This window comes from Chironomus tepperi, unplaced genomic scaffold, assembly GCF_022539635.2.
Source record: "Chironomus tepperi strain 1889 unplaced genomic scaffold, CSIRO-AGI_Ctep_v1 contig_367, whole genome shotgun sequence".
NCBI lineage: Eukaryota > Metazoa > Arthropoda > Insecta > Diptera > Chironomidae > Chironomus > Chironomus tepperi.
In genome coordinates, this window is record NW_027226489.1 from 89,829 (window position 1) to 225,516 (window position 135,688).

The 135,688-nt window shown below is 32.4% G+C and overlaps 2 protein-coding genes across 2 annotated transcripts; both read right to left on the minus strand.

Annotated features, from left to right (window-relative positions):
• Nucleotides 1-59,044: 59,044 nt before the first annotated feature.
• On the minus strand, nt 59,045-121,295 carry LOC139095615 (zwei Ig domain protein zig-8-like). The gene is made up of 8 exons (XM_070647003.1): nt 119,811-121,295; nt 72,948-73,108; nt 72,589-72,654; nt 67,389-67,408; nt 67,064-67,254; nt 63,959-64,089; nt 62,844-63,009; nt 59,045-60,623 (listed from the first exon to the last, which is right to left on the minus strand). Exons 1-8 carry the CDS (start codon nt 119,875-119,877, stop codon nt 60,490-60,492), a joined length of 936 nt encoding a protein of 311 aa, XP_070503104.1. The 5' UTR covers nt 119,878-121,295; the 3' UTR covers nt 59,045-60,489.
• Nucleotides 121,296-125,553: 4,258 nt separating this feature from the next.
• LOC139095616 (threonine-rich protein-like) lies at nt 125,554-125,898 on the minus strand. The gene has a single exon (XM_070647004.1). It carries the CDS (start codon nt 125,896-125,898, stop codon nt 125,554-125,556), a length of 345 nt encoding a protein of 114 aa, XP_070503105.1.
• Nucleotides 125,899-135,688: the final 9,790 nt, after the last annotated feature.

Here is a 135,688-nt window from a genome sequence, read left to right on the forward strand (position 1 = left end):
ACATGATTGGTACAGCGACGTGGTGGTGTCCCAGCGAACATGTCGTGCTGTTCGGGATGAATACAACTCATGATTTCAATTGGTCTCATCCCAAAAAATTGTGACAATCCTTAAAATAAGTTTAATAATAATTCAGATAGTGCAAAGCTCAATTTAATAAGAGACAATGACATGCCTGCTGTAGCTTTTAATACTACCAATAACTTTATATTTCTCATGTTATATGACACCAATTTTATTCATTATTTTGCAGTAAAGTGTATAAAATTTCCATCACTTCTGTAAATTTTACTAACTAAAAATTCATTATACCCCTTACAGTCATTCACCTACGTTTCATCTCAGCTTTCCTTTTTTTCTCATCATTATTAAATCTCGATGAAATTGTTTGGAAAAATGAGAAGAATGATGAATACGAGGAAAGGGAGAAATTGGTTGAAAAATTTAAATATTAAAGAAATGAACGCATTTTAAAATCTTTATGAAATGCTTGTTACTAAATTTAGCTTTGTTGCTGTCGAGAGTAAGTGGCTTAAAAGCTTATGAAACGCAGATTAAGGATACAGATATTATTGCATCTGGTATTGGAAATTGTCCAGCAGTGTCCTATTATAAAGCCTGTAAAGGGGTGGAGGGGGCGAGGGCTTTAGGGGTTTGATCTATAACTCTGGCGTCAGCTTCAAGCGATATCAAGGGGCCAAAATTCAAGGTATATGGTAGGTCATGGATAAAATTTAATCTAGTTTCTTTTGAAGTATATGGCCAGCGTGACTAGGGAAGCTGATGATTTGCTGAGAAACTCTCCTCTCTTGAGTTTATGACTAGTTAACACCAATTAACTGTAGACTTACCAAATTTCGGTCCTTTCAATACGAAGTCAGATATCAGCGTTTTCGTAGCTACTTCACAAGATCAAATATTAAAACGATACGCTAATCAAGCAATCCAGCTTCAACTACACAAGAGTAATCTGGCAGATTAATCAATCAAATGGACAACAATGACAGAATAGCATCTCCAAAGATAAAATATCGAATAAACATGTTAAAAACAATTTTCCTCAAACACTGGGTAATAAGCATAGCTCACGTTTCAAGAGCACCTGATTTTGGCAATTAATAAAGTGAAGCACTTTTTATATGAAATAAAAAGCATCAGGGAACAAAAGTAATAATCAGGGTTGTTGATTTTGCGGGAATATTTAGTCTGTGGTTAGAGATTCTCTTTTGAAATATGAACGATGATTCTTATGGGAATAATGCTGATTAGCTACACAGCAACCAGAGCATCGTCAATCACAGATTTCGTCCTTTTGGGGTAAACGACTTTAAACAAAGAATGTAGCTTGATATTCATTTGCTTGATTGATTCGTTCATTGATCTTTTAAGGCTCACAAGAATCTCCATATCATCAATCAGCATTTCACCTCTGAAAGTGATTATACATCAACATAAAAAGCAGCATCAAAAGGCAATGAAAAAGCTAGCATGTGAAAAAGGAATGGATATAGACAGTAACAAGAAGGAACAAAAAAAAAATTAATAATAAATTTTACTTCTTCATCTTTCTCGTCTGAATGATTTCACACGAACATTTATTATGGATGATGATGATGATGATGATGATAATCATGATAATGGAAATAAGAGAAGTATTTTTGCTACAATTTTTTTTTCGTCTGTTTCAGACATATTTTGAGTCATAATTTTTTTGAATGAGTTTTAGCTCGAATTGCTTATGAAATGAAATTGCGTATAAATTTGATATGTTTTAGGCATCAACAAGTATAAAAATATTAAAAAAGACTTCAAAAAAGTTTCGTATTTTTATTGACGTTGTAAAATCTTGAATTATTATTATGTTCTCAGTCATTCACATAAGGTATTTGAGTTCAAGGTTTTTAATTTTGTGTAAGTGAAGCTTTGGAGGGTTTGTGATTATGTTTTATATGCGTTTTTACCATTAAATTCATGGAAATTGAGTGATTATTTAATTTTTCGAAGAATTAATACGATTTTTGATTGACAAAACTCATTTTATGGTTCAATACTGCTTTACAGCTTAACAATCTCGTACATACAACTAAACTTTAATTAATTAAATCTGTTGTAAATCATTTTCTATACAATTTTATTGAAAATTCAAAATTATTACATAAATTATCTGCTGAAAACACATCAACTGTCGTTTAAAATTCAAATTGTATTTGCAACTGGAATTAGTTGATTTTCCCCTTTGATAGTTGTTGACCCCTTCATGTAAATACTCAGTCTGTTTTTAAACTCCGAAGAATAAACAAAATCATCATTTAAGTCTTTAAAGAAGTACTTTAATTATACTTATTAGTTTAGCTTATACTTATTAACATACTAATTATTATTTAACAACTCATCATTCTCCTTAATTAAACGAAATAGTAATTAGTGATCGGCTTTAAAGATATTGAAAATTCAGCCAAATTTCATTTAAAGTTATTAAATATTAAGCCATTTTGTCTCAAGAGAATTGGTCAATAACTCTTTTTAAAACACAATAACTGATTTATTAAGCTTAATAATTGCCAAATAAATGCTTCAATTTCATCTGTATTGAGACTAATTAAAATTGAATAATTACTGCATTGTTGCTGATTGTTGTATGTAAATGCTGCATATGAAATTAATGAAAGGTAAAAAGCCATTAAGCTTCCAATATTGCATTGCTAAAGCAGTCAATTTCAGAGACTTTTCCATTAAATTGTCAAATTTCCCAACCTTACATATGACTTAATATTTCCTAGTTTCTAGTTTGCTGTGACACCACCCAATGTCAATTCCAATCAACTCATACAACCTTCTAAGCTTTAATCCATTTAAAATGATGTTGCAGCTTCAATCTCTATTTCCCAACAGACAGAAAAGGAATCACATCAAGAACTAGAAGATGTGAAATGTAACACGCAATTAAGAAATCAAATTGTGAGAATATTTGTCATGTCTGTCGCATAATAATTTCATTATCACATCGCTAAACATTCATTCTGAATCTCCAGCTGCTGTTGTTCTGTCTCATATTTTTTTTTTGTTCAGGTAAGATGATAAATTGTATAAATTTCATTATAATTTAATTTACAAAATTGTTCTCATTTTCCACAACGGCCAAAGCCGTGTGAATGACGTTGAGGAATTTGTTTTGAGGATACAAAGTAAGAATAATTTTCATCTCGATTATCACCGGATGTTTCTCACCATGCAGCTTATTGTAGTTGATGATGATGCGATAATATCGTCCTGCCATCAATTTGTGTTTATATCCATTTTTTATAACTTGCCTTTCATAACGTGTCATTGCAGATAATCCTCTGTCTCTTTTCACTTCCAGCAAACTTGCAAACCTTTTTTTTAGTTATTTATCGAATTAAAGCAAGAACTTTTATTAAATTAATGTCTATGCATGTCCAATTCTAGTCGAATTGTTCACGTGTATGTGATAAATCTTTATGTAGTTCTGCTTTTCGTTATGAAACTTTTCCATTAAGACTTCATATTCGAGAGATTATCGAGCATAACATTTATGTTTTACGAGGGATGAAAATATGTCGACATATCGATAATTACTTATTATTTTCGCGCGCAGGTGAGCAAGGGGAAGGTATGTAAGTTTGGAGTTAAGGGCTTCTGTGAAATAGTCGGTGAAGTGCGTGACTTAAGTTTGTTGTGGTAATCCGAAGTTGGTCAGAATTTAGCAATTTAATGAAAGAGACTCGAAAGGACTCAGTTTTGAAATGGCACACGTTTTGGTCCTTGATCGGCTTGACTGTGCCTTGGAGCCGGACTTTCAGCTCATATCTGTGGACAAGAATCAAACTATATTGTCATAAATTATTAATGGCAGTCAAATGGCGGAAAAGTGGCAATGTTGACATTAACTGCCATAAAAATTGCTGCATAGATGCCATGTGGCCACCATCTGACTGCCCGAAAAACTTGAATCGATCGGGAAATCCAAAAAAGTGCATCAAAACTCCTAATATTAAAGAAATAAAAGTCTTTTTCGGTATATGCTGTCAACTAGCTCAAAAAGTACAAAACTACAAAGAAGACTGAATTTAAGACAGGAAGATGAAACAAAAGTGGAAATGAGGAACTTGATTGTACTTGCCATTACTGATTCTTTCTTCTTCTTAATAAACTTTCCTTCTTTTATTCCAAAATAGTCACGTTTTCAATAAATAACTGTTAGTGCTTTTTCTCGTTTCTTCTTCTAGATGTGGGGATTATTAAGAGATCGAAAAGTTATTTTTTAGGCATACACACAAAAAAACTATGAAAGTAAATTTCATATATGAAAATTGTTTGTTTATTTGTTTCTGTTGTTGGTGCTTTAACAAGCTCATTGCAATCTTTGTTTGTTTCTTTTATTACGAAAAAAACTTTCAAGCTAAGTTCACAACTCTGTAGAGGAAGTAGATTCGGAGTGAATTTTTCTATTACGATTTTCAATTTACTCCTTTTTGGGAGAGGAATCTCATGATGTTAGGGTGGATTCTTAGCAACAAATGGATTAAGATGACTGTTGAGCAAGGTCGATCATCGTTTAGGGCTGTGTAGATGTTAAGGGTTGTCTATATCAATTTTGATTGTTTGGAAGGAGCGTTTTTGAAGGAATTTGGGATAAGATACCCATGTCTGAATATTTGAAGTGTACCATAAAGCTTGTCCAAGACTGCAGGTCTAATTTGTTTTAAATGCATCGCAAACACTTAACAGGAAGGGGAATTTTCACGAAAAATTCTTTAAAATTTAGGATTTTATCCCAAAAAGCAGGAACTAAAGATATTTTGCCCACGATTCAGCTGGATAAAAACCCCGAAATCGCAAATATTTCCTTTCCAGTGTTTTCTTTCAAGTGGGATTTTTATCTTTCTGGAAGATAAAATGAAGATGAGGATGATGGATACTTGTTGAAGACATGCTAATGTCCATCTGATGACCAGTTTAAACGTATTTTTGTCCACTCGAGGAGTTCTGGCCCCTCTAAATACACCCCCGTTCTTAAGAATCACAAATATCAACCCTAATTAACATTTATCGTTATAATTGTATGTAGCTGTGGCAATAGACGTTATAAATACATTTCTGTTGCAACATGATAAATGAGGAAGTAAATATTCATCTGTAGGTTTATATTTAATTTACCTTATTAAAACATGATAATTATTTTTTTTTCCAGAAAATGCGATTCTTAAAAAATTAATTATTACATTTCCTTGAGTACATTCAAGTGGGATGGCATTAATTATCTCCATGATGAGTTTTTCAAGTGTACTTTCTACTTATCTTTAAGTATATTCTTAGATATTTTATGTCTGTTGCCAGTTCTAATTATTAATTAAATGGCTTCTTGTTGTATGATGCCTTATGAAGTTCTGCGAATGCTATATTTAGGGATTAATCAGATGTAAGGCATCGCAACAAATGCGCATTTATTATAAAGTCATTCATAAGTTATTTGAGACTTTTTGTCGTTGAAGTTTAAGTTACAGAAACAGCAATTTTTTACAAGATGTAAATCTATGTATTTGATAATAAATTTCAACTTAATGATTAATCACTTCTTATAAAAACTAAATTGTTTTAAAAATGATAAAAAACTTATTTTCTTCTCTTTCTTATGCTTTATTTGGGGTAGAGTTTTGAGATAAAAAGAGAAACTTTTAATTCCGCGTGATGTTTTCTTATAAGAATTGTTCAGTTTTAATTCATTTTTGAGAAAAACTAAAATTCATTTAAGAATTAATTTTGCTTGAATTGGCTTTGTTGCTGAATATGCAAGAAAACTGAGCCACTAGACGTATAGTGGATAAAAATACGTTGCAACTGGCAACTGGATGACTACGTTGATGGCAAATTAATACCCAGTTGATGACTAAGTTTAACGTAATTTTGTGCAGTTAGAGATATTAGAGACGAAGACAAAAGAGGGTATGTGTGACTAAATATCGAAATTTCAAAGAAACTCCTCCTAACAATCTAACGTAATAAGTGAACGGCCCCTTGGCTCCCCTAACAAAATTTTCTGGTTTCATCTCTGCCAGACATCGTTTTCTGCTCAGATTTTAAGTATTACATCCGTTTCATCGAGTAACTGACATATCGATTGGTGCTGTACCTCAAGTCTCGAGCGAAGAAGCTTCCGTTATACGCTAATAAGATAATACGATAAGAAGCTTTAAATTATCCGTGGTAGAGTCTTAAAGCTTCATGGTTAGACTTTCTTCTCTTGTGTCGGATTGATCTTGTGTATGACATATTTACATAAACTTAAAACCTCCTAAACTTCATGTGTCAAAATTTTACATCATTGCTATTAAACAATAATAATTTTGTCTAATTATAGACTGTTGTTATGCCTTACAATATCAACATTGTAACCAATGACGTAGAATTTTAAGCAACCTAATTAACTTGCATATTTATATTCGAATTTTCGCGAATATTTTTGCGTAGGTGGAAGAATGAAAATTCAAAAATTCACGATTGTTTGTGATTTCTCATCAAATTTAAGCACACTGAATTTCTGTGCTTTTAATTAGAATCTCTTTTCAGCTTCACGTAGAACTTGTTTTTTGTGAATAATAAATTTTTATAAATTATTCGACATGAATGAGAATTTTTGAGTAGCAACAAATTGAACGGAATATGTAACTACTTCCAAGAAGGTCTTCGACATTTTAATTAATCATCAAGTTTGAGTTTTGAAGGAAGGAAAAAATTGAAAAACCTTTGTAAAGTTGAAGGTCGGAACAAATTGAGGATAAGAAAAATATTTCATTCTAATTGAATTTTCTTAAGGTTCACTGAACAATTGTCAAGAGTTTAATTTGACTTATTACCGGTAGAATTAATAAATTTTTTCCTCTTTTCGCCCAAATTAATGAAGCTTAAAATTTTTACACCTTTTAAGACCCAAAGCAGGAGGAAAAGAAAATAAATTTAATGAGATTTTGAAAACTTCAGGATGATCGAAAAAATGGCAATTTGTCAGCTTATTTAGCATGAATTACGAAATAGGGAACATTCGGAAATTACGTGAGGTGTGGAGAGGTTAAGTGAACATGCATTGATGGATATGGCTTGTCATTAAAAGATCTGTAGAAGCCCATTTACGGAGGCTCTATAAGTTTGACGTTGTGGATACCCTAACAGTCAAAAGGCATACTGTCAAGAGCTTACTCTACTTAAATAAACTAGTTAAGCATGTTCTCGAAAGTGCTTTTTGCTTAGTCTTCCCCTAAAAGCACGAACATTGCCTGTTAGGGATAGCAGAACATCAGATGAACGTCCAAAGAACTCATGGAAATAAGCTGTCGATCGAGACTACATTGCACTTGAAATTGGAAATTGGCAAGTGATAGAGCTAGTTGTAGGTGATATCCATGAGAAGTTAAGGATCACAATTGCTCTATGCAGCCAGCGAAGTTAGTAAACTGCTGGAAATAATGATCGTCTAAAGAGGCAATTTTTACCATTACGTAATTTCCGAACATTGCCCCTAGCAGAAAATTAAGCTAATCTAAAATTTGTAATTCGAAGACTTGTCTACGTCTCAGTCATTAGACAGCATAAATATATTGATGATCTAGCACAAAAAAAAAAATAATATTTTGTCTGTCATGAAAAAGCTTCGATTCATTTTTTGTAGTCTGAATTTTAAGCGGATCCAACAAAAAGCTATCAGATGACGATGAACAAAAAAAAGTCAAGGACAAAGTTCATCATAAATTCTTCACTGAGTTAAGCTCATACATTCCATAAATATTCAAGGCAACATTTTTATTTATCGCTTGATTGGGTCCCCTAGATTAACATAAATGTCACCTCAAGAGATTTATTTTGAAAATTTATTGCCCTAAAGGTACTTATGCAGACATCGTAACAATGACTTTCGCTATCATTGTTGATTATTCGTCAACTTTTTGTCAGAGAATGAAGATAATTGCATACATTTATTTGATTAAATTGTTGTGAAATCTGTCGATGACCCCAATTATATTTTTTATGCCATTGGGATTAGGAACATTTTGTAATTTATAAATAATTTCACAAGAACATTTGAATTAGCGAGATGCAAAGAGGAAGGAACTTGATGATTTTTGGTTTTGAATTGTTTGGTTTAAAAAATTTTCAAAGTTTTCCTAATAGCTCTAATTTTGTTAATTTTGCTTTTGAATGATCCTAAGTAGCACAAGTCGGTTAATCGGTCCGAAATCTGACAACAAGATTGCGTGACTCTAACATGATGTTTAATTTAAGCCAAATCTATCTTTAAGTCAGAGTTACGTCGGCCTGGAACCTTATTATTGGTTGACTAACCAATCATCCGACTACAGGTTAGCGTGACTCTGAATTGGTGCCTGATTCAGCATAAATCCGACATCATGTCAAAGTTAAGCCAACCAAGGGCTCGATAACTGGATATTCGATCAAAAATCCGGCCCAGTCCAGCACCAAATCAGAGTCGCGTCAACTTGCAGTCGGTTAATTGGTCAATCAATCAATAAGGTCCAAGGCCGGCGTAAATCTGATTTGATACTAGATTTGGCTTAAATCCGACAGCATGCCAGAATCATGCTAGCCTGGGGTCAAATTTTGGATCATCCAGCCAATTTGTGTTATCCGAGAATGAATTTCCAGCTAAAAAGCTCCCATCCCTTACTTCCATTTCATTGAAAAAAATAAATCATTACAAATCGAAATGAGACTCGAATTTAATTGCTTTTCATTAATTCATTTAAATTGCTAAAAACTCAGCATAAAGTCTTTGACAAAAAAAAGTACATATTTAAATTTCTCGCGTCATGATTATCTTAGTATTAAAATTAATTATAATCCACATTGATTAATGTAATTTTCGCTAAAATTTATCAAAATGTGTTTCGTTGCACATGTCACATTTGGAGAACCGTGTATTGAGATTATCCTCATTGTTGTACACAATGGGGATTTATTTTTACATATTAATCAATAATTTTTTTTATGCTGTACGGTTGTTGAGTTTCTATAGGAAAAAAGATGAAAACAACAAATTTTAATTAAAGCATGATGAATATGGCAAAAATGTATCTGCTAATTTAGATTTTTTCCTCGGTGTTGTCAGCGTTCTCTTGAGAAATTCGAGCTTTTTTTCTAGTCATACAAATTTTGCTTTTTGTTTTTCAGGGGAAATGAATATGCATGAAAATTGTCACTGCTTGGCATTCTAAAATAAGATTTATTACGATTTTTATTTTGGACACTTTAGATATTGCTTATTTGATTGCAAATTTAGGATGAACATTTTTATTATTATGGAAATCAGAGATCCAGTTTTGTGTTTTAGGCCACTTATACGGGCAAAGAATATGCTTTCAATAAGTAGATGAACAATCTAGATTCCTCTGCTCTCGAGAGCAAGCTCATTGCCTGTTAGGGCCATGAGCCATGGCTCTCAAGCTACCAAAATAGTAAAACATCGAGGTTAAGCCCGTGTGGAGCAAGTTTCGATTAATCGTCCGTGCTTCTAGTTATAAATTTGACGTTCTGTTACCAGTTCCACAATTATCAAGTTTATTGCTAGACATCTTCTTTGTACAGTTTTGTTACGAATATAACAGGTTGTAAACCTACTATACCTAGCCTATTTGTTGAGCTGCCACCTTACAGGCGAAGAATTTGAATAGGTTTTTAATCTATTATTTAAAGTACTTATCATGGCACAGCTTTAGTCGCCAGCGGTGTTCTTAGTGATAACAGGAATTACCACGGGAAGTTGAAAAACTTGACGTTTTGTCAACCATCGAGTCAGATCGACGACGTCCCCAGCTCCCCAACTGGGGAGTTGCTAGACATAAAGTCGACTAATTGCAACTTGTTCCTCGAATTGAAATGCATTTTTGGTCGTAAAAATAGTTCAAAACAATCCGTCATCAGAGTGACTAAGCGTCTTACTACTCTCATGGTAGTATTGGTATTGCGGCGCTTTTGTTAACACGTTGTCCTGTTCGAGCTCCCCTCAAGAAAGCCACAATTTCATGACGTAAAAAAATATAATCCCTTCCATTTTTTTACGGAACCTTCCTACGTTGATACCCTTCCCAACACAATAAAAAAGTCTCAGTGTACAACTTGAGCTTAAACTCTTCCAAGAATTCAAATTTCCACAAATTCCTCAAGCAACATAACCTTTCATTTTTTTACAATTTACCGGAAAGGTTCAACCCAGCAATATAATTTTCAACAGAACTCATCAAAACCCATTTTAAGATATTAACCACACAAATGACCATCGGCTGCACTAAATCCCATCGTTATTTAAAAAATTAAAATGTTTTTTCCTGCCGATTGCTTCAATGTCTTTTGAATTTTTTATGTGAATATATCCCAAGGAAGCAATTTTCCTCTCAATTTCATGATGATTGAAATCGATAAGAAAATAAAAGTTTTATTTCCTTCCGTGTCTTTTTATTCCTTTTTTTTCTCTTTCACTTGTTTAAAAATTATTTTTCATTCTCAAATAAAAGCCAGCAAAAAGCAGCAGGGAGTAAAAGGCAATTTTTACTGATATAACTGTCGGTTATTGGTGGGAAAGTTTGAGCATTAACACCGATTGCTGTAATCATTCATGAAAATAAAAAAACCAGTGAGATCCTCAAAATGATTATGTGTATGTATGTGAGGGATGAAAGCTGCTGGAATGAAGGTAGTTGGGGTAGCATTAGTCCAAAAAGATTCATTTTAATGCTTAGTTTAGGTTAAAATGATATAAAATTTCCTTATTGTGTCATGCTTTAAATATATTGTGTATGTACGTATAAAAGCCATCGACCCAAATATATACGTAAGCACCTTCGCAGAAGATGAAGAGAAAAATTACAAGCTAAAGATTAAAATGAGAAACGAAATTGTCTTCTTCCTGTTCAGGTCTTGCTGTTGCTGATGGTAATAAATGTTGAATTACAAAGACATTTTCATCTCAATTGCGATTTATTTACGTACGAGATATAACAAAAAAAAGCACAATTCTTCTTGTCATTCTTGATAGCAGAGTTGCAAATCAGGTGCCTGTGACAGGCAAAACCGTACAAATTCATGATAATTTATATGATTTTCCTACAAAACCATACAAATTACCAAGAATTTGTATGGTTTTTGCCTGTATCAGGCACCTGTTGGAACTCTGCTGCAAATTATTGATAATTTATAAGGTTTTTCCTGCAAAACCATACAAATTACCAATAATTTGTACGGTTTTTGCCTGTCTCAGGCACCTGTTTTGCAACTCTGCTTGATAGCTCTCATGTTAAACGAAAAAGAAAAAATTTTAAAATGGAAAGAATGAAAATTATGAGACGCGAGTGGTCTCACGATGCTATAAATGGTAACAAGATGATAAAGATTCGCTTTTTTATAATCGTGGCGAGCTTTCATTCTTATTTGAGATAAGATTCTTTTTTTGTGTGTTATATCGTCATGCTATACCTACTAAATTTTATGAAGCGCATAGAGTGAGGAACAGGAAAAAAGAAATTAATTGAAGTGTACACAAGGGACAGGTGGGAAGAGAGGAAAAAAAAGAGCTTAAAAGAAATTCCATCTAAAATATTTATTTTGTTCTTGATACTTGATGAAAGTTATAGCTTGGATGTAGGAGGTAGTAGCAGCATGCTGTGAGCTATGAGTGACAAGATTTTTAAAACAAATTGCATAAATTATGCTGTTGATGAAGTTTATGTGCGCCATACTTGATTTTTGTGATATTTTTATGAAATTTATTGATGCTTCCGTAGCGCTACTTTTTGTTCCTTGTAATATTTAAACATGCATTTGAATGGGGATGATTGGGGAATTAATCGAAGGTTGAGGAGGATTGTGGAAGCTGAAATCTGAGGGAGATTGGGGAAGATTGAGTGTAAGGGAGTTAGAGGAAGCGAAGCATGATTTTTAAACTGACCAAATGTCAAGTATAATCATTTGTTACCTGTAAATGCATCTCTAACAATTCAGCTCTTTGCTTGAATATGCTCTTGAAATTGTAGATTAAAAACCTATCAAGACATTCCTTCAGGCAGGTAGTAGTCCATAGTTATGAACCACACAAGACAGTCCTAAGAATCAAATCTGAGCCTTCAGTAACTAAACTCACAAGTAAATTAAATTTCAATTTCATGCCAATTTCATCCAAATTCACTGTTTTCCTTCAATATCAGATGGTTCTTGTAAGCTTTTTTCAGTACTTCCATTTCTCTAATAAGAAACTCAAAGCACCTGAAACACTTTGAAAGCCTCTTCACATTAATTGGTTCTATTAAGCATTTAATTGAACAGGAGAAGATGAAAAACTTAGACAAATAATTGGTTATACAAACAATTTTCAATGGTCTTCTTTCCAATTCCAATAAAAATATAATTGAAAATTAGTTTTTAAGTTGAAAATTTTTATTTGATTTAGTCGATTCTGTTTGAGATCTTAAGTAAAATATTAGCTTGTAGACATTTTGAAATATAATTAATTTACACAAACATAATTTATTTCATTTCATTAAAATGTCTGAAATGTTTGAGGAAATTATTGCTGCTTATAATTCAATATTTTTGGAATTATAGTTAATGAATTGCCAGAAAATTATTTCAAAGTTGTGAACGAAAATTAGACATTTATTGACAATAAATTAATTATAGTGGTGGAAATTGAAATAGTTTGTTGTATAAGCAACAGCGTTGTTATGTAATAATATGCCTGCAATCTGCATTGAATACAAACAAATTTGGTATTATGTCTACAGATCGACATTAGGTAAATCCTCATTAGAGAAGCAAAAGTGCCCTGAAAGCTCATTTAAAAAGAAGTGGGCCATGAAAATTAATGTTGAATTTGATCTTCCGGGTTCAAATCCCAATATCTTCCTTGTATCATTTAGAAGTTTATAATAACCAAACCAGTTTTTTTGAAAATTTTTATGGCACTTAACATGAAAATTTAATACTTGGACGGAACATACCAACCAATTGCCTAGCATGAATAATTTGTACCGATCGGGTATTCTGCAGCATCTTAAATGGAGAAGTTGATGACTTTAACGCAAGATGCCCAGAATGTGTCATAAATGATGAAGTTGGAATGAGACCAGAACAAACAATAAGCTCATGATAATGTTCACAAAGTTGAGTACACTCATGAACAAGCTCATTAAGGAAAGTGTGTTCATTGTCTATAAGGAACAAAATCATGAGAGCTGTAGATTCACCATGAAAGTCTTTAAACTTCAGAGGAACTGAATCGGATCTGATTAAATTACAACATTTGAATAATTGCATGTAGAGCTGACATGAACATTGTCTCTAAGACTCTAAGAGTTTCAATTGGTAACTACACAACAATCATTAAACGAAGATTATACCCGAGCTTATGCTTTTATATTATAGATTCAAGAATTATTGCTAAGTCGCTGTGATTTAAAAGTTCCAGAAACAATGTCGCTAGTTTTAAGTCAGTGGTTGGCAATCTGTGTGCTGCGGCACATTGGTGTACTGCTAAAAAAATATGGAAAAACCACGAACGGTATGCTATGTGCGGTTTTGATCGAAGCTTACCACTGAGGTGTATCGTGAAGAAAAAAGGTTGTACAGCACTGATTTAAAGGGAATTATGAATAAAATAATAATAACGGTATATCCTCTTATCCTAGTTTATATTCCATAACTTGCAGTTTGAATAGAGTCACGTCAATAAATTCCGTAAATTTCTTTACATTATTAAAGCATATTGCTTACTATTTAAATCACAATAAAGGCAAGCAGCATGAGTCTTTTGAACATTTTACACAAAAGAACCTGAGCAAGCATTAATAATGTCTGCTTAATAAAATTGAAAATTCTTCTTGTGCTAATCAATTGTTGTGTTGAAGTACAATTCATAGGCTGACGCAGCTTACAAAATTAACTTTGATTGAATTTACAATATAAAAATAGAAAAAGTCAGTGTCGACTGAATCTAATAATACATTAAGAAAATTGCGTAAAACCGAGCATATATAAATAAAAATTGCCTACGTCAATAAAATCAATATAATCAAATTTAATTTTACACAAAAGGATATCCAAATTAGATTTTAATGTAAATTTTGCTGTCAGATTAGATTAGATGATAACACAATGAAAACTGATAAACAACAAAACTATTTACAAAACAGATATGCCACAAAAACTTTTAATAGATTTTGTTTTTCTTCAAGCTAATTCGATTTGACTCAAATCATAACATCATTAGTTATTAATATGGCAATGATGATAAAAAAAACTTCTTCCAATAAATTGTTTATTTGTCACAAAATTTCTGTTCAATAAATTGGTGAAAGCTATGTATGGGGATATATATTTGTAACGTCATAATTTATGTGGTTATTGTGTAATGGTGTAGCAGGACACTAATGGAGGGAAAGAAATGTTATATAAGGATTGTTGTGGTTATGATGTCATAGTTTATGTGGTTAAGGTATCTTAAGGATGTCAAAAATTCTGGAGATGAGGATAGCATTTAGGATTTTTCCTAAATTCCTAAACCCTCTCTGAATACTCCCCAGCTAATGGGGGTCTACAGTGTCTGGTAAAAATTTGAACACTTGGACTTAACGCTATTTTAAATTGCTTTTCCATTTTGTATTCCTTTATCCTAGAATCCGAGGATCAGGACTTAGTTATCATCGCTTAACCCAGCACTTAGCAACCTTTTCTGTACCACAGCACACTTCAGCCCTAGAAATCAAGTGCCGCAGTGAACATAGGTTGCTTACCTTTGACTTGACCTCACCTTGCTCTTGACGAATTTCATAGCTTTGTGACACTTTAAGAAACGAGCACTGAAAGACGTTATGGATTGAGATGGTAAAGTACTTGGCATTTGGTAGTGCCAGCTTCATGCGAAAACTAAAGGAGGCAATGGATCACAATTTGATCAAAATCGGCCAGCAAAGTAAGTAAGCAAGTGACACTTTACACATCACTTACGAACAACCCCCAGAGGGTTTTTATAATTCTATAAATATATTTAATGAATAATTTTACTCTTTATGAATAAACTAATAAAAAATTCATTGATTTATGTCTTTAATCTACCAATAATTGGATATGACTTTATGTCTTAATATCTCTGATTTATTACTAATTTTGTTGATTTATTGACTTCGATAAAGTATGCTCGGTGATTTGGATAATTATATTAATTTTTTTTCTCTATTTCTTGTGGAAATATCCCGTAGGAGAATGTTCAGCATGACGTATATTTGAAACAGTAGGTATGAACTGAATTTAATGTCAAATAATCATCAAAAATTTTCGTTTAATATGAATTGAAAGGAAATTGCCGTTTTTTATGTTCCTATTTCTATAATTCTACTAATAATTTTATGGAGCTCTAGGAATTTTTCTATGTGAATGCACGGAAATTGTACCAATGACTTTGATTTATTTGTAGGTTATGTCGCAAACGTGCCTTTATATCTGATTTTAGGAATTTCAGGAATTAATTAATTTTAAGTTAAAAATATGTCAAATTGCTATCATAATTGATAGCATATATCAGGAACTACTTCATACATCTATCCTCAGGCACTGCATATTCTCAGTTTTGTTTTTTTACATTTCAGTAGTTTGTCAACTATGAAAGCCAGAAAGCCTTTTGTGATACTCGCTGTAATTTTTTCATTGATTGAGGCGATTTGTGGATAGGCAGTATGGCACGGTTTTCTATTTACATTCCACACGATGTACAGGATCGCTTATAAGTCGTCAGGCTATTTTAACAATCAGTGATTGTCTCATATCATCACCAACTTTAGTTATTCTCGATGCAGCAGATGCATCGTTTACAGTCGATAGCATTCAAGTCAGATTTTATGTTGGCGCTGAAACTTACATTCATGACCTAAATTACGCCATTAGCAATCATCATATTTTCACCTCAAAATTGCATTTTTCAATAACTAAGTAAATATTCCATTTTCAACACCAAATGCTCTTTACGAGGACGTCGATGCAACAGTTCTTGGAGCCCGTCGTGCCAGATGCTGTTTATTCATGGAAGGGCTAGAACGATCCGAAATCAAGATTGCTTGACTGCAAACCCAGATATTGAAAGCGAACACATTTGTGTTGTCGATGCTCTACATTGTATCATAAATTCCGACTCACCTTTAGTATTCCAGAAAATTTGAGCAAATTGGAATCGCTTATTCAAATCGATGTGGCGGGGGGAAATAATCGTTCAATATTTTTTAAGGAATCACACCTTTTTTGAATTTCATAAGGGCAAATATGGGTAACGATGAATATGTATGTTTATTGGATATTTATTGAAAGCATTTGAAAGACTAAGAAGAAGAAGGAAAGTGAATATTGTTATTTATGGATGTTTTATGAATTTCCTTTTAAATCTGTGAATATTTGCTTTAGTGAATAAATGTTGATGGGAAATAAATGATGTTAAAGAGATTTATGACTGTGAGATTCAAGAATGTGGAATGTGAATCTTTTATTAGTGATTTATATTATTTCATTGAATTATAAAATTGAAGTTTTATTAAGACGATTTTCAGTTGCATTTTATTGACCATGATCAAACCATTGAACATTGCAATGTTCCTAAGTACAGCAGCATCAACTGTGAAGATATTACAGTGTATAGAAACCTTCAGAGCAGAATAATATTTAAATTTACAATTTTACAAGCATTTGAAAGCAACGCGGATAGCTTATTTGTAAGAGCAAGATACTAACAAACGATCGGAATTTGTAGGACTCGGGTTCGACCCCTACTCATCAATTTGTAGGGAAAGTGATATTTCTTAAACAATTATTCCGCAATAGCTTCTTTGTCGTGGTGTCATTGCAAAATTTGAGCCTTTGGTTCTTAAGAACCTTGCTATAAAAAGCATGAGAACTATACCACCCAATCGACATCAATCATCAGACTCTCATCTACAGATTCTAAAAATATTTCGATATTCTACAGTTTCCTACAGTTTCCTACTAACGAAATGCGTTTGAGTCTTGATTGACACAGTTAAAATATTGAACACACGATTGCCGAGTGGGCAGACTAATTGAAGTTGCCTAGCAGCTGCATGAAAGTCGCTGTGAACACTGCTTGTTTCTAAGAATTTTGGACATTTCAATATGCGCATTTTAGACTTCTAAAGAGTTGACTTCTCAATTTTGCGCCACTGCTGTTTCAGAAAACAGGAGGCCTCACTATGTATGAATCATACTTTCTTACTTCGCTGGTATCAATTCTGATCAATGACCTCCCTTTGTTTGCGCATGAAGCTGACTCAATTTCTATGAATGAGAGTCTACATTCTAAAGTTTAAAGCTTCACAATAATTACTCAATATTTCAATAATATCAAATACATTTTACAGTGCTCATTAGTCTGTGTCAGGTGGCAAAAGTCATTTCACCTTAATGCTATTCCGAGAGCAGCCTTTAGAAATTTTCTTTCAATTCAAGTTCCATTTCCTTTTAATAATAGTATTAAAATATGCTTTAAGCTAGAAATCAGCAGCAGCAGCAGATTGAATACATTAAAGAGAAGAAAAATTATTTCAATTCTTATATTTTTTCAATAAAATTTCATCTGAAATTCATCTTCAATATTTATTAAGTATATGGAGAACAGAAATGTAATTCCATAATAAATTATCATCCGCAGAGCATATTTTGAAGCTTTTTTTCCACAATACAAGAATGAATAATTAGATGAAGGAAAAGAATTTTTATTCTAGCATGATAAAGTCTTCTTAATGCAAGGGTCTCTTTTACTTAATGTAATCATTCATTCACAACAGTGCCTGCTTGTAATTTTTTATCCGTCAAATGAAATTAAATACATTGACAATTCTCCTCAAGATATAAATTTTCTTCTGTAAAAATTGTTGGAGATGGCAGAGACTTTATTATGCCATTACGTGACTTCCACCAAATCCTTTTCTTCTCTTCCTTCTTACGTCTCTTCTCATTTCAATTGGAACCTAAGAAATTTACGATTTCTTTGGGGCTTTAATGTTTCTTTTTATTCCTTTTATGATTATTTAACATATACAGTTGGATAGATTTGACTGTAAGTATGAGAGGCATGGGAATATTGAATTGAATTGTCAATTGAGATTGCGGAGAACTTTAATGACTACGAATTTTCTGTGAATATCATGTAATTGACAAACAAAAGACTCATTAGCTATATAACAGATATTTTTGATACTCTAGATTCTTATCAGCTTCGAGATCAATTAATATGCTTCGAGATTTCATTCATAAAATGCTTAACAAGCAGATTCAGTGTAACGAATTATTGAGGTTATGATTGGAAGTTACGTAACGCTTAGGAGGTAGGTAGGTTTACTTGAAAAGCATTGGGGTAGTAATTATTGTGTCGGCGAATCGATTCTTAAAACCCTGGGTTAGGTTCGCTGTTCTAGCCATGACAACTCAATTTGTGTGATTTGCGACGGCTAGGTACATTTCATCGGTCCTACTTACTTCTTCTTACTTTCTAGACTGGGGCACACGTGGGTCGGTTCATTGCCACGTGTAGAGACAACGCGCGATCTAAAAGAGCTATTTCAAGCGATACGTAATTTCCAAACATTCCCATTTCAATCAAATTATGCTTTCTTCATCAAGTACTACACGTACCTGAGTATCAATGGAGATCATAAAGATGAATGAGTAAATTATTTTCACTTAATAGCCTAAAAAAAGGACTTAAGAAAAGTAGTCAAACTGCCTGCCCACGAATATTTATCACAATTTATTTTTATGGAATGACATAAGAAGTAATAAGTATGTATAATAATAATATCAACATTAATACTCGAAAAGGGCACATGAGAAAAGAAGCAAATATAATTGAGAAGGAAAAGAGGCTTTTCATGTTATTTGGTTCCTTTTCAAATGTGAAAACAAAGAAGAAACTAAAAAGTTTTTTTGGTATGAAAGTATCAAGGGACTGACCTAAAACGCTTTTTTTGAGATAATTGAGGATCTATCCTGGGATTTATGTAATGGAAAATTTAGTAAAGGCTTGGTTATGATGATTGATCTTTTAACATCAAACATAAAGGACATTGCACTCATTTGGATACTCGAGCATTACTATGCACTTGTAATTTTTCGTCTAGTCGTTAATGAGGTTGACAAAACATGATATGCTGTTTGGGATACTAAGTTAACCATCGTAGTGGCCAAATTTTCATTATATTACATTTTTTCTTGAATAAGTCAATAATTCTGGCTATACAAACAAAATTTACATCCAAATCCATCAAAAATTTTAACTCCTAAACTAAAAGCTCCTTAAATCTTACATCATATCAGCATTCAACTCACAGACAAAACGAAAGCCTTATTGCTTCGTTCAGGACTTTCACGTTTCAACAGAAGCGACACAAAGATATTATTGACTTAAGTGAATGAAAGAGGTCGCTAGAGTATCTCAATTGAAATAATATTTTTATTGTTCATCTTCTACTTCTTTGTCTGAAAGCAATGTAAAATGCTATTATTCCACTCTAATTTCTATTTTTTCAAACGTATTTATTTGTTTAAGATATGATGTAGGTTAACAACCTCTGTTACCTATGCCACGCGAAGGCCGTAAGAGAGAGCCATAAAAGCTCAGATACTTATAACCAAATGACAGTAACCTGGCAAAATTGATTATATTCACTAAATGGCAGCCTCTTCTAAGTATAATGTCGTCTCGTAACTGTGGTGGGAACCTTTTACTTGCTTTTTAATTCCTTGACTTGGTGACAATCTTAGGATTGCCAGAGGATTTTCGCAAAATATATTTTGAACTATTTTGAGTCTTAATATTCAAAGAACTAGTTAAATTACGTTAAAAACTTGCAAAAAAAATGCAAAAAATAATTGAAATACGGAAAAAAATATTTTCAGTCCTTGGCTGGAACCCGGAACTTTAAAAGTACGGAACTTTCGTATAGAATTTTCGACTTCTTGAAAAATCGGGACATTTTGAGGCTTTTTCGGGACATAGCAGCAACGTGGAAAAGTACACCAGCGTCCCAGCAAAAATACAGCAGATGACCGCCTTAGACAACCTTCATATCACTCTATCGCCATATTCGCTATACCGTTTCTTGTCATGTGATCTTGACACATGGATACTATTGACATTGACATTTTTAATTACATTCGTGTCGATTCTAATCATCAGTAATGTCTCAGACTCTACTCGTCATTTCTTAAATTAATACACCTGCATAGAATGTGATTAGTGTACTTTTGTCTGATATTTTGGTCATGCTTCGAGAGCAAATTGTTTGAAAAACATAGTAAAGTCATAAGGAACTTGATGAAGAATATTTTAAAGCATTTAGAATTCCATCAGAAGAAATTTAACAAAATGATAATATTGATTTTAAAAATTCATAATTTATTGATGAATTAATTGTTAAAATGTAGAACAATAGAAATATAAATTTAGAATAAATTTTCATTTTAAATATAGAAACATTTATAATGCGTGTTTCTAGACTTTAAAAACAATTTTTAATTTGAACATTTTCAATTTAAAACATTTTCGTCAAAATCTGAATTTAATGGAAGGATAGAGACACGTGTCGACAAATTAAACTGAGAATTAGGTGTCTTGCGACTCCTAGTAATAAGTCAATTACTTTTTAGTCGATTCTATTTTTATTCAATGTTTTAGAAAACATGACATCGAAGATTTCATCAATCAAACAAAATATCCAACAGAAATTAATAATTTAGATATTTACTAAGTTTATTGGAATATTTTAATAAATTAAAGACAGTGTGCCTTCATATTTCAATTAAGCAAGACTATAAATTTTAATAAATCAGAGAAAATGTTTTCAAAAGCTAAATTAATTTTAATTTTAATTTCTTTAACCTGCTCATCGCATTTTGTGCTTTCTGAAAACCTAACTAAACATGAAGAATCAAGTCCAGATGCTCAGATGATCTCAAATGCGCTTAAAGATGTTATCGATGAATTCATCATTAAACAGTATTTTAAATTTGATTTAGTTGTGGCTGAAAATTTTTCAGACTTAATGCTTGATGTCTTCAACAACTTAACATCAAGCCACAATGAGAATTATAAATACAAGATCACAGTTAATGAATATAAATCAGAGTTAATTGATGGATATTTCATCAATTTATTTTACAATATAGTTCTATTTGTCAAGACAATTCGACAATTTAAACGATTTGCATTAAAAAATATAATTTTTCGTAAATCAACTGAACCAATAATGCTGATTGTTTTTATTGAGGAACTTACTTTTGATGATTTCCAAGAACAAGTCAGAGCTGATCATCAAAAAATTACAGGCGCAAATCAAAACATGTTCTTGTCATTCTTTATAATAAACGAGGTTGATGCTGTAGTTCTAGCTACAATTGAGTGGTTTAGTGCTGAAGCATGTGATGAACCAAATTTAACCAAAATTAACGAATTCGACAAGAAATCAATGAAATGGAAATCAAAATTGAATTATTTTGAGAAATTTATGGATTTTAGTGGATGTGAATTAGCGTTAGCGCTGCCATTTACTGTAGACCAAAACTTAACTGAACATCCATCCGGATATCTTCAAATTGATGCACAGAATTCCCTCTTAAAATTTCATGGCATAATTCCACGAATTTTTCAATTTGCCGGTAAATTACACAACTTTAAAAGTAATTTTATTCTGGCATATATCCCTGTGAACTGGTACGAAAGAACAACCAGAACATTTGAATCTTTAGAGTATTTGGAAGACTCTAAAGTTCCAAGATTTTATTTCGAATCTGTTCATTTTAATGCATTGCATCTTTTTGAATATGATTTGCGATCAATTGGTGAAAGTAGCACAAAGATTCAAATATTTTTTAGTCCGACTGACTACTCACTATTGGAAAAAGTGTTTTTAACCTTTGAACCAATAACCTGGATTGTATTGATCTTTACAATGTTGATTCTTACGCTTGTTGTTTATTTAACAAATAAATTCTTCAAACGGAATCAAAATCAAGTTAGGAATTATAAAGCTGAAACTTCAACATGCAGTTCAGTTGGAATATTTCTTGGAATAACTCAGAAACGATTGTCAAAGAAGAAATCAATGAGATTTATATTGATTATATTTGTAGTTTTATTTATAATTTTTCGAATAAGTTTTCAAAGTAAGCTATTTGAATATATGACATTTGAGCCAAAACGGACTCCATTGAAGACTATTGATGATTTAGTTGATGATGGATACGAATTCTGTATTGTTGATCAAACCACTTTGTCTACATTTAGACATTATTCCAAAGTTATCAGCAAATCAAATAAATGGTAAGTCAATCGATCGACACACTGCGAAGTCTTGACAAAATCGGTGACGTATTGGTTCTTAGAATCAAGTGACAAAATTGGTTGTTTACGACAAGTGACTGTCATTTGATTCTAGGGTTCTTAATCGAGTATCTAAGAAGAGGCAACATCTGAAATTATCGAAAAAAATTGTAAATTCGATAAAAATTTAGGCTTAAAATTTTAATTTTCTTACCAATTTCCTTTATTCCCTCTTTCAAGGCCCAAGATAACCATAGTTGATCTTCAAACATTTTATTACCTACTTGCTACACAGTCACAAAATTCATCTGCCAAAATTGCTTTATTCATCGACAATTTCATACGCAATACAATCGATATGAGAGATTTTCAACTTACTTGGTATCATATTGAGGAAGAATTTACGGTAAATGAAGTTGTTATAGTCAAAAGTTCTACTTTCTACTTTCGAATGCTGAAAAAAACGATCGATAAATTGATATCAAATGGATTTATGAGGGACTTCATTGATTCATTTTATTTGGAACGTTGGAAGTGCAGAAAAGTTAAAACTAGACCAAAATCATTAGACTTAGAGGATCTACTTTATTGCATGGTAGCATTTACTGCTTTATGCTTAGTTTCAATTGTTGTATTTATTATTGAGTTCAAAAATCCACCGGTATTTGATTATGACAGTCGAAAGTTGAAATTTGCAAAAATTCATCCAGCAGATGTTGATGGAACTGAAGGTTCTTGCAAATTAAGCAGGAAATTAGCTGAATGTTTTAGAGTTCAGCATTCACCAATAATCATCAGAAAATTATCAACAACAACTCAACTGTCTGATGCGCTTAGCTTATTGTCTCATAAGCTATTCAAGTGAATCAAGTCGAGCTAGTTGTAGAAGAAACGGTCAAGTGACGTTCAGTAAAAGCTTGTCTTATTTGAAAACTAGGTTATCGGGAGCGCCCGTGGCACCCATCTTCAGAATTTTCAGCTTCACATAGCCTCACGTGGCATCACATTCCAGTTCTTGTATCAGCAAAGGAATTGGGTGTTTAAAATAAAGATTGTCCTAAAGTCGTCACTCTATAAAATAAACTGCTTTTTATCACTCATGTTGATCAACAACTACCGAATTGTAATCAAAACAACCGAAAACAATTTTGTAAATCTCTATCTTTAGGCTTACATTTTGACCTTCGATAGGTATTGATGAAAAAATGAAGCAATTCGAAAAACACAATATTGATTGACTATCCCGAGCAACATGCATGGATAAGCCTTTATCACAGAGCTTTTAAAGCTTCTCTAAAGCTCTTTTGTTAACACAAAGTGAAAGTCACCTAAATTTGGAGTCAATATGTTTGTCCATTCCATTTTGTGTTAATAAAAGAGCTTCATCGAAGCCTCAAAAGATCCACAGCAAAGCCATTTCTATTTGGGTCAATCGGAGATGAAAATGCTTTTAACAGATAATCCCCACGTGAAGCTTCAACAAAGCAGATTTACATCGTTGTTATGGTATTGTTTATCTTGATTAGACTTTACAGGAAAAATTCAAAAGTTATTCGAGAACATCCTACGTAGATTGCACATCTCTAAAATTGAGAATCAGCTTAATATTGATTGAAATAATCATTAAATGTTTGGACTGCATAAATCTAGAAGCCCACTTGAAATCATTCATAAATCCAGTTCATAACATGCTGTGGCTATAAATATCATGTTGTGCTGCTCATTTAGCTGCTCATGTTCCTAATAAAAATCTGTCAATCTCCAGTTGCTTATCAAAAAAAATGCCCTAAAAACTCCTCAAAAGAGTTTTCACCCACAGACGATCACTCAATATGACATTTTGTTACAGCCACATGTAGCTGATTCATCATCCTCGTGCATTTATTACAAAACCTTATTTTCAGCAAATTCATCTTCTTTTATCAGACCTTTCCATTCACTTGTAGATTATTTTTCAAAACCCAAAAAAAAAAATGTTCCTTCATGTCAGTTTTATGATAATCTTTAATGTTGAATTGAATCTGACAGAAGCACAAAAAAAAGGAATCAAATTACTTTCAAAAGGAATCATATATGAATAGTTCACTGACTCCACAACAACAAAACAGACACCACAAAAATGCATGAAAAACAATAATTTTTTTGATTCCCATTAATTGGCATAGAACAAACATTCCTGGTGTAGGTTGTGTACACAAAGGCACCAGACGAGAAAAAAGCATAACAACAAGTAATTGAAGCTGGTTTTAAAAGGAATCAAAAACAACCTTTTTTTATTCAGAGATTTTTTTTATGAAAATTGCACGAGTAAAATTGAAAACGGAAGGAAGTAAATGGTCAGAAGGAAAAAAAAGTTCAAACAAATCGCTTTCGTTATTCCCATTTAACTTTAATGCTTTCCTTGTGCTTCTCATTTTGTTTGGATTTAAGAGAAGAAATGAAAAAAAAGAAAAATTTCATCAAATTTAAGGAAAAGATTTTTTTGTTGCTTTTTATTTTTATCTCAGTGCTTTTTGCTGAAACACTGCCGTGCTGTTTGTGATAAGAAAAATGAAATCTTTTACCGTGTGAAGAGCGTGTAGAGCGGAAAAGAAGACGAGAAGAAAATTAAATGGACAGGGTTCGACTTGAGATATAAATGGAATGTCATATTTTTAGGTGACATTTGATTTGGAAATTTTGAAATTGTCTGCAAGCGTAGAGGTTGAAAGTGCTTTGTCCAAGAAGGGAAATGACCCTAATATTCTCTATCCTCTTTCTTCCTGGATATGCTCTTGATACAGTATCGATAAGACATTGGATATTTTCGATATTTATTCTAAAGCTTTTTGAGGCCTCTTTGTACATGTTCTGTATCTAAGTATGAACATCGAAACATTCCCGAGCGACACAAATGTAGAAGCTTCTACCACAGAGCTTTTAAGGCTCCGTTGGCGTCCTTATGGATGCCAAAAATATACGGCTTCCATTTGGTATTAATAAAAGTGTTGGACGGAGCTTTCTGAATTTTTGACGTTCGAGAGCATCATAATGAATGTATTTACAACGTCATGAAATGTCGCCTAGATTTTGTATAGAAAATATGAAAATATATGTATTGGTTCCTTACTTCCTGGAAGCATGCTCCAAATTAAATTAGAGAGAAAGCTCAGAATTGACTAGGTGAGATCAAAAGGCTTTCCATCTGGCTCTATTGATGGCTTAAATTATATAGCTTGTACAAATTCACATCTAATTGACATTCTTGCATTATTGTTCTTCGACATGCTGTTTTTGGAGCCCCAGGGTGTCCATTTCCTTGTGGATTCCTATCGAAAGCGATGAAACATGTTTGTGTATTAATCTCACTTTTGATAATTTCTTCAGTGTTTTGTTAACGAATTATGTGACCTATTCAGCCATAATTTTGCTTGAACACTTCCAGCTTAACCAGTTAATACGATAGTGATCACATTTCGTATAATCTTTCATATCCATGAAGTTAATTTAACTTCCTGAAAAATTGATCAAAAGTGAAGATTTTACCTAAATCATGAAAAATTAACATTTGATTGTTTTCACAAATAAAATTTAAAATTTAATCTTTTAACTTCAAATTAAATCAGTGAATTTCTAAAAAGCCTTAAGTAATCGACAGTGAATTTAAATTGACTAAAAATCAATTATGAGCATAAAAAGAATTCAAATAAAATTTCAACATGACGTCTAGCCTTCATACCCTCAAGTTTCTTTGAACTGTGCAGAATCATTTAAGTGGAATTAAAAGCAATTAAATTTCAAGATGTAAAAGAAAAATTGTAGCTTTATGTTAGGTGAGTCTTTTGTGTGTTTTCTCAGCCCGAGTGACATAAATGAATGGAGAAGGCTCCACAAAGGAGTTTTTAAGGCTGAGCCAAGGAGCTTTTAAGACTCAGCTAAAAAGTTTTTAAGGCTCAGCCAAGAATCTTTTAGAGCTCAGCCAAGAAGATTTTAGGGCTCAGCCATGAAGCTTTTAAGGCTCTGACAAGAAGTTTCTAGGGCTCATCCAAGAAGCTTTGGAGGCTCAGCCAAGAAGCTTTTAAGGCTCAGCCAAGAAGCTTTTAAGGCTCAGCCAAGAAGCTTGTAAGGCTCAGCCAAGAAGCTTTTAATGTTCCGATAACAAAAAAGCTATAGAAAGACCTCAAAGCTGCATGACGGACCTCTTTTCATTTGTGTCGCTCGGGATCTCCATACCATCATGCAAGCTCTATGTTTACAATTCTTAGCAAACCACTGAATAAATTACAGTCAACAAAGAAAAATTCATTTTAAAAACCACAAAACAGGGAGCTTTGTTGAACCCTTAAAGCATCAAATCTTTTTTTTTGTTGTTGTCTGAAACATTTGTAACGCGAGTTTTTCTTTTTTTCCTAACGTTGCAAATTTTCCAATTCGTGAGAATGCTCATCCGTGGTATTCGTGCAAAAAAAAGAAGAAAAAAAAAATAATTTTTATCATGTTTCCGCCATTCCCTATTCTCGTCGACATCCACTTTACTTTTAATGTCTAAAGTGCCGCGTAAAAAGGTCTAAATTGCTCGAGAAAGAAACATTTAAATTTTTATTAACATCCTCTCGATCTTCACTTTTAATGCTTATTATTGTCTCTTTAATTTAATGAGCCAATCGGAGTGCATTTGTGTAGAAAATTTAAGAAAAAATCGTCTAAAGGAATTGAAGTGTAAGGTAATTGCTCATTGAATTACTTTGACTGTCTCTAAATTTAATAGCATTTATTTGTTGTTGTAGTAGTTTAAGTCTTTTATAGCTCACAAAGCTATTTATTTCAATGATTTCATTTTTCCGCCTTTTTATTTTTTTTTCTTATTCACTTGCACGTTTCACAATGTTATGTTTCTATGGCATAAGTTGTTAACAATACATGTCGACATTATACATAGCACGACTTGTGTCATCGTCATTGCCAAAATTTTTTTTCCTTCCTTTTTGGTCTTTAAACTTTAAAATTGTTGTTCCTACTTCATGATTTGAATTTCTTTAAGTGCTTTAGGAGCAGTTTTTGGAAGTGATAATGTGACAGACTTTCTCATTCTGGATGATCTTGCTACATAGTCTATCCATTAAGACAGGCTTTAACATCTTAAAGTGCTTCAATTGAATGTTTTTAAATTATTTTTACGCAGAACTCAATCTAACCATTAAATAAGGTTGTCCTTACCAATAAGGTTGCAATAACAAGTAAATATCTACTGGAAATACTTTAAACACATCCCACACAAAACATAAAAAATCATGATTAAACTTATTGTTTTTTTTTTGTAACCTAAGGATATTGTTTTCGGATTCCACGCCTTTTGATTCTTCTTGAAATTCACTGATTATTGGTTTTACTGATTTAAAAAAATGTGAATTCGAAGATATAATTGCTTTGGGATATTCATTTTTTGGATAGTTCAAGGAAGATGTTTTGTAAATATTTTGAGTTGTGAGAAGATTTTCCATAATTGGTTTGTAAGAATGAAATTTAGTGCTTTAATTTCAGAAAATTTCACCAATGACAGAGTAATCGCAATGCCATTTGAAGGGCTGAAGACAAAAATACTAAGGATAGTGTTTCAAACTCCTCAAATCTGTTTCAAAACCTTTAAATCTTTATCACACATTTAAACTTGAATTAAAGCTATAATCTGCAAAAATCGTTGTCTTGCAAGGTTAACAATCTACGTCCTTCTTCTTACTCTACTAGCCGTTCAGGCCGTGCAGCTTCATTCTTCAGTAACTTTATTTAGAGGCTGAATAGACATCCAGCGTTCATAGGTTCAAGAATCGTCATCATTCAATTCTCCTCTTTTGTATAATATGCACTGAAAACATAGCTTACACGAGATGCTCTTATTGTAATCTACTGGCAGGTATGTCATCCGTTGAGTGATTCGAAATCCTCTATTAACTGTAGGTATGAGTTTGAGAACATTTGTTTGGCAAACCTTTCACTCGTTAAACTCTCATTACCTCTAAGACGCAATCCTCTGTATCATTTATGCAGATCTGAATTGCTAAAGTTAAGTTTTTTATGTAGCTCATGTTCCCGTTGTGGGATCAAGAATAAGTAATGTCATTAAAGAAATGGTTTGAATTGCATAATAGGCTATGAACGCTGAGCGATAGGCTTTTGATACTGATATTAGTAATATTGTTATAAGATTACAAGAAATTAATGTGATAGATTGTCAAAATTCAATAACAGATTGCTGACAATAATCAAAAAATGCGTTTAAATATGCAAAATCTCTTAAAAATTTTATAATTTTCATGATTCCTACAAAAAATCTTAAATCCACCTTGATATGTTCAGTTAGAATAATAGCATGAGAATATGATAAGAAAACACGTAAAGTAAGAGAATATGTAAAGTTAATGCAATATCATACAACACTTTACATAACGAATGCTAAAAAGTTGAAAGGATTTTCACACACAAAAAAAAATAAAGAACTTTAAAATAAAAATAATACAAAAAAGATCATGAAGAAACGTGAACATAAAAAGAACTTTTATTCATCTTATCGCGCTTAAATTGAATGAATGACTTGATAGTTACATTGTATTATCATAAAAAAATTGCTCCCCTTTTTTTATGCTGTTTCCTCATACTTTTTTTTTATCACACGGAAAGCTTTATTTTTATATATTTTCTTAAATTTTTACCCCTGTAGCACCAACAAAAGTGCTGAGTGAGAACAAAAGAGAATGATAATGATTCCAAAAGAATGCTCTTGCAGTGAGGAAGAAGTGTCGAGCTGTGAGGGAATATACAGCTTAATTTTGAATTAAAGTATTAAAATATAATGGCAATTTTGAGTTTTTGGTGTTGTTTTGGTGAATATGAGATGGTTTTGAGAGGCATTTTTGTGGAGAAGGCTCTTGAGCTTGTCACTTTAAATGGATGAGGTACTTAAGGTTGTTTGTTGAGTTAGAAAGTTTCAGAGTTCGGAGTCGACTCGGATTTGTATGGGAAATTTGACTCAATTTGAATTAAACTTCGTAGAACAATTTGATTAGACTTCGAGTTCTGGGAAATGCAATGACAAGGAAAATGCCATTTGGACTAGCATTTATAACTGCATGTGGCTTTTATATTTGTATGGACTAGCTAACTAATGGTTTCTAGCATTTAGTAGCAAACCTCCTATCAGGTTAAGTCATATCCTACCAAAGAACCAACGACTGTACTCAATTTAGTTTCTTCCAATGATATAACGTTCATTTTAGATTTGAATATTACTTATTGTGCATAGTTGAAGACCCCTTTTGGAACAAAAGTTCATTTTGTTATTGAACTTCAAAGAATAAACAACAATGTAGCTTTTAATTACTTTGCAATTACTCAACCACAAGGCTTGCATTTCCTGCGTATTCTTCTGCAGGCTCGAGCTCTAATGCAATTATAATATAGTTCAAATCATCATTAATTTGATTGAAACTGTTTTAAATTGATTGATTGCAAAGAAATCATATAAATTCCTTATCGTAATTGATTGCATTTTTTCATGTCGAAGAATTTTTCATTAAGTAAATTTAATCATATCTGCTATATTCCATTAATAAAAGGTCCAAAGATAATTTATTATCTTCACTAAATTTAATTTAATCAACTAAAGCAAATAATGATTGAAAATGATGTTCTTTTAAGGAATAAACTTGAATAAGCATCAAATGCACTTAAATTCTTTGAAATCATTCAACCTTATGTCTAACTTACAGCTATTTCAGCCATTTACTTTATCTCACAATAATTGAAAGAAATCCAATGAAAAGTTCAAAAGAGAAAGAAGCAAACGAGCTACATCGTAATAGTAACGAGCATGAACATCAACAGAACTAAAATCTCAGTGTATAAAAAAAAATTCTTTTATTTTTTTTTCACATTCATTTCATTTCATTCAATTCAATAATGAAATTCCTGAGGTCATATAAATGTAACTCATGGCAATGAGCATTAAGCATTCATATCTGCAATAATTGTGTGAATATTATGTAACATTTACTCTTACTTATAAAATAGAATCTAGTATTATAGTCGGAGAAATGCGAAAGTTTTTTTTGTGTTATGCACTGACTTTTTCTGTGTTTGGTTTAGGGATTCTAGAGCTTTTGGAGGGTTTATGATTGAATCCGATTGGATGAAACTTATTTGGATAGATAGATAGATGGGTTTTATTTACCATAAAGGTATTTGATTAACAATTTGGATTTGATTTTCAATCTTAATTTGGGTAAACTTAGAATTTTGATGATTTTGCCAAGATATTGCAATATTACTCTACAATTATTAAATATTGCAGAGTTTGTAAGCCTCCTTTTGTAGGCTCCTCTTCTCCTGTCTCTCAGCCTTCAAAAATTTTGAAATTTCTTCAAGAAAATTGCATTTTGGAGATATTTGGTTCATCTGACTCGGTAGCCGACCGAACGTAAACTGGCTATTCATATGCATATACATAATGCAAAAAATTGACTGATTGACCAAGGAAGACAATTTTGATAGTTTAAATCGTAACAATCAAGTTGATGGCCAGTTGATGACTAAGTTACTCACGTTTTCGTGATGCTTCCTATTTTCATTAAGAAAACCGCTAACGACCAATGCTGTGCTGGAGTAACTACATTAAAGAATAGAACAAAAGTCTATTCAATCTACTCGCCTGTAGGGTGACAGCTCACAAAAAGGCTAGGTAAAGTAGGCTTACAATCTGCTATATTCGAATCCAGACTATACACAGAAACTCAAGAGGATTATAAGACTGAATTGCATTTTAGAATGTGGAAAGAATGATTGTTTAGAGTGTTTATGCATCATTATAATTAAATTTTTGTTGAAGATTTTTCTATCTAGTGTAAGAAAATGGACGCCAAATTCAGTTTTTTGAAGATTTTCTATCCAACTTCCAAAAATACAGCATGTTCCTCCTCAGTCCAAATAACTCTTTAGAAAATTAATTAAAAATTTTTATTCAAAATATTTTAACCCGACACTCTTTCATTTCAAATATACTCACCATTAACTACATATTTGCTCCACTATTCACTCATTATATCTCCACTTACATACCGAAAAAAAAAATAAAATATAAGAAAAATTTTTCTTCGCCTTCCTTTTTATGCTACAATAATAAGTAAATGGAATTTTTTTTTCATGCTACTTGCTTTTCCCGCTTCCTTTTTCGCCTGCCAAGCCGTTTCTCTCTCCTCGTAAAACTTATTTCTTTATTTCTCCTTTCCTATGTCTGTTTGTTGATACTGTATAACTATAGATATGTATGTGAAAAAGTTATTATATTGGAGGATGTAATTGAAAAGTATTTTTGTGAAGCAAATTCCATTTTGTTCCTTTTTTTTTGTGTAATGCGCCACATAGCATATAAAGAGTATTATGCTCTATATACATGCATACATGTATGGCTCTGATATTCGCATAGGAATTTGCTTCCGATTTGTTACAACTGAATACTTGAAGGATTTTTTTTTCTTCTTTTTTTCTGTAATTTTCTTCTGCAGAATGTTTTCATGTTTCAAATACTTGACAGATTTATTGTTTAGGTTACTTTCTTTTTGAAATATAGTCTTATACTTCGGGGGTGTATGTGCTTATATCTCTCTCAGTCTATGTGACTAAATGTGTTGAGAAGCTCAAAAAATTTATTATAATTCTTTTGAATAAATTTTTAGCATTATATTTTAGGAGATGTGGTTGATTTTATTAGTATGGAACCGAGAATATTTGTCTTCTGTGGTTAGTTCTAAGATAGATTCTAATATGAAGATTTGGGAAGAGTCCATTGTAGAGATGAAGGAATTCATAGAGTAAGAGTCACAACAGCAATTAAAGAGTAGTATTTAAAGTTCTTCCAACTCTGCTAAAATACTTAGCCACGTGTGCTTTCTGTTTGTAATGAGCAGAACAATTAGACTGGATAAATTGAACGCCTGCTGCTAATGTCTGACTTATATTCATCAGAGCTCGCGGTTGACTCGGGTTTTGTATGAAATTATCGTCCCAAGTCGACTTGACCCTATACAAAATTGCTCGAACTGACTAACCGAAATAACTTTTAGCTTTTACTCGATTATAGATATTTTTAAGTTCACAGATTGCAAGTTAGGGCCGCAATATAATTGGCGGTCGGCCAATCTCTAATTGAATTTGAATATGCATGGATTGATGTCTGTTCCTCTCCGGAATAACACAAGTATGTTAAATGGTTCAAAATCTAGCCCTTGAGAGTGGATTTAGCATGATACTGGGTTTAAACCGTATTCAGCATCAAGTCATAGTTATGCTGACTTGTGGCCAGATTTTTGTTCATCGATTAACCGTCGTGTGCTCATCAAAACTGCTAAAGAACGAACCGTAGCTCATATTGCTCATCTCATCTTAAGTGAATGAAAATTTTATGCTTCTTTTCCATCTCCAAACTCAAACAGAAATTTACCACTTTTTGTAAAACTCTCGTGGTGCTGAACATAAGAAGTTAAGTAAAATGTGAGAGAAAAGAAGTGAAAATGATGGTAAATTATGTCGTTATATGTTCGTTGCTGAAAATTATGAAATTCAAATATATTTTTAGAGGAAGTATTTTTTATTTCGGAAAATCGTTTTGAATTCATTTGAACACATTTGTGCTTAATTTATGTAATTGAATGCTTTCGCATGTTCTTAAGTTATGATATTTTCAGTAATCGATAAAATTGCTTTGTATGGTATGAATAATAAAAATATATTTTTGTGCTGGAAAGCTTTAAATTCTGCAAAAAATTAATTTTTCTCTAAATCAAATTACGTCTCATGAATTTTGCATACAAAATGTTTGCGAATTATTCTTTAGTTTTGCAGCAAAATTGAATTAGAGAATACAGTATGTTTAATTAATTTGAATATTGTGTGTGGTTTGGTTATGAATTTGTTTAAAACACTTGCCAAAACAGACAAAAAGACTGGTTTTCGGTATCGTAGTGGGATTTCTGTAGACCAAAAAGCTCATGAGATTGCCGTTTGAGCAACGATGCAAAAGTGCTGGGAATTAGAACCTGGCAGAGGTTATTAAAAGACAGATCCAGCTTCTGACAAGCTCTAAATGCGGCAATGGGCCCTTGAGCGCCTTCGCCAAGGAAGTAACTAAGTCAGATTCTTTGCCTCTTAGGATTGCTTGAAAATTAAATATTTTTGAGAAATTAAATACAAAAATTATGCAATAATTTAAATTTTCTCATACAAATATAAAAATCACAGATCTTTTATACTCCAATATTTACAACCTTTACTCTACAAATCAGTAGAATAAATCATATTATTTAATCAATTTTAAAATTACCAAGACATAAATATGATTATGAAAATCAGCAAACTACCCCCAAGCGTGAAAAATTTGATTATCTCTTATTTAATGAAATCTGCTTTAAACCTTGACTTTTGCACACATGTCAAGGACGAATATGAAAATTGCTTTAAATAAATTTACAAACATTTTTTTGATCATCAATTTTCCTAATGACTCGTCATTCAAATTGGAATTAATCAAAGCAAAAGATACGAACAGTTAGGGGTGTAGTTTTACATTTGTTGAAGGGGATGTTGAATTTGAAGGGATGGGGGAGGATAGGATCACATCAAATTTAGTCCAAAAATAGTCTCTCTTCCCCTGAATCAACCCCTGCGAACAACCATGATTCTATGGAAAATTGCAATACTATAATCATGTTATTTAATGATAGCCTTCTGAAAGGCTGAATCCATGACTTTTTTGAATGTGAAAAGAGCTAAATGAATACGGAATTCAAAGTATCAATTACCATATGTGCGTGTGTGACACTCTTCTTATTATAGAAAGCATAAACGGCATCAATAATTTTACTAAAATGTGTAAAGGTATTCAGAGTTGTAAAGGGATTCAGAGGCGTAGGCTGGGAGATAATACGAGACGATTTTATAAGATCTGCCTTGATTTGGAAATTACTGTACGATATAGAAGCTGTTGGTAAAGTTAGCATGGCATTTGGTATCGAGAATTGACAGACGGAAGCCAACAATAGAGCCAGCTGTAGTAGATGTCTTAGGGAAGTCATTGATCACAATTGATCACAAAACTCATACCAGGTGTAGGGTCGACAATAGAGGCGTACGTGAGCCCATTACTGCATGGAGAGAACGTCTAAATCCGGCTCTATCCTTCGTAACTCCTGCAAGTCAACCTGTTACCTTCCTGACCACAACTCTGCCACATCGTGTCTGTAAGCAATTTATTCTAAAAACATTCCTGATTTTCATTCCAAAATTGATTTTCAATGCACACCAAAGTGTGAACATAATGACAAAAATCATTTTCTTTTCGGCATTATGCGTTTGAATAAAAAAAAAAGCTTTTGCTTTTCAAAATAAAAGTGACGAGAAGGCTAAATGGGATTTAACAAAAAAGCAACAAAAATGCTCATTTATATTCTCATTCATATTGAGCGACATTGTCACCATTTTCATTGACTACTATTTCTGTAATATTATAAAAATAACAACAAAACATTATTTTTTATATCGTGATGAGAAGGAAGAAGTAAACATGAAAATTGTTTGAAGTGAAATGAAAGTCATAAATCAAAAGCAATTTCTCGCTTTCCCATTTTTTTTGTTGCTTCCGATATATTTTTTTTATTATTCTTTCCCTTCAGATTTTCATGGCCTGAATGACATTCGTGTGTCGAAGACATTACTTGTCATTGAGTTTATTTACAGTGATTGATAAATATTTCTCTTATGGTGCGTTGACAGCAAAATATACATTTGTGGCTTCCTGTCATTCATTATCTTGTTTTGTTTGATAGGTGAACAGTCAAATGAGCACACTAATGATCATTCGATAATGGATGTTGGCTTATTGTATTTATTGGACAATTAATGAATGCAATTGAATAAGAAGATAATTTTCTAATGGGTCGTTTACTTATTGTGTTCGCTTTTTAGTGGGGAGGGGAGAGGTCTGCGATTTTGGAATGGCTTAAAGCAGAGCTCGTAATTGATTCGAATTTAATATGGAGTTGAGTCAACTCAAGTCAACTTTTGCATATACAATTCGAGACGATTTCAAGCTCCAGCTCAAACAAAAAAGTGAATTGTGATAAATGACCTCCCTCAGTTGTCGCCTAAAACCAGCTCTATCGCTGGCTACCGCTTGCCAATTTCTGATTCCAAATGCGATACTATCTCAAACGACAGCATCTTCCATATGTTTTTTGGTCGTCCTCGTGATCTTTTGGATGTCCTAAAAAGTCTTTTTCCGTGACGTAATAAGCAAACGAACCCCAAAACTATTATTTTTGGTAATTATTTGTTGTAAAATTAGGTTAATATTGACTTTATCGGAATTGATGAAATTATGAATGTGTGGCAAATTAATCAAACAAATAGGAAGAAGAGATGTTGGTGGTTTGTCTTAAGGGTAAATTAACACTGTTTGAAATTTGAAAATTAATGACAAATATCAGAGTTGCAAAACAGGCACCTTTAACAGACAAAAACCGTACAGTTTCTTGATAATCTGGATGGTTTTGTAGGAAAATCTACTCAAATTATCAAGAATTTGTATGTCACAGGGGCCTGTTTTGCAACTCTGACAAAAATTACTTTTCAACTTGAAAAGCTACCATAATAAGAAAACGGAAGTAAAACTAATTAAGTGGTCTATTTTCAAATTCTATGGGTAAGTCCGAAAGGAATGCAGTGTACCAAAATTGGAAAATAGTGTCCTTAGGCCAGCGTGATTCTGACGTGAAGCCAGATTTTGTTGAATCCGACTCGAAGTCAGAGTCACGTTAGTCAGTCTGACTTTTTCACGCCGAGTGACTTTCAGGGCGTCTAAACTTATCTCGAGCAATACATAATGAGCCATGATAATGACATTGTAAATGAATTCATTGTCATGTTCTTGTCGACGTCAAATGTCCGTGATGTAATAGAAAATCGACATTTACAATGTCATCGTTATGATCCTTAGCTATTTCGCCATAGCATGACTGCCTATGCTACATAGCCAAATGGCGTGTTTTCAAGAGCAGAGCTAACTGATTGTTATAATCATGTACATGCTCAACTAGTGTATTTAAGTATAGCAACTTTCGAAAGCATATTCTTTGATTGTTAAGAGATGTGTAGCTCGGGTTAAAAATGAGAAAATGACTGAATGAAATTGTATAAAATTGTGCATTCGCTAATACAAATTCTCGACGTAATTACAGTGTACTTGCCTATCAGAATATTCATTTAATTTCATTCAGAGGGAACAGAACAACATAAGCCACAATTACAAACCTCACAATAGATAATTCATTGATAATCGATATCAAAGGATGACCCAAATAAAACCATATTAATGAATGATGCAAGCGTATGCATGCGAAAAATCAATAGCTAACTATATACATGCTTGCTATTTTAATTTTCCCGATTGATTTTTAAAAGCAATAATTCAGACTTTTTTTTCTGCCTTCTAAAACCCTACACAGTATCAGGATGAATAAAGTGAATGAAAATTTTAATTATTTCATTTTGTGCTACTTACCTGCGGTTTTTTATAGGCATCAACATCCTCTCGTTTCTGGTTTCATGCCATTTGAATATTAAAAGCATATTACACAGAGAAAATGTGAGATTAATAATAAAATTGAACCCAAAAAGAACATATATACATACTCGACACTGTACACGACTTTTATTTTCATTCACATACAGATTTTTCGATTTCCCAACTTGCCATACAGGAACAACAAGAAGCGAAAAAACATTTTTTTTTCAACATGAAAATTGAAATATAAAAAAACAGGAGGAAGCATTTTTTATGTTTTAATTCTCGTGAGTTTAAAATATTCATTACCGGTGTGATGTAATAAAGGAGTGAATAATGTTTTTTGATGGCTGCCTTCTGCCTGCTTGTTAAAAAAATAAAACATGAAAGAGCGAACAACAAAGAGATTTTTCGAAAAATAGCCATAAAAACGAGGTAAAAATCGCGTTTATTTGGATGTTGTTGCTATATAAAAGGGTGCGCCAATAGATAGAGTGGTTAGTTTTGAGCAGAGTTGATGATTTACATAAAATTTGCATGAAATTTGCTTGGTTATTTAGCATTTTTGATAGTCAAGCGATTTTCGAACAGCACAACGTGTTTAATAGGGGACCACTGCATTGCCATATTTGGAATAAGATATGAAGTAGCTTTCTCGGCATCAAGACCCCTAAAAGGCATAAAGACCGCTTTTAAGTACCTTAGTAGTCTTTCTGCACCATGAAATCATGCTCTTTGCCTTTTAGAGGACGGCTGATATTTACTCATTTTTATGGCGAGAAATGCGGCTTGCCACAGTGTCTCGCTCGGGATTAAAGTTAAAGCTTTAATTTTCAATTTTATAATGTCTTCTTGTTGAAAAAAAAGTTTGATATCCCCTTACTTACTTCGCTGTCCATACAGATCCTGGAGTTAGCTTTATTACTGGCTACCGCTTGCCAATATCCAATACCAAGTATGATACTATCTCTATCGACAGTTTCTTTTCATAAGCTCTCTCTTGCTCCGTGATCACTAGTCATCCAAAAATTCGGATTGATCTCGCCATAGTACCTTGAATATTCAATTTATTTATTCTTACTATGCTTGATTCCAGCCTACACATTCAATTATCTAAAGCTTTTTATAATCAATATACAACACTGCTTTTGAGTCCCATTGAAATCTTTCAATGTTTTAATTTAATGGATTTATCAAAAAATTTATTAAAAATTTATATCCACGTGCTGTAGTATCCTTCAGCGTACTCTAGTTTTGTTCAAAAACAATAAGGTTTAACAATAATTTTTTTAAAAAGTTTTTTAGGGTTTGTTTATTCGATTTTTTCCCATACCAAAGTTGCTATTCGTAATGACGATTATGATATTTTTAAAGCTTATTGTTCATCGTAAGCAATTGAGATTGAGAGCACTTTAACAGCTTAAAGGAATAAAAAGTTAATAGCTATTTACATTTGCTGATACATTGAATTTTTCTTAAGTGAATTAAAAGCAGTTAAAAATTCAACGAAAGCAACCATAACAACTATTGTGCTGAGATATAATTAAAAGGTTATTGTTGTGTTATCAGAGAAGCTTTATGCTTTTTATGTGAAATAGTTTTTTGCGGTATGATCGTAATTTTGAGGATATAGTTAAAGAGAGATTAAAATTTATAGGGAGATAAAATTTTGAGGGAATTTTTAAGCTTGAGGATAAAGGATGAAGGATAAAGTCGTAGAACTATTGCGTATAGTTTGGATATTTACTGTTGAAGCTTCCGTCTTGGCTTAAGCTGCTTTAATTGTGCAAGTTTATTTCGGAAATGGTTGGCTGTAAGCCTTACCATCCTTAACCTGAATATGGGGTTGTCACCCTTCAGACACAGTGCTTTAGCTCTGTTCTTTAATCCACTTATCCCAGGTAATAGCTCGGTGGCCAGCGGTGTATTTAGCATTATCAGGGAATACCACGAGAAGGTATACACTTGGCATTTGGTCAGCTTCGAAGTCATAATTCGGCTTCCCCACTGGCTACACCCCTGTGAAGCTCCCTTAATCCACATTCACAAATGACTTACATTATTATTAAAAATTTAGTTCTCAATTAATTACACTTCACAAAATCCTCATTCATATCTTAAAAGCATCTACACCTACTGTCAACAAAGTCATAATTAACAAGATAAAAAAAATGACACCAAAAGCACACTAAGATTTAGAGACACTCAAGCATCAATTTTTAATGAAAAGTGGAATTTAATTGGTTGTCTAGACAGACTTTCTTACATGCTTTGATCTATGTCACTTGTAGCACCTTTTGTCTTTGTGAAAAAAAGCTTTCAGACAATTGTTAGGGTTTTATTTTATTTATTTACACGTTTTTTGTATCGACTGTTGGAAGTGAATAAACAGAGTTAAATTAATAAGAAGGAAGCACGATGTAGCATAAATTTAATTGTAGTTTATGCTTTATAGTTTTGGAGGATGTTAATTGTCTACAAGAATGGTCATTTAAGATCGGAAGTTTGCTTACTGCTCAACGAAATGTGGCCCTTTGGATATTTACATATAAAGTGGAATCAAGATTTACTAAGAAGAGCAGGCAAGGAAGCCGAAGCCATCAATTGAGAAGTATTATTTCGTAAATATGGCTTGATATGGTGGCCTCACTTCGAAAACGGAATAGTGTTGTAGCTGGGGGAGAGATACAAGCTTGCTATACTGCCCTTGGTTGGAATCCATAAGGGAAAAGGCGTTCAGTTGTTCTAAGAACAACATGGCGAAGGACGGTAATGAAGGAATGCCAGTTAGATATCAAAATTGAGAATTTGTAGCAACCTAGGCTCCAAGTCGGAGCATGTTTCCAGTAAGTAAGTAAGTAAGTAAGCTATTAGGAAAGGTGGTTGAGGTTTGGTTGCAGAATGAGGGACATAGATTTGCAATAAGTCAATCTTTTGCATAAAGCTACATGTGAACAGTCATCAGCATGCAATTTTAAAATAAGGCCCTAATTCATGATCGTATTTTCAGCTTAATCTGCTCCTAACCTAAGAACTTGTTCCTTACCTTCTAGTAACGAATTCTCAAAAAATTGTACAGTGTCAGTTAGCAAGAATTATAAAAGCATTGTCATGTCACTTGAAATTTACAAATACAAATTTTCCTTAAATTTCTCCCACCGCCATCACTCAATGTACAATTCCTCTTGTTTTATGCTGAAATTCGAAACCACAAAGCGCCAAACGACGAAATGTCACTGCTGCCTCGTAATAGGTTTAAGATCACTTTCACATGCGGGTGAATGTATTTTTTTATGTAAGCATGTACACATGCTTGATATGTGAAGAGTTTTGTTTATTTTTTACGGCACAGAAAAAAAAATGTTTATGGTGTTGGAAGGAAAGTTTACTTATCATCATAAAAATAGCTTAGTTGAACTGCACACGAAAAATGAATAAAATAAATTATAGAATCAAATTACGATTGGGGTGATTGAGGCGCATTTTTAGATATAAGAAGTAAATATTTAGGTAGAATTTTAAGCAGCTTATAGGTATTGTGATATTTTGATGTCATGACATTATGTCTCTCACCTCCACAGCATGTAATTAAAAATGAAAATGACTTTATTTCAAATTAATTAATGAACGGCTCTTTGAGCTGACTTTACATGCTTCAATATAAATTTGACTATATTTATACATCTATCCAAACAGTCGGTCATCAAAAGCTAACAAATATGTATACCCGAACATAAAGTTCAACATCATTCGCATTCATATATCGTCAATAAATATATTTTTCACCTTCAAGCTCTTTTTTTGTGCTGATTTTTTCTAAATGGTTGACGATATAAAGGTGTATTTTTCAAGATTACTTTAAATGGCATTATGTACACATATAGCATATAGTAAATGGCGATAGAACGAAACGAAACTCATAATCCCACCCTGTTAACAGCAGTAAAAATGGCAGTAAGCTCCTTTGAGAGTTCGACTTTCTACTGATTTATCGCTCAATGAGCAGTTGGGCACTGTTGTTAAGGATTAACTTAGTTCTCCCATTCTATGTTCATTTTTTTATCATTTATGTTTTAAATTGGAAATTATAGGTGCTATTCGTGAGGATTTATATGCTATTCATGCAGAAAATCTCTTTTTTTTCTTTCCTACAGTCGAACAAAATTTTATCGTGTTTAAGTCATTAATTGGTTGGGGGTAAGAATGAGAGCTTTATTGATGCCTATTCATATGCTAATAATTTTGTTCGTCATGATCTTAAACTTCCAAGTTATAAGCTTCTTTAAATGCCACATGGTTTAAGGTTTGACATTGATGGATCGAAAGGGATGGAGGCGACAACTCTCAAGGTTAATTTAAAATTCAAGAACAGATGAATTGCTGAATTTTTATGTAAAATTTGTTGACATTTTGAAATTATGTTGTGAATATGTTTTTTGATGATAGGTAAGATGAGACTTTATCGTAAAAGTTGCAAAAGTTGTAGAAAAAAAGCGACAGTAGCGTAAACTAACGGGTAAAAATACCGCTTTTAGGTACCGGAGTGATATATCTGGACAATATAAGCATGTTCATTGCCTGTTAGGGGTAGTTATTAAAAAGATTGGGCAGTCGATATTAAGGGCCTCTATCAGGGCCCCGATCCAATTTCATGCAAAATTTAGCTAAATAATGGTGCTTTTTTGTTGTTTAAGTCATGTCAACTCGGTTTGTGTGATTCGGTGACTAGACACATTGCATATACCCCTGGGTCACGCAGCGTGCAGAGTTGGAAAAACTATCGTTTTTGGGAAAAAAAGGAGAATATTAATAGAACCGGCGAGTATCACACCATGCCCATAGAAGATCGAAACGAAAGCTTAAATTCATTAGTCAATTGTATGCCAAAATGGATGGCGATACACTAAAGTTTGACATAATTTCTGGTTTAATTGTATCACGATATAAGTCTTTGAGCAGCTCTGGAATAGTCAATGAAGGGAAGGGGCTATGATGAGTTAACAACAGGTTTAATTCAATGGTGGGCCACCTTTATTCATCAAGTCACACCTTGATGATTAGCTTCTACCAAAATCGCAGCCGGCGTAAAGTTTTGAGGCATTCTAATGAAGCACAGCACAAAAGCTGCCCATTACTGATCTAAATTTTAGTTCAATCACTCAGAAACTGTCGGAATTTATTTAAACCATTATGTTGACATCAAGGATGGAAAATAATTTTTAAAACAGCCAAAATTTCAATTTTCCGACTCCATTTCTGCTAAAATATCCGTTCACTTAAACAAGAATAATCCACAAATTATTGACTTAAAACTTTTTCATATTCATACTATCCCCATATATGAACACGATAAAAGAATTAATTCCATGCTTTATTCCATCATACACATAATATTCAGATTTAATAATGCAGCAGCAAGACAAACTTTTCATCACTGACCTCTTGATATTCACGTCATGTGTAAAGTTTATTTAATTTATTCAGCATATGTCACAGAATTTGCAAGCCATTGTGCTGCTGCATAGTAATAATTAAGACTAAATAGCAAATTAATGTGTACATTCAACACTTCAAGATGATGATGTTAAGCATTCATCCATGACATTAAGATATGAATTTTCCACAAAGTAATTGTCAAAATGGGTGAGGGGTAAAATCCCCGAAAAATATTATTCCCACAGCCCAGCGGGATAAAAACCCCGAAAACCGCAAATTTTTATATGTTCCCTGCGGGATAATATTCCCACTTAAAAATGTACGTGGGATTATTATCCTGCCGGGAAAATATTAATCCCACATATATTTTCAAGTGGGATTTTTATCTTCCAGGAAGATAATATTTCCACTTACATTTCCAAGTGGGAATATTATCCTCGTGGACCACGATTAAAATCCTGGTTTAACTTAAATCCGGGAATTAAAAGAGTCCTTGTGGATAAAAATTCCACTTGTATTTTCAAGTGGGGTTTTTATCCTCAAAGATTTTCATGAAGATAAAAATTTCGCTAAAGTCGGTGGCTAAATGTTCGCTTATTTTAGCGAATATTGTAGTATTGTAGAAGGTTTAATTCCAGATTTAGTTCGTGGAAGTGACTTGGACTCAACTGGATCTTGTGTTTATGGTCGAGGAAGAGACTAAGACTCTACGCGGAAGAATTATGTCAACAATATTATTTGATGGATAGGTAAGATAAGAAGGAAGTCAGAAAGGATTGAGGGGAACACTTGGCTGGAAAAGCGCAAGCTTCTGCTGACTGTGGTAATATTAGGGGCCACTGTAATACTATTAAAGAGCTTGGTAGACATTCAGTAAGAAAACAGGCGCCAATAAAATCAAAAGAGGGAAAAGTCTTGTTCACTTTTGATGAGCAGACTGCTAGGTGGAGAGACCACTTTGAGGAAGGAACAAAGAGATGGAACAGTTGTTGAAACAATCGACAGTCCCCAAGCTTTTCCAATTAAGACCAATTAAGATTTGGTCCCTAGAGTAGTGCATAGAGGATTGGAAAGAGGGTCTCATCGTAAAGCTTTCTAAGAAAGTGGCCCCTAATATTACCACATTCATCAGAAGCTTGCGCTTTTCCAGCCAACGCTTTCCCCTCAGTCCTTTCTGACTTCTTTCTTATCTTACCCAGAGTCTTAGTCTCTTCCTCGACCATAAACACAAGATCCAGTTGAGTCCAAGTCACTTCCACGAACTAAATCTGGTATTAAACCTTCTACAATACTACAATATTCGCTAAAATAAGCGAACATTTAGCCACCGACTTTAGCGAAATTTTTATATTCACACCGTTTTCACGTGTGAATGTATTGAATTTGTTCAGATTGAAAAATCAGTTTTTTGGATTTTTCAGCAAAACTAAGCACAATGACAAGTTTTGTTCTATAGCAAAAAGTTTGTGCCTAGAATTCCTCACCATAATCAAAAATCTGATTTGAAATTGGTTGAGGCATTGCTGAGAAAATCGAAAAATTCGCTTTCTGTAAGCAAGCAAACAAGCAAACAAGCAAACAAGCAAACAAGCAAACAAGCAAACAAGCAAACAAGTTAATCAGCAAGAAATCTCAATAACCAGACATCGTAGAGACTTCTAGTTTTTTGCAAACGATCCGTGCTGCTCTATAGAAGAGCTGATTAGATTTTGGGGATGGCAGGAACAGCCGTTGCTTCTAAAAAAGCAAAAAACTTTCGTTTTCATACCAAATTTCAAAATCAATGTTTTCTATGATTTTTTGAAACTTTGAACATTGTATGAAAATTCAATAAATTATTTACAGCGGTCTACCCGCTGGAGCCTGATTCCTCAAACATTTGCCAAGCGAAGCTTGGCCTACCCGCTGGAGCTTGATCCCTCAAACATTTGCCAAGTGAAGCTTGGCCTACCCGCTGGAGCCTGATCCTTCAAACATTTGCCAAGCGAAGCTTGGCCTACCCGCTGGAGCCTGATCCTTCAAACATTTGCCAAGCGAAGCTTGGCCTACCCGCTGGAGCCTGATCCTTCAAACATTTGCCAAGCGAAGCTTGCCTACCCGCTGGAGCTTGATCCCTCAAACATTTGCCAAGCGAAGCTTGGCCTACCCGCTGGAGCTTGATCCCTCAAACATTTGCCAAGCGAAGCTTGGCCTACCCGCGAGACTTTTTATGGGACGGTGTGAATATATCCGCATTGGGTTTCTACCCGATACACTAGTTATCTTCATGAAAATCTTTGACGATAAAAACCCCACTTGAAAATACAAGTGGAATTTTTATCCACAAGGACTCTTTTAATTCCCGGATTTAAGTTAAACCAGGATTTTAATCGTGGTCCACGAGGATAATATTCCCACTTGGAAATGTAGGTGGAAATATTATCTTCCTGGAAGATAAAAATCCCACTTGAAAATATATGTGGGATTAATATTTTCCCGGCAGGATAATAATCCCACGTACATTTCTAAGTGGGAATATTATCCCGCAGGGAACATATAAAAATTTGCGGTTTTCGGGGTTTTTATCCCGCTGGGCTGTGGGAATAATATTTTTCGGGGATTTTACCCCTCACCGTCAAAATGGACATTTTAATTATCCATTTGAATGCACCATAGAGATAAACGTATGTGATTTATGCATGAAGAATTTTCAGTGTTTACATGCATAGTTACTTCTGCAAACATCTTTCGTGCTTGTCATGATAAATTCAAATTGTTTGAAGATTCAAGAAGTGCAACAACTCATTTATTTGTCTATGAAAAATTGAAGATTTTACAAAATTTGAAATGCATTTTAATTTTCCTCTGGTGTAACAGCTGAGTAAGTTCAATAGTCACTGCATTTGCTGAACATGTCACAGCTTTTTTTATGTGAGAATAAAATGTGAATGTTAAAATGATGTTTAAATATTCAGAAAACGTTGAGTTTTTTGTTTTAGTGTGGATGAGGATAGGAATGCTCAATTGTCTATGAACATGCTGTAAAATGGCTTATATTTCCCATTACAAGCTGTTATTGTTTGTTATTAATAAATTGCCATTAGTTTGAGACTATTTTAATCTTCTTTAATTCTATAGTAATTCCAATATTCAATTACAAGTCAGTAATTGTTTAGTAGTTGAGCATCTGATGTCTGGTCTATTTTCAAGCCCCCTAAATCCCTCATTTTCCCTCATTTTTGGTAAAAATTCTTCAATTTGCGAAGATTTTTCGAGACAAAAATCCAAAAAATCTGAACTTTTCGCTTCCATCCAAGGTTTCTCCCTCCTGACTACACCCCTGTTGCCAACCACATTCAGCTCATATCCAGTACAAAAACATATCCAATTACTTAATAAAAAGAAACAATTTTCAATTGTATTTTAAACACCACAGGAATTGCATATTGCATACTTCATTGAGTACAATAATTCTCTAATTCCTCATGTCTCAAATTCCATTTATGAATTATATCCCATAACAACACAAATAACTCTATTATTGGCTAGGTAGATAAATATGATGAATATCAGCATATCTGTGTAAATAGTCAGAGTTGTGAGGAAAATCAATAAAGTTATTTGTAAATATTTTACGAACTAACAGGAAGGCTCGTAAATATAACTGAATGATTCAGGGATTTTTGGGTTGATGATGAAACTGTTAAAGGATGCATTGTGCTTGCTTTATTCATGCTTAGAATACGATAAACTGACTATGTTATTGGCTTTGTAACCTTACTTAATTACTTCCTTAACGAAGACGCACTGGGGCCCATTGCCGCATTTAAAATTCGTTGGAAGTTCGATCTGTCTTTAGATTACTTCTGCCAGTTTCGAATTCTCAGCTCTTTTGCATCGTTGCTTACATAGTAATCCCATGAGCTCCTTAGTCTACCTCGAGGGCTCTGTAATCTGGTTTGTACCAATTCTCTGTCAACACGCTAAGCTTACATCCCTTCATCATTGTTCTATGCCTAGTAACATTTGGAGCTACTGGATGCTGCTTCCTTTGAGGATTCCAAACAACTTGCAGTTTATCAAGCTTGTGTTTCTGTCCCAGCCAATGGCATTCCTTCTGGCATTTTTCTTAAGAAGCTGATGCCCAATCCAGCTGTTCTTCCCTAATATGGACTATCCAATGTCTGTCAAACAGAAAGGGGCTTTTATATGGTGATTTTAAAGAGGAAAACAGAATTTCAGTGAGTATTAGGAGTTTCAATCCCGGGATAAAATCTCAATCCCGGGATTACGGAAATTTTATTAGAAATTTTGAGGATGAAAAAAAATCATCTCCAGTACACAAAAATGTGTTCTAAATAGTTAACAAAACAAATTAATGACAAAAAATTGCCAAGATTTGTGATTTCAAAGCCGAAATCAAGATGTCAATATCATGCTTTCTCAAAATCCCAATTTCGATAGATTTTTGGGATCGGGAATAGAAATTCCGGGATCTCAGGATTTTTCGGGATTCCCTGGGAAATCCCGATATCAAGAAAGCATAATTACCACAGAATTTGCCTAAATTTTTGAGATCTTTGGTTCGCCTTAACAGAATTTTAAGAAATTACAAGCAAATAAATTTAATTTCTGGCCTTTCAAAATATTAAAAATTTAATATGAATTTTTAAAAAAAGTTTCGATCAATTTTTGTTATTTGATACTGTAAAGCCTCATTTTTAACTTTAACTTCAAAAATTGTAGATGAAATTACTATATTATATTATTAGACATGATTTTCAAACGTGTGGTTCTTAATTTTTTTAAAATTTTAGACTTTAAACTTGAAGTTTTTGTATCAACATCAAATGAATTCTCAATCCCGTAGTCCCGGGATTGAAGCTTCTCCAATCCCGGGATTTCGGGACCGGAAAAACGTCCGGGATCCCGGGATCCCCGCATCCCGGGATCCCGGGATTGAAACCCCTAGTGAGTATCATGCACTCAAAGGAATCAACTCTAGCTTATCCAACTATCAAATCAAATCACCATTAAAAATAATCATCAAAATTCTGAAGTTCAGTCAATTCATGCACCACATCATTTCCAACGCAAACCAGAAAATGCACATAAAATTTTCCATTCTGTTTTGAAATTAAATTTCATTTTAAAGTAAAAAACACAGTAAAATGGCATTATTTATCATTAGCAATATGCACATGTATACATGATTTGATAGCTGTTGACAGAAACAGAAAACAAAGCAATAATTCACTGTTGGATGACAAATTGTTTATAAATTAATCATCCAAAAACAATGCGATAGATGAGAATTGTGATATATATGGAGAGAGAAATTGGAGAACTGCTTGCCACTGCACACTTTTATCGAAAAATAGAGAAAAAATATTCCCATCCAACAATTGTTTGTTCCATTACCACACAATTTTGTATTTATGTGTTTTATATACATACATTTGTTGACATAAAACATTATTTTTTTCGTTCCTCATTCCTCCCATTTCGTCTCGTAATTTTTTGTGTTGCTAAAGCAAAAAATTTTTGTTTGGCGATGATGATGATGATAAATCGATTAAAGCGTCACAAAACGTAATGCTAGAATTATGGCTGAGGGCAATACATTTATCCGTTAATGCTTTGTATCAATAAAATAATCATGATTGTTATGATAATTACGGAGCTTTTAACAGCAAATTTACCAATAATGGTTTGAAATTTCTCTTTTAAAATATGGGCAGTGATTAATTATTAAAATCAATTAAGGAATGAAAAATAGCACATTTTTTTAGGGGATATAATTTACAGTGTCTGGGAGTCTTTGCATTTTGAACCCATCAATATCAATTTGTTTATTTATTTCTAAAAATGGAGATAAATTATGTTTTTATGCTTTTCTTCGATGCTGCAGCAGGTGTGGTAAAAATGGAATTTTAAATTTAAGTCATTGCAAATTATTCAAGCTTTTGTGGAATTTTAAATTTTTTGTCTGGGTTCTAAGTTTATGACTTTAGTGCTGATATGCAGTTATCCTTAGCGAAACAAATAAAAAAAGCTCATCCACTGAGTTTTTAATGCTCCGTTAACATTCCGAACAACAAAATCTAACCTCAATTTCATTCTTGTAGTCGACCTGAATTTTATTTATATCTTATTAAATTCAATTCAACTTCGAGATCTAGGCTAAGTTCAGGATAAACTTTTGATCTGGATTGTTGACAAATTTGATGCAAAATTTTCAAAAATAGGGAGCTTTTAGGATTTTAGTTTAGAATCATCAATTATCAATCATCAATCAATAAGAATCATCAATTTCCTGAAATTGTGTATTTCTGTCCATATCACGCGTAATTAAAATATCAGACATTGTGAGAGATTTGGCTTCATTCACTGTAATGTCGTGAAAATTGTGAGAATACTTGTCATATCGAAAGCATTCCAGTATATTATAAAATCATTGACAGATCTTTCTCTTGTGGGAATCGAACAAACCATCAAAAGAATGATACAGATATTAAGTCGTGTTGTCTAACCAGTGGGACACAGAGCCTTAACTCTGAGAGGCACTGACAAATTCGCCTATATATGGCTCAAAACCCCAAATTCTACTCTGCTTAGACACACAATTCACTTAAAAAATGTGTTCATTCCTTCTTCAAACTTTTCTAAACAATAAATTGACATACTCCATAGACTACCAAATTTAACAAGCCTTGTTACCCCCAAAAAAGAAAATTTCCATAGTTTCAAGTTTCTAGGGAATTTCATGATCCGAATTCTCAATAAAAATCAGAGTTCGTGAAGATCGAAAAAATCTTTGATTTTCCAAAATCATTTTTTTTTGTGATCTAAAAAAATCATGAATTTTCGATCCTACAAATTTTACTTTACTTTCTTTTTTAGCTGAAACGAAGATCATTTTCAAAATGATCTTTTCTACGTAAAATCATTTTGTTTACAAATTATGTTAATGAACAACTATGCTCATTAGTACATTAATACTTAATATGAATTGCCTTAATTTAGGAGCATTTTTAGGTGATTATCAAGTAGTTTTGAATCTATTTACACTACTTTAAGTACTAAAATTAGCTGAATTTTCATTCAAAGTGATATGCTCTGGATCATATTTTTAGTTAAATTAATCGCTTTATAGGCTTGATTCAATTTAAAATGACTTGATAATCATCTGAAATCTCTATCTAGAATTTATTTACACGGTTTTAGGTGCTTAATGTAACTAAATATATGATCCAGAACATATCACTTTGAATGAAAATTCAGCTAATTTTAGTACTTAAAGTAGTGTAAATAGATTCAAAACTACTTGATAATCACCTAAAAATGCTGTAGAAACAATTCATATTAAGTATTAATGTACTAATGAGCATAGTTGTTCATTAACATAATTTGTAAACAAAATGATTTTACGTAGAAAAGATCATTTTGAAAATGATCTTCGTTACGTAAAAAAATCATACGTAATGATTTACGTAAGATCGAAAAAATCATGATTTTTTTAGATCACAAAAAAAAATGATTTTGGAAAATCAAAGATTTTTTCGATCTTCACGAACTCTGATAAAAATGCCTCATTTATAAATTAATCCACAGCGGCCACCCTTTCTTGCTGCGCTTCTTTTTTATTTTTAACTTAATTTAACATTCTCAAATTTTACTTCCTTTACATTCTTTTTTTAGTTGAAACGAAGAAGCTTTAAACAAAAAAATAAAAATGTTCTGTGGACGGAGAAGAAAGATGAAGAAGATTCATCATAAATAATTAGCATAATTGATAATTGCCTTAATTTAGGAGGAATTGTTTGAAAAAAGTTTTGAAATGAATGGATGAGATAGAACAAGTGGAAGCTAATAGATGAATTATTCGTGAAGAACTTCATAATGATGTAAGTTTTACGATACAATTTGCTAGCTTAATATTGCTATCTACGCTGTCGCTTGATAAGGGTTGAAATTTTCAACGTTTTCAAAATTTCATTAAGTTTTTTTGCAAAAAAAATCATCAAACACATTTTGCGGAATAGGCAAATATTTATCATAAAACTCAAAATTTCACCAAATTGACTTTCCAACAAAATTCCAAAAGAGAGAAAATCTCAATTAATTTCCATGAAAACGTATGAATCAGCTTTTAAATCTTAATCTACCTCAACAAAGTTCAATATTTTCATTTTGCCATCAATCATTTCGTTATTTACGAATAAATAAACTCATTTAATTCGTAAATAAACATGTTATATCCGAACTGTGCAATGGGTTCTTTAGAGCCAGAAAGGTACTCTAGCAGACAAAGAGCATGCTTTCATGGGCGTACTCTACTTAAATAAACCAGTTTAGCATGTTCAAGTGCATGCTCTCAGCTCATTCTGCTCTTAAGAGTATGCTCTATGCCTGCTATGGGTATCTTCAAATTTTTGAGAGAAGAAATTTATTTTTTTGTAAAGATCGCAAAAGTTGAGAGGGGATGATTTTTGGGAATTTTTTTGCGAAAAACCCTAACAAATTGATGAATTTTGTTTCTAAAAAGAGTAAGCTGGATTTAATTCAAAAAGCAACCCCCTTATTAAATATGCTTATGGTTAGGGCATCTCTACATCACCGTATCAATGGCAATACGCGAAGTTACCCTGACACTACCATGACGGTTAATTTCGAATCATTTTTATTACGATAAATGTGACATTGTGTCACTCGGGATACATACATCACAACAAGTTCTTATGATGAAAATGTCAAATAAATTCATAAGTATGCATTATGTAACTGAAAAAATACTGAAAGAGAGAATAATATATTTTTTATATGTTTATGTTTTTATTAATAATTTTGTAAGAGAAGTTACTTGGAATTCACATAAATTTTCGTAGTTATGAGTAAAGTACTTCTTGGTAGATCAACAAAAATCAGTACATTCCGAGCGACACAAAGGAAAAAGCTTCATCCCAGCTCCACTTCATCTATACCTCAGATCCACCTCAGTTCCATTTCAGCTCCACCACTGAGCTTTAAAGGCTCCGCTAAACCTCTTTTATTGACACGAAATGAAAGCAGCTTTGTCTTCCATTTGATACTGATAAAAAAACTTTGAATGAACCTTAAAAATTCAATGGCGAAGCTTTCTTCATTAGTATCGCTCGAAGCTATTTAACATTATACTTAAAACTTGTATCAATTTCCAACTAAAATTGAGTACAAATCAAACCTGAAACAGAATTTTTAATAAATTTTTTCAATTCGGCACATCTCAAGAATATTTAAACCTCTCAAAATGGGAGCAATATTTTACATTACAAACTATTTCATCAGCTAAAGAAATAAAAATTCTTCCTTTATTAAAAACAGAAATCCTTTTGAAGATTTCAAAGTGAGTAGTTCAGCATCCAAAGATGATATTTCATTCAGTATTTCTTATATTTTATTTACATTTTCACCCACTGAAATATTAAAATGAAACTTTACTTCTCCTGTTCTTCAATCAGCAGAGATACTTCACTAGAGAGTTTACAACAATCATCAATCCGAGTAACACAATTTGATTATCACGACATGCATGACTGATGCCATAATGGGGTTCGTGTTGATAGACATTAGAAGAGACTTAATGGCTTAATTTACTATGGGACCGTTTACTTATTGGGTAACATGAGGCCTGGGGGTACGGACGTCACCGGGAGGCATTGGGGGCACGGGCTTCCCCTCCGAGAATCGCTGCTTAATAAGTGAACAGTTCCTAATTTTATGATTCCATTTTAAGATCCGATGAATTTTCAACGAACAAAGTTGAAGCAGTAAAACCAAAAATTCCACTTTGTATGCTGCTCGGGCTGCATCACTGAAGAAAAAAATCCAAAAGAAGTAAGAGAAAAGTTTTCTCATCTGCAAACAATGTTATTATTATACTTTAAATTCATCATTTTTCATTCTTGGCGTTATAGACATAATTCTTTCATCATCCCTCCTTTATATTTCCCATCTCTATCATCATGTATACATGCAGTACATATAATGCGGTGTTATTATGTACACAAATATTGTATTATTAACAAGGCAAGTTGGAAAGAATGAAATATGGATATTGGAGATAGTGGAAAAAATACAGCAACAGCAACAGAAATTGTTTGTGGAGTGTTGTTCTGGGATGAAATATATTTATAGCGTAATTCTGGAATAAAACAGAACCTTGTTGTTAGTTTTACTGTTGTATAGATGGGATGAAGGGTTTATTGTATATGAATTGTGTAAAGCTTATAACTTACGAATGATGGAAATTCTGTAGAAGTTCTGTTAAGAACTTGAACAGTTAGGAAATTTTGTTTAAGATTTTAGATAATTTTTCCCAATATTTAGAATGTGTACAAACGTTGAACTGAGTTTTATTAATAACAGATTATAGGTAATGGGAATCTGGGTTATCGTGCTATGTGTAATATGTATGCTTTTGCTATCGGAGTCGCGATCGAGAATTTAAGAGAGCACAATGTTTATTCTAATTTGTTAGAGCACAAGAAAAGGTAGATTGAATATGTGCTTATTCAGTGTATAGATAAAGGTTATTAGCTTAAAAAAATCAAGGTTAAGGTTGTTCCTGAATAGCATAACTCGAATTTCAAACAAAAATCATGCACCAGGTATGCTTTCTCGCTATCGAAAATTTATCAGGACCGGGATTTCGAGAAAGCATAGCACCAGAACGACGTGACTCAGGCAAATTGCATGATTCAAACTGAATCCATCAAGCACACCTACACAGCGCATCATGTATGTTAGGTGGATTTTGGACCATTTTTACTGAGAAAGTTGTCATTCTCCGTATTGTTCTGCTAAAGACGAGTGGGTTGCATGGGACCGATAAAATTATTGAACAGAAATATTCCGTGATTATTCTGTCGATCGGTCCTGACTTTCTCAAAACAAATCGGATACTCCTTACTTACTTCGCTGTTCGTACAGATAAGTTGTGATCCATGACCTCCCACAGGAACCGCCTGAAGCTGGATCTATCGCTGGCTACCACTTGCCAATTTCCGATACAAAGTGCAATACTATCAAAAGAATAAATAAATCATGCAAAACCATGCAGAATCTAAACCGAATCTGCCACCATGTCAGAGTCTCGTCGGTATTATGCTAGATTATAAATTGATTAACCGACGTGTGTTATTAAAGACTAGCTTTTTTCAATTAAAATTCTGGATAATTCATAAATTTCAAACTTTAATCAACTAATTTTCAATGAAAACTATTTTTAAATAGGAAATTTTTCATCCAAATTTCAAAAAACATTCTCGAATTTCCCTCAAATTAAAAAGAAATTTTCTCATCATAAAATATGAACAAAAAATTATCACGAGCAAATTACAAGGCACTAAAATTGATTAAATTATCATAAAGTTTTGTGAATCACGCAAAATTACCCAAAAAGAAAACAAAATTTACGTCAATAAAAGTAACAAAAGTTGAGCTTATAAAATATATAAAAATTTAAATTTTCAACCCATTTTCCTAAAATAATCTCTTTTTTTTCCTGATCGTGCTACAAAGAATTCCATTTAAGCCTTTTTCTACCTTGTCAATCGACGTCGGAATTGACATTTTTACTGAAAATGTGAATCAAAAAAAACTTTTACTTTTATGTTGAAACCCTCGAGAAGCGCTTACATTATATATTTTATAGCTTCTTCTTTTTACTTCTCTTATCCTTTATTCTTCTTTTTATTTTGCTTGAATATTCTCTTGTTTGGTAGTTTTACAACAACTTTTTTTAAAGTGGAATCATTTGAATATTCTGTCACATTATGTAGTTGTAACAAAATTTATTGTAATTCTTGGATTCACAAAGAATAAAATATGAGAACTGAGGGAAATGGAAGTCTTATTTATGGAATAAATATTATACAGCATATCCAAGTGGATTTCGTTTCGTTTGAGCACACGGTCAGCTTTTATTTTTTCAAGTTTATTCTGTGTAGAGTCTCTTTTCAATTCCCATGAACCAAAGCTGTTCTATACATAGAAAAAATCTTGAGCATAAAGTTCCTCCTCAGTTGAATATGAACGATACTTACAGTGAATTAATTAATGAAATTCATATTTCAAGTAGTGTGGTGAAATTTTCCATCCTACAAGCATTTCTGCATGGTCAAGTGCTCATTAAAGTCAGTCTTAAAATTGAAGAAGTAGATTTTAGCATAACTGAATGAGTAATTATTACGTAATATATGAATATATAATGACCAAAGAGTTTATTTTGTGATTTGCATTAGTTTACATTTAATTAGATAATTCTCTAAGCCATTTTCATCCCTAACATGACGTGACGAGCATTTTGAATTTCAATTTTATTTTTTTTTTTTCATTCTTTCCGTATTTTATGAAAGTTGATTCGTAAAATTTTTATTACTTTATATTCGTAAACGATCCTAAATATTTAAATTTCTAGTCAGTCTCTTTTCTGTCACAAGGGGGACAGCTACTTGGCGACAAATTTTGGTTTCATTTGTGGAGATCCTTATTGACTTATTTACTTCGCTGACTTTCCTCAGATGACACCTAAAGCTGGCTCTATTGCTGACTTCCGTCTGCAAATTGCCAATACCATTGAGAGCTTCTTTCCAGGAGTCCTTTGATCTACTACGTGGATGTTTTTAATTTTAAAATTTATAGCTCAGAATCTTACTTTCTTCCTGTGACAATGCTCCTATGCGGACTTTATAGGCTACAAAAAAACGATCTCCATCTGAGTCTGTCTCTTAAATTGTACAAATTCTCTGTCCGCAAAATGAGCTGACATTATTTTATTACCATTCTGAGTTATGTAGCTTTTGGAGCTCCAACATGACTTTTCCTTTGCGGATTCCAACCAAGGGCAGTGTACTAAACTGACATTTTTTTTATGAAGCATCTAGTTTAGAAACGAAGCAATAGAAATATCATTTTTGGACCAAATTCAATTTCTTCGATCAAGCCGTCATCCCCCTGTCCTGACATTGAATGCTTAAAATGAATGAAAGGTTCACATTGTTGTGAGAAAAAAATCCATATTGAGATGGATGGATAATATGAAGAAATAATAAGTTGGCAAATAAGCTTGGGTAGATTTAGATGGAAAATAGTTTGCAAAGTACTTTTATGGTTTTAATAAGTTAATATATTATGATTTAACCTTGTTCGAAGAATAATTTATTGATGCTAGAATATTGTATTTTTGGAGATAAATTATTAAAATATTGTTACATAATCAGAGACAAAGACTTTAAGGCAATGGTGGGCAATATTTTTTGTGTCATGACATAATTCAGTATTTTGCGGCTCACCTGAGATTTCTAATGGCACTTCAGAGTACTGAACCACACAGTTTGGATAACACAATGGATAATTATATGCAAAAATTATGTCTACATGACGGTCGAGTAGACGAAAAATCCTAGAAAATTGAAAGTTTTTTTTCCAAGTAGAAGGTCAATTTGGGCATACGTTTAGTGACACAAAATTTAAGTCATATTTCAAAGAACTTTTAAGCTAAATGTTGTTCCTCAAACTACCCTCGTTCTCACTTCAGTGTGTATTGCTTCTAATGGAAAACTAAGTACAATCTTCTTCAGCATCATGCTATACTTCAATAACATTTCCATACCATAGCATAAAATAGCTACGGAATCATTTCCAAGATTAAAAAGTTAGTCATGACTAAAAGTTTATCTGCATCTGTAAATCAATTTAAATGACTAAAGCGCTTAAACTTATCCTGATACTTAAAATGATAGTTTTTCATATCCGTAGTAAAATTCCATTTGCCGTCATTTCTGTAATGAAAAAAGTTAATAAAATAATCTGAAAAATCAAAATTGATTCAAGCAAAAATTCTAAAGACCGTGTAAAGTTTCCAATCTTATTCATTTCAACATTTACATTTATTGTGCTATATAATGGAGCTTCTTTCTTCTTATTAGGTTTTTTTTTTTTACAATTTCTTATTTACAAGAATATTATTTTTTTCTCACTTCTTCGTCTTCTTTATATCTAACATAACTACAGTTTTCCATCTTCTTCATTGAAAATATTTTTTTTTGTTTCCTTCATCATCTCAGCCATTTAATGAAGAGGGTGGAATGGAGAGAAGAAAAAAAAAATTAAAAACTTCTTTTCTTCTTGTGTATTATTATTATTTTTTGTTTGTTATAAAATTTTTCATTCTTGTTCAACATGGATATTGAGTTTTAATCATCAGGATGTGACACTTTGGAATTACTATTTTCTCCGATTTTTGGGGAGCTTTTGTGCGATTCGTACAATATTATTGTAGAGAAAAGCTCTCAAAATTGTTAAATGCAAAAGTTGTAACCATAAAAGGATGTTCAGCTTTAAGTAATTTGAATTTTAACATTTTCCCATAAATCCGTGGGTTAAAATTGATTCATTTAACTTGTTCCCGGAAAGCACTCGAAGTAGAAATGTCCAAAAATTCAACCCTAAGCGGTGTTCCGAATTTTATCAAATCTGGCCTGTGACCGGAGTCACGTTGTCCTTGGGCCAAATTCTCGATTATTTCTATGACGAATGCCTTTTAGGATAAAGTTTGAATTCAATTCTTTATTCAGGGTCAGATAATTTTTACAAATTATGATTTTTACGAATTGTACATTTTTTACGAAAAAAAGTCACAATTTTTTTTTGATTTTTACGATTGTATCTGATTCTTGCTGTTCATTTTAAATGTTCTCATATTCTATTGACATCACTCATTATCCGAAAACCTCACAGAGGAGAAACGGTCAATAATTCGGCATCAGGCCAGCGTGAGCCTGAACCAAGACCAGATTCGATGATTCCCAGTTTCAATTCAGAGTCATGTTAGGATGAGACTGAATTTTTGACCATTTCTACATATGTTGTATACCGGTTAACACGTTATCAGGTTGTTATAAATGTCAATAACAGCAGTTAGCTAATTAATTCGATTTTTAGTCATAAATAGCGGACATAAACTCTTTTAAAATAAGCAAAATTTAAAAAAATTCTAAAAAATTAAATTATTTGTTAAAAATCATATTCACACAAAATTGTGTGAATATATTGTTTTTTGTTTTACAGAAATCTACTTTTTTCGATTTACTGCTTCAGCCTTGCCGAATTATAAAAAAAGTTCGGTCATTCAAAGTTTGTGCTTCGTATTACCTATCTAATGGTAAAAACTACTTCATGATTGGTGCTTCCAGTGCCGAGAAATCGCAAAAAATCACGTTCTGTCCTTTAGCAAGTTAGTTAGTTTCCGCGAAAACTCAATTTTAACACAAAGTTAAGACTTCCGGTTTTTTCTATCGATAGATATTGGTTATCACACGAGCTGTATAGTTTTTGGGGTCATGAGATGCATCCACTGAGGCACAAAATGCAAAAAACTGAAATTTTTTCCCTAAATATTAGCCGCTTATTCCAAAACACGTGTTTCAAAAAAAATGCGGCCTCGCTTCGCTCGGCCGCAGACAATTAAAAGTATTTCTTCTATGTTTTTCATGATCTAAAAATCATTAATTTATATACATGTTTTATCCAAATTACTAATAGTACTTTTTATTGATATTTGGCTGGTTGCATTTGGATACAAGGAATTGAAATCTTAAGGTCGTGAGATCGAATCCTATTAAATTCCGAAATTTTTTTTTCCATTTTTTTTGAGTTTTTTTTTTGAATACTTGAAGTATACAAAAATAAATGTAAATATTAAATGATATTAGAAATATCTATCCATAAATGTGCTTAATTTTTAGTAAACAAAATCGAAGTGAACAAGGTTAAATCAAAATACTTCTTAAGAATCAATACATTTAGCCTAGTTCGTATAGATCACAATACGAATATAAGTACTCAGCCCAGCTCGTATAGTGATCTATATAAGTACTGCAATCTACCCAAGTCGGGCGAGCGAAGCTCAGCCCGGCTCGTATAGTGATCTATATAAGTACTGTAATCTACCCAAGTCGGGCGAGCGAAGCTCAGCCCGGCTCGTATAGTGATCTATATAAGTACTGTAATCTACCCAAGTCGGGCGAGCGAAGCTCAGCCCGGCTCGTATAGTGATCTATATAAGTACTGCAATCTACCCAAGTCGGGCGAGCGAAGCTCAGCCCGGCTCGTATAGTGATCTATATAAGTACTGTAATCTACCCAAGTCGGGCGAGCGAAGCTCAGCCCGGCTCGTATAGTGATCTATATAAGTACTGTAATCTACCCAAGTCGGGCGAGCGAAGCTCAGCCCGGCTCGTATAGTGATCTATATAAGTACTGTAATCTACCCAAGTCGGGCGAGCGAAGCTCAGCCCGGCTCGTATAGTGATCTATATAAGTACTGCAATCTACCCAAGTCGGGCGAGCGAAGCTCAGCCCGGCTCGTATAGTGATCTATATAAGTACTATAATCTATCCAAGTCGGGCGAGCGAAGCTCAACCCGGTTCGTATAGTGATCTATATAAGTACTGTAATCTACCCAAGTCGGGCGAGCGAAGCTCAGCCCGGCTCGTATAGTGATCTATATAAGTACTGCAATCTACCCAAGTCGGGCGAGCGAAGCTCAGCCCGGCTCGTATAGTGATCTATATAAGTACTATAATCTATCCAAGTCGGGCGAGCGAAGCTCAACCCGGTTCGTATAGTGATCTATATAAATACTGTATTTTCTCAAACATTAGAAACTGCATATCTATGAAAATATGTTGCAGTGATTAGAAAAACAGTTCGAGCGAAGCTCGAACATTAATAGTTCGAACGCAGTTCGGACTTGGTTGAGCGAAGCTCACAAATTTTTGCGACCTGAACGGAGCGAAGCGAGTGAAGGCGTGAAAATTTTCACAAACATTAGAAACTACATATCTATGAAAATATGTTGCCGCGAGTAGAAAAACAGTTCGAGCGAAGCTCGAACATTAATAGTTCGAACGCAGTTCGGACTTGGTTGAGCGAAGCTCACAAATTTTTGCGACCCGAACGGAGCGAAGCGAGTGAAGGCGTGAAAATTTTCCCAAACATTAGAAACTACATATCTATGAAAATATGTTGCCGTGAGTAGAAAAACAGTTCGAGCGAAGCTCGAACATTAATAGTTCGAACGCAGTTCGGACTTGGTTGAGCGAAGCTCACAAATTTTTGCGACCTGAACGGAGCGAAGCGAGTGAAGGCGTGAAAATTTTCCCAAACATTAGAAACTACATATCTATGAAAATATGTTGCCGTGAGTAGAAAAACAGTTCGAGCGAAGCTCGAACATTAATAGTTCGAACGCAGCTCGGATTTGGTTGAGCGAAGCTCACAAATTTTTGCGACCTGAACGGAGCGAAGCGAGTGAAGGCGTGAAAATTTTCCCAAACATTAGAAACTACATATCTATGAAAATATGTTGCCGTGAGTAGAAAAACAGTTCGAGCGACATTAAAAGTTCGAACGTAGTACGAACTGTACATGTTATACTCCATGTAAATAATTTTAGTTAATGTGCAAGTAATCATTATTTATTTCATAAATCTCTTATTTTGTTCAAGTTGTTTTATTTATATTTTTTACTTTTCTGTACAGTTTTCTGATCTACGTATTGTGTGAATATTCTCATGAAGCGTGATCCGCTTCATTACTAGTTTTCAATATCATAAATACTAATAACTGTTGGACAGTGGAATTATCACAATTTTAAAGATTTTTGATTTTTTTGTGGCTCGGGTGGGTTTATTTTTTTTTTTTTTTTCAAAAACAAAATTTATGACTCTAATAATTGCTTTTGAATTTATTATAATAAAATATGATAATCTCTATGAAAATTGAATTAAAATTTATTACATCCAATCGACAATATGAACGCATAAAGATTAATCGGAAATAATTCCAAAGTGTCATATCCTTGATTTATTCTTTTAGTTTTCCTCATTGGTATGGAACGAAGGGCGAAGGAAAAACATAAAAAAAATCTTCATTATTTCATTTCATAAAATTTTTATTTTTCTATACAAGTCTCAAGTCAATTAATCAACGACACAGCAAAAAGGAAAAAGTAGAAAAAAAGTAGAGAATTGAAAGTAAAAAAAAACAAATTTATAGATTTATTCTTTTTGCTGTATGTGATATTAACATTAGTAATAAAACTATCAGAAGAGAATTCTTTACGTATAAATTTTGTTGTTGAACTATTGATGTACATCTACTGTGCATTGCTTCCGGATGTTCGCCTGCAAATATTTCCAATATTTATCCAGATTCGTTCGACATTCCAGTTTGATGATATTGAGGTTGTGAATGCACAAAAAAATAGAGGAGAGAAAAATGATATTATTGAGCATAGAAAATCAATTTAAACTTTTTTTTTTATTGAAATGAATAATTTTTAGAGTAAACAAGAGGAACGAACGAGAGATTTTTTCTCTTTCCTTTATCGAAATTCAATCTATCATTTTATTACTCTGTATGAAAATTATGCAATCGATGAATCCTATTTCAGCACAATGTTGTGACTCATTCATTGATAGATTTTTATCATCAAAAAATAGTTTGCATAGATGGATTTTGATGAATATAAATTGGAGTTTGCAATTTTATTGGAAAAAATTTTAAGTTTGATGTAAAAATTATGTAAGACATTTTTCCCCTGAAAATGAAAATTAGCATATTTTGCGACATTTTCTCGCTGATGATGATTCTGCAAATTTCAGCTTATTTTATTTTTAGGGAAAAATTTCATTAAATTAAATTTGTATGCAGATTATTTCATCTCGAATGTTGTGGAGCTTCGTACCTGATTTTGTAACGAGTTTTTGATTTTTTTTGAAGGGATTTAAAGATGATTGATTTAATGACTAGATCTTAATATCTGGGTGAATGACACAAGTTGGTTAATCGATTCAAAATATGGCACCAGGTCAGCTTGATTCTAGCATTTTGATAGATTGAACTCATGGAAAGAAGCTGTCGATGGAGATAGTATCATGATTGGAATTGGTAATTGGCAAGCGGTAGCCAACGATAGAACCAGCTTCAGGCGTCATCTGAGGTAGGTATTGGATCACACTTGAACTTTCTGGCCAGCGAAGTAAGCAAGTAAGACAGATTGAAATCTATGCCAGAATCACGCTTGTGTGGGACTGAATTCTTGATCAACTAACTGAATTAGGCTATGCGGGCTATTTGTTGTCCAGTTTAGACAAACATTTTATAAAAGCTATAGAAATTATGGACAATTTTTGCTAAAAGTTCTCAATCTATGTTCATCGACTTACTACTCTATCGCCACACAAACTCAGGAATGCCGCAAAAATCATGGTTAGACACTTATGGTTCAAAATTCTGTACATTTGATTCCAGGAAATCTCAAATCATTACTAGGGTATGGAGAATGTGTCGAGCTATTTTTAAACTTTAATCATGTTATATCGACAGCGGTTTTTCATTTTGATACATTTTAACTGGATTATAGATTGTCAAACTATTTTGCCAGAATTCATCCCTAGTTTGATATAGAGTTCTCAGGACTCGAATGAGGAGGACACCACTATTTTTTCGAGGACGGACTCTCAAAGTCCTTCCAACTCTGGTTTAATATACAAAACAGTACTAACTTCTGATGAAAAATCCTAAATTATAGTTTCCATTAAATTTGTAAAAAAATATTTAAATCCATTTTGAATATTGATTTCTATGAAAATACACAAGCTGCACTAGTCAGTAAACCACATCATAAAATCAGCTTTTCACATTTCTGAGAATACTTTTCAAATTTATGTCATAGCAAAAGTTGAAATGTCAATGTTGATGGCATTTAATAAAATTTATATTTCAATTTTTCAATTGAAATTTTTGCATTTTCCAAAATTTGCCATTCAATTTTCATTGACAAAGGCCTCTTTCAAAAGTGCTCTAATCTCCCCAATCGAGATTTCCTGCGTGGTTTTCTAAATAAAAAATATCCAATACAATTGTGCACATAGTTTAAAAGCTCCAATTTCCAACTGACTGTTGATCATGTTGATAAATCGAGAGATAAAAATACAAAAACTATACTTAATGAACTACAATTTGAATGTGTCCACATTCATCGTCGTTGTCTCTCTCTTTTGTACAATTTTTTCTGTTCATGTTTCTCGTCATTGTGTTTTAGTTTTTCACACATTTGTTCCGCCATACAATGAAATGTACGGAAAAATGGTTGTACATGAAATGAAAGATAATTTAACCGACATTCCTCTCGGTTTTCCTCTTATTCACTCTAATATTATTCAACATTTCCTTTTTGCGCTTAATAGCAACATTTTGTACAGCATGCATGCATACATGTGCAATTGTTGATGATAATTATCTTTACCCAAATAGCAATTTAGGTATTTCGTTTCCTATTCTCGTTGGGGCTATTTTTTTCATCAAAATAACACAAAAAAAGGTGACCACATCCTACTTACCGTTTAAAACGTGAACTCGTATGCTTGCCACAATGGCATTTGATGGTGAGCAACTGTATTTGCCCGAGTTTGTTTCATCGGCATTCTGTATCAGGAGATGTGATGTTGTTAAATCACCCTTTCGTGTTTCAATTGAGATGCCTCCTCGACTGTCATAATTTATCACCTTTTGGTACGTATTTTTTTTTGTTTGGATGTATATTTGAGGATGATGAAGCACCAACAACAGAAACATGAGCAGTAATAGAAATGAGAAGAAAAAAAATGAAGCGATAAAAATGAAAAATTTCAATTTTTGTCTAACAATGTTGTTTTATGGACTATTCTCAATGGAATGGTGAGTCAGATAGGGTTGGTCATTTTTGAGCAGGTGAAGCTACTTTATAAGCTTTTGTTATTGAAATTTTATGTTAATTTACGAATTTAATTTCAACATTAATGAGAGTATCACTGCAGTTGATGGGATTTCATCAAAATTAATGAGGATTTCACCAAAATTGTTGATAATTTCACCACAATTGATAGCAAATTCGCCAAAATTAGTGAGAAATTCATTGAAATTGAGGAGAATTTCACCAAAATTAAGGAAAATATCTTCAAAATTGCTAACAATTTCACCAAAACTCATGCAAATTTCTTCATAGTCGATAAAAAATTCGTCAAAATTAATGAACATTTCGTCAAAATTAATGAGGAATTTATCAAAGTTCTTGATGATTTCAACAAAATTGATAAGAATTTCATGAATATTGTTTGAAAATTGACTTAAATTATAAAGAATTTCATTACAATTGATACGAAATTCACCAAAATAAGTGAGAAGTTCATCAAAATTGTTGACAAATTCACAACAATTCATAAGAAATTCATCAAAATTTATAATAATTTCACCAAAATTTAGACCATTTTACCGTAATTTATAAGAAATTCACTAAAATTGATGAAAAGATCACCAAAATGAAAGAAAATTTCACTAAAATTGTTAATCATTTCTCCACAATTAATGAAAATTTCACTGACATTGTTGAGAATTTCCTCAAAATTAACAAAAAATTAACCAACCCTGTCAATAACCATCTACACATAAATCTACAAATAAGATGTTTTATTCCTACCTCATCCTCATGGTACCAAAAGATAAATGCCGGCGATTCATCTGGTGCTAGTCGTATTGTGCATGTAAGGTTGATTGTTGAACCTTTTTGAACGTAAAAGTCCGGCCCGCCTAGTATGGATGCTGTCGGTGCTATTTGTTTCATTTTGATGATTTCAAGTTCATGTTTAATGGATTATTTTTGTTCCACGTAGGTTTAAAAAAGGAGAGAAAAGAAAGAAAATCCTCAGTAATTTATTGTTACTTAGGTGATTCGAAGAATTTATAGAAAAATATTTTTTTTTTATGATTGAGATCGTGTACGTGAATATCAAAAGAAGATTAAGTCTCAAAGTATCCCATTGAGGGATTTTGCTTCTCGTCGTTCCGTGAAACTTAATGAAAATTACTCGACGAGCTTTCTTTCTTCGTCGTCGTTTTGTTATTAAAAATTTCTTCCATTCCTTCTCATTTTCATTCCCACATTGCCTTTGCTTATAATTTTAAAGCACAATAAAAAAAAAGTCGGAAGTAAAACAGTAAATGGTTGGAAGCAGTTGAACGAGATAAGAGAAAAAGAGGTTGAAATGACGAAGAAGAAATAATTTTTTAAATGAAATTATATTCAATTTAAGTGGAGCTGTATGTTACGATGTATATGGACCGAGCGATGCAAATGAAGAAGGCTCTGCTAAGGAGCCTTTAAAGTTCTCTTATTAACATCAATTGGAAGTCCATCCATGCATAGGTATGGGTTCAAAGACAAGTGAAACTATTTGCCGTGTGGCTCCCATATAGCTGTCGAATAAAGGATCTGCTAAAGAGCTTTCATAGCTTTATTAAAGCTCTTTTATCAATATCAAATGTGAGTCGTCTCTATTGGGCAGCCATTTGGAAGTCATACTCTGTTTATCAGTCATATGGAAGCTACACTCTGTTAATCAGCCATATGGTTCACGAAGACTACTTCCATTTGATGCTAATAAGTGCGCTTTAGCTAATAAGAGCGCAAAGCTTTAAAAGCTCCTCAGTAGATCCTATATTTGGGAACCATATGGAAGGCAAACGGAGGCTACTTCCATGATGTTGATGTTAATAACAGAGCTTAGTTTTAAGCTTTAAAAGCTCTTTAGTTTAGCCACTTTTTGGCAGCCAGATGGATGCTACATGAAGGTGACTTTCGTTTAATTAATTAATTAAAAAGCTTTAGCAGAGCTTTGAATGCTCCCTAGTGAAGCTTATTGGACTACTTGACGAGGCCTTACTCTCTTGTGTCACTCGGCATACCCAATGAGAATCGCTGAATGAAAAATTATTTTTAATAGCTTAACAAAAAGAAGAATTTTTTTATTGAATAAACCGGTCTATAATTTTTTTAAGAATCCTAATAAAGCGGTAAGGCACCCCATGAATATTTAATGAAAATTATTATTTTTTCCAAACGAAAAATATTTTGTGGGCCGAGTGGGGTTAATAATTAGTTTTAACGATTTCCTACCCACTAATTTTAGACGATTAGAACCATCAATACTAATAATGTCTTAATGATTGTAATTATATTTAGATTTTAATTCATTTATCTTTATTCAAAAAAAGTTTGCTTCCGTTATTGTTGTTGCTGTTATTGTTTTATATCTTAGAATAAATTTTCATTTATTTGTCACCAACTGACCAACTCGTGCTGTATGTTGTGTTTTTATTTCATTTTCTTTCTAGCCATACATAAATTTTACGATGTTCCAAAATGAAAATCTTGATAAATGTGCTGAATATGTTGGAAAATTTATTTGTATTTAGAAAGTTAGACGCATTTGTTATTAGTCGTATGCAATTTGATTTATGTTGGCATGAGCTTTTTTGTAGTAGTCAATGAGCCAAGATGTTTAGTTTTTGGCTTGGTCAATATATATTTTTTTTAAAATTGTTATATCTGTGTTATTGAATGGACAAACATGAAAGGCGACATTGGGGTTTTGAACATATTTTTATGTTCTTGAATAATTAGGTTTTTTAAAGTATGGATGCTGCAGGGGTTGCTGAGCAGAGTGGAATCTGGGGTATCGAGTCATATTTATTAGATTCTGCGTAGGATGGTAATGAAGGAATGCCAGTTAGATGTCAGAATTGATAATTTGTACAAGCTTTGGGATTCAGCCAGCAATAGAGCCAGCAATAGAGTCAGATGGAAAGTATTTTGTAGCAACCTAGGCTCCAAGTGGGAGCATGGATCCCGTAAGTAAGTAAGTGATTAGGAATAGTCAATTCTGCTTGTACGAGAGAAACGCCTGTGTGACCGAGTGGTCAAGCGACAGACCGGATACCTGTAGCACTCATTTGTGAGTTCTCATGGGTTCGATTCCCATCAGAGAACAATTCAATCTCTCAACCAAATCGTTCATGGATTCATGGATTTATTCAAAAACAATTATGATATGAACGTGAATTGCAATGAATTGCAAGTTTCAAGCCATGGGTGACAATTGATCTGTATGTCCAGTGAAATGAGCAAGTACAATTTAGCAGCAGCAACTCAATACTTCTCCCCATCCAAAGTGAAACAAATTACTCATCTAGATGTGCAATCCAGCATATTAAAATCATTTTCACACTAAACTTTACTATAAAATTTACAGCTTAAACCATAAAAAAGCAACACCTCATCATCAGAGGACTATCATAAAAAGACACCATAGCATACAGTCATCTGTAAAGGTCTGTCACAAAAAGATAATTTTCCCATTGCATGAAAATTTCAAAAACCTATAACAGAAAATGTCAAATTCTGCTACCCCGACCCTTAACAAACAAGCATCCAGTTTATACTTTGTAGCTTTGCAGCTTGCTCATGTCACACATATAAACTTCAGAAGCACATTGAATGTGAAAAATGGATAAGTAAGGGAGAGAGAGAGAAATGAAAAGTTTATATATTTTTTATAGAAAATTGTTTTACTAACAATGTTATGTGCTTGTGTTTACCACAATTTTACCGGAAATTGTGGAGAACTGCAATTTTTAATGGTCAGTCTAGAAATGGACGATAAAGTTTTTCATTTTAAATTTATTTTTTTTTTCTTCTCCATCTTTTCCCTTTTACTTGTACTCGTATGACAATCGAAATACTTACTGACTAAATTGAGACGAACAGAATAACTTTTGACGGGTTGTGTTGAGATTTGACAATCATACAGGCCAGCATCTCGCTTTTGAGCAAATTTGATTTGTAGAGTCCATTCGTCTGTCTCTTTATGATGTGTCGTTGTAAAACGTTGATCAGTCGTGTATGTATACGTTCCAACAGTTAAAATATGTAAATCTCTATAACATGTCACATATAATTTTGATTTATGGATGGAGAAAAAATGCAGACAAAAGGGAAAGAAAAATAAAAATAAAAATTTTCATCATCATTTTTGTGTTAGAGATATGAATAATGATATTATTATACGTACCGGTGTCGTATCCACGAAATCTACGATGTCATATAATAAAAGAAATATTTTTTTATCATTATCCGAAGGCATAAAAAGGTTCGCAGCAAAAAAAGAGTCGTCCCCAGAAAGAATGGAGATTGCATACGCATGAATTTTAAAATTTAATAAAGTAGAAAATGGAAAAAAAGAGAAAAAATAAAAACATTTTATAGTACAATTTCCATTACACAATTTTGAGAATATATTGTTGGAAGTAAACAGTTGTTACATGGTCGGTGCATCGAGGATATTGGGAGCGAAGTTTTGGTTCAGTAATAAATTTAGCGAAAAAATTAAGGTCAATTAAGGTGAATTATTTTGAATTGAATTGAAAGTTTGAGTTTTTTTGGAAGCTGTTCAAAAATGACGTCTATTTAGTGTCTTTAGCCAAATCAAGACTTTGGATAGAACTTTTGTAAGCGCATAATTTAAGATTTTGAGGTTAGGCTTACAACTGGAAGACAAACGAAGGAGAAAAAGTGAAAATTCCAGCCTATGACATGCATGTCTCTAGCCTGCTAGCCTGATACCGAATTTCACCAAATTTGACCCCGGGTCAGAGATGTACCCTTGAACAGTACAGGATTAGTTCGCTAGGACACTGTTACGTCGTCTTATTAGTCATAAGACTCAAAGTTGCCTTTACGGCATTATGATGGTAATTTTGATCCATTTTAACGGAAGTAAATGCGATTTTCCGCTTTTTGCTGCATATCACCAGTTTGGTACCGTTGAACCATTTCTACGTTATGTGTTTCTGGAGTCTATCAACATAGGCATTATAACTAATTCTCTTGCATATAGACATCATTAGGGGTCGTTCCCCTTATTACGTTCGTTGTTCAGATATCAAGGGAGGATAGGGGATCTAGAAATCTTGTTACCTGTATCCTGCGTAGCGTAATAAATGACAAATTAACGAACAATCCCATATTGCTGTGTCATCAAATCAGTAAAATGAAATTCAATTTCATTCATCACAAAATGCCTTTAAAATTGCCGCAAATACAAAATTGTCCGTTCAGTTGACTTAATTATGCGGAAGTAATTCAATTGGACGTTTTACAGATAAAAAATTATAATTGCTCTCGTTCCAAAAAAACGGTCAATATATGCTGAAGCTCCTTTTAAAAAAAATGTCAATTTTTATCTTTTACAAGCTTTTTTTTGTCAGCGCTCGGCCGAGCATGAAAAATCAATATTTCTTTGTCTAGCACACGTACAAAAGAAAGAATAAAGTAAATTTCGTCCTGGTCTAATGGTCGTTCAATAAAAAATCAAATAAAATTCAAGAAAATGGTTGTTTATGTAAGGTAAAATTGCTGAATATGTTGTTAAATGATTAGATTAGTGAACCATTATTGACTTCTGTATGTAATTGTGAGTAAAATTATGATTATTAGATTTATGTTCATTCACTTGTCAATCTGTTTAAGGAAAATTTATGATGCTCTTTTTTTGGTAAAAAATTGAGTTTGTTCAGTTTATGACTTATTCGCATATACTTATGGTAATGTCTACGAATATATGAATGAGAATATGATAATAGAGATTTTGGAGATGAAAAATGGACTTGAGTATATTTTGAATGGAAAATTTTTAAAGTGGATTTGGAGTGGATTTTTAAAGTTGTTGTCTGGAGCATGTCATAATGATTTATAACTCAAAAACCTTAAATCTATTTATAGTCAATGCTAAACCCGAAGGGTACGGTGCTTAAAATATCTAAAAATATTATCCTCAGACCAACTTGACTTTGGTTTCGAGTCGGATTTGGTAAATTTTGTCCTAACTTAAAGTCATGATTGGGGTTCTAGGGTCACGATTGGATCTACTCTTTGGCTTTTGCCTGTCTTATAAGAATCGTTTTCAACAAGCGAATTTACATTAGTAATATTGACATTTATTCATAAAAATCTGGGTTATTAATGTAAGATTTTACATATTTCGACAGTCCCGAGTCCTGCGCTGAGCATTATATAGCAGACCTAAGATCACATCGAGATGCAGTAGAATAGAAACATCCCCGAACAATGGGATAAATCAGCTGCAGACCGACACAAATCTGACATGATGCCAAATTTGGTTTTTTAAAGTCACGTCGGTCTTGAGTCAGACTTTGGATCAATTCAAAGACTTGTGTAATTCGGTAATACTGACTTATATGCTGGCTTCATATCAGTAATACTGACCTAGATTATAGTCTATACTATAAAAGTCTCTCCAGCACTATTTGAAGCCAGCACGTCAATTCATCATAACAATTTTCTCTCTCTTAAAAATACTATAAAACATAAACTTTCAAGCTTTTTTCAAGCTCTATAAAAATTATTTAAATTCAGATAAAGTTATGCATGAATTATTTAATTTTTCTAGAAATTGTGTCGACTTCATCAAAATTCAACTCAATAATTTAAGCTTAAAAAAACTTATATCATAAAGTATAAAGTACATTTAATTCAAGTCGATTCAAGGCCAGTAGTACAGGAAATAAAAGGAACAATAAAAAGAAGAATAAAAAAAAATATTTAACGATGCCTTCCGTGAAAAAAAAGAAATATTTTCTTGCCCCCACAGCAAAATGCCATTCACATAATTTTTTTTATTATTATACCGTCTGCAAATTATTCTGTTAATTCACTGAATGAATTTTCATTGAAAGAGAAAAGGAAGGCAAAAATAATTCTTAAGGCTGTATGTTTTAATTTATGAATGTCATATAAAATAAAGAGAGGAAATATAAAGGAACTTAGATGAGGTCATTTTCTAGCGTAAGATTTAGTCTGCATAGTTTATGATTATTGTTTGAGGATCTCATTTTCTTATCAGTCATGCCTGCCTTTCGGCGCACATTAAACTTTCAAAAAAGAAAAAAAAAGCTCAAAAAATGATGAAATATGGTCGCTTGATGAGGTCATTTCAGCAAGGGATGAAAACTTTTTTGCATAAATTTATTATCATGTCGTAGGATCCATAAGATAATATTTTATGAAGTAGTTTATATCCTTAGAAATATGATGTTATTTTTCTTTCATTGGGATCATCACTTAAGTTGTTGTTGTTGTAGTTTTTTATTTGATATAATGGATAAGATTTATCAATCGAAAAAGGACATGACTTCTTCTTTTCGTTTTATGATTTGTTTATGAAAATTTGTTAGTTCAGGATGAAAATTGATGAATTTTGCTTGGAGGAACTTGTAACTTATTAAGATAGTAAGAGGATGAGTGTAGATTTACTAATGAAATTTGGAATCATTTATTAATCGAGGTTGAAGTTTAAGGGTAAATGAGTTCAAAGATCCTGAAAGATTGTTTTTGGACAGTTATGATTAATTGGGTAAGGCTTGAGTAAGGCAAGTTTAGTGATTAGGAGAATTTTTTAAATTTGATAAGTTCAATGCGGCAAGTTACAAAAGCTTGTCAATTGCTGCCTGCTATCCGCAACGTCCAAACTCAAAACAGAATTTTAGTTTGCTGTAGCTTACTCTAAGCAGGACTATATCCAGGAAAAAGGTAGCTTTAGGGTCAACCATCCCCACACTTTGGATCAAATTCTATAATTTGCTAGGGTAATTAAATTTAACGTTGGAGTCCGGACTTCAGTGGAGACACCTCCCAAAAAATGGAATCCGACTCCACAAAGTGGGAAAAAAGTGATGTTAGACTCAATGGAATCCGGACTTTTTGGATTTTTGTAGTCCGGACTCCCAAAATCCTGTCAACTCTATTACCTATTAAGAGAGGCTAGAGACTAGAGTCCATCAAGAGGGAATAATCTCATAAAAATTCTATTAGAATCCAAGCTCTAGAATTGAAATTTATCTTATTTTTGACATCATAAACTATGTCCAATTTAAAAACCGTATCTTGACCGTATCTGTCTCCATCAAACTACACAGGTAATTAATGACTTCAATTACATCCAATAACACAGATCCATAAACTCTATAATGAACTTTTTATCTAATTTTAATTGAATTTCTATAAAACTTCTTTTTAACATCCATCACCTAAGGTGATATTTATAAAATAAAAATCACCTTGATTCTCCCTGTCTATGACTTAAGATTGATGACTGTTATTAAACGATAATTTGAAAAGTTTGATAGTAACTAGTTGAATAGACAATAAAAATGGCTATAAAATTGATTATAACTTGAAATGTAACATAAAACAACTCAATTGAACAGAATCTAAAAAATATTGATAGAATGTCTCTATTTTGAGCACAAAAAATACTTATTAATTTAAGATAATTTGTAAAACTTTGTTTGTGTATTTTCCTATTGTTGAAAATCTTCAAGTAAGTAGGTCAGGTTTTATGGATTTTGTTTTAGATCGAAAAGTTTATTTTTCGTGTTTTGACCATAAAAAAAAATATTGGAGAAAAAACTGCCATAATAAAAAAATTGGAAAGATAAATTAAACTATGGAAAAGTTGAGAAAAGGATTAAGTTGGGATCGGTTGTGAGTTGGGTGAGTAGGGAGCATATTTTGATGACTTTGAAGTTTGATTCTGATTTGGAAATATTCTTGGAGTAGTTTGATGTTTGATCATAAATTTCTCGAGCGGCAAATTGCATTTTTCATCGTAAAAATGGATCAATCTTCGTGAATCAGCTGTCACGATGCAATCAGGGTAACTTTGCTTTTTATCGTCAGTAAGGCGAAGGAGCAGTGTCACTTGAAAGCACGTTGAGCTGCTCGTGTTCGGAATTGTTTCGTCACTAAGCTTAAAACATTCTCAAAGGATATAGCATGAAGTAGGCTCTTATGCTAGAGTCCTGAGTAGCACAAATCAGTAACTTGATCAAAAGTTCCATCACAAGCCGATGTGGTTCTAGTTTGGTGTTGGATTCGAATTCGGTAAACTGATTTCTGCCACTCGGGCATCCTAATGTGTGCTAATCTCTTGAATAAAATGGTAGTTTGGTCTTTGCTTTATTTCAGGAACAACGTTCTAAAATTGCAATCCTAGTTGATAATCCACGACAAAATGAAACCATTCGCTTGCATTACTTGTCCAAAAAAGCATTCGCTCTCCAAAAAATAATATGGAACCAGAATAAAATATATAAAAATTCCATACATTTACGACTCGATAAATTTATGTCAATAAAAATAAATCAATCTTTTATCAAGAACCAATCGACTGCAATTTATCCAATCATACTTACAGTTTTATTTCCTAAATTTTTTACTCTACAACTTAAATATGCCGATTTTCCGACTAATGCTGTAACCTACAATCATCAAGATGAGAATAAGAAGAAGAATAATAAAAAAAATTATTTCTCATAAATTTTCATTTTATTTCCTAAATCTCTGCCATATACATGCACTCACACACACACACACAAACTGGAATTGTACAAAAGCGAGCTTTTTTCCTTATTCCATTTCATGAGTGTGCATTATACTTATACACGACTATTATTATTATTATTACATCATATTGGTAACGACATTCGCAGCATGCATGTATACAGCAGAGGCAACAAAAAAAAAAGTAAAGTCATTGGAAAGAGGAACTTACATTTCTCGGGATTATCGGATCAAAATATGATTCATACCACTTTGGATTCGTATAAAAATGAAAGGGATTAGTGGTGGTAATGTCGTGTAGATTATTGTAATTTCCATGATGATTTTTCTCTTTGCTCCCGTTCTGCTGCCGAAAGCTTCCTAACGATAAATCTGCTTGTATGCGTATAAGCGCAAAATATGAAACGGAAATGGAAAAAAATAAGAAAAAATATAGATTAGATGGGAATTAGATGTTATTTAAATTTAGATATTGTCGCATTTCCTTCCTTGTTCATTCATTCGCTTCTGTTAGCTGTACAAATGTGACTTATTTTTTCGTTTCCGTGCCATGCAAGGTGTACGTATATTTCATAAACGGTTCTTCGCAATAACGCATTTTAAATTCAGAAGACCGAATACCTTATTCTTAATAGCACAAGTTGGATAATCGATCCCAAATCGACAGCAGATTTGCATGACTGTGGCATTGTGCCGGATTTAATAGAAAATGACTTTTTGATTGCATATAAGTTAGGTATTGAAGTACAGATAAGGTAACCATAGTCCACCTCATGTGAGACTTTCAGTAATTGCGTAAGAATTGGAGGAAAAACCTCAACGAGGAGATGCAGCTTTAAATCATTTGCAGACCAGAATTACTCGAAAATTTCTTCTCAACCTCCGAAACTGGGATAAAGGCTGCATCAATGACGAAATATTCAACTGATTCAAAACACCTCAGACTGCGATCAGCCTTTTCATCATTAGCAAACCCCAGAAGCAAACCCCAAACTCTAAACTATTCCCATCCCTAGACAATTTTTCACTCTACCCGTTTCTTATTCCACTCATTCAATGATGTGATGGGTGGAATTGTGTCGCATTCAAACGACAAAAAAATCACATAACTGTGATTTACAGTCGAAGCTTTAAGAATTCTAGCACGTATGGAGAATCTAGCTAGCGTAAAATCAAGAACAAAAGCGACAAACTTTTCCATCTCAAGTGCCATAAGGCGTTTCCTTCGATTTTTTTTTCTCAAGTAAAGCATCAAGTGCCAATGATTGTGATGATGAAAAAGTGCTTACTAAAAAAAATGGAAAAATAATCATTGTGTTGGAAAATTCAATTCCAGCAACAACAAAAAAAGGCTGTGCTGTGAATAAAATGGCTCGGCGGTTGAGGATTTATTGTTGAATTTTAATGTCACTTTTAAAACGCAATACATTATCCAAAATTGACCCAAAAGGGAACATTAAAAGGAAGAAAAACAACAGAAACACCAAAAAAAAAAAGAAAATGTTTGCATAAATCTTCCTACTCGATTTTGAAATTTTCTATTTCCTTTTTTTTTGTTGGTGAATTTTGCAGAGTCAATACGATTGATTGTAGATTTTGGACAGGGTTGTAGTTGGAATGCTTGCTAGAATCAGGCCTATCTGTGGGAAATGTCTTCTTGGTAGATCACAAAATATCATCCGTAAGGCTCTTGATGTCCTAAAGAGGAAAATCGAATCCAAAGTCGATATGAATAGGATCTGTGGCTGATTCAATGAAATTCAACTTCAACCCAGACTCACGCTCGTCTGAGCTTAGCTAAGTCATATTTTTGGCCTTATCTTGAGAGCCTAGACACTCATAACTTCAGAATTTATCTTCACTAGCTAAAAGAAGCAAAGCTGAGCTTTTATATTTTCATACAAAACGCAATTAATCAGAAATGTTTTTCCTCTATACCAGCTCATACTTTATATTCGCATAAAAGAGCTCAAACCAGCGGAAAAAAAAGAATGTGAAAATAATGGCAAAAAGGCTCCTTTTATCTTTCAAAATAGTTGAAAAATATACCAAAAGCATTGGATACACACAAAAAAAAAACCGAATGGAAAGAAGACAAAAGAAATGAAAAAAAGTGTCAAGGGCATAGCAAGCTTCTCGACTTCCAGCACACACAGTTTTCCACATTTTTTCATTCATATGTACATATATCTTTACTGATTATTCAAGGGCTTACGTTTCTTGACATTAACATGCCCATGAATTGAATAATATGCTTTATTCAGAAATAAAAGTGAAACTTAATGGTCTTAAAATCAAATTTATAAAGTTTAAGGTGGGAAAATCGATGAAAAAATTTTGAAATTTTTGCTATGACTCGAAAGCCTTAAAAAGCAATGAATATGAAATGAGATTAAAATTTTAATAATCTATGACAGCGGTGGGTGAACTTTATTGTCGACTGTAGTCTTTTTAGACATTGCTCATTGCTAAGTCAGGTGTGCTTTTCCTTCATTGTATATAATTTTTTTGGGTTCTATTTTGCCTTAATTGTATAAATTTGCGTGGATTCTTCGTGAATGAATTAGACTTTGATATTTATGTTCAAATAAAGTACAAAAACGTGTAGCAAAAAAATAAGAGATTTAGATTAAGCGATTATAGATTTGAATGAATAGAATTTAAAGATAGGAATGGTTTGATGTTAAATTTAGCAATGACCTTTTTTTGTTTTTGTGGTACTTTGGTGATAAAAAAGCTATCATGACGTCAATCAACATTTGAACTTCTCTCTTGTTTACTTAAAAATTATCATTTTTATGCTTATTACGTTACGCAAAAAAACGAATTTCTAGACCCCCTTCTCCCCTTCGTTCCAAAATTTCCATTGAAGAAAAATTCTTTTGATTAGGCCGTAACAAAATCGTTCACCCCTCCCCCCTAAAAAGCGAACGTAATAAGTGAACAGCCCCTTAATTGATCTTTAGATTGTCGTTGAATTGGCATGAGAATAGGCATTCGATAGAGCCAGCTTCAGGCGACACCTGTGGGAGGTCAAGGATTTCAATTGACCTGTACGACTAGCAAAGTAAGTAAATAAGTAAGATAATTGTTCGATATGATTCGTAAAATAATAATACAATTTTATTCATACTGTGTGCAGCGGCTCATTGATGTACCACAGAGCAAGCTCAAGTGACATGATCTATATTATTGAAAGACGTAAATTACAGAATTTGCAAATTACAGAAATTACAATCTTGAATAGACCAACATAACCCCCAGGGTATTCAAATTATCAATTATATTTGACCTTTATAGATTGCCATATCTATCATGTTTCCCTGAAATATCTATAAGATGCAGAACAAATCATCTATAATTAGACATCAAAATATCATTAAATAAACATTCATAAGACGACATCCCCTCAATATATTCCATTCAGAAAGAATATTCGAATAATGTTAAGCATTTTTAACATACTAACTGCACATGAGAGTAGGACATCCACGAATGCCCTTAAACCAACATTTCTTGAAATCTCTAAAGACATAATACAATTATATGCCCTCAACCTTAAGTCATATCTATCAACAGCAAACAGCAACAACCGAAACAACAACTCTCTCATTGCACATATTTTAGTCTCTTATTTCAACATACAGGATACATATATAGTTGTACATATTTTTTTGTGGATGATGTGGATGACACCACATGATTAAACATCACCAACAGAAATGAGAAAAAGCAGAAAAAGGGTAGAGAGGAAGCAAAGCAAAAAGCGAGCAGCAATAGCAGAAAAATTTAGCAGGCAGCAAAAAAAAGCAATTAAATAATTTATGTTGTGACATATCAGTAAAAAAAAAAGTTATTCATTCATTTTTGTACATGATACATATTTTTGGATGTGAGTCAATGTCACAGCATTTGGGCTGTTCTGTGTGTCTCTTCATTCGTTCTCATGCTGTTGGGTTAAATACTGCATACACAAAAAAGAAAGTTTTTAATGTGTAAACATTTTTCGGTATTAAAAAAGCCTCGTTTCACACTTTTATGCATTTGTAAATGGAAGTGCTTTTCATTCTAGCTACATTCCATGCAAAAAGTTATCCATGGAGCTTTGATTCCTAATTTTTCCACTGCATATCATGATCCTTGACCTGTGGTTTAGACAATCAAAGTATCTAAGCTTCAGAAAGAGTCCAAATTTGGTAATGGCAGGATTTCAACCGATGATGCTTAAGGAATCACACCAATTTTGAGTCAAGTTGGGCAAAATTGTTCAAAAGACGCAAATTTTGAAATTGCAAATTTTCCAGTCAACGACCTTCGAGTTCCAACACCAAATACCATCCAAGCTATCTCAATTGCTAAACATAAACACTTAATACCTTAAGTTGAATAAGTTGAAAGCATTAAAGCACAAATAAAAGACATTTTTCTAGAAAAAATGACTATTCGATGTAGGTTGATTGTTGATGTTGACTTTTATTGGATTAAAAAGTATTAGAAAGTTTAGCGCGCTCAAATTAAAAGTAGACGGAGGTGTTTATTCTTAAAATTGGATTACTTGAAGCTTCTCAGTTCCTACTAAGTGTATCAACACCTTTGTATTAAGTATTTTCTTTTTGGTTTCTGTTGAATCTTTTAAGAAGTTTCTTTAAATCTCCTAGAACAATTTTTTGGAAGTGAACTTAGAGATAATTTAGAGGAGTTGTGGGGCATCTTGTGTGTCTTGATACCTAAAATAATCTTTTTTACTCTAGACTATGATGAAGGTCATGTGAATCAAGAGAAAATAAGAATTAACAAGCCAATTTCAGGGGTGCACCCGGGTGTAGACTGGATGCTTCAGAAGGGAGATCAAAAGAATTAAAGAAATTGTTTATGGCCAGACTGGTAACCTTCTGGATAGAAAGAGATCTCGAGGAAGACCAAAGAGTTCATGAGATTTCTGTGTTAGCCACGATGCAAAAGTGCTGGGAATTAGAAACTGGCAGATGTTATCTAAAAACAGATCCAGCTTCCGATGAAATCTAAATGCGACAATGGGCCCTCGTGCGCCTTCGCCAAGGAAGTAAGTAAGTTATGGCCAAACGTTGCGAGGCGACCAGGGCCCCTTTCCCCTCTGCCTAACCCCCTAACTACTCTCCTGACCAATACCGAAATAATTAACTTTTTACCATAGAATTGTTATAAAAAGCAACTTTTACATGCTAACAGAACTAATTTAAATCTGAAAATTTTCAATTGACTAATTGCATAAACTTAATGAAAAGCTTTGCAAAATGGTTTTTACCACTGTAAAAATTTTAGTGAATATTGTTCAGCATGTCTTCTTTAAAAAAAAATTCATGGTTTTGTAGCTTTTTTTGTGCATTAACACAAAAATATGTGCAAAAAGTTATTTTTAGTACTACATTGTTCATGTTAGTCTCATTTTAATGGCTGAATAATTCAAGAATTTGCAGAAAATTATCATTTTTTGAAAATTTTACATTTTAAAGTTTTTTTGAATAATTATTAAAATTGGATAGCATTTTCTGAGAATAATCGCTACCAGAAATGTAAAACTTTTTCAATTTGGCTCGATATTTAAATTTCCTGTAAGCTTTTTATTATTGTAATTTAACAGCATAAACTTTGTTGCTTTATCAAATCAATAAAATATATAAAGTACTGCCATTAACTTTCATATCTATATCTCAACTTAAAAGTGTCAAGTGCAAATATGTGTTTACATTCATTTCTATAAAAACTGAATTGGAACATGCAGAACAAGAGATGCAAATGCTAGGAGCTTAATGAAATATTTTTAATGAGCAAAAAAAAGGGTGCAAAAAATTGCCGTCAGATAAAAGTTTTTGGTTAATAGCATTTGAAACGTAATTTCAGCACACACACACATATAAAAAGCTGCTGCTAAGTTTAATTGCATTGAATGTTGAGTAATGATGTTAAGCAATTCAGTTTAATTGCGCTTTTTTTTTGTCGATGAGATATTCCTTGCTATTCATCTACTAAAATTAATTTTTTTTGTGCTCATTGCGTTAATTGAAAAAGTTTTCTTGTTTTTACTGGAATGGCTTGCTTGTGCCAGTGAACATGTTCATTCACATAAAACAAACAGAAGAATAATTATTTATTAAAACTGTACATTCATTTATGAAGAAGGAACGTTTTGCTAATTTTTGTGTGGTATGCGATGGCCATCGGATAGATAAGGATCAGTTTGGCAGCTATTTATATCCATCAACGGTTAATATTCGGGATGAATTTTCAAACAATTTAGGGATAAAAATTATAAGAATTTAAGGAATTTTTAGGATGTGTCAATCAATAAACCAGGATGTCTGTCAATCTGTAATGCTCGAAAAAAGGATATTTTGATATTTAGAATTCTTTGACATTTAGGGGTAGGGACGTATGAACCACAAATTCCCTTATCCTTTTTTGAAAAAATTCTACAATTTTTTATGGTTTTTCGTAGAAAAATCCTGAAATTCTCTCCGGAATTTTTGCGATCCACAAATAAAATGATACGTTTTATATCTCCGTCCTACTTAAAAGTTTTTTGAATTCCCCCTCAGAGAAGAGGAATGAGGATTGTTATGCAGGATCAAAAAATGAGTTTTAAGATCCTCCATTCCCCTTCTGTGTCACAAATTCTCGATGAAAGAAAAATTTCTTTTTGGAATCGTCACGAAATTTAAAACCTCAATAATGTTACGTAATAGTTGATTGGTTATAGTCTTGATCCGCCCAAAGAGCGTTACGTAATAAGTGATCGACCCCATGAACATCATCTTGTGTTGAATTATCTAAATACAAAGCTTAAATCACCATCAAACAAAAAAACTGCGCTTTAATCCCTCATACCAACTTACTTAAAATCTCAATTCTCCTTCTTGCATTTTTCAACAACCAGGAAGCTTTTTCTAAAAAAAAGCTCAATTCAACATGAACTGATAAAATTGACGAAAAGGATCCAAGAAAAATAAAACGTTAATTATTGTGCTCCAAGTTTTCAACCTTTAATGAGCTCAATGTGTTAAACATTTAATGAGCTCAATTCAACATTAATTTGAGAAATTTTTTGCTTTCTTTTATTCATTAATGAATTTCTAATGTAATTCACAAATGAGTGGAAGATGAAAAAAAAGGAGAGAAAATACACTTCGCGTGTCCTTTTATAAAATAAAAGGTTCAGTAAAGATTCATGTTATTTGATCCATAAGGTAAACATAGTGAAATAAGCGACACGACCTTTTTTTGTTACGAACGTCTTCCTTAAATTATGATAGCATGGAAACTTATAATTTATAAAATAGCTTTCAATAAGTTTAGTTTGATTTTGTCTCTATGTTTTTGTTGCTGGGGATGTTGCTCTGAGGAGTATGTAGCTGATGTTAATGCTTGCTTAATTGGGGAATATTCGGAAATTACGGAAGGCTTAGGCACGAGGAGAGGGTCTAGAATTTTGTAACGAAGTTAACACATTTATTTCAAAACGTTGGCACCTTTAGGTTCATGATTGCATTCCAAAGTATTATGATGAGGTAGGCAGGTGTGAGTGTGGTCTAAAAATACATTTGTTATTGGCAGAACTCGAAGTCATCTCAGATTTTGAATAGAAAAGATTTCATTAAAATTTGAGTGATTATCGAGCTATGGTTTCAGTTGATGATTAGCTTAGAATTATGGAAAAGGCAAGGAACAGGATTGAAAAATCAATTCAGGAATTTCTGGGATTTTTTAGGAGTTTCCACGTCTTAATATACAGCAGTGTTGCTCAATCTGTAAGCCATGACACAGCAGTATGCGATTTCAGTCGTAGCTTATCACCAAAGGTATGCCGTGTCACAATAAAGTTCGAATTACACTGATATAAGTAGCGAAGTTGACTACAACTAAACTTCGCTTCGTTTGAAGCTTTGCAAATATTAAAATCAGTTTTTCATTGACCGCCATTCAATGAACCATCCTTGTGAACCCGAGCTAAAATTAGCAGATCGAGCGAGAACACAAAATGAGTGAATAGACAATTATCATAAATTATGAGCACGCAATTATAAAATATTGAAACTAGTTATTAATAGTTTGTAGAAATAATTTATTGTATGTCGACATAATCATTAAACTTTTCATAATTGAAATTTAAATATTTCATTCTCATTATTTGTCGCTTCATTGAACATTCTGTTCCATAAAATTCTGTTCTGTTCTATAAAAGCAATTTCTTGTTATCAGAAAATTGAAGTGGAACGAAAAAGCTAATAAAATATTTTTTCTTTATTGTGTGATTTTTCTTAAAGTGATTACTGAATGTAAAAAGGAGACAAATTTGTTCTGTTGAAATCTATGTCAACAATAGAAAGTTCCAATTATTTTATATTTCTGAATATTTTTTTGTTATGAGAATTGAAATTGATTTTTTTCTCGTGAATTTATATTTAATAAATAAGAAAAGAGGATCAAGATGATTTATTAAGAACCTCAAGAGTCAATCGAAGAATTTTTTTGTGCTTGTTTTGAGGGCCAATTTTCTTCTTTTGGTTTCTCAAGTACCAATTTTTGATCCAATTTTTATGAAATTTATATTTCAAAAAGTTTGCTTTTCTTCGTGTTTTGAGATGAATTTGAAGGATCGTTTGTGTGGGAAATATTAATAAAGGAAATGATATTTATTTTGAGTAAGAAAAGAATAAAAAAAGTTCGAAAAAGGCTAAAGAGAAAACTTTTTTAAGGGTTTGAAATTATTAAGGTAATCTTTTGAGATTCTTTGCCGCCTTGTTGCATTTTCGTTGAGATTTTGTGTTGGTGGAAATTTGTTTTGGCTCAAAAAGCCAAGCATCACGTTAGAGTAAAAATTGTTTTGAGTTAAATTGATGTTTAACGAATTTGAAATTTGATTATTAAAGTCTTTTGGATTTTTTCAAAGATCATAATCTTGTCCGAGCGACACAAATGAAAAAGGCTCCGTCACCGAGGTTTTGGGGTCCGGTAAATCTCTTTTATTAATATGCGCCGTCATATGGAGGCCTAATGGCGTCCGGAGGCTGTCTGACAAACTGCGGTGTAGCGGATCCTCCTTCATTTGTGTCACTCGGGTTATTAGATGAGCTAATCTACCTTTAATACTAAATTCATTCTCAGAAATTCCAATTTTACATCAAAAATCATTTGATACAATTTCAAACATTCGAAAATTCCCTTTAAAACCCCACAAAAAATTTGATATTTTATTCTTCAAACCCAACCAACAATATATACAGCATCACTGAATACCGTCATTAGAATAAACCGCCAATAAAATATCAGTTGACAAAAAAACAACAACTTAAATGTCCAATTGAATTTGATGGCACTCTCGTTTCCCTTTAAAGCTTTTTTTTACATTCTCAACACAAGAGAATAAAATCTCGTTGACTTTTCAATCCACTTAGCTTTCAAGCAATATTTAACAATATAATCTCTTGATGTTCCCATTACATACTTTACCATTTCCTTTTGAACCATTCAATTATAAGCTGCGATTATGAGCTTATACAGCTTTAATAATTTTTGAGATCATCGATTCGATTTCATGTTTTATGGGATATTGGATGTGGTGGTTAAATTGGGTCTTTGGAATGTTTTTGACTGACTAAGTTGGTCGATTATGATTTTTAATTAAAATGAGGATGCTATCTTTGAAGTTTTGGGTTTTGTGACTGATATGAGCTTTGAGAATCTGGGTTGTTATCCAAAGAATCATGGAATAGGTTAATAGGCAAGCTGTAGTCAGTGACAAAGCCTGCTTAAGGCACCGACTGAGGGAGGCCATGGATCACACTTGACCTGTACTACCAGCAAAGTAAGTAAGTTAGTAAGCATCCAAAGAATCTCAATTGATGATGGAATTGATCTTACAATAAGTTTTTAGTAATTATTAAGCATGATTTAGTATCGAAATGATTCATATTTATAGCATTTTAGACCAAAATATGATAGAGCTGGGGTTGCTTATAGCAAAGTATCTCAGGTTTTTCAAATGAACATTCATAAAACACCATCAGGGTCGCTCTCCCTTCTGTCTACACCCCTGATCACTATTTATAAAAGCTCCGATAAGAAAACATCGGATTTATATTTTAAAGACTCTTAATAAATGCGCAACCGATCAATTCCTTCTCACACATTCCCAACCATGTCCTCATTTTCCTCTTCTTAAATACTATCAAAAAATCACTGCCTTAAATTCAGCCTCGCGTCATACTTTGTAAGATGAGAATTAGTTTTTATAGCGTACTTATTGGAAATTTTTTTTTGCTCAGTTCATCCTTGATTTTGAGCTTGCTCAAAAGATCATGTCATGGAAAATTAGCATTTAAATTGGTTTCAATATATACAGTACAGCAAGTATATTAGAGCTTTTCATGCTTGCTGCTTATATATAGTTCCGCGTATTTTTTTTTTCTATACGGAAAGAGATTTTCCACTCAAATGTAAAAAGGAAGTGATGAAAATGTCTTAAGACATTTTTGTACATACACATACAGCAGCAGCAGCATCAACCAACACTTGAAATCATATTGTCTTGGGTTTTTGATAGAAATTTCCTTTTACAAGTGGATGTAGGTAGGAAGCATGTTTCATTCTTTTTGTGTCTTCTTGTTGTATCCATATATACACAAAATAAAATTGTCTCACGTTAAGGTATAGGCATACAAAGTGAACGAACGGATGTGTGAAGAGAATTTTTTTGGTAAGATTTAAGAAGATGAAGGTCACAGACAAAGTAAAGGATAAAAATTGGGAAAGGATCCGAAAGGCAAAATCTGATACGAGATTGTCAACCAATTGTTGTTTCCCTTTGTCTGTAATTGATATCATCTCACTTGGAAATAAAACGATGTAGATTCTTTACTTTTTTTTTTGCTCCAAAAAAAGGTTTCCTTTTTCAGAAAATTTGCTTTTAGTATCAAACTTTTCTTTTTTTTCCCCATTCAAGTCTTCTATGCTGTCTTTCGGATATATACTTTTTTTTTGTGCCGCGACATTGAAATGATTTATGATTCGTGAAATTATTTATTATTAAAAAATATATATACGATTCAATGAAAATGAATAGCGAAATCAAGAAAAAGCGACATGAGAAGGAAAGTTATAAGGAAATTGTTTGTGGTTTTGGTGGCTGGAGTGCATTTTCTACAAGTTTTGTTAGATTTTTGGCCATAATCATGCCAATTGGGAATTAGCATTGTTATGGACAACAATTAGTTTAATGTAGATGACTCCAAACCGCTGTGCAGCCACAATATATTTGTCGTAAATTTAAGTGCTTGATTCAATTTTTGTGTAAACACAATGACCTATAAATATTGTAGGGTCTTTAGAGTGAATTGAGTTTGATTAATTTAATTGTGTAGATTGTTCAGAATTCTTTGGTTTGGATTCTGTTTAAACTGCTCTGGCAGACAATGAGCACATTCACGTATCAAAGTCTCTTGTGAATCCACTCATTGTTTGTTCAGGCTGCTCAGTAGTACATGTATCAATGCTTACTTACGCTGACTTACTTCGCTGGCCTTATAGATCAATTTTGAACCAAAAACTCTCTTAGTTAGTATCTCTCTTAGTTAGTCCTCTCTTAGTTGGTATCTGAAGCTGGCAGTCTTTTGCACGCATATCAATCTCGAAAATCAGTGGTATTACACTTCGCGGAAGTTAGCGGCTTTTCGCTGATTTTGCTTTTCGCTGATTTTTTGATATTTATAAAAAACGCTGATTTTTTATGAAGAAAACGCAGATTTTTTGACTTTCATAAACGCTGATTTTTTATGAAAAAAAAAAACGCAGATTTTTTTTTTACTTCCATAAACGCTGATTTTTTTGTATAGGAAAAAACGCTGATTTTCAATTGAAAAATTCGCTGATTTCAAAAATAAGACATTTTACTGATTCTTATGTATAAAAAATCGTCGATTTTTGGAATATAAAAACGCAGATTTTTGTGGAAAAAAACGCGGATTTTTATCAAAAACACATTTTTGGTTGATTAGGAATGTTCACATCCTGAGCGTGATTGTGACTTTTTACGTCGACAGAGTAGAAATTCTGCAGAATATTTTTCATTATTTTCACGTTTTATCAAAAAAAAAAGTTCGCTCATGCCAAGACTTGAACTCATGACCTCATGTTTCAATAACCTTAACTATAACCATTTCGCCACTAAGACATATTATTTCATATTCGCATAATGGCAATTTTTCATATATATAGATATATAAATATTTCTTTGATATAATTACTTTAATTATAATAAATATCAAGAAATTTTAATTTTTCACATGGTTAAAGAATAGATTTTACGTAAATTTTCATTATTATTTCAGAAATTTTGTATGAAATTATATACTTCACAAGAGGAAATTTTTAAGGTTTTCACTCTAATTTTTCCTTCTACAAAATTGCTCTTGTGAAGTATATAATTTCATACAAAATTTCTGAAATAATAATGAAAATTTACGTAAAATCTATTCTTTAACCATGTGAAAAATTAAAATTTCTTGATATTTATTATAATTAAAATAATTATATCAAAGAAATATTTATATATCTATATATATGAAAAATTGCCTTTATGCAAATATAAAATAATATGTCTTGGTAGCGCAATGGTTATAGTTAAGGTTATTGAAACATGAGGTCATGAGTTCAAGTCTTGGCATGAGCGAACTTTTTTTTTTTTTGATAAAACGTGAAAATTTTGAAAAATATTCTGCAGAATTTCTCCTCTGTCGACGTAAAAAGTCACTTCCCAAAATACTAACTCTTCCCACATTTCCCCAAGACACTATCAGCGTTTTTTCCTCACAAAATCTGCGTTTTTTTATGCCAGAAATCAGCGATTTTTTATACATAAGAATCAGCGGTATATGTTATTTTTAAAATCATCGAATTTTTAATTGAAAATCAGCGTTTTGTTCCATACAAATCTGCGTTTTTGAAAGGCAAAAAATCAGCGTTTTCTCCATAAAAAATCAGCGTTTTTTATAAATATCAAAAAATCAGCGAAAAGCAAAATCTGCGAAAAGCCGCTAAAATATATTGAGTGGTATTACTATATAGTGCTTCGCCAATACCAGAGAGATTGACCCCAGAATGACATAATATTTGTATTTTTTGACTATACATCCAGGATCCATCCTTTAATTTAAGTCATTACATCAACTAAGATACTAATGAATCCATGACAAAACAACATTTGAGTCATCACAAGCATTAGATTAAAAAGTAGATCCAGAGTCATATTATTGAAGGATTAATGTAGACGAAGCCTAAATCCGAAACTGACCACTAAATATAAAGTGCATAACTTCTGTTGGCATCCTTTATTATCACTAAATGCACCTTTGAGGACTTTACTTATTTTACTTACACCAAATGTAAGTATCGCCGCTTAGTTTTGGTCGTCAAACGGAGGCAGCTTCCATTCAGTAATTCCTAAACAAATCAATCCTACACAACAAAAGATGCAAGTTAAAGCTAAAAATCCATCATTCTTAACAATCATCTTTAAACCATTCCTAATAAAACCAATATTTAATGGCCACAAGCAAAACATCATCCTACCCATCTAGACTACAACAATGCAAAATAAGGACACAGCCTCACTTTCTTGAAAAATAACCCACGTAAAAGATATTGAAGTAAAAAAAAGAGAACATTTTCTCGTATTGATTTTTTTTTCATCTCTTCTCTTTTGTTCAAGCGACTTTTTTTTCTGGGTGAACAGAAAATTAAGCGTTGTTCTGCAGCCAACGAGTACTAGTACGTAGAAAAATGTTTTAAAACTTTTTTTTGTGCGAGCTTGAATTTCTGGTTCAAAGGATCGTTGAATAAAAAAAAACTCATTAAATTTACACACGATGTGCTTGTTGAGTGCTGAAAAACTGGGAATAAAAAAAATTGTGTGCCGCAATGACTGACTGACTGCTTTCTGTTTTATGGTTTTGCAATAGAAATATGAGGTAGCATCGGAATACATGCCAGAAGGTTTAAAAAAAAAGTTTTTTAAATAAATTTTTTATATGAACTTTTTGCATATGTTTGTTGTTATACATTTATGAATAACCCTCAATAAACTTCAATTAAATTCACTTCTGAACACAATTTTTATGCTTATGGGTTAACAAAAAAAGAAATGTTAAACAGCACATAATAGAATTTCAGGAGCTCGTGTATTATATTAAAAAAGCATGATAAAAGTTATTATAAGTCTATGACTTGGATTTTAGATGAACTTAGGGTTGAGCTATTTTAAATGTGCTCTTATTCCTGATTCAAAGCCTGAAAAAATTTTAATTATGTAGATTTTTTTACTGAATTACGTGAAAATTGCTATCGAACTGCATTGGAATTTAAAGGTGCAGAATTGGATGAGATTGAATTTTCTCAAATAATTGCAGGTATTGTAATTTTAGGTGGAACACATCCATGAAATGATTCTTCTCCATTAATATCCTGAACTGGCAGAAGGTTTCGAAGGAAACAGCTGTCTTTAGACATTCTCTACGCGCAGCAATGGGCCCTTGTTAGGGTTGGGCAAATTCGTATACGTATATATACGTATACAAATATACGTATATTTTATACGTATATATACGTATATGTATACGTATACAGATTTTTCAAAAAAATTTCCGTTACATATCAAAAGTCATAAAAGTTGGTAATTATAACAATAATTTTAGTTACAAATTCAACAGCAATGAAATTGAAACTGTTACAATGTTGTGTTCCATACAAAATGTTATTAGAATGTTTAAAATTGTCAAAAAGTAAAATTTTTGTAACGGTCGAAAAAATTCAAACTTTCAACAAAAATTTGTAACTAGTAATGAAGCGGATCACGCTTCATGGAATATTCACACCATACATAGATCAGAAAACTGTTCAGAAAAGTAAGAATTAAAAAAACCACTTGAACAAAATAAAAGATTCATCAAATAAATGTGATAAATAATGATTACTTACAAAGTAACTAAAATAATTTAAATGAAGTATGCGTTCGAACTATTAATGTTCGAGCTTCGCTCCCCCAAGGGTAATCCCCAAGGGTAATCCAGCAAATCAAAAAAAGTGGTTTCAGTGGTAGACCAAAAACAATATATTCACCCAAATTGAAAATTTGGTGTGAATATGAAAAGAAAAAAATTATTTTTTTACAAAATTAATTAATTTTTACCACTAATCATAACTTAAGGACATTTAAATGCTACTGGATGTGAGAAAACAATGTTTTAACCACTTTTGACTTCTAATTTGAGCATTTAAGATCATTTTTAACAAAATAAATAACGTATTTTTTCTGATTTGAAAAATCTGTATACGTATACATATACGTATATATACGTATATTTTTTTGTTCTTATACGTATATATACGTATATATACGTATATTTGCCCAACCCTAGCCCTTGTGCGCCCTAGCTAAGGAAGTAAGTAAGACAATACATCCATGTAAATTCATATGCATCTTGTATTGTGATTTACGTTTTAAACCATTTTAAAGAGCTTAGGATAATTAATGGAATCAAAATAAAGAGATAATGTAAGAATTTATCCACGAAATAAGCATACACTCAACAGCAGAGTAAGGTGAGAGTAACGGTCATGAGCATGCTCATGGAGTATATTTAAGGTGAGCAAGATATCGAGAGTATGCTCTTTTGTCAGAGAGATCCTAAGAGCTCATGTGATTACTGTGTGAGATGATGTATAAGAGCTCTTAATTAAAATCTGGCATACGTTTTCCAAAAACAGATCCAGCTTTCAATGGTCTATAGAATTAAGTTTTAAAACAGCTTACATTAATCAACTAAAGATCTGAAATTACCGTAGATAGATTTTGTCTATCAAAAATTGAAAAAGATTCGATTTTTATTTGAAAAAATTTGTAAAAATTCACAATTTTTACGATATTGTCTGAAAATTGAAATCAATTCAATTCTAAACATCAACAAACAATTTCAAAGACTTGTCAAATTCTTGTATCAACACAAAAATTCCAAAATTTCATTTCATTAATGTCAGATTTTCCAAAAAAATATAAATGTCATTTTAATCGTGTCCACTCTACAATCGAAACATTTTAATATCATTTTATTGATGAATTTTTAATATTGAAATTTTGTTTGATTGGGGTTTTATTGACAAAAAAATATGTGACATATATTAAACATTTTCTGTAAAAGGCAAACAAACTCGTTTGAGAAAATATTTAAAATGATACCTTTGTGAAGATAAAAATATGTGAAGCATCTCCACAAAGAATGAAAATTTGTGAGGGTATGGGAAAAATTCCATAAAAAAATCTGATTCATAAATTTACATGTGTGTGAGTCAAAAATGTAGCACAGAGGTGGACAACCTTTTGTTTTTTGAGGCACACCTCGGTTGTAGGGCATTATAGAGATTACACTCGGCACACAGTTCATGGCAATTCCCAAAAATTGTAGCAGCAAACTAGTGTGTCGTGGCACACCAGCTACACATCACTGATGCAGCAACAAGAGACTAAACCCCCAATAGAGGCATAAAGAACTGTTACAAATATATGCAATAGCTAATATCCTGTTGGGATTAAAAAATCATACCATTATGTCTGGTATTGCATGAATTTCTGCAATAATGTACATCAAGCATAAGAGCTCTTACCAGCATAAAAATATTTCTCAAAAAAAAACTTTCAGGAAATTGTTTTCATAAATTACTTCCTGCATGTCATGCATCATTTTCAACTTTTAAAGCATTCTTGAAAGGATGAAAAGTGTTTCATATTCCGGGGCTTAATAATGTTCATGCTTTCATATAAAATTAGCTTAAATTAAAATGAATTTTTTTTTCCCGTCGAACATAAAACCGCTGTGCAGCCACAAATATACTTGCCACAGTAATTTTTTGACTCTTAACTATGTAACTACATGCGGAAAATTTACGTGCTCATATAACTTATTTCCTCAACTATTTTTTGCATGTCGGAAAATTTTTCATAATTTTCCCTCTTTTTTTGACTCATCCTTCATGCGCAAATGATTCTCGCGGAAAAATGCTCATGTCACTTTGAGTTATTAAATTATAAATTCCTTCCTGGACATTTTTGCGTGTGTCATTTCTCAGGTCATATTTTTCTCATGTTGTGAACATTTTTATTAAGCTATGTGAAAAATGCATGAAATTTTCACATGCATATTGATTGAATGATGATGAAAATTTATATATTTAACACAATAAAATTTCATAAATATCATATTTTCACGATTCAATTGTCAGAATTGTTATTTTTTTCCATTATTTCTTCTCTTATTTCCCTCAATGCTACATGCTTGTGAACTATGAATTCAGATGCGAGAAATTTTTTTTTCCAATTAATATGATAGCATCGAGGCGTTATAATGTTTTATTTATGCTGTCAATCGGAAATAGTTTAATTAACTTATCTTTTCAATTTGTGCATTGAGGAATTATTGATGAAGGTGTGATTTTTTTGAGTTGCAGTGTGGGCTTTTAAACTTGATTTAATTTAGTTTTGCAGGTGACATGATATGTCATTTCAACTGATTTCTTAGTTTGTAACTTAATCTTTATTAATTAAAATTCACTTGACTAAGGTTCAATTGTTGATACTTTTACTCATTTTGAACTTAAATGGATAGGATATCAATGAATTGTATTTAATGAGAAAGAGATTAAGTAAAGGACTATTGAGTAAATTGAGTGATAGTGTACGATATATGATTTAAGGGGTTTGATGACCTAGCTGGAGAATATTTAATTTTTTGGGGTGAAAATGCATCCTTTTTGGACTAAAGATCTCATCAATAAAAGTTCTATAACCCTCTTCCTTCCTCCTAAAGATCTGTGGTCCATAGTTATAAATACAAACCACACTCTTCAACCCTTCCTCAATAAAGTTATGCTCTTGTGACTTAGTGATAGGGATCTAAGTTTTATGAAGCTCATCACGTCTTACTATAAAAGCTGAGGTCATGTATTTAATAGTGTGATTTTTAAACTTGGTATCAAACTTAGCTGGAATAAGATTCTTTTATCCTGTCCTCCCTGCAATCATGTTCCTTTGCGAAGCTAAGGTTACAACAGAAAGCTTTTCATCTGAATCTGTTAGTGATATCTAAGATTCTATGATAATATACCCGACTTGATAAAAACCGAATAGCATGCATTTATGATTCAATAAAACCACTATGGTACCTTTTCTCTTTGCTTTCTAGGACTAATGTCAGTACTAATGCCAGAACATCACAATGCATAAAGATTATACTTCAATGGCTGTCGAAAAGATTCTAATCAGATCGTAAACTTTTAAAAATATCCGAAATTTGAAGTGTACCAACTTATTGCACTAATAAATCTGATGCATACTCGACAGTTCTAACTAAATTATGACCAATTTATTCAAATAGATAACTCAGAATCTGTCTGATCAGTCTAAAAGTCTTCATAAACTATAAAATAAATCTACATGAATAGATTTGTCATAAAATTTTCCCACATTTCCACAATATATTCAGCATAAATTCTACGAATATAGAAGAAAATGACAAAAACGTTTCACAGATGAGCAATATTGACTGACAACTATGTGATAAATCTCATGAGCATGCCACACAGCGATTCAAAAAGAGCTGAACAATTTTTTTTTATTCTTATGTTCCTAAAATAATTTTTTACGATTGCATGAATAACAAACTTTAGTTTTTCTCTGTCTTTTGATTTTATATGCATGTTTGAGCATTGCAACATTGCAGACATGCTGTTATCAGTGTAATTACATTTTAATGACTTTCTTTCTCGACTGAAAAGTTCTTTCAATTTTTCTGTTTTTGAAATAAGGATGGAGGAGGAAATGGAGAAAATAATAAAAATTATTTCAGTCGAATAACATTATGGAAAAAGAGGTTTGAACATCGAGTACGGGAGGAATATAATAAAGTTGGAAATGTCCGGAATGATGAATGCATTTAAGGCGATAATTTTAGCTGGATGATTTTTATATTTGTGCATTCAAAAGCTTCGAACTTGATGTTTTCTAGTCGTTTGATTGATTTTTAGTTTTAATGATGCTACTTGGATATATATTACGTCATATCAATAATTCAAATGTTATTTAAGTCTTCCTGCTCCTTTTCAAACGAGACATGACAAGACGTAATTCAAATTCTAGTTAAAAGGATCTAAAGTGCGGGTTTTGCAGTCGATGGCAACTGTTTTGGTGATTTTCTCGTAACTACAAATCTTTATTTCCATTTAAGACTTAAATAAGGTTTTAAACTGAATTTCATGACAATTGATAGCAAAAATTGTAAAGTCGTCACAAAATAGTACTCTAGAAACCTTGAGCGATACAACGTATTTACTAGGAAACCACTACGTCGCCGTATTAACAGGAAGACGCGAAGTTGTCCTGACGACACCGTGACAACTGATTTCGATTCAATTTTATAGCGAAAACTGAGGTTTGCTTTATTGTTCAGCTTGACAACTCTGTCGTAGCCATTAGTGAATAATCCGTTAACAATTAACTATCAAGTGCTGCTTAAATAAACGCTATAAAACATCCAAATTATCTCAAAACTTGCCTATTATCCAAAAACTTAACCTCTATTGAAATTCATAATAGGATTACAAAATTATTAAACACTCCCAAACAAAACTTTCCAACCTTTTTTACATCATTGCAAAAACTTGTCAAACCGCATTCAGTTCAAAAACTTATCTATCTCCTCACAGATCCTACATAATTGCTTGTAAATTAATAGAATTTATGTGAATTACCACACAAAATTGAGCTCAAGCAATTACAAAAATCCCCAAAAATCAGAAAGATAGACTAAGCACCAGCAATTACGCCTACATTCATTTCTCCTTAAAAAGCGCTTATAATTTATATTCAACATAATGGGTGGATGTTAATTCAAATGTCGGAAAAATATAGAGAATGTTCTGAAAAAAAGAAAGAATTTCTTTTGAGGATAGAAACATGCATGACTACATAATATCTGTGACATATGTGCTGAACACAAAATAGTTTTAATAATCGAAATTGTTTCAAATTTTCCCGTCTCACATTTCACAGCACACAATTGTTGTGTGAGAATTCCCGTAAAATTTTTGTTGCCTAATGTTCAGCATTGAGAGATATTCAAAAAACTAAACATCATTTAAATTATATCAAAATCCTATTCATAAAAGCATAGCATGTAGATGATAATGTATAACATCCAATGGATGAAATAGAATTTGGATTAATATTTGAGATAGTTATTTCAAAAATATGTGAATGTGTATAGTCATAGCATTTTGTAAAGAAGATTTATTCTTGGTCGTAAAACTCTTATTGTCTTCAATTCCCCTCTCTTGAGGCATTTATGCTTCGCCTGCCTATTTTCCGAAAAAAACTATCTATTATACCATCTACATATCTATATGTTACTATATGTGTGAGAAAAATGTTTTTGCATAAAACTAAAACTAGACGTAAAATGAGGGGAGAAAAAATATGTTTAAAAGTATTCGTAAGCTCCCATAATATAGATTACATCGGATAATAGAATGAGAGAATTATTGAATTATATTCACATTTGTATACGCATACAAATTACAGATATGTTCGAGTAGATAAATAGTCCTTTGCCCCAGTTTTGTTGTTCACTCCCAATTCTTCTTTTTCTTAATGTTTGTCTCATCTAGTAAAAAAAATGAATTTTGTAAGGAGTTTGACAAGGGGTGGAAGTGTTTTGATTTATTTATGCTGTAAAGCATTTGTTTTTGCAAATAGTTTTGTGTTTGTTGATGGAATTTTTGGATGCTGTTAAATTATTTGCGGTCATTTATTTTTTGGGGCATATTTTAATAGTTCTTTTAAAGAATGTTTAAGAGTTTGAAGCTATGGTGTTCAGATTATGATCCGCGACACTCAAGTGTAATGTTATAACATGTGGAACTCAATTGATTTATTGAAATTCGAAACTAGGCTTCTCACAAAATTGATACTTACTTTCTTCGCTGGCCGTACAGATCAATTCCCTCAGTCCACAAAATTGATAATTATAGATTTTTAGCCAATTGATTAGAAACTCAGCAGTTTAGTCCATTTTGTGGAGTAATTGACAAGGCGCTTGGGTTAAATTTAGTGCGTAAACTCGATGATCAAAGGTTCGAACGCTGTCAATTCCTAATTTCTGGCTTCTTCAGAAATTTGGATTCTTCATCTGAATACTAAACAAGATTAAATCGAAATTGGAGCTCTGGCCAACCTTCTGGATAAAAGAACGAGTCAGGAACGTGAATTATAGCGGGAATCATAGATACGAGAGCTTCATGTGTCTGCTTGCAAGGCACACGACGTAGAAATGTTGACAAATCCAGGGACCATACCGACATGACTCTGATTTAAGGCCAGATTCGAAAAAATCCGATCTTAGGCCAGAATAAGCTGGCTTGGGATCCGATTAATTGCAATTTTAAAACAGGTTCCTTCCCGGCTGGCATTTGCAAATCTTTTGCTCAGATTTTTAAAACACCTTCTCATTTTCATCCCCTTTTTTCATTCTCATAGCAGATGAAAATTCATAAAAGCTCAACAATCAAAAATTTATCTTGATTCCATAATTTATTGTGTCCCCTTCTGTCTCATAAACAAAGAAAGGTCACCAAGTTCTGCATGAAATTATTCTTAATAAATAATAGCAACACTTTCCCATGATAATGTATCCTTGTAAGTTTCTTATATTTGCAACAAAAAAAGGACAAACACATCCATCATGTCCAGGATAATCAAATTGTCTTATATACACATTTGTGAAGACATATTCTTGCAGGAAATATGAAGATTTACATGAAAAATTAATTCAAATGATTTTAAATTTAAACAACATTATTTATTATTCAATTCAAGTTAATGTCCCTTGACATTAGCTTCTCTTATGCCTTCCTATTTTTATCATTTCAAACTCTATGTAAATAAGTGTATTTACATAACTTTCGTAATTCCCCCTTGAAAAACATTCCAGTATAAGGAGAATAATTTTCTTGCATTCTCATTTTTTGGAAGGTCGATGGGATGGAATAAGAATATGAGATGGGTATCGGTAGTATAATGTAATAAAACACATAAAAGCTTGATAACATTTATTGATTTATTAATCTATGAGCTTTGTAAGTCAGAACAGGGGTAATTTGCCATAAGCATAATTTGGATTGAGACAAATTACTGATAAATACCGCAAAATAGAAACAATAGGTGCCCATTATTCTTCAACAATTTACTTTAATTTATTACTTTATGTTTTATTCTCATCATCATTATGGTATTATTGAGTTAAAATGAAATTAAGTGTAGGGCGGTGCTCCTTTTGTTCATTAAAGGCTATAATTTCTTGAGGTGCTGTAAAGAATCTAGGGGAAAATTTATGGGGGGAGCTGTAATAACACCAAGAGCAGGTGTGAAGTCAGCTGAGACGCTTTTTTGCATTATTAAGGTTTTTGTGGCCGAACACTTCTGAATGCTGACATTTTACCCCAAACCATTCTAGCCAAAAAAGCCTAAACAGCCTCTAAACAATCAACTATCCCCCAATGATCCAATTTGCTTGTCATTCAACCATCCAGTTAACAACACAACAAAATAATGATGTGAGCTCTTTTATTCCACAATAATGGCAATAAAATATATTGAGGGATATAAGAGAATATAAAACAAAAGTCATTTTCCGCAATTTTCCGACTTTTAGCTTCTAATTAATCTATACCTTTAATTTATGGCTTCACATGAGAATTGATTCGAAAATCGATTTTTCACATTCTGTTCTGTTCTGTTTAAAGAGTGAGAAAATAGGCGTATAAAGGATGTATTTTATCAAGAAAGCATGACAGGGTCACATAGTGGAAAATAAACAAATTTAAGAGATTCATATGAAGGTATTGCGGTTATAAGCCACAAAATTATAGGGTTTGATGATTAAGCCCCAAAAGAGGGAAATTTTTCTCCAAGGCAATGGGGCTGATTGGAGTGAGGTAAAGAAAACGTGCTGATTTAACTCACATACGCACGATTTTTTTTTTTTCCTTTTCCTTTACTTCTTCCTTTTCACAGCAGTAAATGTTTGAATAACTTATATTGTGTGTACATATATATTTATAAACGGGCATTTATGCTGATATAATGCTTCATAACAGCTGAATTCAATATATATGATAATGTTTGCCTTTCATTCCCCGACTTCCTCTATTTATGCTGATTCCAAATTGAATCATTCCATGAATATTAAATGTATTCATGCATTTATGCACAATTGATCAAGTTAATATGTTTTTTTTTTTTATTCACGTAAACACAAGTTGATATACATAATTATATCCATGGACGCCTGACATAACACAATCGAACTGTGATTTTACAATTTTCGAGTCGTGTATTTTATATATTCCAACAGCAGCAAAATGTATTTTATTCAATGCATTAATAATATATTATTCGATCTTAATTTATGAACCCATTCATTTGATGCGACACAACAGCTATAGTGTTATAATTTAGTGCTATGCGACAGAAAATTTCTCAGTATCAATGGTAATGAAAAATTGCAAGAGGGATGAACAAGAATTTTTCATGTTCTGGTGCAAGTTGGAAATTTAATTGAATAGTTTTGGTGGTGTAGAGCGCTTTTGTGCCAATATTATGCACATTATCCTAGCAGGCAAAGATACATGCTCTTTAGACCAGAGTAAGCTGAGAGCAATGCTCACAAGTCTGTTTATTCAGTATATTTCAGGTGATCAAGCTCTCGTTAGTAAGTCAAAGTGATGTCTTAATTATTGCAGTATCGACCCTACCATCATGGGTCGCAGAATCAGCAAGAGATTCTTTCCATTTGTCCTTTTTCGAACCATATGTATAAATCATACGAAGCACATAGAGTCTTTGTAAGTTGCAGGCACTAATGTCAGCAAAAAAGCGGTTTGTATCTCTCTATAAATTGAAGGTCGACGAAGTGCAGAGGTCTGATGCATTCTTTCACATTAACCAATTGTAAGCCGCTTGTTACCATAGCGCGAACTAGGAGACAGAGTCATTAACAGAGCCAGTAACAGGAGACAGAGTCAGATGGAAAGCATTTTGTTGTAACCTAAATAACCAATAGGAACATGGCTACAGTAAGTGGATAACTAAGTCACACTAGCGAAGATCTGGATTTCAATGTCCTGAATACTTAAAAGCTATTTTTATGTCCATTAAAATGGTTTTTATGACTCTACATTACTTTAAAATTCAGAATGATCAACAAAAAGCTTCACATGGACAACCTATGTCTACATTGAGTCAGCAAAATTTTAAATTTACAATTTCATCCTTGTCACAACTTACATAACTACTAAAAAACACCATAAATTGATGCATTAATCTCCAGGCCCCAAAAATTTACATAAAGCATATTAAAATTTTCAAGATTTAATTAAAAATTAATGAGATCAGATTAGAACGAAGTTGAAATTGTCTACTTTACATTTTAGTATTAAAAAATATTTTTTTTTTGAATTATTAATCCATATCATTTCGTAGAAAAAGCACAGAAGTAAATAGAGTGAGAGTGGAGTCGAGAAAATTGAAAATCTGATGATACGACACTCAAGATGCTCATTTAAGATGTCTCCGCGTGATAATTGGATTTGTAATAGTCTCTCTCTCTCTTTCTCTCTCTCATCTTTCTTGTGCACAATAAATGCAATTTACTCTGGCATGAGCTCAAATAGAACGATGAAAGAAAACGTAAGAAGAAGCATACTAGAGTTGAGAAATTATCATGAAGTAAGAATATATACGACTATGATGTATGACAGATTATTAAGAATCATCGTTGTACATGCGACATCTAGTCTATACGAGAAAATGACATGACTTTATGCTCTTGCATAATAAGTATAAAAAGAATTTATTATTCCGATGCACTTATCTAAAGATTAAGTTTCAATACCTTGACTTAGTAATAAAGTTTATTATCCCTTATACCATTTTAATAATAAATGAGATGGAATGTCATTTTAGGATGAAAAAAAAGTGATTCATATAAAGCCATTTCGTCTGTGACATAAGATGAGAGCAAGACAGAGTAGAATGAAAGCTGAACATGACAAATTTGATGTAATTTTTCTTACTTTACCTTTCAACATGAACACATATAAATTTTCATGTTTATGCCTGTAAGTATGGAAAAGTAACGTGTAAAACAAAGTGACAGGCTGAACATTCATACATTGAGGATGTTGATGGTGTTTTTGTTTATGTATTCACACTGGATCAGGGAAAATAAGAGAATTTTTCCCGAATATCACAAGTCCCGAGTGGACAAAAATACGTCATAGCTAGCTGATGACAAGTGAATGTCTGGTTGATGACTAGTTCTAACGTATTTTTGTCCACGTGGGAGTCGGTTACTTGATTTAAAATCCAGTGCCAGAGCGTCATCACTCTGGAGTACTTCAGAGTGTGAATAATGACAGAGTCACGGTGACCTGAGGCCGGATTTTTGATCGATTAACCGATTTAAAGAGCTTTAAGTCGACTAGACATTTTAATGGAGATGAGTCAACTCGAGTTGACCTTTTCATACAAATTTTAAAGCTCTGCTAATTTGTACTACTCGAGTTTTTATTCCAAAAAGTCAATAGAACAGAAAAGTGTGTAATTTGTCGAAAAAATCACCTTTTTTTTCAAAATTACTAGATCAAAATTCAATTACGAAATCATTTACAAGTAGTTTTCAGAATAAAATATAGCAAAAATTAAATAAACATTAGTAAGATATTTTCAAAATATTTAAATTTTCAATGTTTAAAATCTGCTGTTATTATTTTTAATTCGTTTGTTTAATAAAGATCATTTGGCAATTTCAACAGCAGCAATTACGCCAAAAAATGAGTAAAATTTCTAGAGTTATCATTATTTTCATATCTGTGGCTATTTTTTGGACTCTGGCTAAGCAAAAAGTTCCGATTTATGCAAGGTTTAAAACAGTGACATGCTCATCAACGAATCAGACTATTGCTTCCAACTATACTTGCTCAATTAAAGCTTATAACCGGTTTGTAGCAAAACTGAATGTGCTTGTGGATTTTAAGAAGAATACACGTCAAGCCTCTGTAAGACTTTTTACTGTAAAAGATGCAAAATTTATTAAAATAACTTAACTTTTACAGTTTGACGCGGCAGTATTTTACAAGCAGTCAGTCGGAACTTCATTTCGTGTCATTGTCAACAAAACTATTGACGTATGCATGCATTTGGGAGGTCACGGTGATATTCTATTTCAGTGGTTTATTGATGTCATTTGGAAGGAAATTCCAAAGTCACTTTTGCATCCGTGCCCATATTTGGTATGACTTATGGACTTTCAAATAATCTTATAATAATGTAATTCTGCTTTTAGGGTCCATTTCATTTACACAATATAACAATTGACATGTCAACTCTATCGAAATTTCCTGATGGATTTTATAAAATATTTATGCACTTTTATAATAATAACGATCCAAACATAATTACCGTTTCTACTAATTTTGAGGTTGGTGGAACTGGACTGAAGGAATTTTGATTGACAATTTGCAATCAACTTGAAGCATGAAGAAATTCAAAAACTTGCAAGATTTCAAAATTTCAAGGTTTTTTGATAGTGTCAATATAAGTTTAAGTGATGTGCATGCCTTAATAGCACTAGTGGATTAATCGATCTGAAATATAGCAACTTGTCTTCGTGGCTTTAATTTGGTACCTCATTTAAACCGAATACAGCACTAAGTCAGAGTCACAACAGCACTAAATCAGAGTCACATAGACCTAGGGTCGGATTTTTGATCGATAAACTAATTTGTGTTATTCAGGAATGACTACTTAATATCAATTAATTGATTTTACGGAACCAATAGCTATTTCTTATCCCAGATTCAGATTTTTTTACTGTCTTTCAACACCATGTAAATTAAAATCCATTTTATAAAGAAGAACAGAATAAATTCTTTAAATTTCCAACACCTAAAATGTTCCTGGATGTGGAAATGAAAACGTGTACGATTGATATCTCACGTATTATTTCATTCGTTATCTCCCCTAATGCACAGCCCACCTTGCATTCCTTAACAGCAAAAATAAATTTTTTCGTCTTTTTCTTTCCCTCCATCTGGCTTACTTTTATTGTTGTTGTGTATGGCAAAAGAATAAGGAAGAAAAAAGCAAAAAATTCTCACATGTTTGCTGTTTTATTTACCCTTTATTTCTTCTTATACTCCTTTATGTACACAACATTTCCTCTCTCTGGCTTTTTGCATGCTATTTTCTCCGTGTTTAATCATTTTGAAAGAATCTTCTTGTTGTGTATGAATAAAGCATATAAATAAAGGAAGAAGAAATGATGTAAATATATATATATATATATATATATGTTCTGTAACAATCAATGACAATGGCAAGGGAGCAAGTAAAGTGTAAACATAACCCAAAAATGATGGAAATGAGAATGATCTTTATCTAGAAATGAAACTTTCTATCTTTTTTTTGCTTCTGTTTCCCATAGCAACAGAGGCAAAAGAAAAAAAAGTGTAGGAAATGAAGCAATGCGAAAGAAAAAGCTCAACCCAAACATTATATTGTAATCGGAAGTGATGAAATCATATGAGCGGGATCTGAAATGGAATCGAGTTCCTTTTTGTGCGGATTGAATCAAGTTGAATAATTGTGGGAATTGTAAGAATGTAAAAAATTATGGTTTATTGGATTTATTGTTCTCTTGGTGCTTAGTTTTTGGAATTCAAGGTTGCAAAATGTTCATGATTTCATCAAAATGTTGCGAATTTAGGTTGATGAAAATTGAAGTCCAAATGAAAAATCAAGACGGAAAAAAGCTTGGTAAAAGCATTCATCGTGACGTCTTGAGGATGTCATATGATTATTATATGATGGCAAGTCGCTATGACGTCATGACTGTCATATGATAAAAATTCGTCATGACATCTTAACCATCACATGATCCCCCACCGTGACGCTTTATAACAAACTTATGAAATGTATTACGTATCCACAAAACCTGAATGTGTATCCACAAGTGCCTTTTTACTCTTGAACACGCTCATAGATTTCTTATGAAATCTTTAAAGAAAATACTAATAATTGGAACACGAGCAAATAATGCCTGAGAGGATCAATTTCATGATAACAAAATACAATGACAACAATGATAAATAATACGGAATTTTTCTAATTTTACCTCCGTCTATTGATATATTCTGACCTTTTTGGAGATAAATTTAGATATCTTTAATGATGTATAATTTTGGTCATAATATTTTTCATTACTATGAATCGCAAATATCGGTAAATATTTATGAGGATAATAAAATTGTTAATTATTTAAATTAAAATTGTAATTAACTTTTAGCTGCAATGAGTGCAAAGAGAGGAAGTGGACCCGGACACCCTATTGGCACATATTGAATTGTTGCCACCATGGTGACGAGGTGGCAGCATACTTAGAACCAAGTAAGTATACTGCCAACCAAGTAAGTATACTTAGAACTCTGCTTAGAACCAAGTAAGTATACTGCCACCTTGTCACCGTGTTAGCAACATTTCAATATGTGCCGATCGAGAAACGACGTAGACATGACCGTAAATTTGGTTCCAGACAATCATGACTCTAGCTCCAAGTCAGATTCTATGAAATCCAGCATCAGGCCAGAGTCAAAGACGTGTTTTTGGCCATTTGTACGCCATCTGCTTATCAAATAGAACATCATACGTCAATGACAGTCAAATATTTATTTTGCACATTTTAGTGACTCGTCATTATGTCCTGAAGACATAAGTACACAATAAATAACAAAGCACCTTAAAACAAATAAAATGACATAAATAGCATCGCTAATTACTCATTTGAACTTCACAAAATGAGCGTCAAATAAGCATAAAAATAAATCATTAAGCCTCAAAACGTTCATTATTCATTTTTATTGTGACATAAAACTTTAATAATTATTTGCACTCAAATGTTTGATTTTATCAAACAATTTTCTCAACGGACATTATTATACACACATTAGTCACTAGACCACGTCGTATACAGTATTTTGAGATTCTGTTCATTAACACACAGAAAAATAAATACGAATGAGTATTTAAGTGTTGATGATGATGAAAGTTGTTATTTAATCATTCATCATTAGTCATTACTACTTTATTAACATCCGTTCAAACGTAATCTAGTGTCTATTGATATAATTACATGAAAAGCTTCTCATTTAATTCCCTTTTATTCTCAATAAATATGTAATATCATGCTTGACGAGCTGATTAACTAGTTTGTATTTTTTTTTATCATTTCCAAATAAACATACAACAAAGAATGAAGGGATAAAGGAAGAGGAAGTGAATTAATGAGAGACAAAAAATGACAGTTTCAGTTGTTAATAATCGATGGATTTATAAGCTCCCCGAAATGATATAGCAACGGGAATATAGGCAAAAGAAAATGTTTCATTGGATGTCAATAGAAAGTTTTTATCATATTTATCGCATTACATGTGGATTATTCAAGGAATGGAATAAAAATGGAGGGAAAAATCTGAAAATCATCGTAAATGCGAGAAGGGAAAACAAAGAGAAAATTGGGAAAATCAAGAAGAACTGAAAACAACAGAGGAAAAGCCACACAGAAAAAGTTTTTCTTCTTTTCAGCATTATTGACTAACAAATTAAGAATGAAAACATGTAGTTGGACTGACTGAATATACAACATTGGATATGATGGACGATTTCAAGCAAAACAAGCTCATTAATTTTAATACTTTGATTAATGCACGGAAATTTTCTCGGCATGAACGCGAAGTAATGAGAAAAAGAAGAAAGTTATAGCCCATAGGACTAGCTGAGATTAACAGAGGTCACACTTTTGAAATAATCACAGAATTGAATTTTCATCTTAAGCGCGTACCAGAAAAAGGGAATGAAAAGTTCTCAGCTGAGGCATAATTGAAAAAGTTACGAGATTTTTTTCTTTTGCTTCTTCTTGCATTCTTCTCCCATCTCAATTCTCTGTGATAATAAGAAGGTCGTCGTGATGAGGGGCACTTTTTTTCCTAGCACATTTATTTCAATTCCCCATACTGTTTATGCATATTTTTAGCGGGATTTTTTGGGAAGTAAAAATATGGGTTTTCTGATGTTGGTGTTTAGTCCGGTTGTACTAAAAATAATTACTAGGTTCTAGATATTAAGCTGTTGATTACAATTAATAACAATATACTATGGAAGACACAAGGCATAGAAAAGGCTGAAAATCTGGCTCTAGGCCAGCGTAATTCTGGCTTTAATTCAAATTCAATGAAATTCAGCCCCAGTTAAAAGTAAAGTTGCTGTTGTAGAAAAACTCAAAGTCCACTTAAGTCAACTCGGTTCCATATAATATTCGAGTCGACTTTGAAAGACGTTGACTTTGTTTAGTGTAAAGCGTCGCTCACTTATTACATAATTTTAAACCCACCTTATCCGTCTTCAATTGAAAAGCTCCCTCTTGTCAATAACAGAGTTATTGGAAATGTAGATGCCTATATAAAGGTGTCTAACCAGAGGCGTATTTAGAGTTGGGGAATCTGGACCACTTGATAGCTTGTCTATGCTCATTTTGCTTTAGGATATTATATATCAACGTTGAGGCATACACTTCTTCCCTTAATTGCAAATTTTGAAGTCCTAAGTGACAACTCTGCCCAATAACTTTCATCCGAGAATGTAAAATTTGTTGCATTCTTCATAAAATGCTCAAAGCTTCAAATTTATCTACAAAGTTCACTAACATCTTCATTTTCTAAATCAAAACCACAAAGAAAACTTCCCCTCAAAACTTTCTAAAACTGCGCTTTAAGCATCTATCAAGTCAACACCTTTCTTCCTCCTCAATTTTACTTTCATAGAACCTCAAGTCATCCACCATCATTATGAAAAAAGTTTTCTTCTGCTTTTCATTTTTTTTCTTATTCCATGTTTATTTATGGCTCCATACATGAATGGAATTCCTTTAGCATTCTATGAGTAAATTTCCTTTCTAAACAATTTTTATTCATCAAAAGCTGGAAACTTTGCATTTTTAAACACAAAAATAACATTAAAGTAAAGAAGAAAAGCACCAGAAACTTTCATTTTTTATGGGAAGGAAATTGGGGAAGAAGAAAAAAAGTTTCTGTTTTCAACGAAGCACTCAAAAAATTGACCAGTAAGTAAATTTCAATGTAGATTGAATAAAGATTATATTAGCTCTAGGGAAATTGAATATTATAAAAAGAATTCTCTGTATTAAATAAAAGAATGTTGGAAGTTTAGTTTTGGGATTGAAATCTTGAAGTTCTTGTATATGTTGGGGATTTCATTTATGTCTTTGAATTTTACTTGAACCCCAAAAGATTTTATAAGGAAACATATTCATTAAAATTTTATGTAAAATGTCCTGTTTAAGATGTTATGAATTTAGAATTTCAATTATATTTTTTCTTGGGTCTAAATTTGACTTTTACATAGGGTGGCCAGAGGATTTTTGCAAAATATCGGGACACTTTTGAAAAAAATCAGGACATTTCTAATTTCGGCACTTTTGGGGTTCTTCTGCGACATTTTGAGGCTTTGTCGGGACACAGCAGCAAGGTAGAAAAGTACAGCAGCGTCCCGGCAAAAACAGAGTAGATGGCCGCTCTACTTTTATTAAGTTTAAGAGCCAATTTTATAATTCTCGGAAGCAAGAAACTGAGTTTAACAGACTGAAAGTAATTTCAAAAGAGTGATGAAGATATACGGTCTGTTGCTTAATCACTCGACCTCCAATTAATCAGATAACACACCTTTTAATTAATTTAAGTTAGTTGGATTATTTATTTCAGTGATGGATAGCCATTTTTGAGTCACGACACATATCAGGTCTAGAAAAATTTTCGCGCTCATGCCAATGTGCTCATTAAAATGATGTCAAATATAATTCTCATACGATAGCCCCATAAGGGTCCGTAAACTTAATACGTTACAGAATAACGAACTTTTTTCAAAAATGAACGACCAACCCCACCTTTTCCTGTCGACCTCGACCTAATAAGTGAAAGGCCCCTAAAGAAACTGTGTCCACCATTCAATGTGTTGAGCATATTCACTGATGTACCTCCGCAAACAGGTTGCACACCAGTGATTTATTTTATTAATATTATTTCTCTGTAGTTCCAAAAATTTCTAACATGCAACTCAAAGCCCGAACATAAAAGGATAATGCTCATGAGTTTTAAGCGTTCTCAATGCTGAAGGACTGAGACCGAGATTTCTTGGAAAATATCGTTTTTGTCTCGGTCTCAATATCCGTCTAGGTCTTGGTCTCCGTCTCGAGGATTTATTGAGATCGTAACTTCAGGAAACTCTAATGAGTATGATCACAAAATTGAGCACATATGTTGATTGACTATATTCATGAACATGATAATTTAGGTGAGTATGCTAAATGTCTTGGATTGTACGTATATGTAGAAAAGGACACAAAAATCCTTAAATTTCGACTAAGAAAGTGAGTAAGTATGCTCATTGTCTGTTAGGGAAGCTTACTATTTTTAATACACAATCTACAATCTTAAACTCAGTTTCTCAAATTTAATTTCATTAAACCACATCTTCCTGGTAAAAGAAAAACATTTTACAGCTCAATAGTCTTCCAAAACTAAAATCATTCATTAGAAAATATCTGCATAATCATGTTTATTATTACTAAAAATATTTTATATTCTCCATCCATAATAATAATATTCCATCTGTTATTTTCTCACTGGGTATGGAAAGTAAGGTGAAACAAAAATGTTAATACAGGCACACGAAATAAAAACCATACTGTGCCATGTCGGAAAAGTAATGCCAGAATTCATCATCATCGCAATGGCAACAACGGTGATGAAGCAACGCATAAGCACACGATTTCCTGTAGCTTGAATTTGTTTTGCTGAATGAAAAAAGAAAACTTTTTTTTTTATTTTACTGTAATTTCATTTTTCAATTCATTACATTTTTTTTTGTGATTTTTTTCGTGAATATTTTTTATGTTGTGCAGGAATACAGATGTTGTACATGACGAAGGGAAAAAGAAAACATTAAACTTTGTTAGCTTAAAGTTGGAATGAGATGAAGGATGAATATTTTATTTTTTTGGGTAGAAGTGCCTTCAAAAAACAAGAAAAAAACGTTAAAAATAATTTGATTTTCAAATTAAACAAATTGAACGTATACGTTTATGTTGAGAAATTAAGAATGTGGAACGAAATACAGGAGACGAAACGAGGCGGCAAAGAAAAATTGAAAGTTTTACTCCTGATTTTTTTTCGTATTTCGTTTATTTAAATAAGCGAACTTTTTAATTTCTCTCTTTATTTTTAATTAGAGAAATTTATTTTCTCATATAAAATATGTACAAAATTGCTTCATTTTCTAATGAAGCTTAGGCATTTTGTTAATTTAAATTTAAATTATTGTTGAACTAAATAATCGAGCACCATACAGCTAATTTTAAGATTTTGCTTACTTTCTTGGCTGAATCGCATGAGGTTTGATAATAATGTTGGGGCAATGTAGCTTATGACGTGCTATTTGACTAAATACGAACTCTAGAATGTATTCTCAGGAATATAGAGCATTTCTAGCTAAAAATAATGAGATTCTAAATCATAAGTCAATTTTAACAGAAGATATCAAAATTTAGAGGAATTATTGGTTTAATGGAATCAAATAAATGTCTTCAAAATCATCCTACTTTCTCCAATACACCAATATAATATAATCCCGGGTTAATCCAAATACCACACATCAATCAATCGATCAAAAATTCGGCCACAGTCCTTAGCAGCCAAAAAACTGCTATTAGTAGCGAAAAAGCGGCAATGGTCAGAGGAGTGAAAAAACGGCAATGGTGGTTAGAGCGTCGGACTACCGTTCTAACGACCCGGATTCAATCCTAGGGAATGTCTAGTTGGATTCGGATGCTTTTTCCTTTTCTAGTCACACCAACTCGGTTTGTGTGATTCGCGACACACTAATTGTGGCTAGGTACGTTGCATTGATATACCCTGGTCATGCAGCGTGCCGTTGGGGAAAGCAAAACGTCCATTGGACAAAAAATACCGTCAAATCGGCCACAGGCCTGCGTGTCTCCGTTTTCGTGTCAGATGCGGTTTGAATCTAGTAACATCTCATACTCATGCTCCTGGTCTCCAAAAGACTGGGCTTCAAGAAGGCCGAAAAACTCAAAATAATGACAATTCAAAAACCGTTTCTTTTGACATCAAACTCTTTTTTTCTGTCTTACAGCTTAACTTATATTATTTTTCTTAATTTCATTTCAAGAAACAGCAAAAAGTTAAATTATATGTCTAGCTGCTAATTTAATTTGTTAATTTCATTGCCAACTTTAAATGAAAATACTTCAGAAATGATAATCAAACAAGTTTTTCTCGTTGAAGCAACTTTTTCAACATTTCATTAGAAAATCTTTTAATTCAATTAAAAAATTTCAAATTTGGCAATAATAATTTGCTTAACAATGAGACGTTTAATTAGAAAAAAGGGTTTGTTTTTAATAAATTTATCAACACAAAATTTTTGATACAGATTAAAACTTTTGGAAGTATGATTTCATTGGAACAATAATTTGAAAATCCTGTATTCATAATCCTTCTAAATTTTATTATTATTCTAATCATTTCCTGATAATTTTAATTCTTCTTGATTTTACAATTTTGAGAATTACTTTTTATTTATTAAAAGTTGGCTTCTTATTGTTAAAGCTGATTAAAATTCAGAGTATTATAAATGAGAAAAGCTCGTCAAATTCAATTTTTTTTGGACATCATTATAAAAAGTAATTTGAGACATTAATGAAATTGCTTTTCTGTGTTTTGTAAATATCCAAATTTTATTGACATAAATACTGAATCAGAAATAATGAATTGAAGGTAATATTATCTAAATGTTTTGTTGACTTTGATATTTAATTTGATTTCTTCTTTTTAGAACGTTTACTTTTTATTGAGATTCCATAAATTGGTCTCGCATTTTTTGTCACGAACGGAAAATGTCCGAAATGGATATGGCGTGAAAATGGCTGAAATCTAGAATTAGACCTGAGTCAAGTCAACATGGAGCTCAGTTGGTGCCGGATTTACGTTGATTTCTACGCCACGTGCTTTCCGGGATAATTTCAATTATATCGATTTTTATTTTCATTCTTAATTTAATTGCGAATAAATTAATGTAGGACGTAAATTTGATATGACTTTAAAAATGTTCAGTCAAATTAAATTTCAGTGTCATTCAACTCAGTCAAATGTCAAATTGTTCATATTCATTAATTTTATATTTTCAAAAATAAAAATTCATTCATTTAAATCAAAATTTAATTTATGAATAAATTTGTCAAATATCAAGATTTTTTCTCATTCTTCATCTCGTTCCCATGATAACAGAATCAGATATATATAAATTTCAACTCAAATAAAAAAGAGTCTCATAACGCTCATAAAAAGTACGGAAAAAAATCTTGATTAGAAAAATTTATTCATTAAAAATTTCCATGAAAGAAAATTGTGTGCTAAAAATGACTTTTTTCTCCTTTTTTTGTTTCTACCGCTCTCAATTTTAAATCTCAATAAAATAAACAAATTCTAACAAATTTAATTTTGAGTTTCAAATGACAAGATAAATTGAAAAGAACGAATAAGAACTTTTTGATACATGTGGAATGGATAAATTTTTAGGAATGAGGTATGGGAAATAATGAATAATGTACACTAGAGGAAAGTTTTTTGGTAGGAAAAATTGAGAAAGGATAATTGACTTAAGCGACAAAAATGAGGAAGGCTTCGCCAAGGAGCTTTTAAGGTTCCGCTTAAGCTCTTTTGTTAACATCAGATGGAAGCCGCTTTTTTTCGAGAGCCAGCTGGATGCCACACTGGATGCGTAACGGTCTCTTCTTCATTTGCGTCACTTTGAAGTGTTTTTTTTTTCAAATAGTCAAATTTTGCATTCTTATTTAATTTGATGGATTTATCGTTAGTTAAGTAGGATTCTCACAAAGTAGAGTGCTCACAAAGTAGAGCATGTTCAGTTATATAGATTGAGAATACTCATGAATGCATTCATTTAAGTGAGTTTTCTTATTGTATGTTAGGAAATTTTTAATGAATTCATTATTTTGTGTGGACAAAATTCTTTTGATTAGTCATCAATTGAACATTAACTTTCCATAAACTTGTTATAAAGTATTTTTGTCCAATCGGGTCAGTGCTGGTATGAAAGTTGCAGGATTCCTAATTTAAACTTCGTTCTTTATGTTATTTATTCAAAACTTCCAAATTAATACTTTGTACTTAATTTCTGATGTTTATAATTACTAAAAAGTAGTCATGACACTGCTTTATTTATGAATTTTAATGAATATAAAACAAAAAACAATGTTTCTGGGGCAGATTCAAAGGAAACTAAAAATACATTATTGATGGCACTTAAAAATTTCAAATTTTTCTTCATTTCAAGAAGTTTTCTTCTCAAAAATTTTTCGCATTCCTCCAAACATTCTTCCGAGTGTTTTCAAGTATCACAAGCATAGCTTAAAGTACTTTTGATTGGAAAAAGAAGATTTTTTTTGTAAATAAAGCAGCGAAATATTTTTTTTTGTCTATAGACAAAATCTCCAGCAATGTCTTAAGGAATTTTCTCGTTTATTCAGGCGTCTTCTTGTCTGCGATCGCCTTTGAAGAGATCCAAAAAAGAATTTCTAGTTGAGAATTTTGCCATAAAAAACTAGGAAAAATTGAAGAAAAGTACATTAAGTAAAGAAATAATGAAATAAAGAGGAAATAAAACTTTTCGTTTAGATTCTCATGACCTACGACTCGATAAATGTGAACTCATTTCGTATTTCATTGTTACTCAATTCCTATTTCTCACTCCTTTTCATTCCCACGGAAGCCTTATTCAGTCCCCAATCAGCTCACATTCCTTCTTTTTTTATTCTACTGAAATTCTCTCGTTATGTAGATTGGATCTGATAATTCCTTTTAATTTCTTCTTTTTCTCCCTCGTAATTTCTATGTATTTACATTTCAAATTTCATTTATGGTACTGTGACTTTTAGTTTTTCAACTAGGGGGTGTGTATATATGCTTGTTAAAAAAACAATTAAATTTGAACAGCTGAATAATCAGTTGAAGAGATTTACGATAATGGAACGACCTTGACACTGTCGTAAAATATTTTTTTATGCTCCTTTCATTTATCCATATCTGGAAATGTATGTATATTCATCGTATTACTTTAAAGCACGAAGTATTGAAGCATTTTTGTGTGGGATTCGATTGTGTGAGTTTGAAGCTCATTGTCACTTCTTGATATTGATTTTACGATATGTACTTGTGAATTGGGTTTTATTTTGAGAAATGTGGAATAAGAATGAATTTTAGATAACGAATGATTTATGCAGAAGTGAGTTTACATGCATGTGGAAGTGATAAACGAAAGTCCGACAAATTAAAGCTTATGCAGATGGCCAGCTCAAAGGTTGACATGTTCCGATATTGCCGGAGCCGTCGATGAAAGGTTGCAATATGCAGAAGGACTAACAACTCTTATGCAGACCCTGAGAGACCCCGCTAGATTCTTAATAAGTACAAATGCAGGATAATCTAACAAAGTGTCACGGTGGGGTGGGGAAAGGACCTAAAACCGAAATTCCCAGCGTTACTTAATTTCCGAACGCTCCCTAATACCAATAATAAGACTTCACCAAAGATTATCTAAAATACCATAAAATTCTAATTCTCAACATCAATATTCCATCATCAACTCGTTCAATATTTTTCCCACATTTTCTTTACAGAAAGATTATCCGTGATAATCTAGTACAATCACTTAGCAAAAGTTCGATAATCTAAACGTAATTTCAATATTTTCTTCTAAAATTATAGGTATCATAACAAGTACAATATCCTTAAGTGAAACAAGACTAAAATGACTTTTATTATGCATGAAACAAGCGTTGTCGCATAATTATCTATTGTTAACATTCTTGGCAACGTGAAATAACCATTATTAAACCCCTCCTTCAAATATAATTACAGTGATTAAGTTTCACTTTTAATCTTTCACACCATAATGAATGAGTATAGAGTCTTAAAGCCTTTTTCTAATTCCTTTTCTTCGTATCGATTTCTGACGAAAAAAAGCCAAAAAATTGTGGAAAAATTTTCCACGCTCCGCAATTGCGTTTAATGTTGCGCCAATTCCAAAACAATACACTTCCATTAGATGAAGCTTTAAATCACCCACAGGCCAGAACACCCACGCAAATTTTCCCATAACCACCGAAAATGAAAATCACGGGTTTCCAGAAACACCACTTGTAAATGTATGTGGTGGTTCTGGAATGTAGTGAATTTCATAAACACCACATGTATTTCCAAGTGGTGGATAAAATCACACGTGTGATTTTAATTACCACATACATTTGTACGTGGTGTTTCTGAAATCACGTGTGTTTCAAATCACCCACAAAATTATGTCTGTGGGTGATTTGGGAATTAATGTAATTTTTCATGAAGTACAAAATTACAAATTTCAATACAAAATTTCATTGAAATTTTAAATTTTTATTTTTTTTTTTATTTTTGTTACAAGTCTAGATTTTGAGTAAAAAATCAGAAATTAAATTTTGATTTAATAGAGTGATTCTTTGTGTGATGAGCCATTTTTACTGGTTATTTTTAAACACTTTTATGATATTGAGCTATAAGTCGAAAGTATTAAAGCATATGGATTGACATCTAATCGGGAAGCCCTCAAGTAAAAAAGTATGGCTGGATAAGTCATACGCTCCGAAAGCAAAACACTAAAGAAGCTGTTTTAAGTGGGATGGTCCTTATTCTTAAACTTATTCTCCCACGCTTGGGTGGGATCCACAAGGAAAAAGCCAGGCTCAGAAACTAGGCGGTATCGATGGAATTTATATGGATACGGTGGTATTTAGCGGTATTTGTATGGATATTTTCAGCCTGAGAAAAAAGGCAATAGAGTCAGATGAAAGGCCTTTTGTAATAACCTAGGCTCTAAGTCGGAGCATGGTACCAGTAAATAAATAAGCTTAGACATTTGGTTAATCATTCCTGTTTTATTAGTAAAGTCTCACATTCTGAATGTTACGAGAGTACGAGTTAATGAGGATAAGGCTAAGTTCCTTATAGTTGCTGCAACGAAAAGATCAAGGAAGCTTGTGGGATCGCATCTAGTTATTGATGATAAGAAATCCCAAGTGGTCAACGACTTTGTCTACTTGGGAACTATAAGTCCATAACCATTATTAGTAATAACTTTTTCGGCCTGTTTCACTAAAGTGGATTATCCTCGATTTCGGATTATCCACTTCAGTTTTTTGGAAATATCTCAAATAACTGAAGAGTTGTAATATTTTTGTTTTTAGTTTATAATAATGTGACCCAGCCGCGATAATTCTATATATTTTGAATTTTGTCCTCTCTTAAGATGTATTAATTATTCAATTTTTCAGTCAAATCTAGTAGATTTAGCGCAATATTTGCTATAAATTTGTCAATAATTGAGAACCCAAACTTCCAAATATACGAAAATATAGGTGTAAGTGTAATCTACAAGTATCACATAGCAAATCTTTAAAATCTCTCAAAATGTTTGAGATATTTCCAAAAAACTAAAGTGGATAATCCGAAATCGAGGATAATCCACTTTAGTGAAACAGACCGTTTGACATAACACTGGAGATTAAGTGAAGGATTGGCATCCCAGCTAGTACACTATTTATTTAGACATCTACTAACGTCGAGGAGAATCTCAAAACATGCCAAATTAATCATGTATAAGAAACTAATCCGCCAAGTACCGCAATGGTTCAGAGTCATGGAAACGGGATCGCAAATGGAGATTTTGAGAAGAGGTTCCTTAGAGTTATCTTTGGAACCAAGAGAGAAGGTGGCCAGTATATAATATAGGAGCAACGCAGAACTGCAGGCTGAAGTTCAGCCCATCAAAGCCTGTTCACTTTGACACTCCTTATAATAATCAAGAATAAGAATAAGAACCATCCCACTTAAAACAGCTTCTTTAGTGTTTTGCTTTCGAAGCGTATGACTTATCCAGCCATACTTTTTTACTTGAGGGCTTCCCGATTAGATGTCAATCCATATGCTTTAATACTTTCGACTTATAGCTCAATATCATAAAAGTGTTTAAAAATAACCAGTAAAAATGGCTCATCACACAAAGAATCACTCTATTAAATCAAAATTTAATTTCTGATTTTTTACTCAAAATCTAGACTTGTAACAAAAATAAAAAAAAAAATAAAAATTTAAAATTTCAATGAAATTTGTAATTTTGTACTTCATGAAAAATTACATTAATTCCCAAATCACCCACAGACATAATTTTGTGGGTGATTTGAAACACACGTGATTTCAGAAACACCACGTACAAATGTATGTGGTAATTAAAATCACACGTGTGATTTTATCCACCACTTGGAAATACATGTGGTGTTTATGAAATTCACTACATTCCAGAACCACCACATACATTTACAAGTGGTGTTTCTGGAAACCCGTGATTTTCATTTTCGGTGGTTATGGGAAAATTTGCGTGGGTGTTCTGGCCTGTGGGTGATTTAAAGCTTCATCTTCCATTATACTTGAAGTGCCTTTCAAGGTGGAAATGTTAAAACGCCTTAAAGTATATTTAATCTATAAATAAACATTTCCTAGCTAAATAAAATTCCACAAAGTCACATCATTACCAAAAAAAATAGAGAGAAAGTCATGGCAAAAAAGAATTCAAGGCATAATAACATTCACACGTATTAAGACTAAACGTAATGTAAACGGATAGAATGAGAAGAAAAAAAAGCGAGAAGCGATAGATGAAGCGATAATTTTCCAAAGTATAATCGCTATTTGCATATCAATGACTTTCAATTTGTATTCAAAAATTGAGAGGGTGATGGAGATGGAAAAAAAGCACAAGAAGCAGAGACAGAGAGTCAATGCCTATAAATTATATGTAGTCGACAAACTCGAATATGTATGAAGCAACGAGAGTTTGAACAATTTTTTACAAACAAGTTTTAATGGAAAGTGAGGTTATGTACTCCAATTTGTAGTATTTGATTGCTTGGTGTTTAGTCTGACGTGTTAATTTTGTAATTTGCTGTGCTGTATGTCAGTGGTGTCCAAATTTTATGCTGTTGGATTATTTTTTGGAAATATCATGAATCGCATGGCGTGGCTTATGATCATGGTGTGCTGTGGGAGTAGTAACGCGCAATGCAGGTGTTCACCGCCCTTTCAGCCTCTCCTACCCAAGTACATACTTCCACCTCCTCGCGGTGCATTCCTGGCTATGCCAAACCGATAAGGCGGTACGGTACTACCGGAGCAGGTAAAGTTTGAGTGTGAGGCCTGGCGAGCCCACCCTCGTTAAGCAAACGAAAGCCTCGAAACGCATAGAGTGCTGTGGGACAGTAAAAAAGTTTGGACAGCACTGCTGATTAAGGAGGTGTAGGAGTCTATAATTGAGGATGTGGAAAAAGTTTATCAATTTTTTATGAATCATCGATTGAATTGAGAACGATTTTACGTTATGTCACTGACTCCCACACGCCACTTTTGTAAAATTCTACAACACTACCCAAAAGCTACTTCACAATTCATCACTTCACTGCGGGATATATTTATATCCTTTTCAAGTCAAAAACCATAGACACCCACAGCGAAACCTTAAAAGACGTGCATCATGTTAACGACTTCTCACTCAAAAGTAATATTTGCATAAAAAAATGTTAAAAGCGCTCAATTCATGCCCTGTGTATGCACAAACTTTATTCCTATTCTGCTTCTTCTTTCGTCGAGTGTTGTAACAACCAGCACAGAAAGCACTTTAGAGATAAAAAAGTTTTCATTCTCGGGCCTTGACAATATTTTCCCAAGCATCACAACATTTTGACCTTAGTTAATTTGTTCAAGCTTTTTTTCCGTTCTTCTTATTTTTATGTCCTCCTATCTCTCGCTTCTCGTTGATGATTATACGTATCATGTGATGCTGCTGTGATACTAGAACAAAATTGTGTAATTAAGTTGACACATTTTTCTTCCGTTATCACCATTGTACGATATTTGTATATTTCCGGTAATTAATTAAATGCTTTCCCCATTTTTTGGACACTGTGAGAATATATAGAATGGGGAAAAGTAAAACGATGGGTTGAAAGCATCCTCATTTTCAAAGCAAATGTCCAAATATGCTGATACTGGACAGTGAATGAGTAAAAAAAAGGAAATAAATTTAGCTCATATTCTACAAAATTTTCTGCCTTTACTGTGGATGTGAATATGATAATTATTGTTATTATTATACATTCTTTCGCTTGTGATATCCGTGCAGCATAAAAATTCTTTTTTTTTCTCATTTTTATATAAGGTAGGGCGGCCATCTGCTGTATTTTTGCCGGGACACTGCTGTACTTTACAGTCTTGCTGCTGTGTCCCAACAAAGCCTCAAAATGTCCCGATTTTTTAAGAAGTCGAAAATTCCATACAAATTTTGTAATTTTGGACAAATTTTGAACATTTTTGTTTTGAAGGTCCGGATTCAAGGCTTGAACTTCAAGCCCAGGACTGAAAATATTTTTATCGGAATTTCAAATATTTTATGCACTTTTTTGCAAGTTTTCTAGCATAATTTACTAGTTTGTTGTATAAAAAGACTCAAAACACCCCAAAATTACCCCAATAGTGCCAAACTTTTAATTGTCCCGATATTTTTTCCAATAGTGTCCCGATATTTTGCGAAAATCCTCTGGCCACCCTAATATAAGCATATATAGAATTTTTTTTCTCTCATTGTAGCGCATAATTAATTATAATGATGATGGGGTAAAGTTAAACATGAACGCAAAATACAAAAGAATATATACTTTTTTTTTCCTATACCAACAGATACAATGGCACTGTGATGTACACATTTTATGCCATAAACACGATTACGGTTCGTGAAGAATATAATTCTGTTTTATATGGGGTAACAAAAATATTTATACATATATTTTATACACATTAAATGAAGCAAAGCGCTGGTGTCTGGTAGTGTAAATTGAAAGAGTTCTAGATATGATGAGAGGGAGGCGGTTTGTGGAATTATGAAGCTCATCGGCATATAAAAAAACGCTGCAATTGCTCATAAAAGTAATGAGTGCTCTCTTTGCAATGAATTTACGATGTGATTAGATTATGCTTCTTTTTTTTGAGTGCCAGATTCAACTTATCTACATTTCGGAGTGGATTTGCACTCATCATATTATTTGTGGGCTTTATGAGAGTTTTGTGGAACTTTTCACTTATGAGCTCGTTATGAGATTAGTTTTTCATGTTTAATGGAGTAATAGGTTACTAACTTTTTGGCAAATGTTTGCTCTTTTGGAAGCTGTGACGATCAAAAGCATTTTAGTCATTCCATATTCAGCCATAGAAGCTTAATTGAATGCACAATGTCGAATTTTGATTACTAAATTGCAGTTTGCAATTTGAAATGTACATAAAGGTCTATATGAAGGAATAATATCTTTGCTCTAACCATAGCCTGCAGATTAGTTCAGGAACAAACATTTGCATGTCTCAAACTCATAAAAAAAAGTTTTACTTATCATGAATTTTTGAACTTTCATGATCAAAATTCATAAGCCCCTCTTCTTCATTTCAATCATTAGCCTTAGAACATCAAAAAAATATTTTTGTATGATAAAACTCATTTTCAAAATTACTACCTAAATGCACCTTCCATCCATGAATTCTCATGTTGCTCATGACCGGTTTATTGTTGTTGTTTTTACAATGATTACATCTGTTTGTTTACTTTTTACCTTGTTTATGTTTTCATTAAAGCTTTCGGCAACATTCATGTTGTGTTTGGTTTATTTTGAAACTTAATTAAATTCATATGAAAATTTAGGGGGAGATCCAAATATAAACTTAGATGTTGGAATTGTGTAAAAGCTTCTGGGAACACTTTTCGAGCCTATTTTGTCTCAAATTTGATGAAGATTTCTGTCAAGTTCCAAATAAAGACAATTTTGGACAGAAATGTGTAACCTGTGGGCCGCGGTACAATAGTCTGTCATCCAAAATGATTGAAAATGCCAAGAATCGAGGCTTGCAACTAAAATGTCCCCCGAATAATAAAAGGTTGCCCACCCCTGCTTTTAAAATATGAAATTTATGAGACGAGTGCTTACAGAGACATATGTCAAATCTTTCAAGATGTTTTCAATAAAGTTGAATAATCTCATCACTTTTTCTCCCACAGCTGAAGCTATTGTCTGCATAGAATCTCAATGAAAGCTTCAAGTTACTCAAAAAATGATTGATATTGTCAAAATTTACATCAGTTCAATGAATCAACAACGTTCATATTCCAAAAATATATATTAATACCAAATATTTTTAAATGTGATATTTTTTTGGAACTCCACATGTTGTGATGTATAAACCATAAATTCCCATGTGCATCGGTTAAAGTATGTGATAAAATTTATCAGTTTTTTTTTATTATGACAGATTTTTATGTTAAAAATTTCCAATAAATGCCATATTTATCAAGATACAGACCAACAATTGTCATACTTTTTACTACAACTGATAATTTTGTTGACGTAGCTGTCGAAGCTATTTCTGAATATTTTGATGGATGCGCAAAGTAAAATGTTTTTTTATGCATTTATTAACTTTTTTTTGTGACAATTTTCTGCCATCTGTATCGATTTTCTGTGCATTGATAAAAACTATTTGTTCAGCACATTTGTGAGCAATAAGCGCCGAAAAAATTAATTTTCTCCGTTTTTACAGCCTTGAATAGTATTTTACGAGCTTGAAACAGCACAACACCATATTTATTTTGAGCATAAATTTTACTTAGCTTTTTTTAACCGATTTCTTGTTCATTAAGCTCAACGGATTAATTTATTTATTCATAAAAAGTTCACAAAAGCATGTTGTTGTTAGATTTTAACTGAGCTTCCTAAATGAGTTTACTTTTTGATTACTTAATCGATTTTTGCTTTCTTATTATTCCTCATTATGTTCATTTATCATAAAATCTATATCGTAAAAATTTTTCATAGTTTTCAAAATGTTTATTATAAATTTACTTTCATCAAATTTAATTTCAACAAATAGATAAGATGTTTACGACTGAGGCTATAAATTTTGTGTGCTTAATGACTTTTAATTTGTAAAATTGATATCAATAGTTAAGGGAATTAAAAATTTAATTGTTTTATATTTCATGATCGGCACGAAAATGCGAATTTTGTTTTTAGGCTGCAAAAATTGAACAGAACTAGCCGACAGGGTATCGTAAGACTATATTTACGTCCCGAGTGGACAAAAGATCATTTAAACTAATCATTAACTAAACATTGACTTGTCTTTAACTAATTACAACGTATTTTTGTCCACTAGTGCGTCATGCTGTTTACTCGGCGATGTATCGGTGTCCTAGTGATAATTCTTATATATAATACTTGAAGAGCCTAGTCTTTTGAGCAGGAGGTACAGCAATGATTAATCTGTTGTACCACAACTTTAGAGCTACAGTTTATAGTGGGATCCGAATCATTTGCACTTTTATAAATAAGAGCCGTTCACTTATTACGAATTACAAAAAATTGATTTTTTGACCATTCCCCTTCCGTAACAAAATCTCTATTCCACGTTATGCATAAAAGTGTAACGAAATAAGTGAAAGATTCTTAACCACTGCGTAGTTTTCAATCTACCTTCAATTTTGAATAGATTATTGAAATTTTCATTAATTAGCCTATCGTTACAAACCAAATAAGCAGACATTGTACTTAAAAGGTCAGCTGTTAGCTGTCCAAAAGTATAATTGTCAATTTAAACATCTAATTTAGTTAGTTAATTAGGCTGATTAATTAATAAATAAAAACTTCACTGTAATTGACAACATTTTTCAATTAAAATCAATTTTTATAATTTCGAGAAAAAATTCCTCAAATGAGAATTGCGACTTAACAATCAATTTTTTCGTGGAAAAGTTTACAATTGTCAAAAGTTGTTGCTAAATGATATAATGAAAAGTATGACAAATGACAGACGCTCCATGCATTAACGTGATAACATTTTCGTTGGAATTTAAAAAGTCTGAATATTCTCGTTTTTGAAAGCTTTACATGAACAATGTTTACAGCAGTCACATTGGATTAAGTCGATTCCTAGAAAGTTTTTTCATTGCAATGTCAAATGCATAAATATCAACCTGAATGTAGAGATTAAAACTACTTTGTTTCAATTCAAAAATCACATCTGAATGGTTTTTTAGATAACATAGAAGTGATTTTTCACAAGAATTCTAAGAATCCATTAAAAGCTCATATTTCGAGTTATTTTGAACTTGTATACAATCCTTTTATCTTGTTACATTCAAAACAAAACAATTCTATTTTTAAAGCACAAAAAGATTATCGAATTTTATCCCAATTTGTTATTGTTGCTTTCTGTGGAACAAAAAGGGATGCCTATGAATGTAACAATACAACAGATTAAAATATAAACTCAATAATCACATAGAAAATGTTTAGAAGTTTTTTATCTAATTTTCCCATCAAAAAAGCTTCATGAAATTTCAAACAAACCACAAAAAAATCGACATTAAAGATATTTTAAAGTTCGTGTAGCTTCATTCAACACCTTCACAATGGTATTTTTTATATCATACTCTACAATTTAATTTCGAAAAATTTTTGTGAATGAATGAACGGAGCAAACCTTCAATTTAACGTAATATAATAGAAGGAAATGCTGTATTTGATAATAAAAGAATGGATGGAATACGAAGAAGGTATTCAAGCGCATATTCCATTTATGTTCATCTATTACTCACCTAGAAAATTGAAGAGACATACGAACGTATAAATCCAATAAACGGGTTTTAATCCAAGCTCCTTCATTATATCGTCTGTTGTTGAATTATTGTTTATATGCTATATGATTATTATTATTATGTTGTTGTCTAGCTATTGCACCGCAATGTTTCCTGCAATTTGCTTGTTTTTGTGTTTATTTGCTGAATTTTTTTGTTTTTTTTTTAAAAAAAAGTTTTTTGTGATTGTTTGCAGCAAAACTAGATTTGATTATAATGAAATTCTCATTATATTAAATTCCTGCACACTTTTTGTTCTCCGCACTAAAAATTTATTTTCGACACAAAATTTTTTAACATTTTTTTTTCACTCAATGAGTTTTCGAGAAATCACTGCCAAATTATATTCGAGCATTTTTTGTACTCGATTCACATAGAGGAGCAGCAGCACATTGAAAATTTATTTTTCTTTAACTCGGTCAATTTCCTCAATTTATGAATTTTCAATATTTTTTCACGTATATATGTTGAAAAATTCTATTATTTATTTATATCTTCATTCAGCCACTCGTTAACAATGGCTTTTTCTGCTTTTAAATAAATGAATATAGTCAATAGGAATCGTACAAGCTAGGCTTTCACATTATGCATGAGGAGACAGTATGTATATCTATTGTTTCAATTCATTTTTCGCCACATATATTTTGTTATATTTTCTGTGCCTTCCGCTTATTTGCTATTTATCATCTGTACGATGAATATGCTGCTTCTCGCTACGACTACGATGGATGTGCATAAAAATTCAACTTTTTTTTTTGTTTTTATTATTTAGCACTTGCTTTATTTACACAATATGGATATTATTTTATCAAAAGTGAGTTTTTCTGAATGGATTTTGTAAGAATCACATATGTCTACATACATATTTATCCACAGAATGAACAACGAGTGAATGAGAATTGAGACACAAAACACACACACAAAACAAAAACCGGCTATTGTGCATTCATATTTTTGTAGAAGGGATGTATCACCATCGTTTATAAATACATGTAAATAGGATGAATTGTGTTCAGCTTAGGGATATTTTTTGTCGACGTATATTTAATGTTAAAATGGGAAAACAATTCCATTAAGTGTTTTAGACACACAGATTCAGGTGAATTTTTCTCTTCCTCATTTATCTATCTTTCCCCCACCAAAATGTATTCTGTATGCTCCCTTGCGTATGCTTTTGCCTTATTTATTGTGGCAGATAACACACAACAAAAAATATTCACAATTATAAAATACCACACACAAGTTATGAATGAGGAATCTTATATACAATACACAGATTCACCACAAATTGCTTCTTTTTCCTATTCCCATGAGAAATTTGCTTTCTTTATTTCTAACTCATTTCATTTTTCATCCACTAGCAATTAATTTTCTCTTGATTTATAAAATATTTCCAGAAAAAATTCTTTTTTTAATGCGAGCGAAATTTTAAAAACGTTCCGTTTATTATACAGCACGAACGAGACTGATTTTTATATTCAGTCATGGTATTGCCGTCTTTCTAATTTCTTCCTTTTTGCATAGAACGTGAAGAAATCATGAACAGAAAAAAAAAATGGCGAGAGGAAAATTTTGTTCACTCTCAAAAAGCTCTGCAGTTCCTTTTCGCTCTCTTCATCTCTCTTTCAATGTCAGAGAGCCTGAAAAGCTTTCGTGAGAATATAAAAAATAATTTTTTTTTATTATCATCTCAAACCATTATCAACAAAGCAGGGGACCACCGCCCAATACGAATATGATGATTGAAAGACATAGAATACAAATATAAGCTTTCAAGGACATGAAATGAGTATTTAAAAGAAAATGAGAGGAACGGAAGATGTTGGCGTGGGAAAATATTTATGTTATGTCGTAAAATACATCATAAATATCATCAATTTTCTACATATTCGGCAATATATATATCGATGAAAATGTTCTACATATGCCGCAGTTAAAAAATCTTTCAGAAAAGCGATGACTATAGCTTATTATGTTTTAATGATATCTGCAGAGTTGCAGGCCTATTTTGGACTATTTTTTTATATGTAAATGAATTTTTACTGGGGGGGTTCATTCACATTCAGGTCATAAAGTTTTTGGGCTGTAAAATTAAATTGGAACTGAATTGTTTTAAGTTTATTAAAAAGTGACTGTGAAGTCGAGTAGTGGGTTGTCTTTGACGTGTTGAGGGTTTGAAGGTGATTTTCTGTCAACTTACATACTTACTTCATTGGCCGTACAGATCAAGTGTGATCCATGCTCTCCCTCAGTCGGCGCTTGAAGACGGCTCTATCGCTTGCTACCGCTTGCCAATTACCAATTCCAAAATTCCTGTCAAAATCATGAAAATCAACAACAGACTGACAGGAATTTCCAAAATATTTTCGATATCCACTCGCCAATGTTGATTCCGACATGAGTTATTTCAGTGCCATTTAGCCGGAAAAATTGCCAAAAAAAAATTTCGCTTAGTAACTCTGACTCATAACTTTAAATCGACTGAATGTGGGACAACTGCCCACATTTTTTTGAAAACTTTCCAGACATTTCATGAAGGATAACTGATGTATGACTAAAGATAAGCAATTAACACATCATCGTGGGCTGTCGTAGGAGTTTCCAGCTCTTTAACGCATCAACCTTGTTAACAAATTTGCAAATTCATTCTCGAATAATTCACACGTACCATATATCCAACCTAGTTCCATCAATCTATTCTAAATGTAAATGTCCATAATTATAGCCTTACAACATGACAGTATAAAGGAGAAAAAAGAGAACAGCAGTAGACATATTTTCTATCTATTTAATCAGCTCACATTTAATTCCATTACGTGATATCGCTAATTATATATGGCTCAACGTCCTTTTGTCTTTTTTTTATGTATCAATCGTTGGTTCACTAAACAGAAAATGAAAATGTAACGTCAATGTTGTTGCTTAATGGTGCAAAAACAATGACAGCTAGTCAGCAAAAACAGAGAGAAATGAAAAGGAAGCTCATCGTTTTTTGTTTTGTGTCTCGGCATTTTTTATTATGTAATTTTTGCGGGATGTCTGCTCTTTTTAAATAGGATTAAAATTACATGAAATTAACTAATTTAAGGATTTAAAATTTCTAGTCACATAAAGTTAAGGATTAAAAGTTTTTAAAAGTTAAGGATTTAAGCATTTTAAGTGTGTGGAATGAGGGAATTCAATTGCCATTTTTGATAGGCTAAGCTAGCTAGTTTCACAGTCTGCCTAAAAGTCACACCAATATCTCATTTATTTGAAAATTATTTGACTTGAAAAACATTAATTTTCGTGCGTGCACAGTCAGTTGAATAGTGTAGAAATAATATAATGAATTAAACTGAATCCTATTGTCTCTGGCTATGCTTGGGGAATTTCTTTTTTGATTATGATTGATTATTACAATGACAAAGATCTATTATCCAATCAATTTGTAATTTATTTTTCTTGCTATTTATGAAGCGATTTGTTTGTTGAGCTTTCGTGCTTGGGAAAACTGAGCCTTATTACTGACTGTTAGATTATAAAAAAATATATATATTCTTGACGTGTCGTTAAATAGGTTATAATTACTGCGTTAAAAATTTTTCACATTACCATCAATCAAATAATTAAGTGCGTTGCTGCAGGGAATAACAACAACATTGTGCTTAATGGTGGGAATTTAATTTTTTAAATTTATTTTAAATTGTAAATTGCTTTATTGAATATATTTTATTGAAAAATGTGTAGAGCTTTTACAAGTCAGGTGCAAGTAGTTGTAATTGCAGGTGTCGAATTTCAAGTAAATATGAAATTGTGTCATTCTGTTTTAAATTACATTATGCTGCTTCATATTGCCTTTCTTGGTCCAGGTGCTTCCAGAGTTGTGAAACGGCTTGATTTTATCGGTCGGCCAAAAACGTTGGCCGATAAAAAACGGCGAGCGATAAAAAACAATCGCCGTTATAACCAATGAACGAATTTTCTCGGTTGCGGACATCGGCCATCACAACTCTGGGTGCTCCAAAAGGTCCTGGTGCTTCAAAAGGTCCTGGTGCTCTAAAAGCAACTTATCGTAGAACAGTAATGCGGGAATGTCGATTAGGTGTCAAAAAGAGAGTTTGTGTAAGCTTGGTGAGGTGGCCAGCAATAGAGTCAGATGATGCATATTGGGTTTAGAGGTGATATGTTGCTAAGCTTACCATTTCCATCTTGATTGTGAGATTGCCACCCATCAGACAGGGTGGCTCGGATAGGCTTTTACTTACTTACTTCCTTTGCTGGGGCGCACGGGGGCCCATTGCCGCGTTTAAAGAATGTCTGTAGACAGCTCTATCTTTCGATAACTTCTGCCAATTAGGGATATTGAGAACTTTAGCGTCCTTATCCACACAACCAATCCAGGTTTTTAGTCTTTTTTTTTTTTCAAATACATATCCTGCCATAGAGCTTCGATGCCAGCAGTGCATATAGCAGTAGCAAAATCTATGCACTTGATATTTGATCAGCTTTGGAATCAGAATTCAGCATCTCCAACCCTCTAAACAAAATGTCAACAAAACGAACCTAATTAAATTTGAAAAAATTGAACTTTAAAAGTCAGGCAATTAAAAATACAAACAATTTTAATTACAATCAGCTATTACTACCCATTATGTTTAATTTAAATGATTACAAGTGTAATTAACGTCATTAGAAATAAACGTCGTACAAAAGCACATCTAATATTGCTATCAATAATTTTTATTACCTAAAAATAATAATAAAATCACTTCACATATAATTGTCATAGATTTTAATGCTCAATATATTGAATCATTCATGAATGGAAGCAATATATTATATTACATATTTTTATCCATACTCATAAAAATCAAGATCGAAAAAGCCCCGTCAATAAAAATCTAATCTGTAAATTAAAATAATTTATCTACAGCAATTAAATCCGAAAGGAAATTAATTTTCCATACAATGTACGTGTAAAGGTAATTGGAAGTGAAATCATAAAACAATTCTTCCATTCCTCTCATAAAGATTACAATCACAATTACTAATAAATCTACAAATTACAATGCAATGCGTAGACATAAATAAGGATAGAAAAAAAGGAAGAAGAAAATATATCAAAATCCATTAAGAACGTGACAATTCAACACATTAATTTCTACACTTTTCTAATTAATTTTCCCAACAGCATATGTGTATTTACGTTTACATTTCGTTTCATATTTTATTACAAATTTGGGATAAGAAACAAAAATAAATTGAAGAAGAAATTTATTAATTTTCATTTCTAATTTTTCTTAGAAAATTAGTAAGAGAATATCGATAAGGAATTGAAATATGAAGGCACATATGCCTCATTTCATACACACATCAATTCAATTAATCATTTAATCTGTCAGTCAACGAACAACAATGTTATCAATTCGTCTATTATACGAAAAATATATTAGGCATTGCCACATGGACAATCAATATAGATTAAATGTATGAATATCTTTGGATTATTCTTCACATATCGTAATAATGGAGAAGAATGTGGATTTAGGATAAGAAGGTGTGAACTTCCATGTTTCTTGATTAAAAGCAAAATCTTAATCGAGGCTTCAAAGAATACCATCATAGTCTTGGTTTGGTTCTTGGTCCCAGCCTTGATCTAGGCCTCGTTCTCGGTCTTGATTCCGGCATTGGTCACGACTTCGGTCTTGGTCCCGGCATTGCTCTATGTCCCGGCATTTGTCTCTGTTCCGGCATTTGTCTCTGTTCCGGCATTTGTCTCTGTTCCGGCATTTGTCTCTGTCCCAGCATCGGTCTCTTTCCCAGCATCGATCTCTGTCTCAGCCTTGATCTCGGCCTCATTTTCGGTCTTGATTCCAGCATTGGTCACGATCTCGGTCTTGGTCCCGGCATTTGTCTCTGTCCCGGCATTTGTCTCTGTTCCGGCATTTGTCTCTGTTCCGGCATTTGTCTCTGTTCCGGCATTTGTCTCTGTCCCAGCATCGGTCTCTGTCCCGGCATCGGTTTCTGTACCGGCATCGGTCTCTGTCCCGTTATTGATCTCTGGCATCTCGGTTTCGGTCTCGAATGCAACTGATCATGTAGATCATTATTAAAATCACTATCACACCTTTTTATGAGCACCTTTCCTACTCAAATGATCAGCATAAAATCTCTAATTTATCACTGATTTAGCTTCAGTTTCCAATCAAGTATGCTTCACACATCCCACCTGGAAGTCCTCAAATGATGAAATACCGAATAACAAAATTATTTGAGGTGGCAACCGAGTGAGAAAAAAAAATAAATAGGAAATGAAAATTTGCTGTTAATTTGATATATTAGCACAAGGATACACACATTGCTTCACATACGTGTAAATGGACAACACAACAAATGTGTCAAATAAGGGATGAATGACAGACAGAAATAGAAGGTGGGTAACTAAGCGACAAAATCCATTATGGTTCTATTGCTCAGAATCTTTTCGGATCACATTTAACAGATATGAACACAAATGACATGTTGTCAAGGTGAAAGTTAATTGAGGAACATTTCTTTTCCCTCATTTTTATCCCCAAAAATAAATTTCATCAACACAATATGAGGTAATTTATCACTTTGTTGATTAAACAGGTGGGAGGAAATCACTTTGTAGGACTTTACTTCCTTATTAAATTTGCTTTGTTGTGATTTTTTCAGGAAATTTTCTCTATAATTCTAAAGTAAAGACAGGATACTTCCAGAGGATATAAACTTTTTGATTTTTTTAAGTGATGAATAAGATGTCCTTAAATAAATGATTAGCAAAAGCTTTGGAATCAATTTATAAAGCAAATATTTTCCCTTCTTGGTACTTAAGTCATCTTGAATTTTTCTGGAGTATTTTTTGGAATTACTTACTTACTTGTATTTTTTATAAAGAGTCTAAATCTACATACAAATTTTGGAATTTTTGACAAATTTTGAACATTTTCGTTTAAAAGGTCTGGGTTCAAGCCTGGGACTGAAAATATTTTTTTTGGAATTTCAATTATTCTCTGCCAAAGTTAGAAGTGTCCAGATTTTTTTCCAAAAGTGTCTCAATATTTTGCGAAAATCCTTTGGCCAGCCTAGACCATGACCTTTCAAAAGTATTGTCTAAAACTGTGACTACTGCTGGCTTTCACTTGGCTACTTCCAATGCCAAGTGCAACACTATCTTTATCAACCAAATTGAAAAACTTAATTAGTTAAGGTAATAAGCTTCCACAGATCGTCTCATAACGTATCCAGTCCATCGAAGGATGAATAATTTGATTTGCTTTACGCTGATATTGTGTCCCTATAGAGATGATATATTTCTTAGAAGAAAAATCGAAAAATGAATGAAAATCATTTCTAGTCATACATTTCGATCAATCATATTAGGATACTGACGAATTTTATGAATTAATCTTATCAGAGGTAAAGCTTAGGGAGTATATGGTTCAAGAAATAGATAAAGAGTATTAATAGTTTTCCTTAGGGGCTTCACTTATTACGTTCAGGAATGGGAGAATAGGGAGAAACCATGAAAACAATAAAAATTCCAAGAATTCCATTGCTCGTTTTTGAAAAAAATTCGTCATTCTGTAGCCAGGCATGTAGCGTACTGAGTGAATCGTCCCTCACTACTATTCAAAATTGAAAACAACTTTCACTTCTGATTTAATCACTTAAACCATGGGTAATTATTTCTCACATTACCAACTAATATACTAATTGATATTTTGATAATACCTTCCATAAAACCTTCTCTATCCTCTATAAAATTCATACATTTATATCATAATAGTAGTGGTTGTTCGAGACCGTATTTAATAAAACCATTATCATGTAATACAATCCGCCACAAGCCATGTGTAGAAATACCTAACATTGAAGATTATGGTTGTGTAAAATTGATTCTGACATTGCCGTGTATCCGAACAAAAATTTTCATCTCGCTGATGCTGTATTAAATTTTTAATTTATTGAGAATTTTTATTTATGCTGTCAATTGGGCCGCTTATGAATTTTTTGTCACTTAATAAGTCAGAATTTCAATGCATAAATTTTTTGTTTGATTCCTGAAAAATTTGTTTTTGTTCCTCTTTTCAGCATACATTTTGTGATAAACAATTTATTCCTGAATGTATAACAAAGTAGTAGTTTTATTTGAATAATTTTTTTTTATGTTTTATAGACAATCAACATGCATGCATACATATTTATTCAATGCTTTGGAATTTGTTGTTTGGATATTGTGAAATTGTTATTATATATTGTACATGCAAGATAAAATATAGGGATGAGGTATGATACATAGGTAAGGGATAATTGTATGTATGCACAATAGATATTAACTTGACATACATTTGGGAGATAATTAAGTTCCTCAATTCACATTCAATTGTGGGCGGAGGTGGTTGGGGTAGAGTCATGTTACACCTTATATATGGAACTAAAATTAAATACTCTGTTGTTAAATAAATTATATTTATTCATGAAATTCTAATTGCAAAAACTTTCATTTATTCGCATGTGAATGTTATTGGTTTACATGGAAATTACAATTCTGATTCCTTTTTTTTGCTTGCTCTATGTCTGGCTTGTTTGAACTAAGTTTTTTTTTTTTAATTATTACTTTGGAAATTAGAAATGTTTGTCGATAAATTTTCCACGTAAATGAATCATGGGTAATGTAAAAACTGCATTACGTGATCTAGGAGATAGAGGCGTTGGTTTTCTTTGGCTTTGACCAGAGTTTGAGGCTAACTTGGAAACTGTATGGAGTTTAATTGACTTTTCTGTTCAAGATCCGAGTTGATTTCGTGTTCTGGACCATTTGCAAACCCGAATAGCATAAGTCGATTGATCGATTCATTAAATCCGACTTCAATTAAGGTTAACAGGCTTTATTGGGCAGGTCATGTTGTTAAGAGACCTGTGGAAGCTCTATTTAATATGGTCTTTAAGTCAAATTTTGTTGATGGCAAAATTTGGCAAAAAGAGCGCAATAAAGGCTCAAAAACTCATGCAGAGAAGCTGTCAATAGAGTTAGCATTGTATATGGCATCGGTAATTGGCAGACGGAAGTCATCGGTAGAGCCAGCTTTAGAAGACGTCTAAAAGAGGTCATAGACCTCAATTGATGTGTAGGACCACCGAAATAAGTAAGTAAGACTTGATTTGTTGCCGGTTCAGGTTTAAATCCAACACTATGCCAAATTAATGCCAGATTTTTGATCGGTTGACAGGTTAACCAATATGAGCTAATCGGAACCTCTGAATAAATATTTGCAGAGTAATCAAACTATATGTGGTACTCTAAAGTACGTCAAGGTGAAAATTATGCAGCCTAATAAATCATATTCATTCACTAACCACAAATTAAACGATAAAATTTCAATTCAAGTGCATCAAGATAAGCCCTTACCAAATCCCATTGTATAATACAAATAAATCTTCCTTTTGTCCATGAATTTTCACTGTACAAATACCTTAATGCAACCCACAAATAAATTTCTGTTTACCATAACCACACAAAATGATGAACAACAGTCATCGTTATTCACTTTAATATTTAAAGGCCCTATTTACCTCCTCTTTAGTAAAATTACTTCCCATAAAATATTTCGCACCTATTTATAGGAAGAAAATGATCTTATCATGTAGCATAAAAATCCAATTATTTCAGAAAGGCGCACATTCATAAATTTATAATCTATTTTAAATATGTAAAGAAAAAAAAAGGGATGGAATGGCTGCACGTGAAGGTAAGGTTACCTTAAATAAATCATGAGGAGCTTTAAAATATCTTTTGGACTATCCAGCCAATATTAAAGTGTCGGTGATTTAGTAGCATTTATTTCCGGGGTATTTGGCACGAATAACTCAACAAAAACTCAACACTACTGCCACAGATTCATGATTCACTAAACACTTCAGTAAGCATTGAAAAATCGATAGAATAAAAAAATCACAGAACGTTATGAAGTCATTTATATCATAAGGAAATGAAGTATACAGATGGTAGCAGTTGATTAGTAATTTACTTTTGCAACAGTCATCTATCTTTCTACCTCAATAACTAAATTTCATCCATTTTGAGCATCAGCAACAAGGTCAAGTTTCACATAATGTCTTCTAATTAAAAAGCATCAAAACGAGCATGATTAAATTAAGCAAGAGACATGAGATAACTTTTACGACTTTCATATCGAAGCTATTGCTCAACAAAGCTATATAGTTGGCACCAGGCGACGTGAAGACTATGGAATTTTTTATAGTCAAAATGAAGAATAGAAGGAATTTTTTCTGTTGGAAGGTGTAACATATTTTCCACTGTATTTCGAGGTAATAAATATTTTAGTATTGTACATTTTCGTGTGCTTTTCTACGTGAGATTAGTGGATGGAAAAGAGAACATGGTAAGGAAAAAGAGGAAAGTTATGGCACAGGCTAAGTGTGCAGAAAACTTTAAATGTTCCAAAGCGATTAATATTTCCACCCGCTATTAATTACAGACGTAGTATGTTCATAAAAGTGTCGAGGAGGAGAAGATGCGACCATAAATTTTACCTTCGTATGTTCATCATAATAAATTATCTTTCGGTTTTGTATACGGGGTCATCTTTGTCTATACATGAGGATTTATATCATGTGCTATACGATAGTTCTATTTCCCGATCAGCCAATGAGCATCCTGACTCTAAATTGGACTCAGAAGTGAGTCTGAGTGGACAAAATACGTTATACAGCAATTGTCCAGTTGATGACCAGTTCTAACGTATTTTAGTCCACTCGGGGAGCTTGTTGTAAACATGCTCATGATGCTCCTTGCCTGTTCAGGTTTAGGGATTTAGTAGAGATTCTAAATATACTTCCTATTCCCAGAATTGTTATTTAATAATTTATGCAAAATAATTTGTATACCCAACTAAGGTATGGTGTAGTAAATAGAGAAACTGTCCCTTCCCGAAATTCGACAAGACAACAATTCCAAGAATCTCTATTTTAATGCTTAAAAGTGCTGATCCTGCAGTAAAACACTCATCCTATCTCAATTTATCATCATACATCCTTCGTTCTACATTTTAATAAGGCATATTCTTGATATTCGTACTTTCCGGCAATTCTCATCTCCGTTTCCATACGATTATGTTTTTGACTCCTTTACCATAATCAAATAGATGTTGTTGGCAATCATAAATACCTTTATTATGTCAATTACATTCTATATAACTATATTAAAGAGAATTTTAGGAGTAAATGCTTTTAGGGGTTATTTGCATAAAGGAATGAAAGCATAAATATTTACCCGTTTGTCATTCAAGAAAAAAAGAGAATGTTTGTGTACCTTTTCCTTCTCGGTATTGTTGTTGTTTGTTTTTTTGCATTCATAATTTGATATTTTGACTTGATTTTGACAACAAATTTTGGATATAATAACAAAATTGTATCAAATTTCATTTTTTAAGTCATTAAAACTTCAAAGTAGATTTAGAAGATTGAAATTAGTGCACATGATTGGAGCCACTTGGGAGATGAATTTGAATATTATGGTATACAGATCTGAATGAAAATGTTATTCAATGCAATGTTTGCAGATGAGCTTTACGTAAAATTCAAAGAATAATGCATAATAATTAGTCGAGATTCGCGAAAAAAGGAGAAGCTATGGTGCATAAATTAAGAATTCTTCAGAATTGACGTCAATTTGAAATAATGATTATTTTTATAAGAGTCCCGAACAGCTCATCTTGATCACTAGGACATCGATAGGTCGCCGGATTAAAGGTTAGACTCATAGTAGCCATAATGATATCGTAATGACGGATTTTGACCCTTTTGTATGAGTTAAAAATGCAGTTTGACTTATTGTGCTGCTTGGAGACATTCTTTCTGAGTGAAACAAACAAAGCTCCGCAACGAAGCCTTTTAAGGCTCAACCAAAACTCTTCAGTAACATAAAATGAAAACCGTCTCTATTTGGCAGTCACTTGAATGTCAGGCTCGGGTTTGGAGTGATATAAAGCATAAAATGCATCGTGGCACACCAGGGGCCGTTCACTAATTTTGTGTAGGCTGTTACAAAATTGTAGACCCTCCTCCCCACTTAAAACGCGAACGTAATAGGTGAACGGCCTTCTAGTGTGCCGGCAAAATGGAAATTCAATGAAATGTCTGCTATTTGCAATTTTGATCGAGGCTTTCCATCGAGGTGTGCTGCAAAAAATAAAAGGTTGTTCACCACTGCTTTAAATACTTCATGCTTCATTAATAATCTGAACAAATTCGAGTTAACTTTGAACTTTTACTCAGTGAAACATGTGCATTAAAAAGTGAATATAATTTCAGTACAGAATTAAAATTATGGAAATAAAATGTGCTTATGCAAGACATAATCCAAAACCCACATTTTTAAATCATAGAAGATTTTTACATCTTTTATAAAATTTCATCTTAACTCTGTTTTAAATTAGTTTAAAGAATTTTTTTAATGTTAATTCCTGAATAAACATTTTATTTTCTAGAAGGCACATGTGGGTATCCAGCATATGCTGATGTTTTTTAAGAAAAATTAACACACCTCCATCAACCATCAAATGCATAAATTTCTAATTTTTAATCTTGTAAATAATGTTTCTAAAACACAGTAAAAAGCAACAAAATGTAGAAGAGTTCCATCCACCACTGTCGTCCTTTATTTGAAAAAATCTTATTAATATTGCATGTCGAGTAAAAATTACACAATTTTTCACTATTATACTACATGCATGCATTGTCATGTTGGTCAGTTGAGTTTATACAAGAAAAGTTCTTACATGCGGGGTATGCAAGACGAGGAAGCAAGCATAGCGAATGAAAAAAATTAAATTTAAGTAAGGAAGTTCTAAAATGAGTAGAAATAGAGCGCATTCATCTTAATACAGTTGAAAATAAATCCAGACATTTGAGTGAACAACAAAACTTTTTGGCCATAAAAATCCACTAAAAATAAACATCGGATGTATGCTGGATTAGGGAAGAACTTTTTTTGTGATAACAAATATACAAGAGCTCATCCATATAAAAAAGTTTTATAGCTCGAGTATATCGTAAACTTTCATCGTTCACATATGCATCATAAATGGAGGGATGGATGTCATGTCATAATCCTTTTTTCTTTCTCTCATGCAATAATAAATAGAGTTCGTTTATCATCAACATATTATTCACCAAAAAATAGCTTAAAATGGATAGATACATCAATGCGTGCCATACTATATGCCATGCCTTAACACATAAAAACAAAAGTTAATTAAGAAGATTTTATGCCTACATGTATCACACTTCACTAAGTACCAATAATTTCACATTTATTGTTATGTATTCTTTGTCTTACTTGCGTATGTGATTGTCGCACATCTTGCGACACATGATGCTTAACATACAATGATCGTGATCATCATGAACGATGACGAGAATGGTGATGAAAGGGCGGAAATGCAATTAGCAAATTGATAAGAAGAATAATGCTTCAATGGGGATACTTCATACACATTATATTGTGTATCGTTAGAAATAAACTCAAAATTGCTCTTGTTGTTTAACCAATAAAGAGAAAATAGAGGCAAAGAACACAACATTCTATTTTTCATCAAAATTGATGGCACTTGTGGTTGCATGGCATAAAGAGCAAGTGTAAATTGACTTTGTTAGTAGCATCATTGCAATAAAAAGGGAATTTTCATTCACTTCTATATCTCTCTTTTTCTCACAATCTCCTCCTTTTCTCTCTCAAGCACTTTGTGGGAAGAACTGAGATGATAAAGTTTTCACTTTCTTTTTTCATTTTTGTTTTTTGATGTTTTGGGAACTGAAATTGTTGAGAGGATGAACATTTTGTCTATAATTGTGTAGTGCTGATGAGATTTTAAGTAGAAGGAAGCACTGATTTTTAATGAATTAATGTGTTTTTACCTGATTTTTAATTGGATATGACCAATTTGGAGCTTTAGGTATGAAATTGAAATATGTTATGGTCAAGCTTCAATCCAGCTTTGGCGTACAATAGGAAAAAAGGAGGCAGAACAACAACAAAATAAGTTAGCAGAAGTAGCCGTTATAGCCCGGAACAGAGACCTGTTCAATCGCTTTATTAACGCCCTACGATTCACAGTAGCTCAATAGGAACCAATCATCATAATCATCAAGCTTCAATCCAAAAGGCACATGACGTGAAAAAGTCGGAAACAGTGTCTCTAGGCCAGCGTGACTCGCAGTGGTGGACAACCTGTGAGTCATGGCAAAAAAATTTGCACCCAAAATTTATGGAAATGCTTATAACCGTGTATATCATGTGCGGTTTTGATAAATGCTTACCATCAAGGTGTGTCGCTGAAAAATAAAAGACTGCTCATCATTGCTCTAGAGTAATGTCAAATTTTGCCGAATCTGACTAGTCACGCTAGCCTCGGGACACAAATAGCCTTTTCGGGCAGCACAACACCACATTTTGCGCTTCACTAACTTATCACACTTACTTAATTTTATGTTGTTGTTCCGTTTTTAATTCAATGACTTACTTTACAAAAGCACAAACAACCATAAAAGTTATTTTAAATGTCAAAACATGCACAATATGCTTTATAAAAGTTAAAGTTTACGAAATGCAATATTTAATTTCAGATTATAACTAAATAAATAGCACATGTAAATTGGATCGAGATACCAGAAACAAATGAAATGAAAAAGAATTTTTAAAAGTTTTCGGATATTGTTATGGAGTTGGAAGAATTTAATTATAGTTTTTGGCTTTTGGATGAGACGACATTTGTTAATAGGTACTTAAGAAAGTTTTGAGAAAATTCTTTGGCTTGTTTTGAAGGCAAATTAGGTTAAAATTCAAAAATTTTGCAGCAACATGACTATTATGGCTTCTTTTCTGCATTTCTTAAAGCTATACTGAAATATAATACACAACCCAACTTTCTTCTTTAAAATCCTTCAGATATGCTCCCACATCTTACAATTCAAAGACATCAAACCACACAAATATCATTTACAATGATCCTCATTATTTAAGATAAATATGATCTAATTTATTCTATGTTTAAAGTAAGTAAGAATAATGTTAACGACCAGATATGACCTCGAGTATTCTACCGACACATTCTTTGATACCTTTAAAAGGATCACATTGCAGGCGTCATTTGTTGAACTCAAGGGCAATAAAACTTGGTTAAATGCGTTGAATTGTACAATTTTTTGTTGATTTAAGGCAATGTATGGCAACCTGTGTGCCACGGCACAATAGTGTGTCGCTAAAAATTGTTCAAAATGCCAAGAACAGTATGCTGTGTCGAGGCTTAGCACTAAGGTGTGCAGTGAACAATAAAAGGTTGCCCACCACTGATTTAAGGGTTATTTACTGTCGAAACTGCGGAATTGTGAGAAATGGTCCTTTTAAATAAATAAAGACTTGAAATTTCTATTAAATACGCAATTCTGGTGTAAAGTAAATGCGTAATAATGAAATGAAGTAAACAGTCATAAAATCCTAGTTGATTCCTCCAAAGTAATGAGCAATTAACAGCAAGTTGTGAAGAAACTTAATGTGTTTTGCCTTAGAAAATTCCAAGAAATTCCATGCTCGTTGATAAACAAAGTAATTATTCATAAAAAGCATATTAATTGCTTCGAGTCCTTGACATAATTATTATATATAAAATATTTGTGCTTAAAATAGCTTCTCATGTTGAACAAAATTTCTCACACATTTAAGAATTTTTTTGATCGACGACTTTCGATTAGATATCATATTTTTGTAATCCGGTGTAATTGAATTAAATGAAACTTTTTTGTGGTTAAGA

What these genes read in the sequence shown, in the direction of transcription:
- LOC139095615 (XM_070647003.1), bottom strand. Translation starts at nt 119,877, where the DNA reads ATGAAGGAGCTTGGATTAAAACCCGTTTATTGGATTTATACGTTCGTA. An exon ending in ATGTCTCTTCAATTTTCTAG is followed by an intron (nt 73,109 to 119,810) that starts GTGAGTAATAGA and finishes GCATACAAGCAG; the next exon opens with ATTTATCGTTAGGAAGCTTT. An exon ending in AAAATTTAGGAAATAAAACT is followed by an intron (nt 67,409 to 72,588) that starts GTAAGTATGATT and finishes ATGACATCGTAG; the next exon opens with ATTTCGTGGATACGACACCG.
- LOC139095616 (XM_070647004.1), bottom strand. Translation starts at nt 125,898, where the DNA reads ATGCCAGAGATCAATAACGGGACAGAGACCGATGCCGGTACAGAAACC.